Source organism: Crotalus tigris, unplaced genomic scaffold (genome assembly GCF_016545835.1).
Source record: "Crotalus tigris isolate CLP2741 ecotype Arizona unplaced genomic scaffold, ASM1654583v1 scf7180000017764.6130737, whole genome shotgun sequence".
Classification (NCBI taxonomy): Eukaryota; Metazoa; Chordata; class Lepidosauria; order Squamata; family Viperidae; genus Crotalus; species Crotalus tigris.
Window position 1 is genome coordinate 951417 of NW_024096618.1, and position 133385 is coordinate 1084801.

Sequence of the window (133385 nt, forward strand, 5' to 3'; positions counted from 1 at the left end):
TGAAAACACCAGCCTGAAGATGACGAATGGGACTTCGTCGAAATGTCACCAAGACACTTCCAATTTTACGCGGGAGAAAACCCGAATAACCAAAGACCTACATACAAACACCTGCGAAAACCTGTATATATATATACACACACACATACATACATACATACATACATACATACATACATACATACATGTCATAAAATAAATCAATCACGACCACCAGGAAAAATCCAAACTGGAAAAATTTAATAAATACCGATGCTTTCGTCGGAAACTTCCGACATCATCAGGGTTAAAAGCTAGTCAACGGGAACAACTTATATAGAATTAACCAGCATTTGCATCCGGCTCCTGGACCTCGTCATTGGTCCCAGCTGATTGGGCTGTATTCTGGACGTATCCTTGCCATCAGTATCCAACCCTTTCCTGTTCCTCTTTCCTATACATATGATACCATTCACCCCCTCATCACCAATTCTTGGGCTGAGCTGGATCCTCCCCCCTCTTTTTCGGGTGATCACTGTCTCCGTGCTCCCCTCACCCTCTTTCACATTGTTCTCCTCACTAGGGGTTCTCAAGTGCAGCTTACTCATTCCTCCCTTTCTCCTACTATGGGAGGAATGATTTTTTTGTTTTTTTATAAAAATCATTATAGCTCTCAGCCAGATATGTTTAAATTACATTGGGGAAAGTTTCATCTTTTGTAGCTCTCAAAAGGGTGTGGAAATTTTCCCAAGGCATATGTAAGATAAAAACTTTAGGAGTCACAGTTTGTTTTAATTGAATCATAAATTACAACACAGCCCTTTAATTCTTTTTTAATCACTTGTCTTAAATCCATCTGAAACTGTACCTTTTTGAAAAAGTAATAATATCCTCAACTTGTTTCATTCTCTTAAAATTTGTACTAAGCTATTTGTAAGTTTCTTAACATTTTGTGGTTCCTTTTTAACAGCTTTTTTTAAAGTTAATAACAGTCTGATGTTTTTCACACAGTTCCCTCCTATTGAATATTCTGTCACTCACATATATTTATTAAGGCTGTTTATTCATCCTCCAAAATATAGCAGTTGTTTCTCTTTGAGGCCTTATTTCTTGTTTGCATCCAAACACAGGACAAATATGTCCTGTCAATCTAGTTTTTGTACCATGTCCCCATGATGTTGATTTCATCTCATCTTCCATCTACAGCTGAGGCAGCCTTAAATTGTCTTTAACTCTTCTAGTGTTAAAGGCATGTTTTCTCCTGAAGCCTACCACGACTGGAAATTTCAAAGCATGATGTGCTACCCATGCTTTTGGCAGTGCAATTCCAGATGATCAAACTTCTGCAGGTAAATAGGGAACACGGTGTAACTCTCTCTCCAGTTAGTCTACACAGATTGATAGAGCAGTTTTGACAGATAGTTAAACTCTGTCATGAGAAAGGGACTTAATCACTTCTCTTTGGAAAAAAGTAAGGAAGACACCTTGACAAAAATGTGCAGGGACTGCTAAACAGGCAATAGGCATTTTAGTCTTCCTAAGGATTATTATTTCACCTTCAACCATGAAAACTAGGTTTCAGCTACAATCTAGGAAGACAGAGGAAAAATGGTAAGCAGAGAAAGACTAAAATATAAGTCATTTCTTTCCCGGCATCCTTTGCTGAGATTGTGTTATTGCACAAAACCATGGTTTTGAACATGTATTGTAGAGCCACTGGGCTAGGGTGGAGGTTTTGCCCTGTGTTTCAAAACCAGCCTGAGAGGATGAGGCAGATGTTTCCACATATACCAGCCATCCTCACTTCAGTGCTCCATAATGCTTGAAAAGGAAAAGAGAGTGAGGAATTAAGAGGTGGAAAACAAACTGTGGAGAGCATCAGAAAGCATGAGCAAAGAAAGAAAGATCATACTCTTGGAAATCAAATGGCTTTTTAACCATATACCTGTGCTTGTCTCCACTTTCCCATCCTTCATATTAGGCCAAGGTCTAATTCCCCACCAAACGTCTGTGTTGTGGACACACAATATGGGAACATGTGAACATTACTATTCTACATACAATCTAGTTTATGTTGGTAAATAAGCAGCAGCAGGACAAAAGGAAATGCACACAACTCTGACAGACTGCTTTTGATTATCATCATAGAAAGATAATCCTCCATTCCTGCTAGCTTTCAAGCACATCAGAAGTACAAATGTAATTCCACCCACATGTCTACTTTTGTTTTGGAGAGGCAGAGTTTGTCTTAATACACCTTACCAGTCACTTACCATACTGAGATGTGTGCTTGAATTCTCCCTTAAACACCAGCATTCTCACCTGATTTCCCCTTAATGATGTTTCCAGTTTCGGATCCACTTTTGCATCTATTCCTATCTTTTTTCTGCAGTTTATATGCTGTTCCAGAGCTTGCCATATTGTCTCTGTCATCCAGACTGGCTTTCCTGTGGACAATGAAAAGGAGAGTACCCTGTACAGCATGCATGGTTAAGGAAGCAGAATCAGTGGGACAGTCTGCGTAATCTGGCTGCTAAGCAAGGCTGGACTGCAGCATTTATCAGGATCTGAGAGTTGATGGCACTAGACTATCTCCAAGCATGCTAGGAGATATCTGAGATGCACTAAGTTACCGTAAACCCATACGTGGTTTGGGGCAAGTGCTAAAGACTTGGAAGACTTGTGCACTTCACCTTCCCTAGTTATAGAATCACAGTACAGTTGGCAACTGCCATCTGCTATGAATGTATGTCTGCTGTGATGGCTGATTTTATATTTAGGCTTTTCAAGAAATAACATCCAGAAAAGCTATTCTTTAGCAGTCCTAGGTGAGATTTATTCATGAATTAAATCAGAACTACTTGTCAAACATGCAATCCATCATACATCATAGGAAAAGCAAAAACAAAACCCCCCCAAACCTCCCCCCCCCAAATCCCAGGAGGCCATTGATAATAAGATGAGGGAATATAACCTGTAGCACCTAAATGGATCACTACCTGGGTATAGTATATTTGTATGAACCCCAGTTAGGGTCTTCATTCCTGAGATATTTTTCAGGGTCAGGCTACTTAGACCATGTGGTTCCTGAAAGCGGTAGGGCATCTTTCACCAAACAGGAGAAAGAACGCAAGTAGAAACGTGGTCTGCACCTATTAATTCTCCCACATGGGAAGCATGAGTGCTTTCCCTTGAATTACCATGGGAAAACATTTTGGTACCTTGAAGCTTGCAGCACGGTGATCCCACAACCTTTCAGAATGGTTTGGATGGGTGGCCTTGGATGCATGGCATTCCCCACGGGTGTTGGGAAAATAGACAGATGTCATATGTCTATATTTGCACCATACAGTCAATGGAAGCAGGATGTTAACAGGAAGAATTCCCATTTAATGTGCTTCAATGTATGATAGATTACATTGGATGATTCTCTGACTACAGTGAAATCCACCATGATGTATTTATATATTAGAATACTAGTCTCTGCATTGCAATGGATTTGATCAATTTGTATTCTGACACCCAATCTTCCTATGTTAGTATGTGTGTGTACATGTACACATATCATTTCACCTGTTATCTTTGGAGACAATGTACACTCTCTTCAGAGATGGCTAATATATATTTTGCACAGCTCACTTCCAGAGAAGGAGTCTGTAACTGTGTCTTCAGTGCAGGAATGTGGCAGAGATTGCTTTTAATTACCTAAACCCCAAAAGTGCTGTGTCAGTGGAAGATTGTCAAAGGCTGAGAAGGCCATTGTGTAATAGTTTGGGTGTTGTGCACCTACTCACCAGTTCTGGCTGGTGGTTTTGCTCGATCATCTGATCCTTCAGGTGAGGATGAAGGGAGCATCCTTGCTCACTTGGCACTAAATGGATTCAGATTAGTGGTCCATGAGGCATTATACCTTAGCATAATAATATACCTGCTGTGACAGAATACTCTACACAGGAGGTGGCCAGAAAGATGGACATTTGTCATTTAGGGCAGTGAACATGCCTATGCAAAGCATTCCCATGCTTCAGGGCACTGTGTGCTAAAATACTAATAACTAGAGGAAATGCTAGCATGTTGCAAAAGAAGAAAAAGTTTGCTGTGTCTGCAGCTGCATTATGATAGTGTGGTTCCTGCCTTTGCCCATAGCAAAAACCTGGCCAGGCCTAGTGTTAAGTCCTTTGAACAATGACGAATGATGAAGACTCATCTTGCACTGAACAGCTCTTTATTTCGTTTTCAGCCAAAACACCAACAACGAGCAAAGGCACGCAGGCCTCTTTTTATATGACCAGATCCCCGGACATAATGTCAACAATCAGAGCGCTTTTGAGCCTTGCGCATGCGTGCAAAACTGGCGCCACTCAGTCTGGTCTTGGGCAGCTTCTGGAATGCCCGGGACCATTGCAACGTTCCGAGCCTGCTTGTGCAGGCTCAGGACACAACACCCCTCCCCCCTAGATTGAAACAATCCTGACACCCTCAACATCCTTCCTTGGGAAGAGTGTTATACATTCTAACAATCAAATGCCCGGAAAATGGAATACCTGAGGTTGCCTTCAAACAAAACCACCTCCACATTGTTTTGGTGAATGTATGTACCCGAATCATAAAATAAAACAAAATAACATTTTTAGTCAGTGACCTTAGGAGTATTACCCTTTGGACTGGAAAGCAACTTCACAAAATCTTTAAGATATTTGGGTGGGCACTTGGCCTATTGCGACCTCCTCGGACCGGGAGAGTTTGCCTGGCCCCCCTGCTCACCCATCAGGCTAGGTGGGCCAAGACGTTGCTGCCCAAATTCCCCAGGTGACCCTGGTGCTGTTTCCTGGCCTACTTGCTCGCCTACCAGGCTCGGAAGGCCAGGACTTTGCTGCCCCAAATACCTGGTTGACCTGCCCATCTACTGGCTGGCTGGACCCTCTAAGCCCAAGCCAGCATCCCTTGGAGGGGTGGTATTCCCCAGTTCCACAAAGGACCTTTCTTGGGAGCATTGTCCCTCGAACCCAAGGCCAGCAGATGGAGAGTCTGGGGTAGCTGCATTGCTCCAGTACCCTGTGGACCCCAAGGCCATGCCTGAAGTGCCAGAGTCAGGAGTTGCCTCTCTGTTTACCCCCTTTCCAGAGGACTTCCTTCTGGGAGCAATTGCAGAATTAGGCCAGTTCCCTTGCTGTGTTTCCAGTTCTCTTGTAGGTTGTGAGTTGTGTGGACACCCCTGGTCAATCTCCCTGTCTGAAGTGTTACTAATTATGGGTGAATAATGTGGATACCCCCGGTGTGACTCCCTGTCTGGAGTAAGTGTGGATGTGTGGGATGACCCCCTTCCCAATGAATTCCTGTTCCGCGTACTTGTGGAACCTTGTGATTGGACACCCATGGCCTCATCAGCTGTTAGGGAAGGCCGGAGATACTGATCCACAGAATGCACATTATAATCCTCCTCCTCCCCAGAGCAGAGCTAGGAGCAGAAGGGTGAGAGTCCAGCCTCCAACGCAGCTGGTCTATGTGCCACCAAAGAACGCAGCTGTCTTCCAAGGCCACTTCATAGGACAATGGTCCAGAGACCTTGCAGACCACAGCCGATACCCAGAGATGACCAGGCCCATAGTTTCGAGTCCAGACCGGATCACCCACTTGAAGTCTCCTCGGTGCCCGCGGTTGTGACACCTGTGACGCCACCTGGTCAGGGTGCAGCCTGTCCAGCTTAGTGATGAGCTGGCGACCCCAGCGGAGTTCAGCAGGGCTCTTCCCTGTGGAAGTGCAAGGTGTGGTGCGATGTGTAAGAAGAAAGTCTGCTAACCTGTGATGCCAGTTACCGCAAGTCAGTTTCTTGAGGGCATCCTTAGTGGTGCGCACCATACACTCTGCCATTCCGTTGGAGGATGGGTGGAAGGGAGCCGAAGTTGCATGGCAGATCAGGTTGGCCTGAAGAAAAGCCTGGAACTCAGAAGAGGTAAATTGAGGACCATTATCTGAAACCAGAACATCTGGAAGGCCATGAGCTGCAAAAATTCTCCTCAACACCTGGATAGTCTTGGCAGTAGTAGTGGAGGACACAGGAACAACCTCTAGCCATTTGGAATGGCTATCTGTCAGACCCAGCATGGATCGTACCGGCGAATTAAGTCCTCCTGCTGACGGCCCATGGAACCTCCAGGCATCCCGAACGATCCATTGTACTTCCAGGCGTTCCTGCGTGCGCGAGATCGATGGAGCCGTTACTAGGGTGTTGCCGGCGCTTCCCTAGTGACGTGCAAACCACGTGACTAACCAAATGCCGAAGAGGACAGGGCATAGATTGAAACTAAACCAGACAGAAACGCCGAAATAGAACGCTGGGTCTGACACATTGTAGCTGTTAGGTGGATGGGGGGGGAAGGAGATGTACTTACAGCACTAATCTATTGATTAGCGATACTCTACAGAACCAAAAGCTGACACAAGGGGGACTGGGGTGTGGTGTGGGTGGAGTAATTGGGATAATTAGGGGGGTGTGGTGACGGTATATATTCGGGACACTGGGCAAGGAATTTCTTCAGAGCTGACTTTGTTTTCAACATAGAGCAATAAATTCATGTTGATTACTGCACCGTTCCTGATTGATTTATAGTCGAGGCAGGACGCTCTTACAATTAAGTCAGCTCTCACAACCTGCATACACATCTCGCGGCTATCTGGTACTGTGACACTATGGCTGAAGGGACACAGGGAGAAGACCCAGTTGTTGACGAGGGGCCTGCGGAGGCCGACGAGCAGATGGAGAGTCCGAATGCCGAGGCCGGGGGGGAGGAGCAACCGGTAGTGAGGCAAAAGGAGAGAGGACGTATCCCCGCGGGTGCTGCACCAGGAATCAGGCAGCGCAGATTGGCGGCCGCAGACGATGAATGGTGGTTCGGCTCAACCGCAGGCCTCCCGGAGGATGGTAAGGGACGGCGATTGGCACCAAGTTTCACGGGCTGGAGGGAGCGCCGGATGACTGGAGATGAAGGAGAGGATTGGAGCTGTTCCACGGCCCCAGGACAATATACGTTAGATGTTCTTAGGGAACAATTCGGGGAACGTATATATCCCAATACCATCCGCAGCCCCATTAAGGACAGCCCAACTTATATGTCCCATTTCCAAATGTCAAGCCCGGAGTTTAAATTGCAGCCTGACAGTCGCTTCACCCCACGGGACCCAGTAGCAAGGCAAACCGGGGCAGAGCGCCCACGGTATGGACTGAGTACACGGGGAGTGCGGGAGCACCCGGAGGGTCCTGAGAGAGATGTGGAGGGACCCCTGGGAGTAGGGCCCCGTCCTGTGGCACGTCCAGAGGCGGTCCCGTATGGTGGACAGGGGCCAGCCCCATGGCCTCAGAATATGGTTTGGAATCCTCCTCCAATTGCGCTCACATTTGACGGAGATCCGGATCGCCTAGCGGTATTTCTCAGCCACGTACTTAACCATCTAGACCGTTATACAACCCTGTACTCATCCAATTGGGCGAGGGTGGTGGCGGTCACGGCTAGTTTGCAAGGGGAGGCTGCCGCTTGGGCTGCAGATCTCTATAGTGACCAGGCTAGAGAGTTAGCCGACGTAGGCCTTTTCCTCGATGCACTGAAAACGAGGTTTGAGGACCCAACACGCCTACAACGGGCGGAGGCCCAGTTAGTGAATTTGCGGCAAAGGGGCAGGCCAGTGCAGGAATACATTCGTGAGTTTCAAAAGGTGGCAGGGAAACTTAGATCGTGGCCAGACAGCTTGTTAATTCACCACTTCCGCAACGGTCTGGATACCAACATACGTCAGGCATGTATAATCAGGGGAGTGGTAGGACGCCTGGCTGATTGGTTTCGGGCAGCAGTAGAGTTGGACATTGGGTTGAGGGATCGTCCCGGAGGACGGGAGGATAGACCCCGTAGGAATCAGGATCAACCTGTAGGTGGTCCCACGCAAACCATGCAGGGTACGGTACGTCCAAAACCCATTTTCAAATGCTTCCGCTGCAACCGACCAGGCCATAGGGCCGCGGAATGTGGAATCCCCGAGCCAATAGGTACACCAACGGCGATCGGCAAACCAGGCGCTACGCCAAAGAGAACAGTGGAGAAGTCAAGGGTCGCTTACCAACTGGGTCAGACTTCCATCCAACAACCCCTCGATGATGCGTCCCCTGGATTACAGGAACATGAGGAGGAAGGACCGGTGGAGGACCCAATGGTGAGTGAACCCATCGTACCATTCACCATTCCGATCACGTTGACAAGCCCGGTTACTGGTGAGTCGAAACCCCTTCAGGCATTACTAGATACAGGATGTACTAGGTGCCTAATCAGTAAGGGGGTGGTGCAACAGATGCAGCTCAGGGTGGCTCGACTAAAGTCTCCAATTCGATTTGAGCAGGTGGACGGTTCTTTGTTAGGAGGGGCTCCGACCACCTTGGTGACAGAGCCTGTCAGAATGGATATAGGGGGACATTGGGAAACTATAAGATTTATAGTCGTTCAAACTATGTCCGAGTCAGTTATTCTTGGATTGGCGTGGATGGACAAATGGACACCAACTATCTGGTGGGCGGATGGCTCTCGACATCTAAGGATTGGGGTGGGGCCCCACCCACGGGCCATGAAAGACCCAGATAGGAATGGGAAGTTGAACACCTCAAAACCAGTGCAGGAGAGGGGTGAGGTCAACTATCCGCAGGTGTATAACGACCTTGCGGCGGTATTCAGCGAGCAGGAGTGTGACAGTCTGCTGCCTCACTGACCGACAGATTGTGCCATCGAACTTGTTCCTGGCGCTAAACTACCCAAGCCCAGGATGTATCCCATGACATTCGCTGAGTTGCAGGAAATGAGGAGGTACATCGATAAAAACTTGGCTAGGAGTTTTATAGAGCCAGCGCGTTCGAAGATAGCAGCCCCTGTCATATTCCAAGGGAAAAAGGACGGAGGGTTACGATTATGTGTAGATTTTCGAGGTCTGAACGCTGTGTGTATAGAACCAGTATACCCCCTACCACTTATGAAAGACCTCCTTACCCATTTAACGGCCGGAAAGATCTTTACAAAACTAGATCTCCGTGAAGCATACTATAGGGTAAGAATCAGGGAAGGGGATGAGTGGAAAACAGCGTTTAACTGTCCACTAGGCAGCTATCAATTCAAGGTGATGCCGTTTGGATTGCAAGGGGCACCAGCCGTATTTATGCAGCTGATCAACGAAGTGTTGCATGACCACCTGTATAGAGGCGTTCTTGTATATCTTGATGACATACTAATATATTCACAGACGTTAGAGGACCATGTGCAATTAGTACGGACGGTATTAAGAAAATTACTGGATGCTAACCTATACTGTAAACTATCAAAATGTGAGTTCCACAAGGATCGCATTGATTATTTAGGGTTTAGGGTTTCAGCAACGGGGATAGAAATGGACCCGAGTAAGGTGCGCAGTGTATTGGAATGGCAGGCCCCAAGAACCCGTCGTCAACTTCAGAGGTTCTTGGGGTTTGCCAATTTCTACCGACAATTCATCCCCTCATTCGCTGACGTGGCCCTACCATTAACTCAATTATTACGCACCAAAAATGCCACCGCAAAACCCCGACCGAAACAATCTTTAGATTGGACTGTGGACTGTCAACATGCCTTTGAATCTCTAAAAAGGCTATTTGCGAAAGAGCCGGTGTTAATACATCCTGACCCGGGTAAGCCGTTCGTAGTACAGACAGACGCCAGCGATGTGGCCGTCGGAGCACTCCTGATGCAACGTAATGTACAAGGTAAACTACAACCGTGCGCATATACCTCCAAAAAGTTTACCGACACAGAACGACGGTGGGCGGTGTGGGAAAAGGAGGCATTTGCGGTGAAATGGGCACTGTCCACCTGGCGCCATTTGTTGGAGGGTGCACAGTTCCCCTTCGAGGTATGGACGGACCACCAGAACTTAGCGGTCCTCCAAACTCCACGGAAATTAGCGCGAAAACACGTTCGATGGGCGCAGTATTTCCAACGTTTTAAGTTCCACCTGAAGGTCGTACCGGGAGGGAAGAACTTCTTAGCAGATGCACTTTCCCGACTACCACAGTACGACAGTAAAAGGGAACAGGTGGTTCAGGCTATCCTACCTTCGGACAATATAAGTTCCCCACAGATGGATGAGTGTGCAAAATTAGTAACATTTGAGGAGGAATTAAAATCCGTGTTGTTGACTGATCCGTGGATACTGGCAAATCCAGGACTGTTGACCCATCGTAATGGATTGGCTTGGTATGGGAATAAGTTGTATGTTCCCCAAGACTTGAGGAATCGGGTATACCACCAATGCCACGACTCTAAAGTGGCGGGCCATTTTGGCTTCGTGAAAACGCTACATTTGGCGAGGCGCCAGTTCTGGTGGCCGAGCTTGAGGAAGGACATTGAACGGTATGTCAAGGAATGTCATGTTTGTGCACAGGCGAAAGTAGTACCAAAAAGACCGATGGGATTGTTACAAACAGTATCTGACCCAATTCGACCCTGGCAGGATATTGGGATGGACTTCATCGTTGATTTACCAAATATCAGGGGCTATACGGTCATATGGACGGTTGTGGATCTATTCTCAAAGCAGGCACACTTTATTCCCTGCAAGGGCCTGCCGTCCGCTAAAAAGTTAGCCAAATTGTTTGTGCAACACATTTACCGGCTACACGGAGCGCCCCGTCGAATTATTTCAGATCGAGGTGTTCAATTCACGGCCCAATTCTGGCGTCGATTCCTCGCAAGTATTGGAACCACCCAAGGACTAAGCTCCGCATACCATCCTTGTACCAACGGGGCGGCGGAACGAGCCAACGCAGCGATTGCGCGCTATCTACGTTCCTATGTATCCTACCAGCAGTCGGATTGGATAGATTTTGTGCCATTTGCAGAATTAGCGTATAATAATGCAGTACACAAAAGCACAGGGTTGTCCCCATTCCAAGTAATTTATGGGTATGATCCAATTCCATTGCCCGGGGGCGAGTCGCAGGAACCACTGGAACATCAAACTGGGGACTGGTTATCCCGTGCAAGTCACGTATGGAGTAAAGTAAAGGAGGCACTGCAACAAGCGGAACAGACAGCAAAAGAGCAGGGTAATAAAGGGCGTAGACTGCCATTCCAATTACGGGTGGGAGACCAAGTATACTTATCCACCAAGTACATTAAGTTACAGGTGCCATGCAAGAAGCTAGCGCCAAAATACATTGGACCCTTCCGAATAGTACGTATCCTCAACCCTGTTACGGTACAACTGCAATTGCCGGAGATGCTTGGTAAGATACACCCGGTCTTCCACGTGAGTCTATTGAAGCCTGTGAAAGGGGAACCCCATAAGGACCCACTGGGACCCATCCCCCCGGGGCGATATGAAATCCAAGGCATAATAGACTCACGGTTGCGAGGGGATAACCTATACTATCTAGTGTTATGGAAGGGATACCCTTTATCTGATGCTTCCTGGGTACGAAGGGAAGATGTCTGGGCCCCTAGCCTGATACGCCAATATCACAAGACATGGCCACACAGACCAAAGAAAAGGGAGGAAAGATAACATTACCGAAATGGGCTAGAGGATATGAATGATTTATGTGTTTTATTTCAGGGGGCCTTGTGGTGAGGGGAAGCAGAATGTCAGACCCAGCATGGATCGTACCGGCGAATTAAGTCCTCCTGCTGACGGCCCATGGAACCTCCAGGCATCCCGAACGATCCATTGTACTTCCAGGCGTTCCTGCGTGCGCGAGATCGATGGAGCCGTTACTAGGGTGTTGCCGGCGCTTCCCCAGTGACGTGCAAACCACGTGACTAACCAAATGCCGAAGAGGACAGGGCATAGATTGAAACTAAACCAGACAGAAACGCCGAAATAGAACGCTGGGTCTGACACATTGTAGCTGTTAGGTGGATGGGGGGGGAAGGAGATGTACTTACAGCACTAATCTATTGATTAGCGATACTCTACAGAACCAAAAGCTGACACAAGGGGGAATGGGGTGTGGTGTGGGTGGAGTAATTGGGATAATTAGGGGGGTGTGGTGACGGTATATATTCGGGACACTGGGCAAGGAATTTCTTCAGAGCTGACTTTGTTTTCAACATAGAGCAATAAATTCATGTTGATTACTGCACCGTTCCTGATTGATTTATAGTCGAGGCAGGACGCTCTTACACTATCAACAACAACCAGGAAGAATTGCCCCTGAAAGGGCCCAGCGTAATCTATATGTACCCTAGACCATGGGGTTTGAGTTTCCTCCCACCTATGAACTGGGGCCTGAGGCATTTCAGGCCGGCACTGTTGGCACACTTGGCACTTGTGCACCTGGGCCTTGATGGCTTTATCTAGGCCAGGCTACCACAGATGGCTGCGCGCAAGCACTTTCATCCTGACTATACTACGATGTCCCTCATGTAGAGAGATTAAGATTTTAGACCTCAATGAGGCTGGGATTACTACCCTGCTACCCCATAACAAGCATCCCTTGAACGTGGACAACTCATACTTCTTGTGCCAGAAGCTTTGAAACTCTGCATCAGGGCACTTGTCAGGCTATCCTAATAATACCCACGTTAGCACGTGTGTAAGCATGTGGCAGTTTCAGCAGCCACATCCCTAGCATTGAGGGGAGACTCAGACAAGTCTTGAATGGACAGAATATTAATGGCTGGAGCAGGATCAGGCTCCCATTTGTTCAATGGCAATCTGCTCAGGCCATCAGCACGAACCATTTCTTTTCCAGTTTTGTGAACCCTTGTACAATCATATGCTGACAGGAAAATGGACCATCTCAGCACACGAGGAGAAAGGATATGTAGGGTCTGAGTGGTAGTGGTAAACAACCCCAGCAGAGGCTTATGGTCAGTGTAGACTGTGAAATGACAGCCATATAAGAAATCATGAAACTTCTTAATGCCTGCCACTATAGCCAATGCTTTTCTGTCAATTTGAGCATAATTATGCTCTGCAGAAGACAGAGTCCTAGAGTAATAAGCCACAGGAAACTGAGTACCGTCATCCGTCAGATGACTAAGTACAGCTCCAAACCCATAGGGAGATGCATCGCAGGCAATGCAAACAGGTAGTTGCTCATTGAAGTGAGCTAACACTGCATTAGAAGTGAGCAAGGCTTTGACCTCATTGAAACTTTTTTTCGTGGACTTTGGTCCACTGCCAACAGGCTTGTTTGTCTAAGAGTCTGTGTAAGGGCTCTGCTACTGCAACTTTATGTGGGAGAAATGCATGGTAAAAGTTTAATAGCCCCTAGAAGGCTTGCAGCTCACCCTTAGACTTAGGGCTTGGGGCCTGCTGGATAGCTTGCAACTTAGATTCAGCAGGGTGAATGCCTTGAGCATCTATCCTGAATCCTAAGAAGTCTGTAGAATTGACTCCTATCTTACACTTGTCCTTCTTTAACTTAAGGCCTAAAATGAAGCAAGACAGCCCTTAATCTCTCTGCCAAATTTTGAGATGACTGACCAGTAATGAGAACATCAAAATATGGGCAGACTCCAGGAATACCCTGAAGTGTGCTCTCCATGACACTTTGGAATATGCCAGGGGCTACATTCATCCCAAATGGCAATTTCTTTACTCTGAAAGCTCCTCTATGAGTTACAATAGTTTGAGCCTCAGCAGCTGCCTCATCAACAGGCAACTGTTGATAGGCCTGTGCCAGGTCAAGCTTCGCAAAAATGCGCCCCCCCTCTTGAGGGAAGCCAGGATGTGGCTTACTACAGGTACTGGATAAGGGTGCTGCTGCAGCGCCTTGTTCAGTGTGCACTTGTAGTCTGCATATATACGTATGTCCCCATTAGCCTTTAGAGGCTTCACTATGGGGGTTTCCCGTGGACTAGAATCTACAGGTTCTAAGATGCCCTGCTGGAGCAATTTGTCCAGCTCAGTATCAATCTTGCCTTTGAGAGCAAAAGGTACCCTCCTAGGCTTAACCCTGATGGGCGTTATGGTTGGGTCTAACCGTAGTGAAACTGGAGGCCCCTTATAGGATCCAAGCTCAGAACTAAACACATCTGCAAATTCCTTGCAGACTTCTGCCAAGCTCCACGTTTGCAAATTGTGCAGCCCAGTAACCTGGATTCCCAGAGCCTTGAACCAATCGAGTCCAATAAGACTCATGCGTTCACCCCCAACAACCAACACGTCTAAGGGACCTTCAAAATCCTTGTGCTGCACCTTAAGGGTGGCCTCCCCCTTAACACACACCTTGGAATTTTGAAAATCTGTGAGTATTATATTGAATGGCCTAAGATTGGCTCGAAGGCCACTGCTGTTGCAAATCTTTCTAAATGTATTGAGGGAAATAATGGAAAGAGTGGACCCAGTGTCCAACTCCATGGATAAAGGAACCCCTTGCAACCTTACTTTAAGGGAAGTTTCTTTTTTAGGGGTTTATGTGTGCCTGTCCTGAAAATACTCCTGCGCGATACGCAGAAACTCACCCTATTTTGGCTGGGGACCCTGGTACCTTTCAGATGCAATTTTTCACAATATTGTACCTTCTGGTGACCCAAACAGATGGATGCTATGTGGTCTTGCTTGCCGCACGCTCTGCAAATGGCGGAACGGAACCTGCAGTCAGCTCGCTTGTGGCGTCCTCCACACCTGAAGCATTGAAGGGCTGCTGGGGCCTTGTCTGTACGTTCCTTCTGCCTTCTTCCAGCTGCCTGGTAGAGCCTATCCACCTCTTCTTCAGGATCTGCTTCCGAATCATCTTGCACGTCCTCTTGGTGGATGGTGGCTGTCTCTGGAGGGCTCCTGGTGGGCCGCAGATTCTTTACCGCCCTGCCTGCTGCTTCCTCTGCTGTAACCTCTCTCAGAGCATCTTGGAAAGAGACATCTTCTTTTGCAAAAATCTTCTGCTGTAAGTCTCTGTTCCTTAAACTGCATACAAATTGATTGCACAGCCTTTCTTCCAAATCTTTAAACTCACACGGTCTGGCTGCTCGCCTCAAGGCCGCAATAAAATCCTTAGCAGATTTACCTGCCCTCTGGTCCCTTTGTTCACACGTGTGCCTCCAAGCAATGACGGACAACTTGGGCTGGAAGTGTTCCTTCATTAGTTTCTTTAAGTCAGTATATGTTACTGACTCCAGAGGTGCAAATTCTCTGCAATTTCAAAGGCTTCCTGTCCACAGACACACAACAGGGTTGCAGCCTTCAAGCCATCTTCTCTAATCTGGTTTACCCTGAAGTAATTCTCCACCCTCGCAATGTAGGATTTCCATCTGTCCGGGTGTGAGACATCAAATTCGGATAAACGGCCGATCTTCGCCATCCTGTAGTTGCACTTCACCACTCGCTTCTCTTAGGTAGGGGTCTTTCAGCTGAGCTCACCCTCCAGCGACGCTATACCGGGAGGCTGGGACGCTGATTTTAACGCCGTCTTCCCTTCTTCAGGACTTCTTTGGGTAAGTCTTTAAAGCTTCTTCCTGTTCAGCTTGTAAAGAATCCCACCTTCGTTGCCAGTGTTAAGTCCTTCGAACAATGATGAATGATGAAGACACATCTTGCACTGAACAGCTCTTTATTTCGTTTTCAGCCAAAACACCAACAACGAGCAAAGGCACGCAGGCCTCTTTTTATATGACCAGATCCCCGGACACAATGGCAACAATCAGAGCGCTTTCGCACCTTGTGCATGTGCGCAAAGCTGGCGCCACTCAGTCTGGTCCCGGGCAGCTTCTGGAAGGGCAGCAGACTCAGGACACAACACCTAGATGTGCAGATTCCTGTCTGACCTTTGAGTTGGGAACTGCATGAACTCACAACAGCAACAATCCTAGTTCTATGTAAACTGGTGTCTCGAACACCTACTTTCCCAATGGACCATGTAAGAGAGGCCAGGAATGAATTGTAATCTGCCATTAGGCTATCACATCTGCATAGTAGCAGTGCACTTGTGTATTTGTTTTTATGAGGGTGTAATGAGCAACCTGAAATGGTATCAAACTCTAGTAGCCTTCTACAGCCAAAAAGACTAGATTTCTAAACTCATTTGTCAGATTTACTTACTGATTTATTTACTTCTGGAATATATATAGCCACTTATCTTAATATGTAATAATCTAGGTAGTTCACAAAGGAAAAAAGTTATCTTAGAAAATAGGCCTGGTGCTTTTAGTCCCCATTTATCAGTCAACACATTATGACAGAGCTTTTTTGATTATTTTTTTCACTGCCTGTTGATGCAGAGGAAATGTTGTCCCCTGCTTATCAGATCTGAAAGAAACCACTGTTCTTATTCCCATTATAGTCAGGATACTGGTGGTGGAAACTTTGGGGTTATTTCCCCAAAACTGTGTCCACATCTGCAGGTAGATCAAGTATAAGACTGACTGTACCATGTGCTGAATAACTGTTCTCAACTGGCTGAGTGGCTCAGCTGTCTAAGATGCAATCCTGCTCATGTGATTCACTAACTTCCATATTGCACATCCTACCACTATCACTGCTCTCTGTCCCGTAGACACTGCATGATTTGCATTGTCCACCTCTAGGCCTTATTGAATATATTGATAGCCAGAAAAATATATAATATTCATACCTACATATTGAGGATGCAGTTGCTAGCCAAAAACCACAGTAGAAAAAAATTAAAATTAATTAAATTAAATTAAATTTTTGCAACTGGGCAAACTTATTTATGTCATCAGCATAACTCTACTACTCCTCCAAAGAACTCTGACTACTGTAGTCATAGTACTGTACTGTATTTACTAATCGAATAGTATTCAAGCTTGGGAGACAGTCCAAAAGATATCTTGTTTTTTTTCCAGAAGAATGGTCCATGCACTAGAAGATTTCATGATAAATTTTCCCATAGGCAATCTGATGTAGGTTGCCTTTTCAATTGACATTTTACCACATTGGGGAAAGCCAGATTTTACTTTAAAATTTCAAAGTCATCAGCATTAGTTTTCCTTCAGGGCCCCTTGCTTCTGTTTTGCAACCATTAGGCCAGCCATTATGTCTCAGCTAAGCTTACTTGATTGGGTTATTGTGAGGATAAGAGGAGGAAGAGGAAAAAAATAAAGACTATTATTTAGTTGGAGAAAAGGCAGAATATAGATAGAACGATATAAATGAATATAGTGCATTAACTAGGGTCTGGAAATCTGGAAAGGAAGATTTTTCTTTATAATATCCTGCTGTCTGGGACCAGCTATGTAGTAGAAAAGTTCATAGCTACAGGGAAGTGGATATTCCTAAAAGGGTATGACAGGATGTTGTTTATGGTTCTGATATTAAATTCCTGGATTCATTCCATACCACACATATCATACGTCGTACCTCATTACTTTGCATACTTCTTGTTCATACTGTATATCTATGTGGGAGAGTCACCAGATAAGCCCTACTAATAAATAGGGTACACATATCAGAAATAGTAAGAAGAAATGTTACTATTTATGAAATTTCCACTAGCATTCCCGAACACTAACTGTGGACTCATATAAGGGAAAGGCATTCCTGACTAGTTCTGTTGTAGAAATCAGAGACTTGAGCCAGTTCTTTGGGGAAGGGAAGGTTTATTGTTCAGGTTCAGAGAGCTAAACAAAGCAAAGGGTCTGAATCCCAAAAGGAGTTCCATAAGATATATTTATACCCTATAATACGTATATATTTCCTGACCACATAGTATTCCTTACATGGTTATATTCTATACATCCTTATGTCAACATATGGAAGAATACCAGACACTTATGACAGAACACGTGCATTAGCACAAACAGGATATGGTCCATACAGAGCATAGCTAAATTGGCCAGCAGCTGCAGGACAGGAAATCTTCTGAAAACACAGCAATTTTAGAGCAACAGTATTTTTCCATTTTAGTTCAATTTAATATCTCATGAAAGGTTGATTCTTCACTTATGAGAGCAAGATATGATCCTGCTTTTCCAATGTTATCAAAACAGAAAAGAAGAAAGCCAGTGTTTACATGACAGGAGAGCTTCCAATTATGCAAATGGAAGTCAGTGCTTTATTTGAGCTAGTATGACTTGTAGACAATCTTGAGTTTCCCAAGGGAAAGGCTCTTTCTATATAAACTGAGTGAAGATACGCGGTTAATTTTCCTAGGATCTGGGATGCTCTGCTCTCCTCCACCATTTTACTGTGTCCTGTCCACACCTAATGGTGTGATGGAGAAGAAAAACAAGGTAGCTTGGTTTTCCTTGTACCCACAGAGTTCCCCGTTACTTTTATCTTCACCCCTCACCTTGGGATGTGTCCTCTCCTGCAAACGTGACCCAACCAGGAGCCTCCACTTTCATTAATATCATTCTCAGGATGACTAAAGTGATTGAGATCTCCCATCACATTTAGCCCTATCCCATAACCATATAAAATGCAAATATACATGCTTCAAAGAAAGAAAAGAAGTAATAGAAAACTACATTGAATGGATGCAAAGCACCCTGTTGTTAAAAGATCAGCCAGAAAATTAAAATACACAATATACTGGTTGGTGTTATATTGTCCTCCGTAAAAAGAAATGGGTGAAAGACGTCACTTTTTAGATTTGTTATTATTTACTTTTTACTTAAAATATTGATAGTACTTTTTAAAATCAGAGAGTTGTTTCCAACACCATCCATGGAGAGATGTCAAAATCTGCATGGTGGCAGGCATAACGTCAAGATATATGGACAGACGTAGACTGCAACACTATGTCTGCCATCTTACAGATTCTTATCCCAGCACACCCTTGTGAATATCCATAGACCTTTCCCTACTCACTATTTCCTTTTATGCAGTGCACACAAGAGGAGAAAGTTTATTTATTCAGTTTTGAAATATATAAAAAAATCTCATGTCCTAAAAAAGCAAATATAGGTGGAGAGCTAATGGGCAGGAGTATTTTTATAACCTCTTATTAGACTGTAATTAAACTGTAAACTTTCTTTTTTTTAAAAAAGTATTTTATTGGTTTTCTATCATTACAATTTATTTGTGCTTAACAAACAACATGTTGTCTGGGTTGATTTTTGCCTAATCATAAAGATTAAGTTCTTACTCTTTATCCCGCTTTTCCAACCATTGATAAAATAAGTTCCATGTTTGAAAGTATACCGTTATCTTCTTTTCCTTCGATTCTCAATGTGAGTCTGTCCATTTCTGCACAGACCAATATTTTCTTAATTATCGTTTCCTCTGATGGTGTTGTCTCATTTTTCCAGTGCTGCGCAAATACAATCCTCACTGCAGTTAATATATGTAATGTTAAATATACATTTTGTTTATCAAACTTTTCTGGCATTGTCCCTAGTAAAAAAAAGTTCAGGTTTAAAATCTACATGTTTTCCTGCATTTTTTCTAACCACGTATGTATTTTAGTCCAATTTTTTTTTGGCTTTTACACATGTCCACCACAAGTGATAATATGTACCAGGATTTTGATTACATTTCCAACATTTATTTTAAACATTTTTGCTAATCTAACAGGTGGAAAATGCCATGAATAAAACATTTTACATAGGTTTTCTTTATATGAAGTAGTCATTGTGAGTTTGTAATTTCTTTCCCACAAATTTTGCTATTTCTCTAATACCAAAAGAAGATTCAGATTTGACATAGATAAAAAATTATAAACCAATATCATTATTAAATGTGGATTATAAATTTTTTGCCTCAATAATAGCAGAGAGATTGAAAAGATTTTTGACTGAATTTATCCATCCAGACCAAAATGGATTTTTACCAAAAAAAACAAAAACAAAAAAACAAAAAAAAAACCAATTTGAGGATTATTTTAGATACACTGGAATAATATAAAATGCATCCAGGAAAACAAATGGCTTTAATTTTTCCAGATGCTAAAAAGCTTTTGATAATGTAAACTGGCAATTTATGATACAACAATTAAACTGTATGGACTTTGGAGAAAAGTTCATAAATACTATTAAGACAATATATGATAAACAAACAGCAAAAGTAATTGTTAATGGAGACTATAGGGAGAACTTTAATATAAAAAAGGCACAAGACAAGGATGCCCACTACAGTGGTGGGATTCAAATATGTGAACAACCTGTTCTGTGTGTGGATGCTGCTTCCAGAAGTCCATTCTGGGCCTGGGCAACAAAAAATTAGCTATCAGTTCTACCTAAATAGTGCGAACCGGCTGAATCCCATCACTGTCCCACTATCCCCACTGCTATTCATACTAATGTTGGAAGTTCTCAGTAGAAATATTAGATAAGATCCGGAAATTAAAGGAATGGAGATAAAAGATGAAAGTTACAAATTACAAGCATTTGCAGATGACTTGATATTTATTCTAGAAGAGCCATTGGATACAACATCCAAATAACTGAAAAAGATAGAAGAATTTGAAGAAATAATAGGACTGAAAATAAACAGAAAAAAACCAAAGTTATAGTTAAAAACTTGATAGATAAGCAAAAAACACAATTGTCAGAAAAAATAGACTTACAAATAGTTAAGAAAGTGAAATATCTAGGAAAATACCTAACAGCAAGATGTGCAATAATAAAAGAATATAATTATATACAATTATTAAATCAAATAAAAACTGACTTGGAAAAATGGAAAAATCTACAATTATCAGTGCTAGGAAGAATAGCGACTCTGAAAATGAATATTCTACAAAAACTTCTTTTTTTATTTCAAACAATACCTGTAAAAATAGAATTTTTTTTGATGATTTGAATAGATCCATCTTGAAATTTATTTGGCAGGGAAAGAAAGCCAGAATTAAATTGAAAATGCTACAAGAAATTAAATAAAATGGAGGATTTGGACTACCAGATTGGGCCTTATACTACCAAGCATGTGCTCTAACATGGCTAAAAGAATGGATAACTCTCAGAAATAAAAGGTTGTTATATTTAGAAGGACATGACTTACAACTTTGGTGGCAAGCATTTTTATGATATTAAAAGAATAAAATTCATAGATATTTCCAAAATCACTACATAAGAAATGCATTATTATCTGTACGGGAAAAGATAAAACCTAAAATTTACATGAAAATCCCAGTATGGGATTCGCACATCCAAATTTAGTTAAATTTGAAAAAAAAATAACATATAAGGATATTCTGAGTACAGATAGGAAATTAAAATCTAAACAAGAGTTAGAAGACCAGGGCATTGACTTATCATGGTGGCCCTGTTTGCAAATACAATCAAGGTACGACAAAGATGTTACAGCATATGGCTTTTTATAAAGATCAGACAGTTTGATCAGGTGTTGTTGACTTCTGATGAAAAAATGATTAAAAAATTGTATAATTTCTATTGAATTTAAAAATGGAAGATGAACAAGTAAAAGAAGCAATGATTATATGGACAAAAAACTTTGGGCATAACATAGAAATGTAGACTTTCAAACTTTTTTCATCAAAGATGAGTCTTTGGGACACTGAGTTGTAATTTTTAATTTCTTTCTTTCAAGCACGAGATTGGAATTTATATCCTGTATCCTATAGAAAAACTACCTGGGAATCTTATTTAAATAGGATAAAATTGGCTCAGATCTATTAGGTAGAAAGAGTTGGGGTGGAACTTATGTCTGGCGGTCTGAACAAAATTTATTGTATGTGTGCAACACATATATAGCTAATCACACACCAGGAATCATTTTCCTGTTTGCTATCTTTAAGAATCATTCACAGATGTTAGTTGATTATAGAGAAAAATAATGTGGTTCAGTCCTTCAGTATATAATTAATAAGTTTCACTTTGATTTGCTTTTGTTGCATACTGCATACTGCATACCATATGCAGTGGGAATCTGTGTTCTTTACCATGTACTTCATATACACAGTGTAAATATTTATAACAATTAGTTATTTATTTTTATGAGACTGAGCGTATTGCAAAATGATGAGAAACCACTGAGAACCAACTCCTGTCTCCCAAAAAGGATAAAAATTATTTTAGTTAGATTACAGACTATTCCATAAGTTATTCTATCTAACTTATTTTAGTTAGATATAATTAGACCTTTTATCTAACTAAAAAGGTATATTGTAACAAATGGGGCATTGTCTTACCTGAACGCCTTTTCTTAGAATGATGATGTAGAATTCACCGGTGGGTAATCTCAGCCTTCCTGCTCAGCTGAGACTAAGTCAGAAATCTGCCACGCCTCCTTCTGGGTGGACCTTGCCCAGTTTTTGACTTAGTCTTAGCTCAGCAGGACACAAAATCTGTGGATTCTACATCATCATGCTGAGAAAAGGCGTTCAGGTAAGACAACGCCCCTTCTCCAGCATGATGACTGTAGAATCCACTGGTGGGACATACCAAAGCCGCTCATGTCCCTACGGGGGGTAACTAGTCTGGACTTGTGTCCCACCAGAAGGAACTACTTGCTGCAACACCCTCCGGCCAAATGAAGCATCCGCAGAGGCAAATTTATCTAGCTTGTAATGCCTGATGAATGAAGAAGGAGAGGACCAAGTTGCCGCCCTGCAGATTTCTTCGATGGATGCCTGGGTAGACCAGGCCGCTTCGTGGCCGCACTGCGAGTGGAGTTGTCAGTAACTCATTTGGGGACCGGTAGGGACTGAGAGAGGTAGGCATGGGCAATGCATGCCCTAATCCATCTTCCAATGGTCGAAGAGAAAACCTTTTGACCCATGGAAGAGGGTTGCAAAGAGACAAACAAGGCCTCTGACTTTCAAAACGCAGAGGTTCGTTTTATATAGTAATGCAGAGTCCTGTGCACGTCTAACATATGCCACTGTCTCTCCAGCCTGTGCGCTGAGTTGGGGCAAAAGTTCAGGAGTACTATTTCCTGGTTCCTATGGAACCAGGTGTTGACCTTCGGAATGAAGGCCGGGTCCAACCGAAGGACCACTCTCTCCTCATAGAAGGTACATAGGTCACTCCTGACCAAAAGGGCAGCCAGTTCCGAAATACGTCTGGCTGACGTGATTGCGATCAGAAATGCCACCTTTAGAGAAAGGAGTCTCAATGAAGAAGACCTGATGGGCTCGAACGGAGACGAAATCAATGCTCGTAGTACCCGTGGCAGGTCCCAAGAGGGATAGAGGTGAACCGCCGGTGGCCTGGCATTGGTCACCCCCCTGAGAAAGGCACTTACTGCTGGGTTTTGTGTCAATGGGGTCAGGCTGTCACAAGAGAGCACTGTGGATAGAGCCGCTACCTGTCTCTGAATGGTGTTTGATGCTAGTCCCTTGTCTATACCCTCTAAGAGGTAGTCTAGGATATTGGGAATGGTTACAGACAGAGGTTGAAGTTGGTGCTTAGTGCACCACAGGCAGAAGTTCCTCCACGTGGCATCATATATCCTATTGGTCGAGCGGTGCCTGGAGGCTTGGATCATCGAGATCTCCCTGGACTAATAGGATTGTCTAGCTAAATTTCTCCACTCAGGTGCCAGGCGGCCAATTGGAGCCACTGGGGATCCGGGTGTTGAAGGGCCCCCTGGCTGAGGGAGATGCGGTCTGGAGGTATCCTCCATGGCGGAGAGATCAATAGTTCCACCAGGTCGGCAAACCACGCCCGTTGCGGCCAGTGCGGAGCAACCAAGATGACCTCCGCTTGTTCCTGGAGCAGCTTGCGGATGGTTGCTGGTATTAACAGGAGTGGGGGAAATGCGTATAGCAACCCCCTGGGCCACTCACTGCGGAGGGCGTCCCTTCCCTCCGCCAGTGGGGATGGGTACCTGGTAAAGTATCTCGGCAGGTGTGAGTTGTTCGGAGATGCAAAGAGGTCTAACTGTGGCTGGCCGAATCTGCTCGTTATCTCCCTGAACAAAAGTGGGTCCAGTCTCCACTCTGAGTGGTCCACTGTGGCCCTGCTCAGGGAGTCCGCCTGATGGTTTGCCTCCCCTGATATATGCTCTGCCTTGATGGATCTTAGGTTGGTCCTGCCCAAGAGCCCAGACTGTGGGCTTCGAGCATCAGGGACTTGGATTGGGTCCCTCCCTGCCTGTTGATGTATGCCTTTGCTGCCACATTGTCTGTCAGTATTAAAATATGTTTGTCTACCACTAAGGTGGAAAAGTGTTGGAGTGCTAGGTGGATGGCCCTTAGTTCTAGCCAGTTTATATTGTGGCTCAGGTCCGAACGGGACCATTGCCCCTGGGCTAGATGTGTCTGGAGATGAGCGTCCCAGCCGAAGAGGCTGGCGTCCATGGTCAGGATGAACCTGGCAGGCTCTTTGAATAGAGTCCCCTTTACCATTGCTGAGGAAGTCCACCACAGAAGGGAAGACATAGTTTGATGTGGGACCCTCACTTTCCTGGTGGAAGCGCTCATATTCCACTTCTGGAAAGGGAGGAGAAACCATTGTAGGCTTCTGGAGTGTAGTCTGGCCCATGGGGCGATCCCCATGCAGGAGACCATCTTCCCCAGTAGTTATGACATAGGACCAGAGGGACTACCCTCTCTCTCCAAATGGGGTGGACAAGGGTTCGGATGCTGTTCCGGCGTTCCTGGGAGAGGAAGACCTGGCATAGGTTTGAATCTATAATCGCCCCTTGGTGGAGTAGGCGGTTTGAGGGGACTGTGGCTCTTCTGAAAGTTCACGGAAAATCCGTGAGCTTGAAGAATCCTGATGGTGATGTCCAGGTCCGACTGGGCTGATGGGAAGGAGGAAGACTGGATCAGGATATCGTCCAGATAGCATTGTACGCGCACTGGAATCATTCTCAAATGAGTGGCTAAGACCGCTAGGATCTTTGTAAACACCCGTGGGGCCAAGGAAAGGCCAAACAGGAGCGCCCTGTATTGGAAATGCCAGTGCGCGTAACAAAACCGGAGGAATTTTTGGTGTTCGGGAAGGATAGGGACATGCAGATATGCTTCTGTCAGGTTGATGGATGAAAGAAAATCCCCCTTCCTGACGCTGGCCAGGATGGACTTGAGGGTCTGCATCTTGAATCTTTTGTAGATTAAGAAGTGGTTTAGACCCTTCAAGTCCAAGATCGCCCTCCAGCCCCCTGAGGCTTTGGGCACCACGAACAGACTGGAATAGAATCCCTGCCCCTTCTGTTCTGTGGGAACTGGCTCTATGGCCTCTATCTTCAGTAGGTGAGATATGGCTCTGGACGTAAGTCCTGCCTTGGTGGCATTTCTTATGTTGGGACACGCTAGGAAACATTCTGGAGGTATGGACCAGAACTCCAGGGAGAGGCCATGTCATATGGTGTCTATCACCCATGCATCTGTGGTGGTCGTCTCCCAAGTGTTGGTGAATAGGGACAGACGACCCCCTATGGGAGAGGACTCCCTGGCATCACTTGCTCCGTCTGTACGGATGGCCCCCCGAACCCCAAAAGGGCTGTTTGGTGGTGTATTGGGCCCTGGCTCTAGAGTTATGGCAGTCCTGCTGGCGGTCCTGTCTAGGTGGGAAGGACCGAGAGCTCCAGGGCCAATCCCAGGACTGCCCGAGACGAAAGGGCTGCCTCCAATCCCAGAAATAGCTGGAATGAAAGGGATGCCTGCGGACCTCCTGTTGAGGTTTCTTGTCTATCCTCTTAGAGGGATGCGCAAGCACCTTGCATTTGTCTTTTCCCTCTATGAGATACGGTTCAAGGACTGGTCCAAAAAGGTGCATGCTGCTATAAGGGGTGGTAGACAAGCGCCATTTAGATTTAAGGTTGGCTCACCACTGTTTTAGCCAAAGTAGTCTACAGGACAAGACCGTGGCTGCGATAGACCTTGTGGAGTACCTGGCGGAGTGGAGTGATGCGTCCGCTACATACTGCAACACTGTGATCATTTTCCCCAGTATTTGGTGTGGTCCCACCTGATCAGGAGGAATGAGTTCCTGGAGCTCGCGCAACCACATGGTGGATGACCTAGTGAAAAATGACGCTGATGTAGCCGTCTTGATTGCCCACACTGATGCTTGGTGAGCCCTGTGGAGGGAAAATTCAAATTTCTTTTCCTCCGCCTTCAAGGCCTCTGCCAGGTCTCCTGGAATGGTGGAGGTAGAAAACAAGGAAGTTAGGGCAGTATCTACAAGTGGTACTTCCAGGAGAGAAGGATGAAGAAACATTGAAAAGTTTCTTTTCAGTCACACTGGGAGATGGAAGACTGCCCAGTGCCGACCACTGCTCCTCCACCGTGGTACGGAAGAAGGACGGGCATGGGATTTGCTTTTCCTCAACCACCGGCTCAGAGAAAAGAGGGTTGGAGTTCTGGGTGGTGTTGGTCGGTGTCTTAGTGTCCTGTTCAGGAGTAAGATTGGCCGTGGTACAAGCCTTGAGAAGCAGTGATCTAAATAGGGAAGGGTCAAAGAGACCCGATGTCGGGGATGTATCCGGCATGGCTTCCTCATCTTCTGACATGGGTAAGTACGAGGTCTCAAAGATCTCGGATCCCTCCTCTCCTAACTGGGAGGATGCATCTGAGATGTCCGAGCCAGGTAACTGGGTAGGATCTGTTTGAGGTATGGGTGGTGGGGGGAGGGGGCATCTATAAAGGTTGTTGACCCATTGAGGTCATGAATTGTGTAAAGGCCTAGAATTGTTCCAGTTGCGCCCCTCAGGCCAACTGTTCCCTGCTGGCCTGAGGGGCGAATGCCAGCTGCCATAGGGGTATATGTGGCTTCTGGAGGTTGTGGTACTGGGGGAGGTAAATTACCTTGGGGATCGGTGGGAGGGGGACCTACCTGTCCAGTTTCCCCCTGAGGAGACCATGCCCTAGTGGCATCCTATGGAGGAGCAAATTGAGGATCAAATGGTGAGTAGTCCAGTGGAAGGGGGGAAACCACATCTGTCCCACTGAAAGTGAGGCTTTGTACTCTGGAGAACTCCCTGTCCAGTGCCTGATGTCTCCTCGAGGCCTGCCTCTCAGCAGCTTTGGAGAGCTTCTTCGTGGATGAGGCCTTTGCCTTAGATTTTGTTGTTCCCCCCGCCTCCAATTCAGATGATCTGCGCTTTTTTTCTTTGGGGGGAACAGAAGAGCCCTGTGATGGCTGAGAGGCTGAACTGTCTGCCATTGCGGACTGGATATTCTGGAGAGAGATGTCTAGGGAGGGGGGATGAAGTATGCAGATATAGTTGTCAGAGAGGTAAAACCTCACGTTCTGAACAACAGCAATGGAAGACAGCCAGACAATGTTCTAAAATCATCTGCTAGGCCTTGTGGCACAGCGCCACACCGGCTAGATGGGACAGGTGGGGTCTGACCAAAATTCCCCCTCCTAAGGTAAACTGTTTGTGACAATATATATTATAATGAGGATGATAGTAATTCACAATTACAGACTGTTATGTTTTTTAGAAGAATGGTATTGGGGACTTGCAGATTTATAAACCAGCGACTGGGAGGATCTGCTATCTGTCCAGAATCTCAAGCCTGTCAGAACATAAAAGCCGAGGCTGTGAAGACCTCAAATGCCAATCGCCTCACTGAGTCTGAGTCTGTATTGAGCCGATGAGCGGTAATCACGGCCTTAAATGATGCCCCCCAGTTCCGTGCCTGTTACGGCAGAAGAAATTATGAAAGCCTGGGCAGAGCACAGGGAATGAGTAGTGGGGAGGCTTCCAAAATGGCGGCCGCGCCTTGTGAGGTTTTCAAAATGGCAATTGTGCCTCGTTAGATGTCCAAAATGGCGTTCGCGCCAAAAATAATGGCTGCTTCCCAGATCTTATCACGCCCTAGGGAGCTAAACCACTTGATTCAGAGTCACCAATTTGAAGAGAAATTTTGAATCAGTATCCCAAGTGGCCAAATTGATCAACAAATTTGAAATGCAATCAGAAACTAACTAGTCTAACCTAATCTGTTCAGAGGAGCCAAAAGATTTTGTGTCCTGCTGAGCTAAGACTAAGTCAAAAACTGGGCAAGGTCCACCCAGAAGGAGGCGTGGCAGATTTCTGACTTAGTCTCAACTAAGCAGGAAGGCTGAGATTACCCACCGGTGGATTCTACACTCATCATGCTGGAGAACAGACAAGCTCTAATGTTTTAAAAAATTATGTTGAACTTCTCCTAAGTTCAAACCTTGGATGTTGTCCAAGTTGATGTGCAGAAGAATAATCCACAAACTAATTCTATATTAACTTAAATTCTGTATCCTATTGAATTATTTTTTATAATGATGCATAGTCCCAGAGCTTAGTCTATCATTCTTCTAAGAAAAGATTATATATAAACTATGCTGCTTATTTGAAGATATTAAAACCAATGCGCTGAAAGTCTTGAAAGATTTCATTCTGTTTTATTAAGATCCAAGTCTTGCGGTCTATATTAACATATATCATCTTTTCCACTGATCAGACTTTTACATTTCATTTACTATAAAAATAAAAATCTAATGGAAAAGACATATAAATTTAACCAATAAAATAATAATTCTGCATGTAGCCTATAGCAGAACAATGCCATGTGAATTGCTTAATCATCTGTTCTGTAGCAGAAACTCATGATGCTGCAATTTATGGCTGGTCTGGGATGGTAACATCACAGGCAATCAAAGGCCTTGTTGCTGAATGACTCATAACGCAGATTCTTCTGGCTGCTCATGTAGCTGTTCCACAGTAAATGTGCCAAAGGTTTTCCAGTGTAACCTGTTCCCTCCAGCACAGGATGCTTAATTAAGAGCTCTGATCAAGGACAGGCACTCTAAAACACTCTCATTATAGCCTGGAAGATGACATCTTCGTTTGATGTGATTATTTTCAGAGGTGCAAAGACATAAGTGGTTGGTTCCTGTGTCATGTGCAGGATTATGATAGGAGCATGTCTTTTCAAGATTATGGCTCACTCCAGTTTCTGAAAAAAACAAACAAGGACTCCACATATGAAGAGGGAGTGTCTTCTCCAGAATACCAGCCTTCCTGTGGCTGATGAAGGAGAAAAGTGGAATTTTGAGCATCAGAGTAACTGCAAGGGAGGACAATTCCCATGGCACTATTGCACTATTAGGGAGGTTACCTAGCCAACAGTGCAAAATATTTCATTTCTCAATGTTTTAAATATGAAAACTTTGCAATATTTTAAAATCATATATGGTAGGGGGTGGATGCTGTTTAAAATTCTACTTGCATTCATCAAGTAAGCTTGGCACAGAGAATCATTTGTTTCAGATCCTGGATGATGATGATATACTAAATTTATATGCTACCTGATTCCCAGCAACTCTTGGTGGCATATAAATTTGATATTTTTTTCTGTACTATTAGGATCTATTCCTATGTTTTACCGCTCCCCCTCCCTCAGGTTCCCTGTTTTTCTTGTCTCTGCCCACATAGTTCCAAAAGACCAGCTCAGCCTTCACATGCTCCATATGGATTATCTCCACCCTTCCAGTCACATCCTTTGAATTGAATATTCCCTTCCCATTCTTGTGGCTTTGCAGAGACACACCCACAGCACCTTCAGCATCCAATGAATTACAAGAGGGCTTTGGTTAACAACCAATCAGATGGAGTGCCAAGAAAACAAACCAACATAAGCATGCTAAGTAAAAAACAGTTCTCCAGAAATAAACAGGGTGAAGAGGAAACTTCCACTTACCAGTTGCACCCAGAACCAGCCAGGCAGAAAGAAGCAGAAGTAGAGGCTGAGGAATACAACTGCAGCAATGGAAAAAGGTATCAAAGAAGCTTAGAGGCTGGAAGCAAATCCCATATTTTCTTCCTAAAGCTGACTTGACAATCTGATGCCTTACAGAAGTTTTGAATTTTCTTTCTCTTCCTGCACAGGCAACATGATCAGTTTCAAGAGAGAGGCATTTCAGCCTCAAATATCTGGAGGACACCAAGTTGTCCCACTCTAGTGTAGGGGAGCCTATTCCCAGCTCAGCTACGGGGGCAGGGAGTTAAGGCAACATTGGTTGGATTCTCTTCTGAGATTTTATAATTCTGATCTCGGAGAACAAGCTGTGATGGTCCTCCATATGTTGCTGAATCATATTACACAGAAACCTCAGCTAGTATAGCAAACTGTGAGGGATGCTGGTCAGCAACTTCTGGAGTGCCAGAGATTCTCTGTCTTGTGATAAGTGGTTTAGATAAAAAGGAACTAGATACAATCAGAGCTTTGGGAGTCTGGTGTAAAAATCAGTCAGAGAAACTCATTGGCTAGCCCATTTGGATTCTGGTACTGGATTTGAAAGATACAGGTTCTTGTCATGGGAACTTGTTGCTGTGCCTTCAGCCTTCCTATAACTCAGTTTCAGGTTTCTATCCATAAAATGCAAATAAGGGGCATATTATAAAGTACCTGTAAAAATGAATACTGTATGAATTCTGGTGCTAGATTTGAAAAGCACAGGTCCCTGTAATGGGAACTAATTGCTGTGCTTTCAATCTTACTATATGTCATATATCTATAAAATGGAAATAACAGATGAATATTGCACGAAATATTTTGGGCTACATATCTAAGAATATGTTATGACATCCAGTTATTGTTGCCAGGGATACTATGTAAAGCAGCGGCCTCCAAACATTTGGGTGCCAGCAGGGACCAGTTCTGTGGATGGCAATTTTTCCACGAACCAGGGGTGTGTGGTTTTATGCGCGGCCTGGATCCCGCATGGGTGTAGATGGGGCTTTGCTTGCTTCCGCAGGCTGCTTCTTCACAGGCTGCAGACAGATGCTGGTCCATGGCTGGGGACCTCTGATGTAGAGGAAATATATTGAGTCAAAAAGGAACTGTTGAAAGAAAAATCTTCATCAGGGTCCAGTCAAGCCAGGAATAAACAAAGTGAAGACTGCTTTAGAAAGAAGGTTGTAGTTTATTGAAGAGCAGAGCCAGACAGAAATGTGGGTCTGGGAAAGCTGACCATATGTAGCTGGGAGTGGTGGGTTTTTATACCTTCTTGGGCTTTTGTGTTTGAGGTTGTTTCCTGCTCCTGTGGCATGAACTTTGACCTGAGCTTTTGAGCATGTCCTTTTGGTATTCTGATGATGTTGGGTTACTCCTATTATGTTCTAAAGGTCATGTTTTTAGAGTTTGGGTGGAGATGTAGATTTTAGGGGTCTTTGTCTTTCTAATCTCATCAGCTGCAAGCTTCCTGGCTCTAGTCTTCCTGAATGAATCACCAAATCTGCATTTCTACAGAGCTGGTCTCTGCCTGGGGCTATTAAGAAAACTGGGCCTGCTTTTCTGCCTTTAAGATCCTTTGGGAAAATATAATATTCTGCCTTTTAATATTCCCAAAATATTTCTTTCTCTGGGGGGGATGCTGTCCTCCCACAGAACTGTTTTCTATTAACTGTTTTCTATGTTTACTGTTTATTAATAACAAAAATAGAGAGCAAAATATAATAATAATTATGATGGTGATACATACATAGTCAAAGAGAAGGAAAAAAACACATAAAAATGTAACAGAAATATTAAAGAAATATGACAATAAAAATAATATGTCACTGTAACTAAACAATAACATTATTTTTTCTAATTGTAACTAAAGTTACAGTTCTATATATACTTGTTTAATCCAAATATTATTTAATTACATACATATTGTCTATAAATGAGTCCATATTTCATTATAGTTGTCTATACAAAGTCTAGATCAATGGTGGCGAACCTATGGCACAGGTGCCAGAGGTGGCATTCAGAGCCGTTTCTGTGGGCACATATGCCATTGCCCTAGCCTCGCCTCCTCCCGCGACACTCTCCTCTCCAGCAGCCCCCCTGGAGGAGAGTCGCCCCTGAGCGTGGCCCATGCGGAGCAGCGCAGCCAAGGACATGGCAGCCAGGGAGCGTAGACAAGACTCTGCCCTCATACCCCATCATGCAGTTGATGCTGCAGGGCACGGGCAGAGGATGTGGCCGCCATAGCACTGCTGGGCTGCCTGGGCAATCTGTGGTGGGCCCTGGAGGCAGTGAATGGCCCTGCAGGCAGGTGGGGCGGGGATGGGGGGGCAGAGCAGGGGCGGAGCAGGGGGTGGGGCAGGGGCGGGGCCAGTTTTTGGGCACTTGCTCTCTAAAAGGTTTGCCATCACTAATCTAGATCTATAGGCAATGTGCTCATAAGTGTCAAGGGCAATCAGGTCGTCAAGCCATTGAATAAATGGAGCCATACACATATCTTTCTAATGCTGAAATATCAGATTCCTAGCCATAGAAAGGGCACAAAGAATTCTTTTAAGCAATCCAACTATCAAATTCCATCTACTAGGTATATAGTTCAAACTAATATTATCTTCTTAAAATTTTAGCTTTTTTCACATAATCGTATTTATATAGCTCACCACTTTCTCCCAAAACATAGAATTCCCAAAAATATTTTCCCCTCAAATTAGGACATTGCAGAAGCATGGTTTAAAGAAGCATTATCCTTATTACATCTTCAACACAAATGCTTTTTTTGACTGTCCTTTTATATATAGATGTTATGGAGCTAAAAAATTCTAAGTATTACTTTGTGTTGTATAAATTGTAATTTGAGATCCATTGACACTCTTGCTATAGAAGTTAATATACTCTCCCATTGTTTAGACAGCATGGGAACCTCTGATTCTTTATTTCATTCATTTCTTAACATCTGCACATCAAATTTATACAACTTTTAATGAGATAATAAATATCTATAAAAACTAATTGTAGGTGTTTTAATTTTAAAGGATTTAACAAATTGTTCTAGTATCTCAGGTGTCTTAAAAATGCTGCTAGTCCAAATAGTCTTATTAACAAAGTTTGTAATTGTAAATATTGTCATTGAGTTATATCTGGTGGTGATATTTATCTGTTAACACAAAGCATGTTAAACATTTATCTCCATCATCTATCAGTTGATGCAAAGTTAATATCTCCACTTCCATCCAATTTTACTATATCACTGTCTTTCTCTCAATTTTTAAAATTGAGTTTCTCCATAAGGTCAATTTGGCATGGGAAAATATCTTTTTTTATTAGACATTCCATTCCATAACTTTCTAACTGACATAATTATTTCCAGACATACCAGTTTTAGTATATTTAGATTCCAAAATGGTACTATATATGTATATTCCAAAGTTGCCCAAATCAGAAAATTAATACCACTTTCTTACTTCCAGTATTTAATACCTGACCATAGGTAAGCATGGTGATTTTATATACATAATAAAGGGGGGGGATGATATGAAAGAATTTATTTTCAGAGGCTGCTCTGTATCTATCTGATATAGGCAACCTGTGACTAGCCAGATATAATTGCATTATTACATTGCTCAGTCAGACCCTATAATCATGAATCATTTTAGCTAATGGTGATGAGAGTTGGTGATAAACCAATATTAGAGGGCCATTGATACTTAATTCTTCTGACTAACACTATAATGGTATCTTCTGCAGGTCTGGCCTATCCATCTAGTGATTCAGAGTGGATAAGCTTTTAGGTGCTTTTCATAGCCAGACCCTGGAGTACATAAATCTCATAGATCATGCAAAATACCTAAAAAAAAGAATGGGAACTATGGTGGAAATAACTGGATACTGGTCTCACTGATGTTTCTTCCCAGTCATTTTCCTTTCTAACAATTAATATTACTTTTGATCTTGAATTTAACTGGAGGAAAAATTAGCCCTAGAGAAATTTTCTAGGAGAATGTATTCACCAGAGAAGTTATTTATACAACCTATTATGGATACTTTGCACAATTTGCTATTTGAATCCATAGCTAGTTTGATCTATGTACACAGTCACCAACACTTCTCACTTCAATACACAATGGGCTACACAAACAGCACAATGTACAATGTATAATTTGAGAGAGAGACAGAGAGACAGAGTCAGAGAGAGAATAGGGGATTCCATATAAATCATTCAATGTTAAAAGTGCAAATTTAAAAACAAAGTAAAAATAAAATTGTTCTAGTCCATTTTTACAACGCCACATTTCAATTGATGGGTACTAAATTTACAGGCTATTTATTAAACCATTCAAAAATGTGATTCTCTCTGTACACTAAAATGACATTGTGGATTCTACCATCTCATTTTACTACCTGCCTGGTTGGTTCCCTTTGCATTCAGGAATATTCGTGATAATTTAAAACATTTGTGATTTTTATTAAATGGCAGGGAATGCCCTGAAATGTGTCACAGCTTATGACTATACTACCAAATCCTGTTCTGTTCAATACAGAATATAATAGATGTGAATCCATGGGCCTAGAATAGGACTAATAAATTAAGATCTTCCTGAAACTGACTTAGTAATTAGTATATATATATGTGTATGTGTGTATGTATGTGTGTGTGTGTGTGTGTGTGTGTATCTTTTCCCTTTTATTAGAAGTAGTAAACATTAGCAGTTATATACAAAAAATGTATAGGCATTAATAGCAACAAGAGAGCACATCTGATTATTTTCTTCTCTTTTTCTAGCTGGAGGAATAGTGCAAAGTGTACTTCTAGGGCAGTGGGACGTAAGACAACGCAAACTTCAGGATCTATCCAGGCAGTCTGAAGACCAGCAAGGTGCTACCTTCACTGAACACAAACTTCATGAAATTCCTCTTGAAGATGAACGCACACAGGACACTGCGAATTCAGGGAGGCAGACTATTAGACACCAGTACAAACTCACGGAAATTACCAGCCAACAAGACGGAAGGCAGAGTAGCAGCTCAGGACAGCTCGTATCCAGGCAATCTCAACATCAGAGAGGTGCTACTTTGGCTCAACACAAATTCCATGACATCCCTTTCAAGGATAAACGCACAGATTGCCCTGCGAGTACAGGGTGGCAGACTACCGGAAACCAGGGCAGTTGTACAGAAAGTAGCAGCCAACAAGGTGGCATGCAGAGTAGCAGCTCAGGAGAGCATTCTATAAAGCAACAACAAACCCCAAAACCCCAAGATGCTTCCCACCAAAGTGGCTCTTCAGGGCAAGGTAGCAGAAGGCAAGAAAACAGACAACCAAGTGGGAGCACCCAGAGTTGCTCCTCAGGGAAATCCGATCCAAAGTCCCACAAACCCCAGGACACTTCCTGCACATCCCAAGACTACGATAGGTAAGAGACCGGTACAGAGGAAACACGGGTTATGTGGGATCTCCCCAGATTACTGGACTGTATTTTCTGTTGAGTTCAGTTTGTGTGATATTCTGTTGGTAAAACAGTAGAATCAGAGTCCGGTAGGTACAAGTAGTCCTCGACTTATGTCCACAATTGAGCCCAAAATTTCTGGTGCTAAGTGAAACATTTGTTAAGTGAGTTTTGCCCCATTTAACAACTTTTTCTTGCCATAGTTGTTAAGTGAATCAACGCATTTGTTAAGTTAGTAACATAGTTGTTAAGTGAATCTGGATTCCCCATTGACTTTGTTTGTCAAAAGGTTGCAAAAGGTGATGACATGACTCCGGGACATTGCAACCGTCATAAATATGAGTCAGTTGCCAAGCATCTGAATTTTGATCACATGACCATGGGGAGGCTATAACAGTTGTAAGTGTGAAAAATGGTCATGTCACTTTTTTCAGTGATGTTGTAACCTTGAACGGTCACTAAATGAACTATTGTAAGTCGAGGACTATATATGGCATGAAAGGGGTCCCTAACCCCCGGGCCACAGCCCACTACCAGGCCTTGAGCCTTTCGGAACCGGGCCACGGAAGTGGTGGGCAAGTGTGTGCGTGCACATCCCTACTCACGCGAGCAGTGGGTGTGTGCACATGCACTCCATTTGTCTGAGCAGTGGGCACGCAAATGGAGTTGCATGTGTATGCTTGCCTGCCGCTTGCGCTGTACCATCCCCTCTTCCCCCTCTGGTCCATAAAGCCAAAAAGGTTGGGGAACTCTGATATACAGGGATGAATCAGAAGCACATTCACCTGGATCTAGGGATTTACTGAGACTATAGTGAGAAACTTCACACATGCTAAGCTATAAACATTGCTTAAAGACACTTGTGACAGAGTTCACAAAACATGTTACATCAAAACTCAAAAATCAAATTATGGACTTACATGATGTACAAATTCAGAGAGAGCACTTAAAACTGTGTTCACAAGGGGACAACAAAGATGAAGAAAAACACATTATATACATTACAGAAGTATGTTAGATTTAGTATGTGGGATAATATAATCTCTTTTCTCCATATAAAAAAGGTATGTACTTTTAATAACAACATAATAGGAAACATTCAGTCGGCTTTCTCTTGCTTCTTTGCAATGTTGCTTATCTGTTCTTGGAAACATTGTCCATCCTTACTCTCTGCCTATTGTGCAAAATGCATAGAACTTTTGTCAGGCAAATACAAATAAGCAAGATAGCTGAGAAAATGAATGGAAAAAAAAACCATACAAAAATATCCTGAATTTTAAAAAGTCATTGCAATTGCTATGTATATGAACTATTCCCCTGCATGAACTTCCCCTGTTACAAAGCAACTGACTTTGTTCCCAAGCTTGGAAAATACAGGGTTACACATGGGACTCTAGCAAGCTTTGGGCATGGGAGTTGTAGTTTTTCCAGGAAAACTTTGCAAACATCTTGGCACCTTGTCACTACTCACCTGGATGATTTCAAAGGTATTTTGTATCACTTTGTAGCCAACATGACAAGCCAATGGGATTCAATAGTCCAAAGTTCGCTATAGGAACTCTTGTGGAAGTAATTATTTTGGTGTAGCAGTTGAGTTGCATGATGTGTGTTTGTTGGTTTCTATGTACTTCAATCTGCTGGTCCTTGGCCAAAATATTCTGCTTTTCTGCCACTCTTGTTTCTTTAACAAACAAATAGCTTTGTTCAGGTGTTTAGCATTCATACTGAGAAATCACAGTGTAAGATTATGAGGTTTTCCAAGTAAAATGCTATGGAGGGCTTAAATTGGTTTATAGGTAGGCAGTGGACTTATTATGGCAGATCAAGCTTTAATTCAGAAAGGGATTTTATTTATTTATTTAGATGACTTCACCCACCTTAAATAACTCTGGATGTTCACAAACAGCAATATAATGCAGTAACTATAAAATGTAAGTAGGAAACAATAAAACTGTCAAGCAAAACCAAAACCCTGACACCTTATCCCTAGGATGCTTTACGGCCAATTCCAATTACCCCAATTCCATTCTATCTATTTTATTCTGTCCAGTCCCAGTGCTTGGCTAAAAAAAACAGATCTTGACGGCCTTTTAAAAAACGAAAAGGATGGGGGGGGGTGTCTGCTGAATCAATGGGGGGGGGCAGAATGTTCCATAAGGGGCAGCAATGGAAAAGAAACATCTCCAATGACTCACTAGATGAAAAATATCTCAGTGAAGGGACTTGGAACATATCTATCCTATTTAATGTAATAGGATAGGCAAATAGTTTCAGGAAGATGTGATTCTGCAAATAATCATGTCATATGCCACAGAGGGCTTTAAAGGGGATAACCAGAACATTGAATTGCACCCAGAAGCAAACTGGAAGACAGTGCAACTTGTGCAATAGAGATGAAATATGGGAGTATCTAGGAGCGCCCAATACTGTGCATGCCTACTGGACCAATTGTTACTTTCAAGTGGTCTTTAAAGGGAGTCCTCTGTAAAGCATATTACTTACAGTAATTTGAACAGGAAGTGACTTAGGCTTCAGTACCCATGTATACAAATGAGCAGAAAGCATAAGTAAGCCAAATCTTTTCTTCCAGGCTCAGCATCTCTGGATAATTAAAAGAGAACATTGTGCAAACTTGGAATTGGGTGAATGGAGAACCATATTAAATCATCATATATATCATGTCATATCAACACTGCCAAAAAATATAAAACACTGAAATCTTGTTTGAATAGGTGGTGTTTTGCAAAGAACTTGCTTTAAAAATTGAACAGTAGCAGAAACTAAATTAAAATCTGGAGCAAGCATCCTTTTCTTATCCCATCCTGTTTGTCTCATTTTGTTCAGTACATTTCTTCTCCAGGCAAATTATTCAGTTTTTATGGCAATGGTGATCAGGATCTGAGAGCCCAAGCTCACACTGAACACCTGAAAAATGGCAAGCTGAGATGAATTATTTGAAGTAACTTTAACATTAAAGAATGTAAGGGCTGAAGGAGATCATGGAGAATATCTAGTTTCAATCCCAATAATCTAAATGCTAAGGTCAGAATCAATTGCTGCATGAAAGGAAAAAACTGATTATTATATGGATATGATCAACTGAGTTTGTAAGAAAACTATAAGAAAAGTATAGGAGCAACTATTCTTGCTTCTGGCCCAAGATCTTCTTTCTTTCTTCTTACTTCTTTACTGGCCAAGTGTGGTTGGACACACAAGGAATTTGTTTCCTGTGCATAAGCTCTCAGTGTACATACAAGTAATAGTGTTGTTGTTAATTGCGAAGTCATGTCCGACCCATTGCAACCCCGCAGACAACGTTCCTCCAGGTCTTCCTGTCCTCTACCATTTTCTGGAGTCCATTTAAGTTCACATTCCATCCAGCCACCTCATTCTTTGTTGTCTCCTTCTTCTATTGCCCTCAATCTTTCTCAGCATTAGGCCCTTCTCCAGTGACTAACAGTGATAATCATTGTTGTGTCCTGGGCCTGATGAGGAAACTCAGCAGGCTCAGAATTGTTGCAAATGGTCCCGGGCATTCTAAAAGCTGCCCGGGACCAGACAGAGCGGCGCCAGCCTTGTGCGCATGTGCAAGATGCGAAGAAAGAACTCTTATTGGTTCACTCTATCCGGGTTTCAAGCCCTATAAAAAGGCCTGCATGCCTTTTGTTTTTTGCTTGGAGTTGGAGTAGGAGAATAAAGCATTGTAGTTGTCACCATGTGTCTTCATCATTCGCATGCGAACAAAGGATTTAACACTGGCGACGAAGGTGGGATCCTTTGCAAGCTGAAACAAAAGATTTAAGGACTTACCCTGGAAGTCCTGAAGAGGGGAAGACGGCGTCTGAATCAGCGTCCCAGCCCGCCAGTATAGCGTCGCTGGAGGGTGAGCTCAGCTAAAGGACCCTTTCCCCAAACAGCAGCTTGCAGAGGAAGCAAGTGGTGAAGATTGTAAACTTTATAATGTTGAAGATTGGTTGCTTGACTGATTTTGATGTCTCCCACCCAGAGAGATGGAATTCCTACGTAGCACGGGTGGGGAACTACTTCAGAATAAATCAGATTAGAGAAGATGGCCTGAAGGCAGCAACTCTTTTGTGTGCCTGTGAACAAGAAGCTTTTGACATTGCAGAAAATCTGGTGGCCCCTGCACCTCTGGAGTCAGTAACATATACTGACTTGAAGAAAATGTTGAAGGAACACTTCCAGCTGAAGTTATCCATCATTGCTTGGAGGCACGCGTTCGAGCAGAGAGACCAGAGGCTGGGTGAATCTGCTGCAGACTTTATTGCGGCCTTAAGGCAAGCAGCCAGACCTTGTGAGTTCAAGGATCTGGAAGAGAGGCTGCGAGATTGCTTTGTCTGCGGCTTTTTGTTGTAAGAGCCTTACAACAAAAGATTTTTGCAAAAGGTTTCCTTCCAAGATGCGTTGCGAGAGGTGGCAGCTGAGGAAGCAGCAGGTGGGGCTGTGAAGGCCTTGCGCCTCACCAGGAATCCTCCAGACACAGCTACCATCCATCAAGAGGACGCTCGAGAAGGATCAGAAATGGATCCTGAAGAGGAGGTCGACAGACTTCACTAGCCAGCTGAGAGGAGGCAGAAGGGACGTCTGGTCAAGGCCACAGCATCTCTTCAATGCTTCGGGTGTGGAGGACGCCACAAGCGAGCTGATTGCCGGTTCCGCTCCACAATTTGCTGGGCATGTGGCAGGCAAGGCCACATTGCATCCATCTGTTTGGGTCGCCAGAAGGTTCAACCTCAGGAAGAATTGCTTCAGAAAGGTACCAGGGTCCCCAGCCAACACAGGGTGGGTTTCTGCACATCGCGCAGGAGCATTCTGAGAACAGGGACACACAAGCCCCTTAAGAAGAAACTTTCCATTAATGTAAGGTTGCAAGGGGTTCCCTTACGGGTGGAGTTGGACACTGGGTCCGCTCTTTCCATTATTTCAATTAATACCTTCAAAAAGATTTGCAGCAGTAGTGGCCTTCGAGTTAAACTCAGGCCATTGAATCTAATACTCACTGATTTTCAAAATTCTATGGTGTGTGTTAGGGGGGAGGCCACTCTTAAAGTACAGGATAAGGATTTTGAAGGTTCCCTAGATGTGGTGGTTGTTGGGGGTGAACGGACGGGTCTTATTGGACTCGATTAGTTCGAGGCTCTGGGAATCCAAGTAACTGGGCTGCACAGCTTGCAAACGCTGGGCCTTGCAGAGGTTTGCAAGGAGTTTGCAGATGTGTTTAGTTCAGAACTAGGATCCTACAAGGGGCCTCCCTTTTTGCTATGGTTAGACCCAACCATCATGCCCATCAGGGTTAAGCCTAGGAGGGTACCTTTTGCCCTCAAGGGTAAGATAGATGCTGAACTGGACAAATTGCTCCAGCAGGGCATTTTAGAACCTGTGTATTCTAGTCCATGGGAAACTCCCATAGTAACACCTCTAAAGGCTAATGGGGAAATACGTATATGTGCAGACTACAAGAGTACACTGAATAAGGCGTTGCAACAGCACACTTATCCAGTCCCTGTTGTAAACCACATCCTGGCCTCCCTCGGGGGGGGGGCACATTTTTGCGAAGCTTGACCTGGCACAGGCCTATCAACAGCTACCTGTTGATGAGGCAGCTGCAGAGGCCCATACTATTGTAACTCACAGGGGGGCCTTCAAGGTCAAGAGACTGCAATTTGGGGTCAATGTAGCCCCTGGCATATTCCAAAGTGTCATGGAGAGCACACTTCGAGGTATTCTTGGGGTCTGTCCCTACTTCGATGATGTCCTCATTGCTGGGGAGTCATCTCAAAATTTAGCAGAAAAATTAAGGGCTGTCTTGCTTCATTTTCAAAAAGCAGGCCTTAAGCTAAAGCAGGATAAATGCAAGATAGGAGTCACTTCCATTGACTTCTTAGGTTTCAGGTTGATGCCCAAGGCATTCACCCTACTGAAGCTAAACTACAAGCTATTCAACAGGCCCCAAGCATCAAGTCCAAGAGTGAGCTGCAAGCCTTCTTGGGGCTATTAAATTTTTACCATGCATTTCTCCCACACAAAGCTGCAGTGGCTGAGCCGTTACATAGACTCTTAGACAAGCAGGCTCATTGGCAGTGGACTAAAGTCCATGACAAGAGCTTCAATGAGTTTAAGGCCTTGCTCACTTCTAATGCTGTTTTAGCGCATTTGAATGAGCAACAATGAGCAACTGCCTGTTTGCATCGCATGCGATGCATCTCCTTATGGGGTGGGAGCAGTACTTAGCCTGTGGCCTATTATTCAGGGACTCTGTCTTCTGCAGAGTGAAATTATGCTCAAATTGACAGAGAAGCTTTGGCCATAGTGGCTGGCATAAAGAAATTTCATGATTTCTTATATGGCCACCACTTCACGGTCTATACAGACCATAAGCCTCTGTTGGGTTTGTTTACTACTAATAAACAGACACCACATATCATTTCTCCTCATATGCTGAGATGGTCCATTTTCCTGTCAGCATATGACTACATTCTAGTTCACAAACCTGGAAAAGAAATGGGCCATGCAGATGGCCTAAGCAGATTGCCTTTAACTCAGGTAGAAGCAGACCCTGCTCCTGCCATAAATATTCTTTCCATTCAGGAGTTGCCTGAATCTCCCCTCAATGCTAGGGATGTGGCTGCTGAAATTGCCACTGATCACACTCTTACACGTGTGCTGACATGGGTGTTGTCAGGATGGCCTGACACGTGTCCAGATGTGACATTTCAAAGTTTTTGTCTACCTTTAATGGGTGCCTTTTATGTGGTAGCAGGGTAGTCATCCCAGCCTCATTGAGGTCTAGAGTATTGATCTCTCTGCATGAGGGACATCCTGGGATAGTCAGGATGAAAGCGCTTGTGCGCAGCCATCTTTGGTGGCCTGGGCTTGATAAAGCTATCAAGGCTCAGGTGCATGGGCTTGAAATGCCTCAGGTCCCTGTACACATGTGGGAGGAGACACACACACCTTGGTCAAGGGTACATTTAGATTATGCTGGGCCCTTCCAGGGGCAATTCTTCATTATCCTTGTTGATAGCCATTCCAAGTGGCTAGAGGTTGTTCCTGTTTCCTCCACTACTACTGCCAGGACTATCCAGGTGTTGAGAGGAATTTTTGCATCACATGGACTTCCAGATGTCCTGGTTTCAGATAATGGCGCTCAATTTATCTCTTCTGAGTTCCAGGCTTTTCTTCAGGCCAACCTGATCCAGCATGCAACGTCAGCTCCCTTCCGCCCTTCCACCAACGGGCAAGCTGAAAGGATGGTGCGCACCACCAAGGACGCACTCAAAAGACTCACGTTCGGTAGCTGGCATTACAGGTTAGCTGACTTTCTTCTTGCACACCACACCACACCTTGCATGACCACTGGGAAGAGCCCAGCTGATCTCCGCTGGGGTCGCAGACTCATTACTAAATTGGACAGGTTGCACTCAGACGGGGTGGCTTCACAGGTGTCGCAACCGTGGGCACCAAGGAGACTACAGTTGGGTGATCCGGTCTGGTCTAGGAACTACGCTCCTGGTCATCTGTGGGTTCCTGCTGTCATCTGTAAGATTTCTGGACCTCTCTCATACGAAGTGACCTTGGGAAATGGCCGCGTCCTGTGGTGTCACATCAATCAACTGCGCTGGTGGTTGTCCCCTGTGGATTCCTCCCATGCCTCCGCTCTCGGGGGGTAGGGGGCCCAGGAACCACGTCGCACTTCAGGTCAACCTTCTGAGACACAATCTCACTGTTGCTGGGACGTACCACAGGTCACTAGGGATTTCCCAGGGGAGGTGCAAGGGCATCTTCAGAGTTCAGCTATTGCGCCGAACAGGGAGTCATGCGTATCCGCAAGAGCTCCAAACAGGAATTCACCTGAGGCGGGGTTTGCCATAGAGGTGGCCACTGACTCTGGCACCTCGGCCACAGCGGACTGGGAGTATTGGGGCACACCTGCAACGCAGGTCACGTCCGAGACTGGTCGCAGGTTTGAGGGACTAAGTTCCCTGGAGCCATCCAGGGTAGTTGGGGAATCCTCAGCCAATTCAGAGGGTTGGGGAATTTCAGCTGCTCTCAGAGATTAGGGAGAGCTCTGGCAATTCTGTTGGCACGCCTCACCAGGGGTCACCTGCAAAACTTGTGCATAGCGAGCCCAATAGACGGGCCGGTAGGCCAGGTGCCCTTAAGAACAAGTCCTGGTCTGCCTAGCTGGGCAGGTGAGCTGACAGGCCAGGCACCCTCCCTAACCTTGCGTAGGTCACAACGGGCTAAGGCCCCTCCTAAGCATCTAGGCGAATATGTGAGGTTCTTGTCAGTACAAGGGACCTTACAGGTCTAGGTTGAGGAGATGGGACCTATGTGAGGTAGAAGATAGACACACGAAGTCCACATTAGAGAGTGGGTTGGTTAGCTAACTCTATTAGTTATAAGAAGGGTGTCTGCATGTGAACAGGCTATTATTTTCTTTTAATTTATTTGATTATTATTGTAAAGAAATGGGGAATTGTGTGTGTTCTATCCAGGGGGGAGGGGTGTTGTGTCCTGGGCCTGATGAGGAAACTCAGCAGGCCCAGAATTGTTGCAAATGGTCCTGGGCATTCTAAAAGCTGCCCGGGACCAGACAGAGTGGCGCCAGCCTTCTGCGCATGCGCAAGGCGCGAAGAAAGAAGAACTCTTATTGGTTCACTCTGTCCGGGTTTCAAGCCCTATAAAAAGGCCTGTGTGCCTTTTGTTTTTTGCTTGGAGTTGGAGTAGGAGAATAAAGCATTTTTAGTTGTCACCATGTGTCTTCATCATTCGCACGTGAACGAAGGATTTAATAATCATGATCATATACAACATGAAAATACATTCATCATAAATCGTGAAAAACAACACTTCATCATGAATCATGATGCAACACTTAGTGATAGTTATAGAGTACTAGCTAAACAAACCACATAAATCATACTAGGGTAAAAAAAACAATATAAATTGTAAGATACAAGCAGTAAAGTTATAGTCATAAGAAGATAAGGATAGATAATAGGAAAGATGAGGATTATCATAATAATACAGCTTTACTAAGTATTTTGACAGTGTTGTAGGGATTAGTTGTTAAGCAGAGTGACGTCATGGAGAAAAAAACTGTCCTTATGTCTAGTTGTTCTGGTGTGCAATGCCCTATAGCATCGTCTTAAGGGAAGAAGTTGAAATGGTTTTTGTCCAGGATGTGAGGGGTCTGTAGACATTCTTTAGAAAAAAAATGACACAAGTGTGGGTCCAAAAGGAAAATATTATTTTGAGTCTTCTCTGAAGTAAAAATCTTTGTATTAAGTGTTGGGAAGCCAAAAAACGTATTGAGCCATGGCAGAAATTCCCAAACTCTGTTATTAAAGTAAAGAAAGGCAATACAGTTATCCATCCAGTTCTTACAGAGCATCCTGCCTTGTGGGATCAGGATTAACATAAATGATAAAAAAGAATGGGACTTTCCCATAACGCTTTTGATTTTATGAGTGTTTATTTTGCTCTAGTACAAACCCCTATGCTGGCCTAGTAGATTGCTTACGTGCTACCTGGATGTCAGGAAAGACCCGTCCAAAGGAGTATCGGGTCACACAGCTGGAAGCCCTGTGTCACTTTCTGGAAGAAAGACAGGCCGATATACAGCGTGCCCTGTGTGAGGACCTACACAAGGTGAGTGGGCCATCCATCTAGAGCACCCGACAGCTCAGAGGAGACTTGCAAATGAAGGGCTTGCTTGCCAGTTAATAAACATAGGACAGCTATTCTATTTTTTTCTTTGTTAGATTTTCCATGAAAAGAATTATGAAAAGGAAGCAATGTTTTCTGTATGTGCCATGAGAACTGAGTTTAGCAAGGTGGCAAGCAGGATATGGAAAATCATTATGTAAACATAGTTGAGCAGTCAACAAATGATTAAGAGTACAGCCAAGTACTTTATTTCAGAAAAGTGGGGCAAAAACATCTAAATTTATCAAGACTTTAATTTCTTTGCATAGTCAGTCATCTAACTATATACTTTATAGTTTTATTTGTAGCTGAGTTTATCTGTGAGCCTCCTGCTTGATTAAAGTTTAAGTATCTAGAGAACTAAGCTTAGTGCTTAGTTGGTGTAACACCCAAATATTACATTTCAAGAATCAATTGAGATGATAGCATGATAAAACTTTACTATGAATGAGACACGAGTTTGCTCAGTGAAGAATTGCTGCATAGTTCACCTCTGAACTCAGCACGGACATCACTGATGCATCTCATTTTGTCTTTCTTCTCCGCAGCCCTGCTTTGAAACTGAGACCACTGAGATTCTCTTAGTCAGAAATGAGCTGGCCAACGCTCTTAACAACTTAAACTGCTGGATGAAGGATGAAAGCGTGAACAAGAACCTAGTAAGGAGAGAAGCTGAGTGGGAGGAGGACAAATGAAAAGGAATGTTTCTAGATTGGAGAGGGGTGAAAATCTAAAGGATATATTATCTCATTAAACTGAAGAAGGGCTTTCTATCTGAACTTTTTTTTCCTGGTTTTTCTGTAGCTGACGCAGCTGGATTGCGCCTTCATTCGCAAGGAACCATTTGGTGTGGTGCTGATCATTGGAGCCTTTAACTTCCCTATCCAGCTTACTTTGTTGCCCCTTGTGGGAGCCATTGCAGCTGGTGAGTGAGAAGCTAGTTCCTAATTCATTTTAGACATTAGATCTTATGGGTGTTCTTCCAGGAGATAATAACAATAATAATAAAGTTGGAAGGGACCTTGGAGGTCATCGAGTCCAACCCCTGCTCAGGCAGGAAACCCTACACCATTTTGGACAAATGGCTATCCAGTCTCTTCTTAAAAACTTCCAGTGTTGGAGCATTCACCACTTCTGGAGGCAGGTTGTTCCATTGCTTAATTGCAATGCAATTAAAGATGCAAGCATGTGGTGGATGTTAATCTGTTGCAACCATGGTAAAGTGTTCTCTCCTTCTCCTAGGGAATTGTGTGATTCTCAAACCTTCAGAAGTGAGCAGCTGCACTGAAAAGCTCCTTGCAGAAGCATTGCCTTGTTATCTGGATCCAGTGAGTTCCTCAACTGCCAGCTTATCTTGTTAAAAAATCAGAATGAAGCTTTTTCCTCTGCCTTTGTCTTAATTCAGTGGTTCTCAACCTGTGGGTCGGGACCCCATTTGGGGTCGAACGACCATTTCACGGGGGTCGCCAAACCATGCTGTCCGCCATTTTTTCCCCTTTTCCCTAGCTGTCCTACTCCCTCTTATTGGTGGCCACACCCACTTGGGGGTCACCACAACATGGGGAACTGTATTATGGGGTCACGGCATTAGAAAGGTTGAGAACCACTGTCTTAATTAATCATGAGAGGGCAATTCTTTAGGCCCATTGAGGAAAAACTCTGGATCTGAACTAATCTCCGATTTTTAATCTGTTTTTGGAAGCTGAGTTAATTTCTGCCCCTTTAGACTGTGGTGGTGGTGGTGCTGGTGGTGGTAACCTTTTGAGGTTTAGTGTGCTTTTTCTAGCCCCTTGGTTTCAACGAAGAAGGCTGTCAGCTCTGTCTTAGCCAGCCACAGCAAAAGGGTGATGTACAGTTAACAGTTGGATATGCAGTGTCAGTTTATTTTGGATGTAGGTTATGTGCTTTCTGTTTTTCTTAAAATCCAAGTATAGTGTAGAGGACTAAGTATATATTGTTACTTTAACAAAAGACTATTTGGGATAGATAAAGGAAGAATGAATTTAGGAGATTACTATGAAGGCAGGACAATTCCATTCCCAAAGTTAGACAGGAAAAAAAAATCATAGGTTCCCTATTACTATATTCTCATTAAATAAAAAAATAATCATTTTAAAATTAAAATCTTTTTAAGGAAAATCCTAATTTCCTTTTAATTTAGTGCATCATTTCCTTACTCCAAATTGCTCCCAAGAGGCTTTTTATCTTGCAAAGTTTCAGGGGCAGAAAACACCATCTGTCTGATATGCAGGCAACTTGACTGAATATGAACTTCCTTTTCTATTTTACAGCAAACCTTTGCTGTGGTGACAGCTGGTCCTGAAGAAACAGGAAAATTACTGGAAAATAAGTTTGATTATATCTTCTACACAGGTGATTTTCCCTTCTTGCATATTCTTTTCAGGTTATTCAATACTACTTTAAAAATATTATTAACCACTACACAAAAATCTATGTGGTAAGCCAATATTCAACTATTGAAACTGAAAGGTTCTGTTTATTTATCGAAGATCATTATTTACAAAAAAACCCCCAAAACATCTGCAGTAGAATTTACCTCTGTGTAGCTAATACAATACCTTTCTAGAAGACCAAATTGTGTATATTACTGCAATTTGCCATGTGTCTTAATTAAGTAACTTTACTACAACTCAATACAGCTGAGTTAGTGGCACGTTAGGCCAGGACTGTGTTGACAACCCTTGTGAGGTTGACATGTCAAGAATTCAGAAAATACCTAACTTGACACTGCTGGCATCACACACACACACACACACACACACACACACACACACACACACACCCCTTCCCCAAACAACAGAGAAACATTCTCTATCTCCCTCCCATCTAGGTCACCATGAATAGCAATTCTTGATAGCAGTGCCAAAGCTGGACCTGAAGTCGAGGCCTGGGCCTTGACTTCAGTCCTAGAGCCACTGCTGCCACTCCAAAAGGCAGCCTCACATTGTTTCCCAAGGCTTGCAAAACTTGGGAAGCAGCACGATTGCCCTTGTGGCTCAGTGGGCCATGCGCCCCTTACCTTCAGATGATGCTCTCTTTTAGTTAACAGGCTCCTGTGGTCTATCTGAGGCTGCTCCAGGTCACAGGAGGCCTTTGTTCTTGAAGCAGCTTCAGAAAATATTCTTCCGCTGCCTCTGAAGGCTCCAAAACTCACATTAAAGCAGGTCCCATTCTCACACAGTTTTGGGAGGCTGCACAAGAGCATGGCCCTCCCTGGGGATGCCTGGAGGCTCCGCAAGAGCACATCCCTTCTCCCATGGCCTCCACAGCCTCTGAAAATTGTGTGAGAATGGGGACACTTTCAAGAATTGTTGTTGGGTGCTGGTGGAACCTGGCCTGTGACAGTGGCATGTCACCTATGACATGCCTCATAGGTTCATCATCATTGGCCCAGGGAAACTGTTGCATGTAGTGTTTGTAACTTGGGCTATCAGCAGCTTCCAGATTGTAGATCTTGCCCACAAGTGAAGCAAAAGATTTTTTCTTACTTACACTTTAAGTAAGAAAAAATACTTAATGCAAAATTTCAGTCTTTTGGAAATAATGAACATTCTCTGGCTTTTTCCCTCACAGTGAAGATACTAAGATTTTTCTTTCCCTTTCATTCCCAGAACAGCTCAGGGTAATAACAAGAACTGCATGTTTAATAGGAGTTTGGCAAGAGAGTTTGATGTGGAATTTTAATAGACTGTCTATATACATTCTACATCTAAATTGACATTTTTAAATAACTTGGATGAAGAGGTAGATGGAATCATTATAAAATTTGCCAACGAAATAAAATTGGATGGAATATATATATTCTAGGAGACAGAAAACAATAAGTTAGAAAAATGAACTGAAAATAAGGGAAAAATTGAGGTTTTTTTAGTCAGGAATCAAAATTCCTAACAAACAAAACAAATGCATCAGTTTGGAAACAGCCCTTGGAACAGAATGCTGATCACAAATGATCAGCAGTGTAATATGACTGTTAAAAAAAGTATATACAATCTTAGTTTAAACCAATCAAGTTACTAAAATGGGATTCTTTGTAAATCAGAAAATACTTTCTGCATTACATAAAACTGCTTCAGCAGAGTTGCCTTGCTGATTATTATTAACATTTCATGGAGATTTTTAAATATTGTGTGTGGAGTTTTGCTCATCTGTATGAAAGAGTATTAGATTGTTTTTGCGCATAGAACTGAGCTCCCAATGCTGGATGGGAGTTATGCTGTATATCTTTTTTGACCCAAATTTTTCCATTTCTTTATAGGAAGCGTCCGTGTAGGAAAGATCATCATGACTGCTGCAGCAAAACATGTGACACCATTGACTCTGGAGCTGGGGGGTAAAAGTCCCTGTTATGTGGATGAGAACTGCTGTTTCCCAAATGCAGCCAACCGAATTGTATGGGGAAAATTCGTCAATGCTGGACAGACATGCATTGCACCAGATTATGTGATCTGTACACTTGAAACACAGGAAAAATTGATGCCTTGCTTGCGCCAAGCTATCCGTGAATTCTTTGGAAATGATCCCAAGGGATCATCTGATTTTGGTCGCATGGTCAATGACAAGCATTTCCAGCGCGTCCGAGCTTTGCTGGAATGTGGCCGGGTGGCCATTGGTGGAGAGACCGATGAGCGTGAGCGTTATATTGGTGAGTATACAGCTTGGGGCTGGAGGAAGAATAAAAGGAAAGATTTGAAATTTGGGAAAGATAAAAAGACATTTCATGAACACTAACTATTTATTTATTTATTTATTTAATTTATTTATGAGACTTATATACCGCTTTAAGTGCAAGCACTCTCTAAGCGGTGTACACCAGTAAGCAATGTGTATATATATATATATATATATATATATATATATATATATATATATATATATATATAATATATTACATTGCCCCCAACAATCTGGGTCCTCATTTTACCTACCTCGGAAGGATGGAAGGCTGAGTCAACCTTGAGCCGGTGAGATTTGAACCGCGGACCTGCTGAAGACAGTCAGCTAAAGTGGCCTGCAGTACTGCACTCTAACTGCTGTGCCACCTCAGCTCAACTAGTAAGCTTTTAGAGAAATTGATGTGTTCACTGAGTCAAAAATGACTTATAGTACAAAATCAATTGCTGTTTTTAACAATTAGTTAAATTAGTTAATTAACAATTAGTTTTGTCCAACTTTTGGTAACTTTATAGGCAAATGCTCTCCATGCTACCCTGTCAAGCACAGCTTCTAATTGTAGTATGTTCAACTTTGCATCAGATTTGATGTTATCAAGCCAGAACATCAGATTTGATGTTATCCTCCTCCTTTTTTGTCCACTAACCATTCCTAGTCTTCTCCAATGAATTTGCATGCATAACATGGCCAAAGTAAATCAGAGGTAGTCTTATGATTTTAGCTTCCAGTGATGTGTCTGCTTTTGTGCAATTTAATCAATTAATCAAACTTATTAAGAATATATGATTAGTAGGTATAGTTTAGATCAACCTCCCAAGTTGATGCTTACCAGATGTGTTGGATTGTCATTGGCCAAACAGACTTGGGATTTTGAAAGTTGAAGTCTAAGAAAGCTAACAAACTAAGAGAGAGATTAGGAAAAAAAAATCTATGTATGGAAATACGGTATTAACTAATGGAACAGCTTGCCTCCTGGATGTGGATGTTTTATCACTGGAGGTTTTCAAGAAAAGATTGTGCATTCATTTGTACAGGATGGTATAAGGATCTTGCCTGGGACAGGGGTTGGACTAGAAGACTTCAAAGGTCCCTTCCAGCCTTATGATTCTATGATCTGGGAAAGTCTGTTTTAGATAAAGCAAGAAGGCAGTCATGTTTTCCTGAGTTTGCACATTGGAACTGATATCCTGGGGAAAGCTAAAGCTCTCCAAATAAAGGTATGGTATATAAATAGAACAAGTCTTGATGTGAACTTTTACCCATTACAGCTCCAACAGTGTTGGCAGATGTGAAAGAATGGGAGCCAATCATGCAAGAGGAGGTTCTTGGGCCCATCTTGCCAATACTCACTGTGAATCATATCGAGGAGGCCATACATTTCATCAATTGCAGAGAACGCCCACTAGCTGCGTATGCCTTCTCCTGTGATAACAAGGTATACTGTTTAAGCCACAGAATATTGTATTTGGAAGAATTTATATTATTTCCCATAACCCCACTCATGATGGCCAAACAAAAAGAGACTTGCACTGTGTTTGGTGGTGAGCGATGATGAACCAACATGGTAGTTCTTTGCTCACTTGTAATATAGTTTGGAAGGTCTAGGCCCGGGGTAGGCAACCTCGGCTCTTTTATGACTCAGGAATTCTGGGAGTTGAAGTCCATGAGTCATAAAAGAGCCGAGGTTGCCTACCCCTGGTCTAGGCCAACTGTCTGCAGCCAACTCACTGTGGCCATCTTGCCGCGGCCAACTCATCACAGAAAGATTCGCCACAGGACAATCCACATGGGATAACACAATGTGATAAATGTTATCCACCACTTTTTCTTCTACTTTATTTCCATTTTTGTCAATGCAAATAATGTTGAAGAAACAGTGGTGGATAATATTTATTGAGTTATCCCGTGTGGATTGTCCTATGGCGAGTTGTCCTGAAGCAAGTTGGCTGTGGTGAGTTGCAGCATGGCAAATTGGCCGGGGTGAGATAGCAGTGGTGAGATGGCCGCACCAGGTTGGCTGCAGTGAGATGGCTGTGGCAAGTTGACCACAGCGAGATGGCCATGACGTGTTGGCTGTGGTGAGTTGTCCCATTCTGTAGTTTGTATATAGAGGGAAAGCCCAATTCCAGTCTTATTTTACCAACAAGCCTTTGTTAAAAATAATTGGCTCATCCACACATTCATAATGCAAAGAAAACTATATTATAGTACTATTTTATGATTATGTCATCAAAGCATAGCCTCCCTCGCATCACCAGCCCACTGCTGAGGAGGTGGCTCTAAGTTGCTTTGGTGTGATAATAATGTTTTCCCTTCTATTGTGCCACAAGAGCTTCTATGCAGACATTCTGGGGCATCTGGACCCTCTGGAGGTTGGCACTCTCCTGGATTCCAGTTGGCTCAGATGTCTCTTTCCTGTGTAACTGCTGACTTCTGTGCCTTGATGCTCATTTATGCTATGGATGTGCAACCTATTATATTTTTGTTCTGAGTTTGAACTTGGGAATATCCATCTTGTAGAAGATCAAATGTGGGTTTTCTAGATCAATATTCCCATTGGCACCCAAAAATCAAGGCTTTGTACAACTTGCATGGCAGCCTCTTCCCTGTACTGTGCACAAGTGCTTACTGTCACTATGTCACTTCTCTTCTTTTAAATCATGTGATGTTTTTAAAAAGTCTGATACTTAGAATGATTGAGAGGTCACTTTACTTCTGACTAGAACTTTTCTAAATATTTTATGTGATTTCTAACTCCCAGAAGAAGAGATGTGGCTAAATTAAAATACAACCATGTAACTATACTGAAAATCCAGTAGCCAAGGAGAACAAAATTAAGCAAATAATAAAGTGAGAGTTTGAACACTGACTACATCCCACCACAAGTTCAGGAGAGCAACTAGTGGTTATACTGGGTGAGGGCAGCTTTATTACTGGGCTTGTTTTTGAGGTGTTGTATATGTTATAGATTGTGGAGAGACATGTCATAGACAAACATACCTTCCTCCCATTTCAAATGTTCTCTTCTAGAAGCCTGCAAGGTTTATACACTCTGTCCTTCCTTCCAGGATTGATAATTACCCGTGTTCTTCCAAGGAGCTTCACTCCATCCTTGGTCTAGGAAAGAGAGAGGCTCCTACTATATGTATTGTCCTTTGGGCAAATGAATAGTGGGGGAAAATGAAATCATTTCTATAATTATTCTATCCTTGTAGCATAAAGTTATGTAACTAATTATTTCACTCTATTCTTCTTCTTTTGGAGACAGATCAATTTCACAATCAAACTTTATTTTTCAAAACGCTAGGATATATATCATCCAATTTACAAAATGCACACCATGCTCTTGACAGACTATTTATTTTATGTTATTTATTTATGAGACTTATATACCGCTTTAAGTGCAAGCACTCACTAAGCAGTGTACACCAGTAAGCAATGTATATATATATTTACATTGCCCCCAACAATATGGGTCCTCATTTTACCTACCCCGGAAGGATGGAAGGCTGAGTCAACCTTGAGCCGGTGAGATTTGAACCGCTGACCTGCTGAACACAGTCAGCTAAAGTGGCCTGCAGTACTGCACTCTAACTGCTGTGCCACCTTGGCTCTTAGACTAAGATTGTGGTTGTCTGCTTAATTAGTAAATTTGGGGGAAAGACAGTTTTCAAGTTCTGTATCGGGTCCCAAGGAATTGGCAAAGAGAAAAATAAATATTCAACTTACTCTCAAATTATACAGAATGCCTTAACTTTCCAGAGAAATAGGAATAAGAAAGAACACATTTTCTAATAAAGAGAGAAAAAAAGAAATTAAAGGTTAGCACCATCTCTAATCATAGCAGTTACCCATTCCTAATAATCTGAATCCTGAAGCAAAGTCCTCTGTTTCTCTGTCCCTGGACCTCTCCTAAACTCTCGAAGGTAATTTCAGCTATTTACATTATCAGAGCTGGTGGGGAGATGGCATCCTCCATTTTCCCCCCAAATTCAGGTATCAACACTTCTTGCTCTGTAACTCAGAATTCTGCCTTTGCATCAACAACTTTTCCCTTTACCTGCGAAAAGAGAAGTTGAGACAAATTCCTGAGTATACAGGTACTGCTCGACTTATGCCTGCAATAGAGCCCAAAATTTCCGTTGCTAAGCAAGGCAGTTTTAAGTTAGTTTTGCCCCCATTTGACAACCTTGTCACAGTTGTTAAGCAAATCACAGATTGTTAAGTGAATCATGCATTCATTAAGTGGATCTGGCTTCCCCCATTGACTTTGCTTGTTGGAAGCCAACTGGGAAGACAAGTGGTAATCACATGACTTTGGGACAGTGCAACTGTCATAATCCATGCCAGTTGCCCAAATTCTGATACATAACCATGGGGACGCTGCAACAGTTTTTAAGTGTCCCTTTTTTCAGTGCCATTGTAACTTTGAACGGTCACTAAATGAATGGTTGTAATTGAGGACTACCTCTATTCTGCAAAGCCCTTGCTTGAGACAGAACATGGATTATATTAACTGAACTTGTCATTTTTATTTCTATTCATCATTCTTGGCTCTGTATGAAAAGAGCATGGGGGTAGAAAACAGGGAGGGCGAGTCTAAAAGGGCCATTTGCATTTTCGATCTCTCAACTATTTTACCAAGATTCATAGAGAATTTTTATTTCTTTATTGTTGCCTTCCAATTGACTTTTAGGAAATGGCTAATTGACTACATCAGGGGTCTTCAAACTTGGCTCTTTTATGACTTGCGGACTTCAACTCCCAGAATTCCTCAGCTAGGCACGCTGGCTGAAGAATTCTGGGAGTTGAAGTCCATAAGTCATAAAAGGGCCAAGTGTGAAGACCCCTGGACTACATCTACAACATCAGCCATTTTGTGAGTGTGTCTGTGGCACATTTTCAACATTCCAAATATTTGTAGTGGCACAAAAGCTAAAGACCCTTGTTTGTATCGTGTCCCTTATTATTAAAGAGCTGGGACTTGATCAAATTCACGTTTGGAAGATTAAGAACAGGACTCTTAATACGCTTCTATTCTTTTTCTCTTGATAGGTTGTGAACAAGGTACTGAATTCTACTACCAGTGGTGGCTTTTGTGGTAATGATACCCTGCTGCACGCATCATTGATTACCCTACCGTTTGGTGGCATCGGTATGATTAACTTTCTATGTTATCTTTATTTCTTACTTCCATCCTTATCCTTCCCTTTCAACCAGACAGGTTCTCCCTCTGGATGATGTTTTTCATCAGACTAAAGACAAAAATGTTAAAAGTCCATTTTAAACCATTTGCAGGTTAAGCCAAATTGCTCAAATAGTAAATATCCCTCTGTGCTATAAGCTAGTCAGGGGTAGGCAACTTTGGATCTTTTATGACTTGTGGACTTCAACTCCCAGAATTCCTGAGCCAGCATGGCTGGCTCAGGAATTCTGGGAATTGAAGTCCACGAGTCATAAAAGAGCCAAGGTTGCTATGGTTGTCTATACACTACTAAAACTTGATTCATATAACCTTTAACTGGGCAAAACAGTGCACCATAGGACAAACTTTTTGACTCAAGGTACCTCAGACGGGCTAACTTACAGAATGTGTCCAAAATCTAGAACTCAGGACTCCAGTAAAACTGAAATTTGGCAAATTAAATAAAACCATTCTATGACATGAAATGATCATAAAACCTAGAACTAAGGAGAAACTTCCTGACAGTTGGAACAATTAACTAGTGGAACAACCTGCCTCCAGAAGTGGTGAATGCTCCAACACTGGAAGTTTTTAAGAAGAGCCTGGACAGCCATTTGTCTGAAATGGTATAGGGTTTCCTGCCTGAGCAGGGGGTTGGACTAAATGACCTCCAAGGTCCCTTCCAACTTTATCATTATTATTATTATTATTAAACAGCTTGGGACATAATACAAAATGTCATAAAACACTTTTGGTGATGTTTGATTGTGCTATACAGTTCCAACATGGGCTATTTTCAAGGCAGATACTTCTCTGAAATGTATCCCAGCTCTTTTCAGTAAAGGCAGTATATTAGAAGCTCTGCCACTGTTGAAGGAATTAAGGAATCCGGTAAAGAAATATCACTGAAAGTATGATTCAAGGGATGACAGATGATCTGATCTTTAAAGAAAATGAGGGAGCAGGAAATCTCCTGGTCTACATTATACTGGAAAGCAGCTGTAATAGGAGGAGACTCATTATTTTAATTTTGTTTAAGTGGTGCTAACAAGATCAAAAAATAATCAGTTCTGGTTCAATACGCTACACTAAACACAGCTTCTTAACATGCCGTGTAAATCAACATTTGAGATGATAACCCCCCCCCCAAAAGCAATAATTTCATTTTATTGGGGATTGAGGCAGTTGTAGTTCACCAATCATGAAACACAGCAGACCAGGAAATTATTATCTAACCAAGCTTTGTTTGTCTATATGGGATTTTCTTCTTTAGTCTCTTCTTTAAGAGTAGTTGTTCAATATCCATTGAATATAAACCTTTTGTAGTAAGTACTATGAGGAAAGAAATTTTTAAAGGCAGCTATTATCTAGCCCAGTGTTTCCCAAACTTGACAATTTTAAGGCATGAGGACTTCAACTCCCAGAATTCCACAGCCAGCAACGCTGATCTAGCCTGATGAACAAGAATACATTCAAGGGCTGCTCAGGTTGTGTTGTCAGCTGAAAGATGAGTCAGCAAGATTTGATCTGAATTTTTTTTTTTAATATTGCAGGATGCAGTGGATTTGGCAAGTACCACGGCAAGTTTACTTTCGACACATTTACTCATTTCCGTGGCTGTCTCTTGCGTTACATAGGCCTGGAAGCAATCAACAGAATACGCTACCCACCATACAATGATAATAATTTGAGATTAGCGGTCGCTTCTATGGAAGTCAGGCGTAGGGGCATGTGCACTTTGTTGTAAGGCACTGAATCACATCACCTGTGTTCTTAAGCAACGTCTTCCAACACTTTTCTGTAGAGTTGAGAGATTTTTTCCCTTCATCAGCTGGTCCTAGAATTTACCCTCATCACCTTCAAAGATCCTTGAAAAGCACTCTGTTCTGACAAACCTTTGCTTCTTACATTTTTTCTTTATCCTGTACCACCTTCGATAAATTCAACATTTAGTAGTGGTTAGAAAACTTAGAGGCCCTCCAATTCTCTTTGCATAGTTGTTGGATATACAACATGTTCTCACTTCCAGCAAGGACACATAAATTAACATTTATGTGTAAAGTTTCATCTTGCCTTTAACACAAGTTAATTTTGCTTAAAAATCTACAAGCCTCAGATTCTTTGCTAGAAATGGACAAGTACAGCTCCTCTTTATAGCGGAACAATCATTCTGATTAACATAGTTGTACAGTAAGGATAGCAGCATGGATGATCTTTGTAAAATGATCAACTATTTCCTAGCAAATATTTAAACATTGGATTCATTAAACCAGAGGTCACCAACCTTTGTCAGTTGGTGGACTGGAGAAAAAGTGAGGGGAAACATTTTACATGGGGCCACGAGCACATGCGCGCCGCAAATGGGGCAGGGCTAGCGCCCGCATGATACTCACTAGCCCTGCCCCGTTCTTGTGTGGTGCAGCACCTCTGTTTCTGTGTCCCATGGCATGGTGGCGGCCATTTTGCGCCTTGCAGCAAGGCAGCAGCCCATTTTTGTGCCCTGTGGTGTGGCGGCACCGTTTTTGCACCCCGTGGTACAGTGGTAGCCCATTTCCTCACCCCATGGCGTAGTGGCATCCATTTTTGAACCTTGCAATGTGGTGGCCCATTTTTGCACCCCGCGGTGGAGTGGCGCCCATTTTCATGCCCCTTGGTGTGGCAGTGGCCCGTTTTTGTGCTGAGGCGCTGTGGCAGCTCATTTTAGCGCATCGCTAGCACAAATGAGGGGGTGCAAGTGCATGTGCGTGCTCACTGGCCAGCCTGTCCTGCAGCCTGGTGGCCAGTAGGCCACGGCCCACTACCGGGCCACAGCCTACAGGTTGGGGACCCCTGCATTAAACAACTTCTCAAAGAAATTCAAAGCTGATCTAATGCATATTATTATACATAAATATATTCTGTTGACAATGCATTTTCTATATTGTATGCTCTAAAGTTCAGACATGCCCCCTTAACTTTTTTTTTAATAATAAACAACTTTATTGTCACTTTGAATGTTCACCAATCTGCATACATCAAAATGAAATTTTGTTGCATACAGCTCTCAATATACACTCCTTGTTCTTGGCCAGCTCAAGTTTCAGATCATCCATTTTAGTCTCTAGGGAACTAACGATGGGAAACATGACAGATGGAAATGGAGCTCCCTGTGAATGAGCCCTCAAATTAGCTTGTATTCCCCCCTTTAATTATATTTCTTTCGATATCCTTGCCTGCAAGGATGTTGTAATTCAGATTCTTTATTCCATTAGTGATTTCTACACTACTCAACCCAATCATAATAATTTAAAATTACAGTATATCCTATCAATTTCAGAGACTTATTTCCATGTAATTTTGCTGAAGATTGCAATGTTATTGAGATTTCCTGTAGCTTTGCATTTTCAGGCAAATGTTTTCCTTCTGTAATAAAGATCTTGAATCAAACCATTCAAATAGTTGACTAATTATTTAATAGTGCTATTGACATAGTAAATTACCTAATATAATAAAATTATTAATAAAATTAATAAAAACCTAATTGTTGTTGTTGTTGTTAATTGCGAAGTCGTGTCCGACCCATCGCGACCCCATGGACAACGTTCCTCCAGGCCTTCCTGTCCTCCACCATCTTCTGGAGTCCATTTAAGTTCACACCTACTGCTTCAGTGACTCCATCCAGCCATCTCATTCTCTGTCGTCCCCTTCTTCTATTGCCCTCAATCTTTCCCAGCATTAGGCCCTTCTCCAGTGAGTCCTTCCTTCTCATTAGGTGGCCAAAGTATTTGAGTTTCAACTTCAGGATCTGGCCTTCTAAAGAGCAGTCAGGGTTGATCTCTTCTAGGACTGACCGGTTTGAACGCCTTGCAGTCCAAGGGACTCGCAGGAGTCTTCTCCAGCACCATAGTTTAAAGGCCTCAATTCTTTGGCGCTCAGCCTTTCTTATGGTCCAACTTTCACAGCCATACATTGCAACTGGGAAACCCATGGCCTGGACTATACGCACTTTTGTTGGCAGGGTGATGTCTCTGCTTTTTAGTATGCTGTCTAGATTTGCCATAGCTTTCCTCCCCAGGAGCAAGCGTCTTTTAATTTCTTGGCTGCAGTCCCCATCTGAGGTGATCTTGGAGCCCAGAAAAATAAAATCTGTCACTACCTCCATTTCTTCCCCATCTATTTGCCAGGAATTGAAAGGGCCAGATGCCATGATTTTGGTTTTCTTAATGTTGAGTTTCAAGCCAACTTTTGCACTCTCCTTCTTCACCCGCATCAAGAGGCTCTTTAGTTCCTCTTCACTTTCTGCCATTAGAGTGGTATCATCTGCATATCTTAGGTTGTTGATATTTCTCCCGGCAATCTTAATTCCAACTTTTGATTCATCTAGCCCTGCCTTTCTCATGATGTGCTCTGCATATAAGTTAAATAGGCAGGGCGACAGTATACAGCCTTGCTGGACTCCTTTTCCAATTTTGAACCAATCAGTGGTTCTGTGTCCAGTTCTCACTGTTGCTTCTTGACCCGCATATAGGTTTCTCAAGAGACAAATGAGATGGTCTGGTACTCCCATCTCTTTAAGAACTTGCCACAATGTGTTGTGATCCACACAATCAAAGGCTTTTGCATAGTCAATGAAAAAAACCTAATAAAATTAGCCAAAAATTAATTCCTATACCAGGAGTTTTTGATTGAAATGTAGATATCAGGAAACAAAGATTTAAAGAATAAATGCTCAGGTGAAGGTGTAAGCAATTTGCTACAATAAAAATAAAGAGTATCTTGATATTTTAAAGGGAGAAGCCAGTTTAGAGAATACCTTTACATGTTTAAGCTGGGTAGAGTTCAACTCCCAGAATTCCTCTAGTCAGCATACTGATTGGGGAAATTCTGGGAGTTGAAATTCACTCAGCTTAAATTCTACAGGTACAGTATCTCCATCCAGAATGTATTCCCTCTTTTGTTTTTGTTTTTTTGCAGCAACTATCCCCCTAAAACTAGAGGCATTTATACATTTATCAATACTGATGAACAGTTATTGAGAGATATATATTTAATTAGTCGATTAATCTGTTGGGATAGATTTTACAGTGCACCACTCAGATCACATGCAGATTCTTAAATCATCTTGGCTTAAGACAAAAATGTAAATATATAAGAAGCAATAAAGAATATAAAAAAGGTTAGGAATTGCTCGGGCATTTCCCCTGGACTGCATCTGGAATGAGAAGATAGGAAGAAGGGGAGAAGTAAGTAGGAAGGTTGAGGAGAAGGAGAGAGGGGGAGAGTGAGGAAGAAGAGGGAAAGAGGGAAGTGAGAGAAGAGGTTAGAGGGTGGATGCGGTTTGGGGGGAAATGGGTGAGCAATACCGAAAGTTATGTGTATAAATTTATTTTACTCTTTATCTGAAGTATTTTTTATGAATGTAATGTAAAATTGAAAATAAAATAAAAATTTTTTTACAAAAAAAAAGAATATAAAAAAGGTTGAAAAAGATAAAAAAGCTAAATTAGATGAAAGCTATGTCGTGGGATATAAGACAATAAGCAAAGTATGCAAAATTAACAGGTAATACAAAATAATATTACTATTCATATGTATTTAGATAATCTCATTTTATAGTTGGATAATATTTTAGCTTTCCAAAGTATAGCATAGCACTTTTTATTCAAGCTTATCTGGGGTATTCAGATTGAGAGAAAGAGGGAGAGGGAGAGAGGGAGAGAGAGCCCTAAAGCAACACATCTGAAGCTGTTACACATTGTGACATATTTTATATGTCTTCATGTTTTCCATCCTGATAAAATGCTGTTCTTACCTCTCCCATCTGAGTTGTTGCAACTTGGAATGGATTCCAAAATATGCTCTCTTTTTGTAGGCACATGTGACAATATCAAAGATGATGTACAGGTAGTTCTCAACTTACAACTGTTCATTTAACAAGAGTCCGAAATTATGACAAACTCAGAAAGGGCCCATAAAATACTTCTGGACATCACAAAATCTTGCACCACCATTCCCATAGTCATGTGATCGCAATCTGGACGCTTGGCAACCTGTTCGCACTTACAACCAGTTACCAAGCACCCTGTGATAATGTGATTTGCAACCTTGTCTGCCAGCTTCCATGGGGAAGGTTGCAAGCTACTGCCACCTGCCAAAAGGAATCCTCTTGCCTCTGGGGGCTGGCTGAAAGAGCTGCCTGATGAGGGAAGCTGAATTCCTTTAGCAGGATGAGAAACAGAGTTTAAATCCTTAAGATGCTCTGATAAGATTGAGAGCTATGACGGTAGTAATGTATTCAACCAAAAGGGTCACTAGGTCAGACAAGTCTTAGCAGAAGAGCAAGATTAAGTATATCCATCAATCCATTTATTATAAGAAATCAGAAAAAGAATCCTATATCAAATTGGTTATTGTCCAACTCTACAAAGATTGCTCCAGACCTTAGAATTCCTTGGCATCTGTCAACTTAGGATCTATGGCTGGGTCACCAGGGCCTAGTTTGTAGAATTACTGGCAGAACAAACATAGACAAGACAAAAATATAGTGAATCTGAAAATCACACCATTATGGCTTGCTATTATAAATCGGAACCAACAAAGATACTTAAAGCAAATGTTTGAACATTGGAAAAGAATTTATCCAGACGCAAATATCACTGAACAAAAATTAGCAGATCAAAGGAGATTCATTACCAGAAATAAAAGGGGACGCAGACCTGGAAGAGATTCAGAAAAATTGTGAAAGTGGAAGACCCCAAAATAATAGAATAGTGGCAGAGACTTAGATAACAATTACAAATATAAAGGAAAATGCTGATATGAATTACAAAAATGATAATATAGAAGTAATAACAGAACCAGAATAGGCCAGGACTGAAACAACATTTGAAGTGGTCCCAACAAGAATTAAAAGAGAAAATTGGATTCAGGAAGATGGGGTTCCGTCTTCTGCGTTCGATTTTGCCCCGCTGGGGGACCATGGAAAGGGTCGAAAGTCGCCCCGTAGAGGTGGCAAGAAAGGGACCCTTGTTGATTGTGGGGGGAGGGGCAGCAGCCCTCCTGTTTGATCCAAAGAAGCCCTTTAAACCGGCGGGAGACAGATTGGCTACATTCATGTAGCCAGTCAAAAGCTGCTGACAACGGAAGACAATAAGCACCAACAAGCAACCTTACAGCAATGTAGATGAAACTGGATGAGACCTGATCCTCTCTTTATGATTTTAAGACTTCTTCCTGAAAAACTGCCCAAAGCACTCCCCCTGATGAGAGAGGGAAGGGGAATTTCTGTCCCATTCCCTCAGAAAAAGAAAAGCGGCAAATTAATTACTTGGGACACACACATATATAAATTTTGAATTTACAGTGTTCACAGTATGTGACGTCTGCTTGCAAAACATGCTCCCAGATTGGAGTGAAATGCAGAACAGACTGATTTATCCTATACTTGATAGACCGGGTGCTCCAGCCAACACACACACACACACACACACACACACACACACACACACGGCTTGGAAATTCGGGGACTAAAAGTGCTTTTAAGACCCGTTTTTTCTTTTCTTTTTTAAAAAAAGAGATTTAAAAAGTTTACAATACAGGTTTTGTTTAAAAACTGAAAAACGGTGTTAATGATATCTAGTGGTGAATTATGGCACTACAACTTATTATGCCTAAAAGAAACCTGGCTTGAAGCCCAGAATTAGGTAAGACTTTGGCTGAAGAGTGCAACTGAGAAAAGGGAACAGACCTGGAGGCTGCTTATCTGTGTGGCAGAGACAATAAAGTACTCTAAAATTGGCCTGTCTAAACTATGAACACAAATACTAACCTTCAGAACTGTATTGTGGAACTATTTTCCTATAGAAGAAACATACATTATTACCTGATATGATGGAACATTTTAGATTATAAATCTTGATTGATAAATAACCTTTAATGTTCTTTTTTCTCCATGGACAGAAAGGATATATTTCTCATTGGGCAGAAAAAATTGAATTTTACTTATATTTGCTTAGGGGAGGTTTAAGAATGGATTGATAAATTGGATAATCTGGACTCCAATGACAATTGACTGAAACTTTCTAAACTCTTAAACAATTTCTATAAAGGCCACTTACAAAAAATAAAATGGATGTTCCATATTTAGCGCTAAATGGTAAAAAAAACCATCCTTAATATATGTATCCAGAAGCCTCAGTTTAACATACCACCAAGAAAATACCGATGAATCACAGAAAGAAATTCTCCCCATGTTGAAATTAACACAAGAAACAATTACCTTAGCTCGTGATGAAATTAAACATAACACAAAGGAGATGAAAGAACAATATTCTAATTTAAATCTACAAACTCAGAAAATATAGACAAGGAACTAGCAACCCAGAAAATAGAAGGAAAACTAGAGAATGCTGACACAAATATGGAGGATCTAAAGGAAGGAGCTAACAGCCAGACTCAGATAAATGAAGACTTAAAAATATAAAGACAATATTGGAAATGGAAAAGACATTTTACCAACCAAGATTTCAGAGCATACTGGAGGATAAGGAAGAAGAGCCAATGGAATACAAGATAGAACTGTTAACAGAACTGTGGGGAACTGGAGAAGGAGGGAGGCTGTTTAATGAATATCAATGGGCTAGTTCTTCCAAAAATACTTCAACTAAATTGTTTCTCTTGTTTCAAATAACATACACAAAAATAGAGGAAGAATTATTTGATGCTCCAAATGCACTGACTTGGAAAGTTAGTTGGCAAAGGAAGAAAGCTAGAGCAAGACTGAAGAAAACAGAAGCTTTGACCTATTAGAGGGGATATTATTAATTAGATGATTGAATATGGTTAAGAAATAGACAGCTAGAAATAGAAGTTTTATTATAACTCAGTGTTTCCCAAACTTGACAATTTTAAGGCATGTGGACTTCAACTCCCAGAATTCCACAACCAGCGTTAAGTCCACATGCCTTAAAATTGTCAAGTTTGGGAAACACTGTTATAACTAGATAGATAAGATTTGTAATCAGAATATTATATCTTGGTATGAAAAGGGAAATAAGAAAATGCTAAGAAGTTTGAATAAGGAAAGCTTTTGGTTACCCAAATATAACTTGTTTTGAAATTATAAGTGATTGGGATATTTTGAATATGGATGGGAAATTAAAATTGAAAAAAGCAAAAATAGGATATGGACTGAATAAATGGATATTGAGTAGAAATGCAGTTAAGATATGTTTTTGTTAGAAAAGATATTCTAAACTGATATTATTGATACTATTAAAAACTGTAACAAATGGTGATATACAACTGTTTATTAACAACAATAAGAATTGTATTTGCTTAGTGTGGAAAAATGTCTATTACTGGAAGAAGAGAGGATTGGTAGCGGGACACGAAAAATATGGATTTGAGAGATATCTTTAGGGTGACTCACAAAATGATTATGAGCAATGACATAACACACCAATTTTTTTCACTGGAACATTGTAAAAATTATCATTTGCCAGTAATGAAAAATTGCTGAGAATGTAGAATTGAAAAAGTAGTAATAAGTTCACAAACAAATGGCGAAAAAAAGGAGAACAAACATATCAGGACAAGATTGAGTAGTCCATCTGCATCTGAAAGACAAAGGTCACTTTTCTGAAGAGAGCAAAGTCCATATTCTGGACAGAAGAGCACTAGTTTGAAAGAGGGTGGAAAAGGCCATTGTATTAAAATTGAGGAACCCTTTCTCAACAAAGGGGGAGAGAGATGACACCACCCATCACCTATCAACACAGTCTTTTTAGCAGTCCCAAGAAGGTTCCACACCTATTTGCATTCTGATTCAGATGACCCAAACCAAGCAAGTCCAACTGCCTTTTAAAACACACCTTTGGGACAATCATGACTTGGATGATTGAGAATCTCCATAGACACATAACACTGCAAAAGGCCCCATACGACATACATTTGCTTTGGTAGAAACGAAGTGTACAAACTTCACCCTGTGACGGATAAAGCGAGCCAAAGCTATTATTTCCGCAGAACTTAAGCAACGCAAACCAATATAAATATTGGGATGGGGGCAAAAAACGATCCAGACAATATGATTATGGGATATCCTGGGAATTAGGGAGCTGGTGACAACCTACAAATAATAAGCGGCTGACTAAGTGTCACTAAACTGAACAACCTAAGCATTATGAAAGATTACTACTTATCGAACCAACATTCTACAAATTTTCCCGGTAAGTTATATCTACCAATCCACGCAGAATCGTGGATCAATGATACAATGATTCAGCCAATCAATGACTTAGTCTCAGTTCCAACGGGCGGCACTTAACCTTTTCCCCTCCCCCAAATATTGGGAGGTTTCCGAGCGTTCTACTAAAGCTCGAAGGACGTCCTGCCTCTCGCGGGTCATTTTCAACCAATAATTTTTCAGCCAAGTAGTGATTGGTCCTAGTTATTCTTGCCGCTTGTCGGCGGCACTGAGCAGAACCGTGGTTTCTATCACTGCTTTTGCGGGTACGTTCTTGACTTTTTTTTTGTCCTACTTGGCTTTCCGTGGGGCCAGGAAATTTGCGCTGAGAGAAGTGTGTGTGGGGGAGGGGGGAGAAGCGTAGTAGCGTCGGACTCTGGGACCTTCAAGAGTGCCCGAGGACGTAAAAATGCGCATGTGTTACTTAGACTGGTGCTAGCGCAAGCTCCTGGCGAGATTTTCAGGCAAAGAAGCGATTTGCGCATGCGCACCATTGTTGTCCGGCATTCGATGAAGTAAGTCTTCCAAAGAGCTGGAAGGGGCGATTGTTTTCTGCGGAGTCTCGTGGGCTTGAAGCTCTCTGCGCTTACTCCTTTGTTCTCTGAATGTAAGCAGCGACCTGCACACAACATTGTCCATGTTTGCAGCGTGGTTGGGTGGCCCTGGGCCTGTGATTGGGGATTCCGAATAGTTTCTGATAACGATTTCCATGTTTACAGCTCTTTGTATTTTCAAAACAAGCATGTCCTGTTTTGGTATTTTTGGTGCACGTTCTCACACGACCACCCTCACCCCAGCAGCTGAGAAAAGCGCAATCAATAAAATCCTACTGATCGAACCAAACTTGACAAGCTGCCTCAGACACACTTTCACAGAGAAACGTCAAGATTTAAATCCATTAAATGCATTATTCTTGGATAAATGGTCATGGGTTATAGACGAGTAATGCTGTGTCTTGTGAACTTGAAATGTTGTCACACAAGACTTTTAAGTTATTTTTAATTGAATGTATTTAGTTTCTATCCTTTCTTTCCCTCCATGCATTTATTTAGCACCTACCTCATCTGAGTTTTGCTGAACCTGCAAGCATATTCGTTATTTAGGGCATTTTATGATGATGATGGTATGGATTTCTATAATAACCAGTGGACCTGGTTACTTTAAGTTTTTTTCATTTTTTTTTCTTGCTACTTTTATAGAGAAGTCCTAGACTCAGACTGAAGATGCATGTCCTCTGGATGGTGCGTCGGGTTTCCCAGACAGGTAAGTAGTGTTTCAAAGTTTCTTCAGGATGAAAACTTCAGAAGATGCAGTTTATGTTGAACATGCTTTGTAGATTGCAGTAAGAAGCTACATGCAGCTTAATTGATTGCATTTATATCTCTTATTTTTGTTAAAAGCTAACTGGGATTTATAGTGGCAGTCTCTTGTAAGATGAATTGGGAGAATGATTCTGACTGGCCCAAAGCTGGTGAAGGCCATGGTCAAGTAGATAGTTGATCCTGGATCCACTAGTTCAACTACACTGGTTTTTACCTAGAAACTCACAAAATCTTAATCATACTTATTCATGTAATTAACTACATTTTCCAATTAATTAGATCTCTGAAATAGAGACCAATCACTCAATAAACTGCAGTCTTGATTACTACTTCCCAACCACTATGATGCAAAGATAGTTGAATTCCATCACATACGTAATGGGAATTTTCTCGTTATTTCAGGGTTGGTGAGTTTCTTTCAATTATATTACATCTTGGGGATGGAGTGTCCTGTATGTTTCTTACCTTAATGATGGAAACCATGCCACCATTTGGAGGCAGGATACTTCATGATGAAAGTTATTAAAGCACGGGTGTCAAATTGCCGGCCCATGGGTCAGTTTCATCATAACGAAGCCGCGCCTACCTCATTGCCGGCAATGCAAAAAAAGTTGCGACATGTCACATGACGTGGCGAGTTTGACACCCGTGTATTAAAATATTTCGATCTGAGTCAGCAATAGCAATGTCATCCAGTAAGATGAACTGATTTCCCTTGAATTTTTCTCCTAAATAATGATTAATCAGGATCTAACAATGTATAAATATTTATTCAGAAACTATTGCTGACTTTAACTTTGTATCATCCTTGTGGAATTAAATAGAAGTCTTCAAATAGGTGATAAGAATGGATTATTGTTGGATTTTGAACAGTTTGTTTGAAATTTGTATCTCTTGAAATAACTGATTAGATCACTTTTTTACTGATATCTAAGTGTAATCACAGAAGAGTGCACAGAGAAAATGCTGTGTAATTGTGTATGTTTGCATATATTGTGGAAGTCGTTGTTGATGAAGTGGGAATTTAGTTCATATTTTTTCCCACATTGAACTTAGCATATTTTCTCTGCCATGTGCTTTTGCTTATTTTATGACATTCACTTTGTCAAGGTAGAGCTTATAGCAGAAATTTCACAAAAATTAATTTTGTACTTTAATTTTAAAATGCATAAGAATTCAGATATTATAGCTATGCCCTGTATTTACAGGAGGAATATAAAGGGGACATAATAAAGATGCTGATGTCAAGTATAGGCATGACATAGTTGGATTCTTGCATTGTGCTAAGCTGTAATACAGTTTCTTTGATTTTGATGTAACTTCTGAACACAGCTATTGTGAATGTAAACCATTGTTTATAACCTACTGCAATGTGTAAAATTGATCAGTTATGGCTTGTTCTGTAAATCACACTGATTTAATTGGTGCTTAGCTTATTAGTCATTTCTCATTTATCTCAGTGCTTAATAAGTTGCCTCTAAACATAGACACTCAAGATTCTTCAAAGAGTCTAGTGGTCTAATTGTATTATGCTTGTTTCAAGATGATCCTCGTCATAATACAGGTAGTCCTCCACTTACAAATACAACTGAGCCCAAAATTGTCATTGTCGACATGACTTTAGAAGGTCACTAAATGAATGCTTGTAAGCCGAGGACCACCTGTATTAGCTGCAATTTGATTGACGAGCGGGATGAAGAGCTCTTTGGTTTCTCCTGGAAATAGAGGGGCCATTCTTCCTCTGGCAGCCCAATTAACTTTTGCTTGGTCTAGCGAGCTTACTCAACAACATTTCTTCTGCTATTTTTTGTTGCTTATAGCTGCCAGACTCTAGATGGATGGATGCTCTAGAAAAGAGTTTGTTCAAAAAATTTAAAAACGCAATATCAAAAGGGACCTGGGTTGGAAAACTCCTGCTTTGGGGCTTCTGGGATGAATGTTTCTATTTTTGCTGTTACTCTTTAGGGATCCCAATGTGCCTGAATATTACCCGACATCTCAGCAGCACAACCTCCAGAGCTTCTTATAGTAAGTGCATCATCTGCTTCTCAAAACTTTTAGTAGGGGTCACTATAGGAAAGTAGCATTTACTAACACAAGATAATTGAATATATTTGGAAGTCATATTCTATAGATCAGTGATTCTCAACCTTTTTATACGGTGACCCCGGTCATAAGCAGGTGGCGCGCATGCGCGGCGGCACCCCCGCGTGGCATGCATGTGCGGCGGTGCCCCCTGCGCGGCACGCATGCGCGGCGGTGCCCCCTGCGTGGCACGCATACGTGGCGGCGCCCCCTGCGTGACGCGCATGCGCTGCGCTGCCCCCCGCGCGGCGGCGTGCATGCGTGGCGTGCATGCGCGGTGCCATCCCATGCGTGGCGTGCATGCGCAGTGCCGCCCCCTGCACGGCGTGCATGCGCGGCGCTGCCCGCATGCGCAGCGTGCATGTGCAGTGGCGCCCCCTGCACCGGCTGACAAAAAAAATGGCGGATTGCGTTGTTTGGCGACCCCCGTGAAATGGTCATTCGACCCCAAATGGGGTCATGACCCACAGGTTGAGAACCGCTGCTATGGATGATACAAATGCTACTACCTTCCTCTTGGGGAATATAGAATTTAATTTGGGCAGTTTTCCTCAGTGAGATGTAGTGCCAGAAAATTATGCTGTGCTGGTGCAACTTGTAAAGTCATTATTCGTAAGATAATTCATGGATTCTGCTGGGAATAGGACAGGCAAGGAAACAGTTACCAGCATCCTTGGACATGGACAATGTTCTTTGCAAGATTTTTGCCCCCCGAAGAACATTGAGACCTATGCTTCTGTTTGTGCAGTTTCCATAGTAAATCTTTTATTAGCGTGGTCATCTTTGTATAATGATTTCTTTTATATGTATTTACTGTATAACTTTCATTACAGAAGTTTTTCTACAGGGTAAAAACAATTCGAATTTTAAGTTAAAGATAAAGGAGAAAGTTAATATAAAATTTAAAAAGAAAATTAGAAAAAAAGAGAAAAATAATAAACAATAAACAAGTGGCTTCTGGTCTTCTTAATAGCAGTGTATGTACATTCATATTTTACCTTCTCTAAGGTAACATCAAAGGTTCCTTTTGATGTTCTTCCAAAAAAACTGTAATTAAATGGTCTTTCTTATTTCAAATAATACATATAATAATAGAGGGAGAACTGTTTGAGGATTCAAAAGTACTGACATGGAAGGTTAGTTGGCAAAAGAAAAAGCCAGAGTAAGACTGAAAGAAACTAGGGTTTTGATTTATTAAAGGGGATTTTATACCTCTGTAGAGGGTTGAATATGGTGGAAAATAGATCATTTTTAGAAAATTATATTTGAATAGGTAAGATGTGTAATAAGATTAATAGACTTTTGGTTTAATATGGTGAAAAATAGATAACTTTTAGAAAATAAAATAAGATTATATCCAAATAGATAAGATGTGTATTTATAATATTATATTTTGTTATAAAAAGGGGAAAATGTAGACGTTGAGATAAGGGAAACTCTGGTCATCTAAAGCTTGGAAATTATATCAAATATTAAGTTGAATATTGAGGGGAAATTAAAGCCTGGGAAAAAAGCAATATCAGGACATTGATTGTATATAAGGATTGAATGCAAACACAATTAAGATATGTGTAAGCTAAAAATTATTGATAAATGATTAGTTGATAACAATAAGAACTATATTAGCTCAATATGAGATAGTAGATATTAAGGGAAAAAGAGAGGAAATATCTGATTACCCAGTCACCATGTTGTTTTTTAAATATTTAATTGGAAAACTAGAAAACTAATAAAATATTATATTTATAAAATATTTCATGTATATATATATCTATAAAGGGTTCTTTTTTCCTATAATCTACCCTTTCTCATCATCAAATCTATAAATCATCACTTCATTTTTTTTCTTTTTTCAACAAAAACACTATAAAGGTTTTCCAGTTTCTACTAAATGTAGTACTTGATCTTTTTCTAAGCTAACAAGTTAATTTTGTCATCTGTGCTAGATCATCATCAAAATATCTGTGCAGGTATTATGGCATCTTTCTATTTTTGTGTGTATAGTTGTCTCTCAGCAGTGTTCATATGTAAAAAATAATCTTTTTTCTAATAGTTCTGGTGTCAGTTGAATATTAATCTTTAAAATTCTTTTTATTGGTATATATATTTGAATCCAAAATTTACTGTTTTGTTTTTTACAAGTCCATGAAGCATGAAAAAAACCCCAACCTCTTTGTATATGTTCACATTTCTAGCATAAATTTGAAGTACCTTTACACATTCTGGATAATTATTCTGGAGTCATATGCCAACAGTCTATCAATTTACCAACATACTCTTATAGGTTATAACATTATGTGAATTTCAATCCTTCTAACCACATGTTTTCCTACTGTTCCAGCAGTATGTTATGTCCAAAATTCTTAGGCTATTTTATCATACATTCACTTGTTTGTCCTACATTTCAAATTTCAGCAAGAGTTGAAGAGTTTGGCAATTACACATTCATCTGTGCATTTCAATTTCAAATTCTGTCTTCTGTTACTCGGTTCCAAATGTCCTGTTGTCTACCTTCAATCTTTCTCTTAATTGTGCACACAAAAACCATTCAAAGCTAAATCCACCTGCAGCCAGCTGCTCGTTTGGTTTCGTCTTAACATTCTCCATGTTCTTGTTTTAACACTTCTTGCTAGGTTAACCATGTCTCTTTATTGTTTCTTTCCTATAAAATGCTTCTGTGATGTCTTTGAGACTTCTGAATGGCAACATTTCTCTCCTCGTTGTTTTGCTGCAGAGTATGTGAATGCAAAGGAGGAGCCAACAGACTGGAAATCGGTCACTGATAAAGCAGCACAGACTCTCTTGTGGACAGAACTTATTCGAGGTGAGAAGTAATGAGAAAAATGATGGCTGTTATTTCTGAGCATTAAGTGAAATGACATAAAATGGTTTACCAAAGGAAGTTAGTTATTCTGTCCTATTATGCTTCCTCTTGTCCTTGTAGCCTATATAATTTACTGTCTTTTCCTAGGCCAGGGGTAGGCAACTTGGCTCTTTTATGACTCGTGAACTTCAACTCCCAGAATGGCTCAGGAATTCTGGGAGTTGAAGTCCACGAGTCATAAAAGAGCCAAAGTTGCCTACCCCTGGCCCAGGCCATACATGCTGGCCTGGGAATTCTGAGAAATCCACACATCTTAAAGTTGCTGAGGTAGAGATACAGTGTTCTAATGTGTGGATTGTTGTTGTTTTTAAATTGGAATGGGCATTTGAAAACAGACTCCTAATAGATAGAAAACATCTGTATTCTATAAAACTGCAGCATGAGGAGGATCCTTGCATTTTAGTCTAACCCTCTCATGTAGGAATCCGAATTAAAGCAGCCATGACCAATCTCTGTCTAGCTTCCCTATCCAGTGTCGAAGGAGGCCTCCAATTCTGAGGGTAGCTGGCTCTACTTAGAACCTTTTGTTAAGATTTTTTCTACCATTCAATTGGCATTTCCTTTCCTGTAAATTTAACCCGTTTGGTCATCTGTATTTTTGAACAAGGGAGAACAGATCTTCACCCTACTTACTTTGAAGTGGGATATATATATATATATATATATACATATACATATACTTGCCTGATCTTCCGGCATTCTGCAGTTCTCATCGGGTCTCATATATATATTTGTGTGCATAATGAATTTCAGAATTGGGCATCCTGGTGTTCTTAGATAAATTGGATTCCAGTTCACATTTGTCTCATTTGATATGACTGAGAGTATGAAATTGCAGTCCCAACCCTCGTGAGAGCACCAGTTTTGCTCTTCTTCGGCTTACTTAAACCAATGGTGTAATTTTGTTCCGTTTGAAATTAGGTTTAGCTACGACCATGAGTTATGTATTTCGAGAACCTGCCACTATCAACTATCCTTTTGAGAAAGGCCCATTGAGTCCCCGATTCCGTGGAGAGCATGCCCTGCGCAGATACCCATCTGGAGAGGAGCGATGCATTGCTTGCAAGCTGTGTGAAGCTGTATGCCCTGCTCAGGTGAGGCTTCTTTTTTCAACTTTAACTTCTTTTCTCATGTGCGCTGCTTTAATAAACTTTTTCCAAAATATTGCAAAATTCGATGCAAAAAGCATTTGATCCCTAGCTACTACAGATGAAAATTGTGAGCTGGGTTAAGGAGCTGTCATAGGATGGGCTTCGTGGCTTCTCTATGGCTGCACCTTCTTTTCTCATTTGTATGATGGAATTTATTTTCCTTGTAGCAGGAGGGAATTAGATGAAGCTCTGGGTAGCTTCCTAAAGCCTGTGCTCTAATATTTTCCAGCTTGGTAGGTGATTTAATTTCCCTTCTGGAAGTACATTCCCAGAAGTTCCATATAGAATAGGTAAGTTGCAAGAAATTCAGTGAAACCTGGATGTGGCAATATATATGTGAAGAGTTTCTGTAATCTCAGTGAATATGTCTCTGGGCTGCAGGATTCCATTCACAACCTGCTAATAATGAGAACTGAAACACAGTTCTTTTTATTTTTTTGTACATGTTTTATTAATTTTTGTAGGGTTAGGATTAGGGTTGGTTTTTTTTTAAATAACATTTTTAATATTTAGCAAACAGCATATTGTCTGGGTTCATGTTTAAAAACAATTAGTAAGAGTTAATTTCTACATTATAATATGTTAGTTCATCGCTCAATAGTCTTTTTCTTATTAGTATATATTCAATGTTACATAGTACATTTCATGTTCCTTTCTCTCTAACTCGCTTTTCTAGCCATTGGTAAAAATTGTCCCATGTTCTAAAGTACATTGAGTATACTTTCTCTTTTATTTTTAATGTCAATCTGTCCATTTCTGCAGTCTAATATTTTCTTAATTAGTTCTTCTTCCGTTGGTAAGTTTTCATTTTTCCAATATTGGGCAAATACAATTCTTGCTGCAGTTAATACATGTAAAATTAAGTATATACAAACTTTCTCATAGTTTCCTCCTATTATGCCTAACAGAAACAGTTCTGGCTTGAAATCTATATGTTTTTTAGTCATTTTTTCCAACAATATGTGTATTTTTGACCAAACTCTTTTAGCTTTAGAGCATGTCCACCAGATATGATAAGTACCTGTTTTTTGTTTACATTTCCAACATTTATTTGATGTATTTTTGAACATTTTCGCTAATCTCACTGGTGTAAAATGCCATCTGTAAAACATTTTGTATAAGTTTCTTTTGTAAGTCACTGCTTTCATTCATTTAGCATTTCTTTCCCATAATCTTTGTCAGTTTTCTAATTTTATATTATGTCCAAAGTTCTTTGCCCATGTTATCATTGCTTCTTTTACTTGTTCCTCTTCCATCTTTAAGTTTAACAAATATTTATAGAGTTTCTTAATCAGTTTTTCATCTGTTTTTAGCAGTATCTAGTCAAATTCTGTCTGTTCTTTATAAAATCCTGTTATAGCATCTTTTTCATATCTTGTTTGAATTTGCAAGTATGGCCACCATAATAGTTCAATACCTTATTCTTGTAAATCTTTTCTGTCTTTCAGTTTTCCTTTATTGTCTAAAATATCTTTATAGGTCACAACTTTCTCATAATTGATTATGTTTGGATAAGCAAATGCTTCTATTGTTGAAAGCCACCTAGGTATTTTAATATAGATTTTCACTTTTGTTTTTTCCCATTCTAAAAGAAGTGCAGTTCTTATAAAGTGGTTTTGAAAGTATCTATGTATTTTATTCTTTCCCACAGAAAGGCATGCCATCCAAGTTGTAGGTCAGTGGTGGCGAATCTAGGGCACGCATGCCAGAGGCAACACGCGGAGCTCTCTCTGTAGGCATAAGCCATTGCCCCAGCACACGTGGTCTCTAAAAGTTTGCCATCACTGGCCTAAGGCCAGCCAACCTGGAGCCACCATTGGGGAACCCACCATCCCACCCATCAGAGACCCCCTGAATCTCCCCCAACCCTGCCTGGCTCCCACAGGTGTCCCTCCCCATAAGCAACATCAAGGTGATCACACCCACCCCAGCCATGCCCACCCAATCTGCCATGATTACTGCAGCCACACCCATCCAGGGGCCACGCCCATCCAGTCTGCCCAGCCCACTAGCTGCACCCACTGAGTGGGCCACACCCACCCGACACCCGGTGATACATAAATGGGTTTTGGGTTGCAGTTTGGGCACTCAGTCTCTAAAAGGTTTGCCATCACTCTTGTAGGTCATGCCCCTCTAGGTATAATAGTCTTTTATCTCTTAAGCATTATCCCTTCTTTTAGCCATGTTAATATAGTTGCTTGGTAGTGTAGCGTCCAATCCAACAGTCCAAGTCCTCCATTTTCTTTTGCTTCTTATAACATTTTCAGTCTAATTCTACCTTTTTTTCCTTGCCAGATAAATTTCAGTATTGTTGTATTTAGTTCATCAAAAATGGTTTTTCTCAATCTTATAGATATCGTTTGAAATAAAAAGAGTATTTTTGGTAAGATATTCACTTTCACTATTGCTGTTCTCCCCAGTATTGAAAGTTGTAAGTTTTTCCACTTTTCCAGATTCAATTTTATTTAACAATCTTACAGTCTTTTATTGTTGCACATCTTGCTGTTAAGTAAATTCCCAAATATTTTTAACTATTTGAAGGTTTGTTTTTTTTCCTAATTGATTTTTTTGTTTTTCTGTTAAGTTTTTAGTTAGCACATTAGTCTTTTCTCTGTTTATTTTCAACCTTGCCACTTCTCCAAATTCTTCTATTTTCTCCATAAGCTTAATGCTTGTTTCAAGCGGTTCTTCTAATATGAAAACCAAGTCATCTGCAAATGCTTGTAGTTTGTATTTTTCATCTTTTATCTCCAGTCCTTTAATTTCTATATCTTGTCTAATATTTCTATTCAATATTTCCAGTGTTAATATAAATAATAGTGAAGATAGTGGGCATCCCTCTCTTGTGCCTTTTTTAATGTCAAAGTTTTCTGTAAAATATCCATTTACAATTATTTTAGCTGTTTGTTTATGATAAATCGTTTTGATTACATTTGTAAAATTTTCTCCAAAGTTCATTTCCTCTAGTTCAGGCATGTCAAACTGCCGGCCCGCAGGCCAGATGCATCATGCCGAAACTGTGCCCACCACATTGCTGGCAATGGGGGAAAAGTCCCAATACATCGTGCGGCATCAGGTGACGTTGTGAGTTTGACATGCCTGCTCTAGTTGTTGGAACATAAATTGCCAGTTTACATTGTTGAACGCTTTCTGTGCATCTAGAAATATTAAAGCCATCTGTTTCCCTGGATGAATTGCATACTACTCTAAAACATCTAGAATCATTCTTAAATTATTTTTTATGTATCTTTTAGGTAGAAAGCCATTTTGGTCTGTATGTATAAATTCAATCAGAAATTTCTTTAGTCTTTCTGCTATTATTGAAGCAAAAATTTTGTAGTCTACATTTAATAATGATATTGGTCTGTACATAGTTCTTTCAGTATTGGGCTTAGTATATCTTGTAATGATTTGTAGAACTCCATAGGTAATCCATCTGGGCCCAGGGACTTATCATTCTTTTTTTGCCTTTTTATGGTCTCTGTTATCATTGATATTTTCCAATTTAATATATTTTGAATATTCTCTGGAATTTTTGGTAAGTTTGCTTTTTTTAGGAACTGCTGTATTTTTTTCTTTTGAAATTTCCTCTGCTTTATAAAGTATCTCATAAAAGTCTTTAATAATTTAATTCTGGAACTGTATGCATGTGCGAAGAACTCAGATAATGGTATAATTTGGACTAAGCCCCTACATTAATTAAAAAACACTGTATTAAAAAAAACAGAGTGCTTTTTATTAATGTAGGGGCTTAGCCCAAATTATATCATGATCTGATTTCTTCGCACGTGCAAACAGTTCTAAAGTTAATGCTAAAACCAGGGATTTTCTCTAGCGCTAAGGGGAAAGTTATTTAGGAATGGATGTTCCATCTAATGCTAAAATTCTGTTGGCTATAGTGAAAGCACTTTTGTCTTCAAGAATCCCTTCTCTTCTGTGGTATTATCCCTCTCTAGTTTTCTTAAGTGTTGCATGTCTTTGATTCAGGTCCTTCATTCCAAATCAATTGATTATAGCATGGATAAATTTCATGGATTGTCTAGACCAGTGGTTCTCAACCTGTGGGTCGGGACCCCATTTGGGGTCGAATGACCATTTCACGGGGGTCGCCAAACAACGCAGTCCGCCATTTTTTTCCCCCTTTTCCTTAGCTGTGCTACTCCCTTTTATTCTATTGGCTTTTGAAAGCCAATAGAATAGACTCTCTTGAATAGAGTCTAATTCTATTGGCTTTCAAAAGCCAATAGGAATTGTCCAGGCTGTCTCTGCCCTGGTGAGCCCACCAAAAGTCCCATTCTGCAAACGGTGCTGCACCAGTTGAGTAGTCCTCGACTTACGATCGGTTGAGTAGTCCTCGACTTACGACCGGTTGGGGGGTCGCGGCATTAAAAAGGTTGAGAACCACTGGTCTAGACTTCTAAAACTGGAGTTTGGAATGTCAGTATGCTAAAGCAGGATTGAATAATTTCTGTGGGTCAGGCTTGCAACAAGCCAGGAGAGGGAGTAGGAGGCCTCTGGGAGGCAACCTCCTCCTGCCTGACATCCCACTGCTAGGATGTTTCCAGCTCATTTTTGAATAATCTCAGGATGCTCTCCTGACTCTGAGAATCCTTTTTCTCAACAGGCAATCACTATTGAGGCAGAGACTCGAGCTGATGGTAGCCGCAGGACCACTCGCTACGACATTGATATGACCAAATGTATCTACTGTGGATTTTGCCAGGAAGCCTGTCCTGTTGATGCCATTGTGGAGGTGAATGGGATAGTGGATGGGTGATTTTGTTAACTAAGATGTCAATCTGGGTTTGATTTTATTACGTCTTTTTGCTCTGTCTCTGCAGGGCCCCAATTTTGAGTTCTCCACTGAGACACACGAAGAGCTCCTATACAACAAAGAGAAGCTGCTCAACAATGGAGACAAGTGGGAAGCTGAGATTTCTGCTAATATCGAAGCTGATTATTTATATCGATGATAGAACATTTCCCTCAGCCTTCACATATTTTATCAGCATGCTCATCCAAAGTTAAACCTATAATAAAAGGGCATGCACTCACTCTTTGTTTTCCTGTGTTTTGAAGAAAAGTAGAATTTCCAGGCAGCCTTTCTGTTGATAATGTAGCATACATCATCCTATTTGCAGTTGGAAAGGTTGGGTGGGATTGAAAAGCAAGACTATCTTTTTAATGCATAACCTCTGATCTTTGACTTCATGGGATAATTTTTAAGTGTGGAAAGAAGTGGTGGTTAAGGAGAGAGGCAGAGACTCCGACATCACATTGTGTTGCTTTGTATTTTCTCCGCTTAACAAACGTTTGGAAAGAAATGCTGCAGAAGTGATATCATTTCTTTTAAGAAGTCAGTTTGAATAATCAGCAAATCCCATTCTGATACTCTTAACATAGTATTTGGAAACCTCTGTCAAGTTGGAAACATGCTAGCTCATGTGGGGAAAAGTAGGCAAAATGTTTCTGTATTCAGCATGCTATTAATATGAAGATTAAAATAGGTATAGCTCTCGCCTTATGATTACTAATTTTCCAATAGATGTCATTATGATAAGCCTATGCCAAACAACCTTAAGTAGAATGGAAGGGACTGCTTTAATACAAAGAAAAAAATCACACTTATAAAACTATTGGTATTCGGCAGTGGAGATTTTGTTGGGCATGGCTATATATGCTTGCTCCAAGCTGTGAAGGAGTGAGGTAACTCTCATGTACATCAGCTCTGTAGCACTGCATCCCTTAATACTGTTGTGTTGGCTGTGCCTACAAAAGACTCAGTGCTCAAAACATTAATATTCAGTATGTAACAATTCAATTACTTCATTACCAAGTGATAGAGTCGTAAGGCATGATGTCATGTCACCAAGCCAACTTATGACTGCAGTTCCAACAGTCCCAGTTGCTATCATTGGGCAAATCCTGTAAGGATTATTAGGACTTGTCACAAGAGCCTCTTGTTCAATGCCGCTGTAACTTCAAATGGTCACTGAAGGAATGGACATTAAATAAGGACCACCTGTAGCACTGGTTCAAAGAAAATACACATTCCAGTGTATTTTAACTTTAAATCTTTCAAAAGTAAACTTTTTTTATCAATAAGGCTATGATATATTTACAGTCCTGTTGGAGCACTGATTTCCAGCCTGTATAAAGTGTTTGTTATTTATATTTTCTGCAGAAATTGCATTATCTCCTGAATTGGAAATCTGTTAAAATCTCCCCCCCCCATGCCCCAAATTTGGTTTTCTGAACATTTATTGTTTTCCATAGTGTGTATAATATATACAGCATTAATCACTAGAAATAAATTAAGACAGTTGCAGAGAGTTATTAAGATATGTATACAGCAAAGATTTAAAAGTCAGGATATGAATGGAGAAGAGTGAATTGTCCCATTTAACATTGTTTCTGTGTGCTAGCAAATAAGTCTTTTTGCTAGCTGTTATTATATAACACCCCCTGCTTAAATATTTTAATGCAAATGAATTGTATAATCAAATCTTCTGAAATAGGATCAGACATGAAATAAAGGAAGTCAAATGATGTTTAATGCCTGGAAAAATGTAACTTGTGGTGAATCAGCCTTCACAAGCAAATGGATATTGTATATCTTTGATATGGTTGTACTTGTTTAAGTGTAGTATTAACTGGTTTGGATTTGTACTTTACTACCACATTGTTTTTAAACTAGAAAATTATTGGAAAAGTCTATCCACATGAAGGCTTGGAGATGATATGGGATAAATGAACCAACGACAAAACAATTTATAAAGTTCATCTGTATCCCAAGGCAAAGATGTAGAGACTTTTATTAAGATATTTATAATCTTTTCTGGTTTCTGAAGAGAATCTAGGAAGTAACACACACACAAATAAACAATAAACTGCAAAACTGTTAGATGTTTCTTATGGGTCTGCTTTGCATGTTAAGTACTTTAGCATACAGTGTGTGTGAAACTATATAATGCTATACATGATGGATGCTGAAAGTTCTACCCACATGAATAGTTTGTTGTAGTATGTGAAATAGCTTGGAAATGTCAATGCTTGCTTTCAGGGTTTTTTTATTGCAAGTATAGCCCCCCCCCCATTTTTCTATTTTTTTCTCTCTCAAAATTATGTAGCGAATATTCATCTTTTGATATAGGAGAACATATAGCAATTTATTTTTTTCTCCTGTAAATGCCTGTAAAGTAGAAACATTTGATGAAATAATGAGGAAGAGATGGAGAGATGCATGCAAACTGCAGATCTTTTACTGACTTATAGCCATGATTGTAGTGATAGTTGCTTTTCCTCACGGATGAACCATCCTAAAACAACTGCAGTAGATAACTTCATATATCGCACATAAAAATGGCTTGCTTTGGTTGTTGCAAGTTTAGATAAAAAAGAGATAAAAGTGCAGAAAAATCTGGTGTTTACAAGTAAAAGGCTGTGACCTCGCATTTGTTATGATTAGCCACATGGCATGGCTAAAATGTGTAGAAACCGGTATGATGCTGGCAAGCCCTGTAATTCAGCCCCATGTCATAATTTCCTGCAGATTTTATAATGGCATTCTCTGTAAATATGTTGTTCTGGCACCCATCATCAAAAAGTTACTCCGATGATCAGGGCTTATGAAATAAATACACTAAATCTCAGCATTTTAATAATACCTTCACACTTTTTTGATGATGCTACTGTATCTTTATGGCAGCGGCTCCCAACCTTTTTCATACCCCGCGCCCCTAGAACGCTTCTGATATATTCTCACACCCCTTACAAAAGTTCGAAACAACAGCAACAAATTATGCATATACCCTAATTTTGAAAACCCAAGTTTTTGCACCTTCTGGACTATCATCTCACACCCCCAGGGTTTCCCCCTGGGGAAACCCTGCTCTGTGGTATACAGTGAATAAACAAAAGGAAAAGTGAGGAGCTTACTCACCCCTTGTACGAGGTGCTCAATCAATTGGGGAGGGGGAGTTTCGTGCACCTCTGGTGCAGAAGAAAGCAAAAGATTTAGATTTCCTTTGGTTCTTCTGCCTCATCGTCTGAGAAGCAGGATTCAGTCTGCTCTCCGAGGTGGCACTCTGCTCCCACAACTCGCTGGAAGTGTCTTTGAGTGGTCTGTTGAGAGCTTTCTCAGAGCAATTGACGGCCTGGGAGACGAAGATACCCAGGTGCTGTTGTGACAGCATCGCAAAGTGGATGCGTATTTGATTCTTCACTTCCGACTTACTGTGTCAACCCTTGAGTTTCTGGGCCTGACCTCGAGGCTCTCTTCTGAAGACCTACCGTTTGGAGAGTTCAACTTCTCTTGTCTTTTCCTTCCATTATTGCAAGATCCAGCTAGCTTTTAAGTGCCTCGGGCGCACAAGTCCAGAGCTGTGGCGGCCACCTGCTTGCCAGGAGGAGATGAGCGTGGTTGGATTAGTAGCTGTTGTGGGGTGTGGGGCGAATGAAGAGCCACTTAATGGTAGTGGCTTCTGCCAGAAGCGATCTTTCAGCTCCAATGTCTCTTTTGAGGAATTAGATCCGAGGAGATCCACCACTGTGTTTCCCAGTCTCTCCGGGAGATGCGGACTCGCCCTCGCCCTCGCGCCTTTTCTGGACTGTAGAAAAATGCTTCTGGCTTGGACTACAGAAAGGCCACTCATGTTTGATGCCGGGGTATGTGCATGTGGCATCTTTGGAAAGTTGGGGCAGCTCACGAGAGAGAGAAAAGATTCCCCCCTTTCCCACTTTCTTGTAACTAAAATGATCTTTGCTGCCTTCAGCAATCTCTGATATTCTCCAGAAATATTGGATTTTAGCTGTCGGATGCTGACCCAGCCTAGTACTGCAGGTCGGGGATTATGGGAATGGAAATGCAAGACACCTGGAGAATAATACAGAATCATCTTCTCTACTTCAAGTAAACTCTGGATGACCCAGGAAAGTAATTAATAACAGCATGCTTCTAGAATCTAGATCAACTTGGTTCAGATGCAGCTGTTCAGGCCAAACACAAAAATTCCCCCACTGTTGTAACTGCTTCGCTATCCATAAGAGAAGCAATATTATTTGTTAATTTATACAAAATAAAGCTATATTAGCACTCCATTTTGAGATGTGATGATGACTTCCTCAGGAACCCCCTTGATGAAAAAAAATTGCTGCTCTTTCTCTGTTTGGCTCCTAGAGATGCTTTCACTTCCACATTTGTCTGATTTCTTTTAAGAGTCTTATATTTTGAGTAGGGACCAACAAAATACTTCTACAGGATGTGGTTAGGTGTTTGGCTGCATTGTTATCTTCTATTTGTCTTCTTTGCATGGGATATTGCTAAACTTTAAAGGCAAAGTCTTCACTAAATCCCGATGATGTCCTCAGCATGTCTGTGTAATTTTTGGGGAAGCAATACAGCAGTGTTTCCCAAACTTGACAATTTTAAGGCATGTGGACTTCAACTCCCAGAATTCCACAGCCAGCATTGCTGTGATTCCATCCTTTCAGGTGTTCTGAGTTTCTCAGGCGGTCTCATTGATTAGATTTAGGTGTTAGGATAGAATAGAATAGAATAGAATAGAATAGAATAGTGTTAAAGGGACCTTGGAGGTCTTCTAGTCCAGCCCCCTGATCAAGCAGGAGAACCTATAGCATCTCAGACAGGTGAATGTCCAATCTCTTCTTAAAAATCTCCAGTGATTTCTGGAGGCAATTTCTGGAGGCAAGCTGTTCCTCTTGGTTGATTGTTCCTCACTGTCAGGAAGTTTCTCCTAAATTCCAGGTTGCTTCTCTCTTTGATCAGTTTCCAACCATTGTTTCTCGTCCTTCCCTCTGGTGCTTTGGTGAACAACCTGCCCCCCTCTGCCTTGTGGCAGCCCCTCAGATACTGGAATACTGCTATCATGTCTCCCTTATTTCTTCTTTTCTTTAGACTAGCCCAGGGGTAGTCAACCTTTTTATACCTACTGCCCACTTTTGTATCTCTGTTAGTAGTAAAATTTTCTAACCGCCCACAGGTTCCACAGTAATGGTTATTTATAAAGTAGGGAAGTAACTTTACTTTATAAAATTTATAAAGCAGAGTTACAGCAAGTTAAAGCATATAATAATAATTACTTACCAAATACTTTATGTAGGACTTTCACTAAGTTTGGCAGAATAAATCTTTATAAAACAACTTACTGTAGTTAAATAAACTTTTTATTTATACTTTGCATACATAAAAGCATGAAGTCTGATGAAATTACATTTAATTAATTAAATTATTAATAAGATCCCTGAGGCTGATGCTGTGAAACTAAATACTGAATATCTGGCTCAATTTTTGTAAGGAACAAACGAAGGTCTGCTCTTTTGGAAATATTCAGGCAGTTTCTTTCTTTGGTCATAATATGATTAACAGCACTAAAGCTTGATTCCACAAGATATGAGGTAGGGAAAGGTATCAATAAACTTAATATCATTTTCTACATATCTGGATATAAGACAGGCATTTTTTTACTTTGCCATAGGTTTTCATATCCACCACTATCGAATTTATGTTTACTTTCTTCATCATATCTAATTTCTAACAGTTCTTCTTGGCAAGTTATATCAGCCTCTTCAATATTTGCGGTAAAAGGATTTTTCATAACTAATCAAGGAGAGAAGCAACCTAGAACTAAGGAGAAACTTCCTGACAGTGAGAACAATTAATCAGTGGAACAGCCTGCCTCCAGAAGCACTAAATGCTCCAACACTGGAAGTTTTTAAGAAGAGACTGGACAGTCACTTGTCCGAAATGGTGTAGGGTTTCCTGCCCGAGCAGGGGGTTGGACTAGATGACCTCCAAGGTCCCTTCCAACTTTACTACTATTATTATTTTTAAATTTCAAAATATCTTCAAATCGTTTTTCCATGTCCAATTTAAGTTTGTTGAGGTGGCTACTGAATCTGTCAATATCCTCTGGAGTTACATCATCTTTTATAGATGATAATTCAGGAAACTGATGAAATTCTCTCTTCAATAGATTATAACGAAGTAGTTCAAGTTTGTCAATAAATAATGACACAATACTTTGGCAACCTATAAGAGTTTTATTAGCTCCTTGAAGCTGCAAATTGACATCATGAAATCTCTTGAAAATATCTGCCAAATAAAAGGCATCATTCTTTACTGTTTTTAACTGTTGACACAGATTATTACTTTCAAAAAATTGTATTATTACAATTATTTGTAATAATATTACAATATTACAATACAATTGTATTGTATTATTATTATTATTATTATTATTACTTTCAAAAAATTGTATGATGCTATCATATAATGCTACAAAATGAGCCAAAGATGTACCCTTTGACAGCCACCAAACTTCTGTGTACAAAAGTAATGTAATAAAATCTTCATTATTGTCCTGGCAAAGCTGTCAAAACATTCTATCATTTTTTGCATTGGATTTGATCTTGTTTATGGCTCGAATTATTATAGTTAATGATGAATGGAGACTTGTACTTAGATGTTTTCCTACAAGATGTCTGCGCACCACACAATGAATACATAAAACATTTGGCACTTCTTCCTTCAAATAAGCAACAAATCCACGATAGCGACCTACCATTGATGGTGCTCCATCAGTAGCGCATGCAACAATATTATTCAAAGGAATATTATTTTTTGTAAAGTATGATTTCACAGTATTAAATATAGATAATCCTCTTGTATCTGTAATGAGATTTATTGCGAATAGCATTTCTTCTCGTAATGTATTGTTTTTATCAAAATAACGTACATATGCCATCAATAAAGCATTATTATCTGCAATGGTAGACTCGTCCAATTGCATGGAAAATGAAGAGTTTTGGAGAATACTTATCAGTTTTTTTTCAACATTAACTGCCATTTCTTCAATTTGTTGCTTTACTGTGCTATCGCTTAGGGGCAACGTTTTTAAAATTTCAGGTATATCCTGATGCATTACTATTGAGATAAATTCTTTTATAAAGGGTATTATTACAGTTTCTCCAATATTATAGCTTTTACCACTTTTTGCAATTAATTGTGAAATGCGATAAGCAGCAATTAATCCTTCTTCGTTCACTGCATGTTGTTTCTTAAATGATGCAAAGATTGTTGAACGATTTTGAAATTTTTTATATATTTCCTGAAAATATTCAATGGGCTTGTCCTTATCATTTGGATGCTTTGTAGAAAGATGTTCTTGTAATGGACTTGGCTTCATTGCCTCATTCGATAATGTTTTATGACACAATAAACACATTGGATGTTGTTTATTTACAACAGATTCAATGAAACCCATCTTCAGATACTCTGGCAAATAGCCACGAGCGTATTTCTTTTTTTCAGACATGGACTCACAATATTTTGTTTGAAGCTGTAGGCACGTGCTCACTGTCACAAATCTAACTATGTACTGACCAGTGTGACCGCAAACAAAAGAGCCTGTGCCATGTATCGTCATCTGCGCATGCCTCTTGCTCATCGTGGATTGGGTATGGGGGGCGCCGGCTATCAGCTCTGCTTGTCTGTTATAGCTGGGTGGCGTGGGGGGAGATGCGCGAGCTATTCTGAGACAAGGCTCTTTTGTTTGCGGTCGCACTATAGTGCCGTTTAGTTTCACTTATGTAACGTGAACTAAGCTTATGCGCAGGCAATACAAATAGTATATTTTCAGAAATTTAAATTATCACGGGGAATTTTATGAAAACCTAATGAAAATGTTTTTAAATAATGCTATGAATTTTTTTAAAAAAGTCAATTAAATTTAAAAAAAGGAAAGTGCTTCAGTATCGGACAAAACCCCTATCTCCCACCATGAAAGCTGGAATGCCCACTAGTGGGCAGTAGGGACCAGGTTGATTACCACTGGACTAGCCAAACCCACATCCTGCAGCCATCGTTCATATGTTTTAATCTCCAGGCCTTTGATCATCTTAATTGCTCTTCTCTGCATTTTTTCCAAAGTCTCAACATCTTTTTTGTGATATGGTGATCAAAATTGACTGCAGTATTCCAGGTGTGGTCTTACTAGGGTTTTATAAAGTGATATTAATACTTCACATGATCTTGATTCTATGCCTTTGTTTATACAACCCAGGATTGTATTAGCATTTTTGGTTGCTGCTGCACACTGCTGGCTCATAGTCAAGTGATCATCCACTAGAACAGGGGTCCCCAACCCCTGGCCCATGGACCAATAATGGTCCACAGCATGCCAGCAACCAGTCTGCACAAACAAGGAAAGCCCCATCCACAGTATGCAGGCAGCACACAGAACCACACCCCCTCCGGTTTCCGGAAAAAACTCTCTCCACGTAACTGGTCCCTGGTGCCCAAAAGGTTGGGGACCTCTGCGCTAGGACTCCAAGGTCCCTTTCACAGTTACTGTTTTTAAGCCAGGTCTCACCCAATCTGTATTTGTACCTTTAGTTTTTCCTGCCTAAATGTAAGACTTTGCTTTTCTCCACACTGAAACTCATTTTGTTGGATAGGGCCCATTGTTCGAGTTTGTCAAGATCTTTTTGGATCCTGAGTTTGCCTTCTGGGGTGTTGGCTACTCCTGCCAGTTTGGTGTCATCTGCAAATTTGATGAGTTCCCCTTCAGTTCCTTCATCTAAGTCATTGATGAATATTTTGAGAATAATATTTTCTTGCCTATGTGATAACTGGAAGGAAGATGATTTTCTGCATTAAAGAGATGAGTGGATTTACTTACGATGTATTTACTCTCCATTAGCTTGATTTGGCCAACACCAGAAGCCCAAAGTAGCCAAACTGGCTGAGATCCTGTCTGACTTCAACCTTTTCATTTTTCTCTTTGTCTTTAAGATACAAACTCATAAAACACGTCATTAAGTAGCATCCTCTCTTTGTGAGTAGATGAACCCTCAATCATTGGGGTTGTTTTTGAAAACACAAAGTAGTCTGTGCAGAGTGTTTGAAGGGGTTTGTTACAAAACAGATCAAAGGGGGGAAAAAAGAGCCATATTCAATTAGCAATAGCCAGCCAATTAATGATTCTGAAGTCAGGGTAATTCTCCCAGTAGGTTCATGCTTGTGGTTTCCCCAAATTTGTAGGCTCCTCTTTGTTATTTCTTTGTCCCTATAGCAAGCCATCTTCTTTCTACTGAGATCACTTTCTCATTGCAGAGGGGAAACACTGGTCCCTGAGGATGAAATTGAGAGAAATATCATCGATTATTATGCCTTGGCTTTCCTTTCCTCTTTCCCTCTCCAAGCCTTCCCCCCAAAATGGAAAATGTCCTTTCCCCTCACCCCCATGCTTTAGGTCACTGCAACTACTGAATATTGATGCAGTCCTCATGCCAGCCAGGATCCACAGCCCTTTGGTTGGGGTATTCCGGTATCATAATCGAACCATCTGTCTTAAAGATGAGCTTTCCCTAGTTAATGGGTTCAATATTTTGGTTTTGAGTGAAATACATTTTAATCGTTTGGTCAGAAAGGTTTAACGTTCAGAAAGGTTTACAATAGATTTTTAAAAAAGGTATGGTTGAATTTGAATTTAAAACAGAATTATGTACAAATGATGATCATATTATTGCTACTGTGTACAAGCAACTATTAAAATTTGAAATGGAAGAAGAGCAGGTGAAAGAATGTATAATAAAATGAGCTAAAAACATGTATGCAAATGGATCAAGGGAAACATATGTGGTTAAAGGATTAAAAAAATATATTCTAGCCTTAAGAGATTTTTTAAATAAAATTTCAAATTCATCAGCATTATTTTTCCTTCAGGGCCCTCTGCTTCTGTTTTGCAGCCATTATGTGTTAGCTAAGCTTACTTGATTGGGTTATTGTGAGGATAAGAGGAGGAAGAAGAAAAAAACCTAAAGACTATTATTTAGTTGGAGAAAAGGCAGAATATAAATAGAATGATATAAATGAATATAGTGCATTAATTAAGGAGCAGGGATCCGGAAAGAAAGATTTTACTCTGTAGTATCCTTCCATTTGGGACCAAATATATAGTAGAAAAGTTCATGGCTACAGGGAAGTGGATACTCCTGAAGGAGTGTGACTCAAAACAGGATGTTGTTTATGGTTATGACATTAAATTCCTGGACTCATTCCATATCACCAACATCATACATGGTATCTTTTTTTTTAATTGAAAATTTTTTAAAAATTTTACAAAAAACAAAAACAACAAAAAATAAAACAACCCTCCCCCAAACCCTCCCAAACCACCCCCCTCCATCCCCCCCCCGAGCTTCCCAGAGCTGGATATAGGCTTAATTAAAATTTTAAAAATTCTAAAAAAAATTAATCAACTTATAAGGTAATTAACAATAAAATATATATAACAATAAAAACATAAGCATTAAAAAAATACTTAGAAAAGAAAGAAAAAAAAAGAAAAAAAGAAATAAAGGAAAAGAAAAGAAAGAAAGAATACAATCTATAAAGTATCAAATTTAAATACAAGTTATGAAAAAGCTAAATGGTATTTTTTTATAGCCAATTTGTATTGTATGAAATTTATCCATTTTTCCCATACGGCAAAAAATTTCTCTTGTGATTGCTCCTTTAAAAAAGCCGAAATCTTTGCCATTTCCGCCAGATAAGAAACTTTAAAAAACCACTCTTGCAAGGTAGGCAAAGATTCCTTCTTCCAATATTGCCCTACTAACAGCCTTGTGGCTGTAATTAAATTTAACATCAATATAATCTCTTTAGTATCACAATCAGTAACAATACCTAACAAAAATAATTGTGGGGTAAATTTTACCCTCCTTCTAAAAATTCTTTGAATATTCTACCATATCTTAATCCAAAAAGCTTTTATATTTTTACACGACCACCAGATATGATAGTAAGTAGCATCCAAACATCCACATCTCCAACATTTAGGCTGTAAGTCAGGATACATACGAGACATTTTTTGTGGATCAAGGTGCCATCTATAAAACATTTTATAAAAATTCTCCCTTAAGTTCTGGGCTTGCGTAAATTTAACATTTCTCACCCAGATAATTTCCCAGGTGTCCAATAGAACTGGTTCACCAAAATTTTGTGCCCATTTAATCATACAATCGTTGATTAATTCTGATTCTGAATCCAGTTCCACTAGAACCCCGTAGATTCTCTTAATATGAGTTCGCCTTTGATCTTTTACTTGTTTAAAGAGATTCTCATCTTCTCTAAGCAAGCCTGTATTGCTATCCATCTTCCATCTATCCACTATTTGTCTATATTGAAACCATGAATAGATAATATTTTCATGTACTAAATTTTCCAAAGATTTTAACTGCCAATTTTGACCATCCCATTTAAGTAATTGTGTATAAGAGACCCTATCCATTTTAACTCCTCTCCTTATCCCCTCTATCGCATGCCCGGGTATAGCCCATAATGGTATTTTAAATCACTTTTATAATATTTCCTCCAAACCCGAAGTAGAGGAATCCTTATAATATGAGATTTAAAAACCCGATCCACTTTTTTATTAAAAATTAGATAGGCATGCCATCCAAAAAGTAAATCCCAACCCTCCAAATGGAGTATTTCTACATTTGTTAAGTTTACCCAATCACTAATTAATGTTAAAACCACAGCATCATAATATAATTTCAAATTCGGTACCTTGAGTCCACCTCTCTCACGGAAGTCCTGCAAAATTTTGAGCTTTACCCTTGGTTTCTTCCCTGCCCAAATAAATTTATTAATACCTTTCTGCCATTCATTTAAATTAACCTCATTCTTTAAAATGGGTAGCATTTGAAACAAAAAAAGAAATTTTGGTAAAACATTCATTTTAATCACTGCAATTCTTCCTATAAGAGATAACTGTAACTTCTCCCAATTCTTCAAGTCTTTCTGTACCCTGACCCACAGCCTTTCATAATTATATTTATACAATTTTGCATTAGAAACAGACAGAGTAACCCCCAAATATTTTATCTTATCAACAACCTCAAAGTCAGTCAAATTAACCAAAATCTGCTTATCCAGATTAGTCATATTTTTAGGTAATATTTTAGTCTTATTGTTATTAATTTTAAAACCCGAAACCCATCCATATTGATAAATCAATTGTAATAACTTTACTACAGAATAGGTAGGTTGAGACAAAGTAACCACCAAGTCATCTGCAAAAGCTCTTAACTTATATTCTTTTTTGTTTACTTCTATTCCTTTTATTTCCTGCGACTCTCGAATTTTAATCAGCAAAATTTCCAATGTTAAAACAAACAATAACGGTGACAATGGACATCCCTGTCTTGTACCTTTTTCTATTGCAAAAACCTCTGACAAGCCCCCATTAACAATAATTTGTGCTGTTTGTTTTTGATATATAGAACCAAAAGCATACATGGTATCTTATTGTTCAGCAAAATAGTAAGTTGGGAGAAATAATAAAATGCAATTTTATAAAATTTCACACATCTGGGATCTGGGATGCTCTGCTTCCTCATCCCCCACCCATCCCATTGTGTCCTATCCATGCCATGGAATGATGGAGAAAAAAATGGACCATGTCCACTGAAGTTCAAGGGAGAAACAATTTTCCTCAAACCTATTTCTAAATTTGAATGGTCCCTCCCAGAGCATACTAGAGAACAACATAGTATTTGGAGCATTAATTTGCTTTCTAGAAAATTGGTGCTATAGAATTTGTTATTCCTTGGCAGACATTTTGTCAGGGAGCCCATGCAGCTGGCAACCTTCTAATAGAGTTGAGCCTAGTCATCTCTTCAGACAAAGCTACAAATTTGTAGCTTAATCTGACATAGGTGAGTTCATAATGACTTGAATTCATCTGAATTTCCTCAATGGAGGACACACCTGCAGTATCTCACATATGCCTTTTTCCTCAGAGTGCTTATTTTCAATTTACCTTTGGCAGCTAATGTTGATTAAAAAGTAGAAGTTGCAGACATTAACTCTCCCAGTGTTGAACAGTGGCAAATAGTGGAAGAATTATGTAAAAATGTGTCAAATTCTTATAAACCAAAGGCAAATTAGTTCCCTCAAATCTGAAGCCAGCTCTACACAGTATATACCTATTAGACATCCCACACCAACCCAAGACTTGGGCATTCTCCCTTAATCTGACTATTAGGAATACAAACATTCCTTTTGTCCAGTATTGCCTGCAACTGTGTCAGGCAGATTACTGAAGAGGGCCATGTTAGTTAGTTATTTTTAAATCAAGCCTAACCTGTGATAGGATGCCAGGCTGATTCAGAATTTTGCAATGTTATAGAGGAAATTATAGAAAAGAGATTTGAGTCTTATGAAAGATGAATCCATGAGAAAGAAACTGTCACAGAAACAAGTTGTTATCTCCTGTGCCACTTCTTTCCTCCCTAGATTTAATCATCTCTTTATTCTCCAACTTGCTGTTCATCTGTATATATTTATGAATCCAGGAGATAAATTATCTACTACTTCCAATTCTTAAATCCATCTACTGTATATATTATTATAACTCCCACCTGTCTGTTAGTATCCTCAAGTTAGTCTCGGTGCATTATAGTGGAATACTTTTTGAAACAAGGTACCTAAAATCAGCTAACTTAAAAAATGCATTAAAAAGTCCAGGACCCATTATTTCTGTGGGATTGAAATTTCCATGATGTTCGGATCAGTTTTATTCGCAAAGTTGTGATTGTTGCAGCATCCTCATAGTTACATGATTATGATTTCTGACAGTCCCTGCTGCCTTCCCACTGGCAAAGTCAATGGGGAAGCTAGCAGGAAATTGGAAGTTGCTCCTGCTTCCATTGCTTTTTTGCCTGCCCATGGTCATTGTGTTTATCTGTTTAGGTAAGTAAATAGCCATTACTTTTTATTTTTCTATTTATGATATATACTCCTGTTAGATGATCACATGATGATTCAGCATTGGGTCAGCCTAAAATTTAATATTTATTCTGGTCACATCTGAATAAACATTACCCTTTATTTGATTGAATTCCCCTTCATCGATTACTGCCTTGGTGTGGTGAAGGGGCTTGCGTAACTTAATGAAGCTATGAGCTATGTCGTGCAGGACCACCCAAGACGGACAGATCATAGCAGAGAGTTCTGACAAAATGTGATCCACTGGAGAAGGAAATGGCAACCCACTCCAGTATCTTTGCCATGAAAACCCCAAAAGGCAAAAAGATATGACGCTGGAAGATGAGCCCCTCAGGTTGGAAGGTGTCCAATATGCTACTGGGGAAGAGCAGAGGGCTAGTACTAGTAGCACCAGAAAGAGTGAAGCAACTGGGCCAAAGCTGAAAGGATGCTCAGCTATGAATGCATCTGGTGGTGGAAGGAAAATCCGATCTGTAAAGATCTTTTCTCCATAGGAACCTGCAATGTAAGATCCGTGAATCAAGGCAAGCTGGACATGGTCAAACAAGAGATGATAAGACTAAACATCGACATCTTAGGAATCAGCAAACTAAAATGGACAGGAATGGGTGAATTTAATTCAGAAGACCATTAGGTATACTACTGCGGGCAAGAATCCCTCAGAAGAAATGGAGTAGTCAATAAAAAAGTAGGAAAAGCAATACTGGAAAACAATCCCCAAAATGACAGAATGATCTCAATTCGAATCCAAGGCAAACCATTCAATATCACAGTAGTCCAAGTCTATGCTCCAACCACTGGTGTTGAAGAGGATGAAATTGACTGGTTCTATGAAGCCCTACAGCACCTTATAGAATCAACACCAAAAAGTGATGTCCTTATCATGATGGGGGATTGGAATGCTAAAGAACGAAGCCAAAAAATAAACGGAATAACAGTACAAAATGAAGCAGGGCACAGGCTGCTAGAATTTTGTCAAGAGAATACGATGGTCATAGCAAACACTCTTTTCCAACAACCCAAGAGACGGCTCTACACATGGACATCACCAGACGGTCAACACAGAAATTAGACTGACCATGTGCTCTGCAGCCAAAGATATACAGTCAATAAAAACAAGACCAGGAGCTGACTGTGGCTCAGATCATGAGCTTCTCATTGCAAAATTTAGGCTTAAATTGAAGAAAGTAGGGAAAAACACTAGGCCACTAAGATATGAACTAAATCATACCCCTGATGAATATATAGTAGAAGTGACAAATAGATTTAAGGAATTAGATCTGATAGACAGAGTGCCTGAAGAATTATGGATGGAGGTTCGCAACATTGTACAAGAGGTAGCAACTAAAACCATCCCAAAGAAAAAGGAATGCAAGAAAGCAAAATGGCTGTCTGAGGAAGCTTTGCAAATAGCTGAGGAAAGAAGGGAAACGAAAGGGAAGGGAGAAAGAGAAAGATACACCCAAATGAATGCAGAATTCCAGAGAATATCTAGAAGAGATAAGAATGCCCTCTTAAATGAACAGTGCAAAGAAATAGAAGAAAACAATAGAATAGGGAGGACCAGAGATCTCTTCAAGAAAATTGGAGATATGAAGGAAACATTTCATGCAAAAATGGGCATAATAAAGGACCAAAATGGCAGAGCCTAACAGAGGCAGAAGAGATTAAGAAGTGGTGGCAAAATTACACAGAAGAACTATACAAGAACGAGCTTAGCATCCTTGATAACCACGATGGGTCACTGATCTCGAGCCAGACATCCTAGAATGTGAAGTGAAATGGGCTTTAGGAAATCTGAGCAACAACAAAGCTAGTGGAGGTGACAGTATTCCAGCTGAGCTATTCAAAATCTTAAAAGACGATGCAGTAAAAGTGCTACACTCAATTTGCCAGCAAATTTGGAAAATTCAACAGTGGCCACAGGATTGGAAAAGGTCAGTTTACATTCCAATTCCAAAGAAAGGCAATGCCAAAGAATGTTCAAACTATCGTGTAATGTATTGAGTTAAACTATTGAACAGTTGCAGAGATCTGTGCAGGGACAGATGTGGCCTGCTAGCTAGACTTGCCATCTACAAGACTGATTAGTATGCATTTGAGTGGGAGAATACGGTGCATTCATTGGCTAACGCCGCCCAAAGCTGAATGTATAAATATGGTCAGAGCCATGTTTGTTAGTTTTCTGTTTTGACCTTCAATGAAGAAGTACTTGTTTCTATTGCTGCCTCTTCAATGCTGAACCAAGCAGAAAACAGAACATTGGCGACAAAGGTGGGATCATGCTGCCGAAATCTGACAAGCTGAGTCACTACAGGGAAAGGGCCTAGCAAGTGCTTGGTCGGAATGGCATTCCAACCCCCACTCACTCTATCCTGCCAGTACGAAAACGCTGGAGGAGAGTGCTTCCAAGGATCCGCCTTGGAAGTCCCCAATGCCTCATTGCATTGAGGCATTGAAAAGGCTGCCAAAGACTCACCGTGGTGAAGATAGGTCGACTCTCAGAATTTGACATTGCTCATCCTACGTCGCGAGAATTGAAAACTCTCTGTGAGTTAACCAAGTTCAGGAAGACAGATTGAAGGCCGCGATGCTGTGTGTGTTTGCAGTCAAGCAACATTCGTTATCGCAGAGAACCTGGTTGCACCAGCACTCCTTGAGTCCATTGCATATGTAGAACTGAAAAAAAAAATGCTCAAGGAGCACTTTGAGCCCAAGCTTTTGGTCATCGCTTGGCGACATGCCTTTGAACAGTGAGACCAGCAACCCAGCGAGTCTGCTGCCGATTTCATAGCTGCTCTTCACCAAGCTGCAAGGCCTAGCGAATTCAAGGACCTTGAAGAAAGGCTACGGGACCGCTTAGTTTGTGGTCTTAGGAGCCGCGAACTTCAACAGAAGATCTTTGCTAAAGAGACCATTTCTTTTCAAGAAGTGTTGAGAGAGATAATGGCCGAAGAAGCAACAGGCAGAACTGTTAAGGCCTTGCAGTTCTCCAAGAACCCTCCTTGCTCAGAAACCGTCCACCAAGAGGATGCTGAGAGGGTTGAAGATTCCAAATCAAACCACGAAGTCGATCGGTTGCAGCAATCTCCAGAGAGAAGGCCTCAATGGCAACCTGACAAGGCAGTTCTCTTCTCTCATTGCATTGGGTGTGGAGGCCATCACAAACAGGCCAACTGCCAGTTCCACACAGCAACTTGCAAGGCCACATCGCTGCCGTTTATTTGGATCGCAGAAAAGAATATTCATCAGAAGAGTTGCCTCAGAAAGGTACCGTGGTCCCCAGTCAAAACAGGGTGCGTTTTTGCATGAGTAGAAGGAGCGTGTGTAGGACAGATGCCCATCGCCCACTCAAGAAGAAGTTACACCTCAAAGTCAGGTTGTATAGGGTTCCTTCTGACATGGAGTTGGATGCGGGTTCAGCTCTATCGATAATCTCCCAAAGGACACTCCAGCAGATTTGCAGTAGAAGTGGCAAACGAGTTAAGATAAGGCCGTCGAACCTCATCTTAACGGACTTCCAAAATTCTGGGGTAAACATAAAGGGGAAGGCCACACTCAGGGTGCAGTTCAGGAACTTCGAGGGTCCCTTGGACGTCGTAGTTGTTGAAGGCAACTGCACTAGCGGTTGGGCTCAATTGGTTTGATGCTTTGGGAATTTGAGTGATTGGATTAAACAGTTTGCAAACATCGAGTCTCTCGGCGGTGTATAAAGAGTTTGCTGATGTTTTCAGCCCAGAGTTAGGGACATACAAAGGGCCCCCAATTTCCCTTTGGCTTGACTCTCAGATAGCACCAATAAGGATTAAGCCTCGTTGGGTGCCTTTTGCCCTGAAACAGAGAATCAATGCAGAGCTGGACAAACTGTTGCAGCAAGGCATTTTGGAGCCAGTGGACAATAGTCCATGGGAAACTCCCATTGTCATGCCATTTAAGACCAACGGAGAAGTCCGCATTTGTGCCGACTATAAATGCAGGCTAAACAAAGCTCTCCAGCAGCACTCTTATCTGGTGCCTGTAGTCAGCCACATCTTGGCTTCACTACAGGGAGGTCGCATTTTTGCCAAATTAGATTTGGCAAAGGCCTACCAGCATCTGCCGGTGGATGATGCTATGGTGGAGGCCCAAACATTGTAACCCACTGGGGGGGGGGCTTTCAAGGTGCGAGAGTTACAGTTTGGGGTTAATGTAGCCCCTGGCATTTTTCAGAGCATGATGGAGTGCACACTCCCCAACATTCCGGGTGTATGCCCATATTTCGATGATGTCCTCATAGCTGAGGAATCATCAAAAACCTTGCTGACAGGCTCCGGGCCATCTTGCGGCATTTCTGTGAAGTGGGGCTGAAGCTCAAACAGGAGAAATGCAAAATTGGGGTCACTTCCACAGAATTCCTGGGGTTTCATATGGATGCCAAAGGCATTCATTCGGCTGAATCCAAGCTGAAAGCAATTCAACAGGCACCCAGTCCCAAGACGAAGGGAGAGCTTCAGGCCTTCCTGGGACTCCTTAATTTCTACCATTCTTTCCTCCCCCACAAGGCCGTGGTAGCAGAGCTGTTACATCAGCTCTTGGACAAACAGGCCCCATGGAAGTGGACAAGTGTCTACGAGAGGAGTTTTGCTGCAGTTAAAGCATTGTTGTCCTCAAATGTGGTGTTAGCTCATTTTAATGAGCAGTTGCCAGTCAGCATTGCATGCGACACATCCCCATACGGGATCGGAACTGTGTTAAGTCATCTCAGTGCTGATGGGACACAAGTCCCTATAGCCTATTACTCCTGGACTCTTTCTGCTGCAGAACGCAATTGCACACAACTAGATAGGGGGGCATTGGCCATTGTGGCTGGCATCAAAAAGTTCTATGACTTTTTGTATGGCCGCCATTTCACCGCTTGTGGTCTTCACTGACCACAAGCAGCTTCTGGGGTTGTTCACTACAAACAAGCAGACACCCCAAATTATCTCTCCTAGAATGCTGAGGTGGTCAATATTCCTCTCTGCTTATGACTATTGCCTGGTTCACAAACTGGGTAAGGAAATGGGCCATGCTTACGGGCTTAGTAGGTTGCCTCTACAGCTATTAGAATCAGATCCTGCTCCAGCTAATCACATCCTGGCTATCCAGGATTTGCCAGAATCTCCCCTTAATGCAGGGGATGTTGCTGCAGAAACAGTTTCTTTTCTTTTTTTAAAAAAAGATATTTTATTGGTTTTTAATTTTTAAGAAAAAGTACTCAGGACACACTGTGGTGTTTGGGTAATCAGACATTCAAAAGTAAAAACATAAATAAACAACTCAACTTAATACATTCACTGTCTCCTCTCTATTTCCCTCAAATAACATAATATGTTTAAAATATTCTATTTCTAAATTAAATTTCTATTACTACTAAACCTGTTTTAAAACTTTATCAGTTTACAATTACCATAAATCAAATTTAACTTTAAATCAACAAGTTATCAATTCAGGTATCCCTTCCAGATGTTTTCTAGTTCTTAATCTCTCTCATCCCTCCTTTTATCACCAATCTCATTTATTTCTTCTTCCAGTACACAATAGCTATCTTAGTTAAAAAGTAATGTTAAACCTTAATTCATTTCAATTCATTACACAAACTTCAAATTTCATCCAATTGATTATCATATCTTATACAAAAAGATCATCTGACTAATTTAAAACACTCCATTAATTATTAAAACCATCCCAATCTAAAAAACCCAACATTTTTTCAATTCCAATACATAATTTTCATCACAATAAATCTATTATTCCAAAAAGTACATTCTTAATCTATTTAAAATATCTGTTCTAAAAATCACCCTCGTATACATACATACATACATACATATATATATATATTCTTGCTTCTAACTCTAAATCATAATCCTTAAAACAATCCATAAATCCAACATTGCCTTTTAGTCCATTACACAATTTTAAATTTCTCTTTTCAGTCTAATTCTGGCTTTTTTTCTGTGCCAGGAAGGTTTCCATAAAGACGCTTCCCTTTCAGGCAATAGATCTATTTTTGTTGCTTGCAGTAGCCTTTGGAAGAATAGAAATCCCATCCTCTGCATTAGACATCTATTTCTCTCCTCCTTGAAGCATCGTTGCTTTGCAGTTTGAAATCTCAGTCTTTGCTTCTTCTGTTCCTCTAAGTTGCAGATGGAAGGTTTATAAGATAAAATAAGTTCCTCTTTTATCTCTGTTGAGTCCTCTTCTAGTATGTTTTGATTTATACCATAGTCAGATGTAGCTGCTGCAGAAACAGTTTCTGACAACACGTTGAGCTGCGTGTTGAATTGGGTGCTCACAGGATGGCCTGAAACGTGTCCTGGCACTAATTTTCAGAGTTTCTGGAAAAGGAAGCATATCTACCTTTAAGGGTTTTATTCTGTGGGGCAGCAGGATAGTAATCCCAACCTCACTGAGGACTAGAGTCCTTGATTCTCTGCATGAGGCACTCACGCGTAGCTACCTCTGGTGGCCTGGGCTCGATAAAGACGTCGAGGCCCAGTCCACAGGTGCCCAATTTGCCAGCAGTCAAGGCCAGAAATGCCACATGCTCCTGTACATAGATGGGAGACCACACAAGCCCCTTGGTCGAGGATTCATATCGATTTTGCTGGCCTCTTTGAGAGGCAACTTTTCCTCATTGTTGTGGATAGTCATTCCAAGTGGCTAGAGGTCGTTCCATTGTCCACTATGACTACTGCCAGGACCATCCAGGTTCTGCGGAGCATCTTTGCAACACATGGGCTCCCAGACGTCATAGTCTCAGACAATGGAGCTCAATTTACGTCTGCTGAATTCCAGTCCTTTTTAAGGGCAAATATGATTAGGTATGCCATTTCGGCTCCCTTCCATCCGGCCTCTAACGGTCAAGCGGAACGCATAGTCAGAACGACCAAGGAATCCTTAAAGAGGATCACCCATGGCAATTGGCACCACAGGTTGGCAGATTTCTTACTCTGCCAACACACAATGCCCTGCACTTCTACCGGCAAGAGCCCAGCTGAATTAAGATGGGGGCACCATCTGATCACAAAGCTGGATCACTTACCTCTTGACTGGGTTGCTTCACAAGTGCCACAGTCTAAGGCACCGAGGCACTTGCAAGTGGGTGATCCGATTTGGGTGCACAACTATGGATCAGGGGCTCTGTGGGTGGTAGCTATGGTTTGCAAGGTGTCAGGGCCGCTCTCATATGAAGTGGCCCTGGAAGATGGTTGTGTGCTTCGTAGGCATATTGACCAGCTGTGTTGGAGGTTACCAAGCCACTCTTCCGCTCCTTACTCTGCTCTCGTGGGGGGGGGAGGAGGAACACAATTGCAATCATGCTTCTGAGTCTCTCAGCAAAAGTGGGACCTTGCAATCGCCGAACAGGTTTTTTGCCAACGAGGCTGCTCCTAACTCAGGCACTGCACCAACGGGACATTGCTCTCAACTGGCTTCTTACGCCAATCCGGTGGATTCTACTCCACAGCGGAACTCTGGCTTGGGTCTATCGGAACAGGCCAGCCAAAGGGACATGGACAAAGGCTCAGGTCTACCGGAACAGGCCAGCCAAAGGGACATGGACAAAGGTTCAGGTCTACCGGAACAGGCCAGCCTTCACAAACTGGCTCTACCTGTATCGGACAGGTCACACAGCCCTGGTCTGCCGAGCCTGGCAGGCGAGCTTGCAGATTGGGAGCTAGCAGCAGCTCCAAGACGTTCTGCGTGGGAGAAAGGCCCACTGAAGTTTTTAAAGGACTACGTAAGGTTTCTGTCTTTGCAAACTTAAAATGCTTATGTATTTTTTATTGCAAACTAAAATGCTTATGTTCCTTTGAAATTTGTACTTAAATGCTATGTATGTTCTTTGGAAAATTGGAATACTTATGTGTTTCCTTGTAACTAAAATGCTTAAGTATTTGTGATTCCAACCAGTGTAATGGCAGGCATATGTACCGCAGAGTGTCATGGTGCCTTTTGAATATGTGTGTAATTTTTGAACAAACAATGCTTTGTATGTGTTAAAGAACCAGGAGGGAGGGGTGTAATGTATTGAGTTAAACTTATGGAACAGTTGCAGAGATCTGTGCAGGGACCGTTAGCAGACCACGTGGCCTGCTAGCTAGACTTGCCATCTACAAGACTGATTAGTATGCATTTGAGTAGGAGAATATGGTGCATTCATTGGTTGACGCCGCCCAAAACTGACCCCGCCCAAAGCTGAATGTATAAATATGGGCGGAGCCATGTTTGTTAGTTTTCTGTTTTGACCTTCAATAAAGAAGTACTTGTTTCTATTGCTGCCTCTTCAATGCTGAACCAAGCAGAAAACAGAACATATCGCACCATTGCACTCATTTCACATGCAAGTAAAGTTATGGTTAAAATCCTACAAGCTAGATTCCAGCAGTATGTGGATCAAGAACTTCCAGAAGTACAGGTAGGATTTCGAAGAGGCAGAGGAACTAGAGATCAAATTGCCAACATATGCTGGATCATGGAGAAATCTAGGGAGTTCCAGAAAAACATCTACTGGTAAGTTCTTAAAGAGATGGGAGTACCAGACCATCTTATTTGTCTCTTGAGAAACCTATATATGGGTCAAGAAGAAACAGTGAGAACTGGACACAGAACCATTGATTGGTTCAAAATTGGGAAAGGAGTCCAACAAGGCTCTATTCGATCACCTTGCCTATTTAACTTATATGCAGAGCACATCATGAGAAAGGCAGGGAAAGGTGAATCAAAAGTTGGAATTAAGATTGCCAGGAGAAATATCAACAACCTAAGATATGCAAATGATACCACTCTAATGGCAGAAAGTGAAGAGGAACTAAAGAGCCTCTTGATGCGGGTGAAGAAGGAGAGTGCAAATGTTGGCTTGAAACTCAACATTAAGAAAACCAAGATCATGACATCCGGCCCTCTCAATTCCTGGCAAATAGATGGGGAAGAAATGGAGGTAGTGACAGATTTTATCTTCCTGGGCTCCAAGATCACTGCAGATGGAGACTGCAGCCAAGAAATTAAAAGACGCTTGCTCCTGGGGAGGAAAGCTATGGCAAATCTAAACAGCATACTAAAAAGCAGAGACATCACCCTGCCAAGAAATGTACGTATAGTTAAAGCTATGGTTTTCCCAATTGCAAAGTATGCTGTGAAAGTTGGACAATAAGGCTGAGTGCCAAAGAATTGAGGCCTTTGAACTATGGTGCTGGAGAAGACTCCTGTGAGTCCCCTGGACTGCAAGGTGATCAAACTGGTCAGTCTTAGAGGAGATCAATGCTGACTGCTCTTTAGAAGGCCAGATTCTGAAGTTGAAACTCAAATACTTTGACCACCTAATGAGAAGGAAGGACTCACTGGAGAAGAGCCTAATGCTGGGAAAGATTGAGGGCAATAGAAGAATGGGACGACAGAGAATGAGGTGGCTAGATGGAGTCACTGAAGCAATAGGCATAAGTTTAAATGGACTCCAAAAGATGGCAGAGGACAGGAAGGCCTGGAGGAACGTTGTCCATGGGGTCACAATGGGTCAGACACAACATCGCAACAACAATAATTTGATTGAATTATTGTTTATAATGATGCATATTGCCATAGGTTGGTCTGCCATTCTTCTAAAAAAGACTATGAATTATGCTGCTTATTTGGAGATATTGAAACTAATGAGGTGGTTTTGATCATTCTGAAAAAAGAGTCTTGAAATATTTCATCTTTGTTTTATTAGGAACTAAATCTTGCAATCTATATTAACCATCTTTCCACTGATCAGATTTTTTTGGTACATTCACCTTCATAAAAACAAAACATTATAATTCTGCACATAACCTACAGCAGAACAATGCCAGCTGAGTTGTCTAATTGTCTCTTTGTGGCAGAAACTCATGATGCTGCAGTTACAGATAGTCTTGGATGGTAATGTCATAGTCAATCAAAGACCTTGTTGCTGAATGACTCATAAGGCAGATATTTCTGGCTACTCATGTAGCTGCCCCACAGTAAATATATTAAAGGGTTTCTAGTGTTACTTGTTCCCTGAAGCACAGGATGCTCAATTAAGAGTTCTGCTCAATGATATTAACCCTAAAACACTCTCATTATATCTTGAACAATGACATATTTAAGATAATTATTTTCACGGATGAAAAAGGATAATAGCAGACAGGATTCCTGTGTCATTTGGAGGATTATGATAGGAGCATGGTATGCCAGGTTTATGGCTCACTCCAGTTTCTAAAAACAAAACAAAACAAGGACTCCACATTCGATGAGGTACTATGGCTGAGGAGAGAGAAGAGTGGAATTTTGAGCATCGGACTAAGTGTCAAAATAGATGATTCCCGTTGCACTATTGTGCTGTTAGGAATGAGCCTAGCCTTAACTAGCCAAGAGTGCAAAATATTTCATTCCTCATTGTTTTAAATATTAAAACATTGCAATATTGTAAAACTGTAAGCGCTAGGAAAGGGAAGAGCTTTCTTCCTCTGGAATTCTATTCACATTCGGCCAAATAGCTCAACTTTTTATAATGCCCAGCTGGTTCCTTTCTCCAATTTTGCACCATTAGAACTTGTTCAAAGTTCTAAGATCAGCCCTTCAAGTTCCAACAATATGTCTTAAAAGCCACTCTGAGACTAGAAATAGGCCTCATGAAAGTAGAAGCTAGAGTGTGGGTATCCATACCCAACTACTGGCTCAGACTATTCTTTTTCTCCCTTGGCCCTGTCCCATTAACTATGAGGGACCAATTTTAATCCACATGGAAAAAGACAGTGGCAACTAAAATATCACCCTTGTCCTTCTCTACAGGTCTTCTACTCATCATGGGATATGATCAGCCAAAATTCTTATTAAGCAGCCTGTAGCAAACCAGAGCGCCAAAGGGATCTAGTCAGATCCCCGACCTTTACTCTCAATGATTCCCAATAGGCACTCTTCCTCCCCTGTGATATACTTAACTAAACTCAAAGTACCTGACTACTGGAGGGCCTTTATTATGTCATGGCCTTCCCTCAGCTGTCCTTAAAGGCTGATAAAGGAAGATTTCCTACCAGGACACAGAATGTCCCTGTGATGCTAGGCTAACAGAAACAACAGATCTTGTGTCTGTGGAGATTCTCAGTCATCCAAGTCATAGTTTCTCAATGGTGCTTTTCCAAAAGGTAACTGGACTGTTTTTTTCCCTTGATGACGACGAAGAAGAAGAACAAGATCCAGCCTCCCATCGGTTCTGGGAGGCTGGATCTTGTGCTTCTCCAGTGCCTACATTAAGAGACATCCATACTAGCCTCATCACACCATTACTGTATAAATACAAATAGTCCTCAATTTACAACCACAAATGAGCCCAAAATTTCTATTGTTAAGGAAAACATTTGTTAAGTGAGTTTTGCCCCACTTTATGATCTTTCTTGCCACAGTTGTTAAGTGAATCATTATAGTTGTTACATTAGTAACATGGTGGTTAAGTGAACAAAATCCCCATTGACTTTGCTTGTCAGAAGATTGTAAAAAGTGAACACGTGACCCCAGGATAGTGCAACTGTCATAAATATGAGTCACTTGTCAAGTGTCTGAATTTTGATCACACATTCATGGGAATACTGCAACAGTGGTAAGTGTGAAAAACAGTCATAAGTCACATTTTTCAGTGTCGTTGTAACTTCAGTCACTAAAAGAACTGTTGTAAGTCGAGGACTACTTGTACACAGGACCCACAGAACAATTTTATACCTTCCAGCTATTTTCAGATACTGATCCTGCTGCTACATATAATGTCAAGTTCTGTGCAGCAGTTCTTAAAATCCATCAGATAATGACCTGTGCCATAAACTAGTCTTAATAAGCATCCAGTTCAGTGGTGGGATTCAGCCAGTTCACAGCACTTCAGCAAAACCAGTAGCTAATTTTTGTTGCCCAGGCCCAGAACGGACTTCCGGAAACAGCATCCACACAGAGAACTGGTTGTTCACATATTTGAATCCCACCACTGATTCAGTTCATCATGATAATGTGTGCTGTACAGCAGAGTTCCCCAATGTTTCTGGCTTTGTGGACCAGCGGGGGGAGACGACAGTTTGCGCAAGCGGCCAACAAGCACAGTTCTGTTTGCACAAGCGGCAAATGGAGCATGCACACACACACTCGCATGCTGCTCCTGCAAGTGAGGATGCACATGCGTGCATGTGTGCTTGCCAGCTGTTGGGGACCCCTGCTGTACAGTGATAGATTTAGTCTGCCACACATTAACCTTTTACTTCTTTACACCCTATATATATTCTGTGTTATATTTTTTAGATTGTTATAATGAATATTTTTAGACTCTAATGTATTTTCTTTGCTTTTTAACTGACTGTATCCCAGCCTCCTTATGCTGGTTTTCACCATAAAAAAAATTAGATTGTTTGATCTACTCACATTTCTCAAATAGGTTTGACACAGAAAATAATTTGTTTCAGACCCTGGATTATCTCCACCCTTCCAGTCACATCCTTTGCTCTGAATATTCCCTTCCCATTCTTGTGGCTTTGCAGAGTTACACCCACAGCACCTTCAGCATCCAATGAATTACAAGAGGGCTTTGGCTAACAACCAATCAGGGTGGCCAGAGATGGAGTGCCAAGAAAACAAAGCAACATAAGCATGCCATTAAAAAGCAGTTCTCCAGAAATAAGCAGGGTGCACCCAGAACCAGCCAGGCAGAAAGAAGCAGAAGTAGAGGCTGAGGAATACAACTGCAGCAATGGAAAGAGGTACCAAAGAAGCACAGAGGCTGGAAGCAAATCCCATATTTTCTTCCTAAGGCTGATTTGACAATCTGATGCCTTACAGAAGTTTTGAATCTTCTTTCTCTTCCTGAGATTGTACAGTTCTGATCTCGGAGAACAAGCCGTGAAGGTCCTCCATATATTGCTGAACCACATTTCAGAGAAACCTCAGCTGGCATAGCAAACTGTGAGGGACGCTGGAAGCTGGTGGTCAGCAACTTCTGGAGCATCATAGATTCTCTGTCTTGTGATAAGTGGTCTAGATAGGAAGGATCTAAATTTAATCAGAGCTTTGGGGTGTGTGGTGTAGAAATCAGTGAGAGACAGAGACTCATTAGTTAGCCCACTTGGATTTTGATATTGGATTTGAAAGACATGGGTCTCTTTCTTGGGAATTTGTTGCTGTTCCATCAGTCTTACGATATCTCAGTTTTAGGTTTCTATCTGTAAAACGGTATAAGAGACATGTTATAAATGTAAAACTGAATACTGCATGAATGTTTTGAACTATATATCTAAGAATATATTAAGACGCCCAGTTATTGTTTCCAGTGTTAAACTACAGAGAAAATATGCAGAGCCAAAAAAGGACCTTTGTTTATCTGGTGTTTTCTATGTTGGTCAAGTGAAGGGCAGGAATTAGTGTGCAATTAAGATGTGGATTAAACTTGGGTTGGTTTTTTTTAACTTAGGTTAGGGAGGAGTATGTTCATATATCAACATGCAAAACAATGTACCTACTGGTTTGGAGACCTCAGCCCCACGTCTTGCAAAATTGCTCTGAAAGGAAAGAAAAGAGAGTTAAATCTTGAGTTGTGTCAGTAAAGAGGCAACCAGGGACTATCACCACAAAGGTATATGACAGGTCATGAGATATTGACCTAAGTGAATACCAAAGATTTAAGGATGCCTATGCTAACAGTGACTTTTATCACGACTTCTGTGTTTTTTTGAACATATGTTGTCCAACCTTTCATTGTGGCGTTTTATATAAAAAAAAAACCCCAACAATATCCAGTATGAAAAAAAGAAAGATGGTTCCTTAGGAGATGTGAGGGTTTTTTCAGTGGAATGAAAAAGAAAGCAAGAGCAATGAAGTCCCTATGAAATGAGTCAGATGCTTGTATGACAATAATCTCACTTGGTAGCTCACACTTGGTACCCTGAATGTGTAGGACTACAGTAGCTGGGCATTTCTTTGCCCAGTGGCAACAATGGCAATCCTTTTTCAGAGATAGATAACAAGACTTTTATTTATTTTGTTGCACTGTGTCACTTTTTATGGAAGCCCTTGAACCTTTCTGAAATAAATTATGACAAAATAGGGTGCAGTACCAGAGCAGAAATCCTTTTCTAGGAAGATCAAGCAAGGTTCCCTCTAAAAACAAGTATTGCAATTTCTAGGGAGAACAGCCTGGATTAGCAATAACTAGGTTTTGTCAGGTTTTTTTCTATGATATTTCCAGGGAGATGAGGAAAATTAATTTATATTAAACGGTAGAGTATTTATAACGGTTTTTCAAGTAATCCAGTCTGAATTTTAAAAGTAAAAGAAAGGATGGCAAGGTTCAGTGAAATCTGAAGACTAAGGACAGTATAAAAGATGCAATATTAACATTCCTTTTAGCTCCTTTTATAAACTTACATTTGATTTACAAATCTGTTATATACAAACATACTTGGTTTACAACTAATGAGATATAAAAGAACAGGCTTTGCTTTAAAAAGTTTATGCTATAACAAAACTTTATGGGACAACAAGATGCTTAACAGAATTGAAGCAGAAAGTACTGCCATTTTTACCACTTCAGTAACAACTTTATCCCTCTTTTAACTGTTTAGGACACTTAATTTTTATAGGAACAGTAATATCTGCCCCACTAAACCCGGTACCAAACAAGCAGAGTCTGCAAAAGCTTTAATGGAACTGGCCCCATTTTGATATTGGGCAGCTTAAGCAAAGGAACATCTATTTCCCAAGGAAGAGAGTATATGCGTGGTAAACTGCCATGATATTGTTAATTAATGCCTTTCTTCTATTTTTGTTTGCTTGTTTTTGGCCAGGGATATGATCTGGCATATTTCACTGAATATTTTGCTACTGACATGGTCAAGGGTTGAGATCTCATTGCCCTCTTTAGGCTATTGAAGGCATTCCCCTACTCTCTGATCACTGGGAGCTATCCTTAGAGCCATTTTGGCTTGGACTCAGACAGCTGCCATAAATCCTCACAGGGGTTTATATGGTCTTATAAACATATATTTAATGCTTTTTAAAAGATTGCTAGTTCTGTGCAGAAAATAAGTATTCTGTAACTGCAATTACTTATGCTTTGCCTAGGAAGGAACCTCACATCATGGGGGTTGTGCCTCATCATCTGACTGCTGCAGGTAAACAGGAGACACCTGTGGTTGATCAGCCTCAATTGAATTCTGGCTTACTGATTCCTGAGGCTGACAATCTTGAAGCACAGGCTCAGCTGGAGTGACACTATCAGATTCAAGATCAGATTTTGAAGCATGGCTCATAGCACAATCTCATGCCCAGGGCCCCCTTCCATGCTATCAACAAAGCAAGGTTATTGAGGATAACATTGATGAAACCATCTAACTAAACATGGAACATGCACTTGGGATGTATTCTCCCAAGACCATTCCTTAGGACCATTGTCTTTCCAATTGATAAAGTACTGGAGGCAATCTTGATATAGCCAGGAATCAAGAACATGAGGAACTTCATATTCAGGCTTGCCATCAACTAAAATGGGAGGCAGAGATGGAATAGAAGGATGGTGTGCAGAATATATATATATATATATAAGGATGGTGTGCAGTATATATATGCACACCATCCTTCTATTCCATCTCTGCCTCCCATTTTAGTTGATGGCAAGCCTGAATATATATATATATATATATATATATATATATATATATATATATATATATATATATATCCAAATTTCTTTTTCTGGCAAAGAATTAAAGAATTAAATTGGGAGACTAAGATGGCCATTTCGAGCTCATTCTGCTCTCGTCAGTTAGCCACACCCTTTATGGGATTCGAACCTGGGCAGTTTACATACTAGGCAGTGATTTAACCACCAAGCCACAGGCTCTCCTCCCACTTTGCCAGCTGAGTCAAGGGAGTATATGCAGGAAGTTTTTCAGACAGATGTCTAATTGATTACACCTTGACATTTTTAACTGCTATACTGCAGTTTTAATTTTTTTTTTTTTTGATGTGGCTTTTTAGGGATATTTGAAGTGACTTTTTAAGGGATATTTGAAGTTGTTTCTTTGCTAGGTGTCTGCATGTTTTCTTTGAGGGGGGAGGTTGTGGATCTGTGTGTTTCCATCTAAGGGGAGAAATTGATTGCTCAGTTTTAAAGGGGCTGCTTCTGGGTGGGTAGGATTGGGCAGAAGGGGTTTGTTTGTTGTATGCTGTTTCTTTCTTTGAGTATTGTGTTTCCTTCTGTGTGTGACATACCTCCATTTGTCTTCCTCCAAGGGTTTATCAGTAGGATCAAATCCTCTGAGAGTTATTTGTTTGTTATTTGGTTTTGTTTGGGTGGAGCTTTCTTTCGTATATTGGGGTTTGGCTAGAGTTGTCTCTACATTCCTAACTTTTTTCCTGTAGTAGTTCATATAATTTGCATCTAATACATGTATAATTTGGGTATTCTTTGGGCATGAGCACATACATGGAACATGTATTGCATACCACAATAATATCAGTTACCTGTTCCATAGATCCAGCTTGATGAATATCTTGGCTGTACAAAGGCAGTTCCAAAATGATGGACAGTGGATAATGGTTGAGTGATCTGATTGAGGGCTCCAAAGTCACTGCAGAGTTAGAGCTCCCCAATTTCTTTTTTACAATTAGCACTAGAGGGATAGTTGGAGACATATATGGCTGGATAAACCTTATTTTCCAGATTTTATCTGTAAAGTCTCAAACGTCTAGTTCACATTCTGAAAAGTGAATACGTATAGAAGCTTTGTCCCAGAACAAGATTAATTGGACAGTCATGGGGTCTATGAGAAAGCAGTAAATCTACTTTCTTTTCTCTGACTGCATCTTGGGATTCAGCATACTTGGCGGATAAGTTGGACAACATTTCTTGATGAGTTCAGCTGCTAAAGTCTCTCTAAATAAATTCATATGAGTTTTGCAACCACATGCTTTAAAAATGATGGAGCCTTCAGATCAGATGCTATGCAGATCATAGGTGTGGAGCCATTCCATCCCTAAAACTACAGAAAAATGCATATTAAGTAGAACTCCACCAATTCTTGATGTTAAAACACAGAATATAGAAGAATAGAGTTGTAAGGGACCTCTGAGGTCTTCTAGTCCAACTCCCTGTTCAAGCAGAAGACCTAATACCATTTCACACAAATGGTTGTCCAATCTCTTTTTGAAAGCCTTCAGTGATGGAGCACCCATAACTTCTGAAGGCAAGCTATTCCATTGCTTAACTGCTCCAAACTTTAGGAAATTTCTCCTTAGTTCAAGGTTGCTTTTCTCCTTCGTTAATTTCCAACATTGCTTTTTGTCTTGCCTTTGATGATTTGGAAAATAGTTTGATACCTTCGTCTTTGTAGGAGCCCCTCAAATAATGGAACAGTGCTATCATGTCTCCCCTAGTCCTTCTTTTCATTAGATTAGACATACCCAATTCCTGTAACCATTTTTCATATGTTTTAGCCTCCAGTCCACTAATCATCTTTGTTGGTCCTCTCTGCATTCTTTCCAGAGTCTCTACATCTTTTTGGAATTATGGTGACCAGAATGGGATGCAGTATTCCAAGTGAGGTCTTACTAAGGCTTCGTAAAGTGGTACTAAAACTTCAAGTGATCTTGATTTTATCCCCCTATTAATGCAGCTTAGGATTGCATTGGCTTTTTTGGCTGCTGCTGTATACAATTGGTTCATATTTAAGTCATAGTACGAAGGTTAAATAAATAACAAGGTAGCACAAACAGGCAGAAAAAAGGATAGAAAAATAGACATAATTACCCAGAACAGAGAAACTAGAAACAAGGCTAACAGCAAAGCACATCCACCAATGAAAATGAGAGATTTTCAAACAACAAACTCATGGAACAGGTAACTGATATTATTGTGGTATGCAATACATGTTCCATGTATGTGCTCATGCTCAAAGAATACCCAAACTATACATGTATTAGATGCAAATTATATGAACTACTACAGGAAAAAAGTTAGGAATGTAGAGACAACTCTAGCCAAACCCCAATATACGAAAGAAAGCTCCACCCAAACAAAACCAAATAACAAACAAATAACTCTCAGAGGATTTGACCCTACTGATAAACCCTTGGAGGAAGACAAATGGAGGTATGTCACACACAGAAGGAAACACAATACTCAAAGAAAGAAACAGCATACAACAAACAAACCCCTTCTGCCCAATCCTACCCACCCAGAAGCAGCCCCTTTAAAACTGAGCAATCAATTTCTCCTCTTAGATGGAAACACACAGATCCACAACCTCCCCCCTCAAAGAAAACATGCAGACACCTAGCAAAGAAACAACTTCAAATATCCCTTAAAAAGTCACTTCAAATATCCCTAAAAAGCCACATCAACAAACACACCTGAGATAAACAGAGAAGTACCCCAAAAAAGGAAGGTGAGTGTTGGTAATAGGAGATTCTATTCTCAAAAGAAAAGAATCATCCATCTGCAGACCAGAAATACAGGCCAGGGAGGTATGTTCTCTCCTTGGAGCAAAAATCAAAGATGTGGCTGAGAATCTAATCAAAATAATTAGGCCTACAGATTACTACCCCTTCCTCCTCCTCCATGACACAATAACAACCTGAGTACAATAGTGAGAGATTACAAACAACTAGGCAATAAAGTTAAGAAGCTAGGAGCACAAGTAGTGTTCTCATCAGTACTCCCAACCAAAGGCCAACACCCATTGAGGGGAACAAGACTTTTTGAAATACTGTAAACCATTGGCTAAAGGGTTGGTGTTGCCAAGAAAACTTTGATTTCCTGGATCATGGACTGCATTTCCTATGCGAAGGACTCATGGCAAGGAATGGGCTGTATCTCACAAAAACAGGCAAAAATGTACTTGGAAAAAGACTGGCCCAACTCATCAGGAGGGCTTTAAACTAAAACTGAGGAGGAAGGGTGACTAATCTCTAGAACCCAACACCAATCACAAATCCCAAGAAATCAGATCAAACAATGAGGTAAGCAGTGATGAGGAAAAAAAACTCAAAAAACAATCAGGAGATGCAGGAGATGCATAGGCATAAAAGTATTAAATACTTGTATACAAATGTTCAAAGCTTGGGGAACAAACAGAGTGAACAGAAACCTGGTGGGACAAAACCCATGAATTGAATGGACTGATGTTCAAATTGTTCAAAAGAAACAGGTCTACAAAAAGAGGAGGGGGAGTTGCACTATATGTAAGAGAATACTACATATCTATAGAAATACATGTGATCAAAGATAAAATCTCTCCAGAATGTAGATGGGTCAATATAAAAGAGAAAAAAAGTGACATTGCCATAGGTGTATATTACAGGCCACCCAACCAATCAGAAGAAATACATGAACTCTTTGCCAATCAGTTAACAAACGTATGTAGGAAGCATACCACACTAATAATAGGAGACTTCAAGTATCCAGATATCAACTGGGAGACAAACTCCTGCAATGAGCGGGAGATCACTCAGATTCCTAACCAACCTAGCTGACAACTTTGTCACCCAAAAGGTGGAGGAGGGAACTAGACATAAAGCTATACTGGACTTAATCCTTACAAATACAGAAGAAGTGATAGAGAGAATTGAAATTGCCGGAACCTCCTCTGTCTCATATTCAGTTGTCTGTTTTTTCTGCTCACTCTCTATTTTTATGTTCCGAGAATTTGTGTGTTGTAAAGTTAAATTGAAAATCTGTTCATTTATATTTTCAAAGTTATTTTTAATTTCTTCATGGTTTGAGATCATTGTTGTTTGGATTTGTTGCACCATAGCATAGATCTCCTTCTCTGATTTCCCATGATAGCCAAAAATCAGGTGTTTACTTTCTTTGCAGATAGATTTAGAGCAGTGGTTCTCAACCTGTGGGTCGAGACCCCATTGGGGGTCGAACGACCATTTCACGGGAGTCGCCAAACAACGCAGTCCGCCATTTTTCCCCCTTTTCCTTAGCTGTGCTACTCCCTTTTATTCTATTGGCTTTTGAAAGTCAATAGAATAGACTCTCTTGAATAGAGTCTAATTCTATTGGCTTTCAAAAGCCAATAGGAATTGTCCAGGCTGTCTCTGCCCTGCTGAGCCCGCCAAAAGTCCCATTCTGCAAACGGTGCTGCACCAATTGAGTAGTCCTCGACTTATGACCGGTTGAGTAGTCCTCGACTTATGACCGGTTGGGGGTTGCGGCATTAAAAAGGTTGAGAACCACTGCTTTAGAGTCATGGTTGAGTTGGTATTTGTAATCCAGAAAGGTCACTTTTTTTCTAAAGTTTATAATTCTCACTTTATAAATAGCCCAAAATGTTCTCTCTTTTTTGTCACAGCTGTACTCTGTTATTAAGACATTGAAGGTCACAGAAACAAGTTATCTTTTCCTGGGCTATACCAGCTCCTGTGATAGAGCAACTGCTGCTGTGTATTTTCATCCACCACTAGATGTTAACACCAGGTCATTTTTCAGTAATAGACAATTGTTTACTTCTATTATTTACTTCTATTTTCATGGTTTAAAAGGAAAATCTTTTTTTAAAATTTTATTGAATAACAGAAAAAGAAAAAAAATTAAAAACATTGAACATGGTAAATCAGATTTGACAAACATCTCAGTTCATATTCACAATTAATTATTAAGAAAAACTCTATACAATAACACCACTCTAATCTCAATCTTAACTTATCTCATTACAATGACTTCCATATTTTTTCCCCCACCATCTATAAAATTTATTCCAAATTTGGTAAAAATCCGTTTCATCCTGATTTTTAAGTCTAAAAAGAAACTCTTAACAGTTTCCACCAATTTCAAACTTATCCAAATTAAATCTTATATTCATTTCTTTTCAATATATTTCTGTTCCCCCTGAAAAGTTTAATTCGTCGCTTCCGTCTTCAGGAAGGTGGGGCAGATCCCTCTCCTTCTCACTTTTGGAGGTTTTTTTTTTTTTTTGCTTCTTGGGGTTTTTCTTTTTTTCTTTTTCCAGGAAATCAATTTTCAAGTAGAAGAGAGAAAATCACTGTTCTTACCCAGTTCCAAACACATTGTTTACAGTCAGCTTAAAGTAGTGCTTTTGGGCTTTGGCTGCTTGTAGCTTGGGGTAGACTGTGAAGTTAAGCTAGTCTTTCTCCTGCTGGTTTCTGGAGGGCTTTTCCCAGACCGATCGGATTGATTGCTGTCTCTCCGCAATCGGCAGGACTTCCTTCCTTCCTTCTTGCCTCTATGGGGCAACCTCAGGCTCATTTAGGGTCCTCTAGCAGGCAGAAATCGGCTGTAGGGTGTGGAGCCCCGCAATCCCTCAGCTGCTGCCCTATGTGCAAAACTGGAAGCCATAGCACATGCTTCTATTATACTTCTGTTTTTTAGTTATAAAGCTCTTCTGCTGTATTTTTGAAAATCTGTTACTATGGAATATTATTACAATCTGTTCAAGTGGCAAAGGTGGAGTTAGTGTTGGCTTAATTTTAGTTTATTTAGCACTAGAATTTATACATATTCCTAAAATTGGGTACAATTCTTCCATTGTCAGTAGAATCTGTTAGTCAGCTCTTTTGTCAAACTGCAGTCATAGAAAACTATGGAAATGTCTACTGAATTTAAAAATACTTTTACACACACAATTTGCTATTTGAATCCATAGCTGGCTTGATCTATTTCTACAGTTACCATTTATTTCTACAGATTTAAATCTACAGTCATTTCTTTCTTTCTCACATCAATAGTCTCCAAATGCGTAGATGTTACAATTTCCAAAATTCTGCAACAGCATTTTTGCTCACAATTCAGGGAATTGCAGTCCACTATAACTGGTCTGGAAGCCACCAGTTGTGGAAGATATGTATAATTTCAAATGCAGGTTATTGTGTTTGTGTGTGAGAGAGAGAGGGGGGAGGGAGGGAGGGAGAGAGAGAGAGAGAGAGAGAGAGAGAGAGAGAGAGAGAGAGAGAGAGAGAGAGAGAGAGATGATAGGTGATTCCATATAAATTATTTAACGCTGAAGTGCAAGTTTAAAAACAAAACATAAATGAAATTGTTCTACCCAATGGTTCACAATGCCACTTTTCAGTAAAAATTTACAGGCAATTTATTACACCATTCAAAAACATGGTTCTCTCGATACACTAAAATGACATTATTGTTGATTCTACCACTATCTCATTTCACTGCCTACCTGGCTGGCTCCTCAAAAATATTTGTGATAATTTAAAATATATGTAGTTTTTATTAACCGTCAGAGAATGCCCTGAAATGTGTCACAGGTTGTGACCCTATCCCCAAATCCTGTTCCCTTCAATATAGAATATAATGGAGGTGAATCTCTGGACCTAAAATAGCACTAATGAATTAAGATCTTCTTGAAACTGACTTAGTACTTAGTATACCTAGGTAGCAGTTATACAGAGAAAATATGTAGGGTTTAATAGCAGCGAGAGAGCACATCTGATTATTTTCTTCTCTTTTTCTAGCGGAAGAAATAGTGCCAAGTGTATTTCTAGAACAGTCAGACGAAAGACAACCCCAAATCCAGGACATATCCAGGCAGTCTGAAGAAGACCAGCAAGATGCTACCTTAGACGAAGACAAAGGCCATGAAATTCCTTTTGAAGATGAATCAATCAAGGGCGCTGCGAGTTTGGGGAGAAAGACTATCAGAAAGCAGAGCAAGCTGGAGGACAGGACCAGCCTACAAGGTAGCACGCAGAGAAGCAGCTCAAGACATCACAAAGTGAAGCACCGAAATGCTGACACTGATTTTTCAGAGCAAGATAGCAGAAGACAAGACAACAGACAACCTCAAGAAAGCCCAAGTGGGAACTCACAGAGTGGCTTCTCAGAGAAATCCAATCCAATATGCCGCTATCCCCAGGACACTTCCAGAGAATGGCAAGATTCAGAAAGGTAAAAAAATTGGTACAGACAAAAACAGGTTAGCTGTGATCCTTCCAGATTACTAGACTGTATTTTCTGTTGAGCTCAGTTGTGTGATATTTTATTGGTAAAACAGAAGAATCAGAGTCTGGTGAGTATATGGCATGAAAGTGCATCATATACAGAGATGAATCAGAAGCACATTCACCTGAGTCTAGGGATTTACTGAGGCTATAGCGAGAAGGTTGTTCACACATCACGCTAAGCTGTAAACATGGCTTAAAAGTTAAAACCATTGGTGGCAGAGTTCACATAAGATGTTACCTCAAAACTGAACAAATCACATTATGGGCTAACATGACCTGTGACTCTGGAGAGAGCATTTAGAACTACGACCACCAGGAAGCAGCAGAGATGAAGAAAGACACATTTTATACATTACAGAAGTAGGTTAGATTTAGTATGTGGGGTAATATAATCTTTCCATGTAAAAACAGTTCTGTACCTGTAATAACAAGATACGGATAGTTCTTGACTTATGTCCACAATTGAGCCCAAAATTTCCATTGCTGGGCAAGGGAGTAGTTAGGCGAGTTTTGCCCCATTTTACTATCTTTTTGCTACCCTTGTTAAGCAAATCACTACAGTTGTTAAGTGAATTGTGCAGTTGCCAAGTGAATCTGGCTTCCCCTGTTGACTTTGCTTGTTGGAAGCTGGATGGAAAGATTACAGATGGTGATCAAGTGACCCTGGGAGAGTGCAAGTGTCATAAATATATGCCAGTTGCCAAGGACCCAAATTTTGACCATGTCACCATGGGGGTGCTGCAACAGTCGTTAAGTGTGAAAACAGGCCATCAGTCACTTTTTTCACAGCCTCTGTAACTTTGAATAGTCACTGAATGAATACTCATAAGCCAAGAGTTACCTGTAATAGGCAGACATTCAGTAAGTTCTGTCTTGTTTCTTTCCAATGTTGCTTATCTGTTCTTGGAATCATTATCCTTCCTGACTGTCTGCCTATTGTGCAAAATGCATAGAGGTTTTGTCAAGAAAATAAAAACGATCCGGATAACTGAGAAAATGAGTGATAAAGGATAAAAGCATCTTGCATTTAAAAAGGTGATTGTGATTGCTGTCTATATGAGCTCTTCCTCTGCATGAATTACTTCCCCTGTTATAAAGCGATTGACTTCGTTCCCAAACTTGGGAAATGCAGGGTGACACCTGTAACCCTAGCAAGCTTCAGGCGTGTGAGTTGTAGTTGTTCCAGGAAGTCTCTGCAAACATCTTGGCAGCCTGTCGCTGCTCACCCAGATGACCTCAAAGGTATTTTGTATTACTTTGTGGCCAACGTGAACAAAGCAATGGGATTCAACGGCCCAAAGTTCACAATAGAAACTCTTGTGGAGGTAATTATTTCGATGTAGGAGTTGAGTTGCACCAACCTGATCTGAGTCCGTTGGTTTCTATGTACCTCAATCTGCTGGTCCTTGGCCAAAATGCTGTGCTGCTTTCCTGCCACTCTTGTTTCTTTAACAGACAAGTAGCTTTGTTCAGGTGTTCAACATTCATACTGAGAAATCACAGTGTGAGATTATGGGAGACGTTTGGTTTATAGCTAAGCAGTGGACTCACTATGGCAGATCAAGCTTTTGTTTAGAAAGGGATTTTATTGATTTATTTAGAAGATTTGTATGGCCACCTATCTTAAACAACTCAGGGCAGTTCACAACAACAATAAAATGCAGTAACTATAAAACATAATAATGAAACAATAAAATTGTGAAAAGCAACCCCCCTGCACCTTACACTTTGAATGCTTTGCAGCCAGTTCCAATTACCTAATTTAATTCTGTCTATTCTGTTCTGTTCTAGTGCCTGGATTTTTTTAAAAAAGGTTTGATGACCTTTTCTGAAGCTAAAAGAATGGGGTATTCCATAAAGTAGGGGCAGCCATGGAAAAGGCACACTTTTGAGGTCCCACTAGGACGGTGATAGGATTTCAGGGAAAAAATGTCAAGTATGTGACTACCCTATCAGATATGGTAGGACAGGCAGGCATTCTTAGGGAGAGGCATTTCAACAAATAAACAGGTCCCATGACATGTACAGTTTTAATGGTGATAATCAGCGCTTTGAATTGTACTCAGAAGGAAACTGGTGCAGCTTGGGCTATAGAGATGTAAAATGGGCAAACTTTGAAACACACAATACTGTGCACACAGATGCATTCTCAGTAGTCAATCTCAGACTGCTCTCTGCCCCAGAGTTCAGTTCTCATATTTTAAAAGAACACTATTTCTTCATCAGGGGCAGGGGGTGGGGCAGGAGGGAAGGAAAAGAGGTTGAGTGCATCTTTTGCACAATGTATGTGCAAAAGGCCATTCCTGACACAGGGTGTATCATTCAGATATTGTCTGGCATATAAAATGGCAAAGAGGCTGTCAAAAGGGTCAAAACCACTAGTATTCAGAGAAGATGGGAAGTGGGATCAAGTTTTTGTAAAGCGTACCAGATTGGAGAAAACTGCTTTAACCTAGAAGTGAGTATGGCTGGCTGGAAGCCTGAGCACAGATACAGTTGTCCTAAGTACCATGTTTTCCTGAAAATAAACCTGCTCCCGAAAGTAAGCCCCAGCTGATTTTCGGAAGGTGGGCCTAATATAAGCCCTCCCCCCGAAAGTAAGCATCTGCACAGATGGACCTACTTGTGACGAGCTGATGGTGGAGGTGGGATCTGACCCACGGTACCAGTATACCGGTTCCTTACCGCCATCTGGCTTGTTCCGTGGCCTCAAGGCAGCAGCATTGGGCAGGAGCTGGCAAATGGCTGTTTTCAGCAGGACGCGGCCATTTGCCACCGGTCATGGCTGTTTGCCGCCTTGCGCATCTAAACCAATGCCGCTGCCATGAGGCTTGGTGGATCCTCTCCAATTCTGAGCCACGTGCCATTATACCGGTTCCCTACTGCTGCCCAGCTTGTTCCGTGGCCTCATGGCCGCATCATTGGTGAGAGCAATGTGGCTCAGCTAAAGGCAGCCACAGAACAAGTGGGGCAGATTCCCCCCTCACCTGCCCATTCTCTTCTCTGTCGCATGCAGGGAAATGAAGTTTTTTTTGGGGGGAAAAAAGGTCAATCAATCAATTCCAACTTCTCGCGAAAAAAAAGATCTCGCGAAGTTGGAATTGATTGACCTTTCCTCCCCCCCAAAAAATACCTTTTTTTCTTTCCCTGCACAAGGTTGCAGCAGATTGCAAAGGAGAAACAGCATAGGGCTTGGAGTCAGGTAAGCAAAGAAAGGCAATTCCTGTGGGGGACAAGGATTTCTTTCCTTACCTGCCCCACTTGTTCCGAGGCCACTTTCAGCCGAGCCATGTTGCTCTCGCCAATGGCCTGCCCGCCCTCCCTCCCGGAGCCTCTGGTGCTCCACCTGCCATTTTGGTGGCTCTGTAGGCAGAGCTGCAAAGTTCTCTTCTCTGACAGAGAAGAGAATGGGCAGGTGACGGGGAAACCTGCCCCACTTGTTCCACTACTGTTTTTGGCTGAGCCGCGTTGCTCTCGCCAATGGCCTGCTCACCCTCCCTCCCTGAGCCTCCAGTGCTTCACCAGCTGCTTTGATCAGCCTGGCAGCCCCCACCTCAACACCCTGCCTAACGCTGCCCAGCAAGTCCGTCCCGGGGCTGCAGGGGCTGGCATGGCACAGTAAAGGAATCTCTCGAGAAGTTAGAAAGTCTGATTGAACTTTTTTTTTTTTACCGGTAGTCCCACAAACACACGGCAATGGCTGAGAAGTGAACGGAGAAACGCAATGCAGCTGAAAGGCGGGTTAGTAAAAAATGCTTGGGGAAGGAGAGGCATCTGGGCGGGGGCTGGCGTGGCAACCTTACCCTGTGCAGTTTCAGCAGGTGTCTGGCAGGGGGAGGGAAGCAACTGGTCTGCTACCAGGCTCTCGCCACCGCGTTGCTTCTCCGACCCATGCATAGGCCTCGCCTCACCCCGACGTGCTTGCGGCCTACTGTTGCCGGTACCGGCAAAAAGTAAGCCCTCCCTGAAAGTAAGACTTTGTCCTTACTTCAGAGCCCAAAAGAAAGTAAGACAGGGTCTTACTTCCAGGGAAACACGGTAGTTAGATTATGCTCCATCCCCTCAGCATTTTAATTTTTGATTTCAAGCATGAAAGAAAAAACATTAATTATTATCTGGATATGACCAACTTGAGTTTGTAAGAAAACTATGAGAAAAGTATGGCAGCAGTTGTTCTTGCTTCTGGCCCAAAATGATGACATTCTGTAGAAAAAGAATGACACAAGTGTGGGTCAAGAAGGAAAATACTATTTTGGTTCTTCTCTGAAGTAGAAATTGTTGTATGAAGTGTTAGGAAGCCAAAAAACATATTGAGCCATGGCAGAAATTCCCAAACTCTGTCATTAAAGTAAAAAAAGGCAATACAGTGATCCATCCAGTTCTTACAGGGCATCCTGCCTTGTGGGATCAGGATTAACATAAATGAGATAAAGCAGTGTTTCCCAAACTTGACAATTTTAAGGCATGAGGACTTCAACTCCCAGATTTCCACAGCCAGCAACGCTGGCTGTGGAATTCTGGGAGTTGAAGTCCACATGCCTTAAAATTGTCAAGTTTGGGAAACACTGATATAAAGAATGGAATTTTCCCATAACTCCTTTGAGTCTATGAGTGTTTGTTTTGTCCTAGTACAAACCCCTATGCTGACCTAGTGCAGCGCTTACGTGCTACCTGGATGACAGGAAAGACACATCCTAAGGCGTATCGAGTCCACCAACTGGAGGGCCTGTGCCACTTTCTGGAAGAAAGGCATGTAGATATCCAGCGTGCCCTGTGTGCAGACCTACACAAGGTGAGTAAGCCTCCCAGCCAGAGCATCTGGCATCTCAGAGGAGAGTTGCAGATGGGCTTGCTGGCCCCAATAGACGTGGCGCAGCTATTCCGTTTTTCTCTTTGCTGGATTTCCTATGAAAAAGTTATGAACAGGAAATAATACTTTTTGTATGTGCCATGAGAGCTGAATTTAGTAAGGTGGCAAGCAGCAATTATCGGTCTACAGAAAATCTTTATGTAAATATAGTTGACCAGTCTCCTAAAATGATTGAGTACAGCCAAGTATATATTATCTCGGTAAAGTGGGCAGAAAAAGCCTAAACTTATCAAGACTTTGATTTCCTTGGTGAGTGAATCATTTGACTATATATGGCTTCATTTGTAGTTGAGTTTGCCTGCAAGTCTTGCCCCATTTTATGACCTTTTTTGCCACATCTGTTGAGTGAATCACCGAAGGTGTTAAGTTGGCAACACGGTTAAGTGTACTGGGCTTCCCCATTGACTTTGCTTGTCAGAAAGTTGCAAAAGGTGATCACATGACCTCAGGACACTGCAAACGTCAGAAATATGAACCAGTTGCCAAGCATCTGAATTTTGATTGTGTGACCATGGGGATGCTGCAATGGTATTGTGTGAAAAATGGTCATAAGTCACTTTTTTCAGTGCTGTTGTAACTTTGAATGGTCACTAAATGAACTGTTGTAAGTTGAGGACTACCTATATCCACATCTTATAAAGGGAACTGAACTAAGCTTAGTGCCATGTCTTGGTGTAAAGTTCAAACATTACATTTCCGGAATCAATTGGGATGATCCAGTAGCATGATAAAGCAGTGCTATGTGCTGAATGCGACACAAATTTGCTCAATGAATTGCTTCCTACTTCACCTCTTGTACTCAGCATCAGTGGTGGGATTCAGCTGGTTTGCACCACTTGGGCAGAACCAGTAGCTAATTTTATGTTGCCCAGACACAGAACGGACTTCCGGAAGCGGCATCCACACAGCAAACTGGTTGTTCACATATTTGAATCCCACCACTGCTCAGCATGGACATCACTGATGCATCTCATTTTGTCTTTCTTCTCCGCAGCCCTGCTTTGAAACTGAGATCACTGAGATTCTCTTAGTCAGAAATGAACTGGCCAACGCTCTTAACAACTTAAGCTGCTGGATGAAGGATGAAAACGTTCACAAGAACCTAGTAAGAAGTTAAACCAAATGGGTGAAGAACAAATGGAAAGAAATGGTTCTATGTTGGACAGGGATGAAAGTCTATGGGGTGTATTATTTCATCAAATGGAAGATAGGCTTTCTATTGTGTCCTTTCAAAACAGGTGGATGCTCATCTTGGAAGGCAAATCTCTAACTATTAGAGTATTAATGTTTCCATCTTCCCTGTTACTCTTCCCGTGTTATTGGGAATTAAATTACAGATCTGTCATTTAACAAAACAGGTTGATATCAGGTTATTGATATGTACAGGTTCTGGGGTAACTTCCAAATGAGGGTCTCTAGGGCCATGCTTTTTCTGCCATCGGAGGAACAAGTTCCAATTGCTTTTTAAGGATAATTTCTGCACTCCAGTTTAGATTAATTAAAGTTGCATTGCTTTAGAACTTTTCCAATCTATTGCCCTTCAAATAACCTTCATAGTTCAGTTAATCCTAGTTACTATAGGTATTATTTGGTTTCCAATCAGCAATTGGATCAGCAATCTCACCAGTGCATAGTGCAAGAGAGATTAAAATGTTTTAAGAGTTATGTGTGAAAGTATCATGTTTTACATGCACATAAGGCAAATGTAGGAATGTAGAGCCTATGGCCTGATTTCAGAGTTCTTTGCAAGCTGTTGATTCAAGCTTTTAGTAGGCATACTATTGTTGCAAGAAAAATCTTCAGGGTCCCGTTCAAACTGGGAATAAACAAAATGGAGACTGCTTTAGAAAGAAGGTTGTAGTTTATTGAAGAGCAGAACCACAAAATATGTGACTCTGGAGCAGCTGACCATATGCTGCTGGGAATGGTGGGTTTTTATACCTTCTTGGGCTTTTGTGTTTGAAGTTGTTCCTGTTCCTGTGGCTTTATATTTCCTGTGTCATATACTTTGACCTGAGTCTGAGTGTGCCCTTTTTTTATTGTGATGGTGGTGTGTTAATCCTATTATGTCCTAAAGGTCATGTCCTACTTCTTTGGGGTTGTGGCTGATGGCTATGTCTTGTGTTGGATGGTGAGGGGTTGCTGGTTCTAATCCTATCACTCTGCTATTGTTAGCTATCACTTTTGCTCCAAGGGATTTCAAAAGATCTTGTCTTGAATGGGTTTCTGCAGGCAGTATTTGCTCATGAATGGGGCCTTAGACTTTTTGAATGGGATTATTAATCTGCATTTCTACAAACCTGGTCTGCAGAATTTCTGTTTGGGGCTATTAAGAAAACCTGGACCTGCTTTCCTTTGGGGAAATATAATATTTTGCCTTTTTAATATCCCCAAAAATATTTCCTTCTCTGGGGGGGGGCTGACTTCCCACACTATAGTTGCCAAACTTACTACATGGGGGGGGGGGAGAGAAAAGAGGGGGTCATAAAGAGGAAAAGAAGAGAATGAATAACCCCTTTTATGCTTGGATTTGCTTTAATCTGAATGGTTTCTTTGGTCCTACCTACAAATGACATAATAATCTTTGGTCCTAACTACAAATGATATAAAGTTCCTTACAACCTTCAGGGAGATTGACCTTCCACAGAATTTTTCTTTATCCCATGTTTGATATAAAGTCAATGATATTCCTCCCTGATACCCTCAGAACCTTGGGGAGTGTGTGGTAAGATCAAATGTTTCGGCCTTTCCCCCTTGATTTCAGTATAAAATTTACATGTAGCGGAGCTGTAATTGTTTAAATGGGTTTGGGGAAAGTTGGAGATTTAAAGCCCTGTAAACCTAATGGGGGGTTAAGGCAATCATTCCATTCCTTAATCCTCTTCCCCAAATGTAAATATATACCCTTCACAATTCCTAGGACTTCTAAAATCAATCCATATTTTAGCCCTCCCATTCCACTGATGTAGTCTATTATGCTTCCTGGAGGGCAAGTGTATACACTACATGTGTCTGTGTATATGTGTCAGCTTCCAAAGCTGGAACAGTAATACCCAATCATAATCAATGACCTGGAGAATTCTTTTTTTATATCAGAAATACTTGTTGTACATATCAAGATGGAATGTTGCTGAGATTAAACAACATGCTAACCAGACAAATCGAGGCTATATGACTGAAAATGAAAACACTTCGGCGTCAGCTTTTCAAATATCTGTATTTAAGCCTTGCACTGCCTTTAAAAAGGCAAAGGAGAGGATAAACAATGTTAAATCATATGCATGAGCAAAGATTTATTTCGAAGTAGACATCAAGGGGGTTTGTGCATATAGCTCATCAAGTATTTCCACTCTTACAAAATCTTCTATTAATTTCCCTTTCCCAATTGGTTTCATGGATTTTTCTGTTTTTCTATAGGCAACAATGCTGGATTCTGCCTTCATTCGCAAGGATCCATATGGTGTGGTGCTGATCATTGGAGCCTTTAACTTCCCTGTCCAGCTTACTTTGGTGCCCCTTGTGGGAGCCATTGCAGCTGGTGAGTGAGAAGCTAGTTCCTAATTCAGTTTAGACATTAGATCTGATTAGTGTTCTTCCGAGAGATCCAGGCATGTGGTGGATGTTAATCTGTTGCAACTCTGGTAAAGTATTCTCTTCCCATATTAGGGAATTGTGTGGTGCTCAAGCCTTCAGAGGTGAGCAGCTACACTGAAAAGCTCCTTGCAGAAGCATTGCCTTGTTATCTGGATCCGGTAAGTTCCTCAATTGCCAGTTTGCAAAAACTGAGGGTTTTTGATTTGCCTTTCCCTCTGCCATTTGCCTTAATTTCCTAGAAATTTTAACTGCAATTCCTTGGGTACTTTCAGAAACAAAAAAACTCTGTTCTGAACTAATTTCAAACTATCTATTTTTGGAAGCTGAGTCAGTTTATTTCCAAGTTCATTTGAAATCCCTCCAAAATTTATTTTCTTTTGGATTGTGATGGCTGGTAAACGTCTGAAGGTGGTAAACTGACTATATAGATTATTATTTTAATTGAAAAACCCTTTGGGGGAGATTTGAGGAAGAATGAGGCTAGGAGATTATTATGAATGTAAGACAATTCCACTGTCATAGGAAGGTTAGACAAAAAAAAATAGAATTTTACCTGTCATTTAGCAACTGTTTGAAGTTGTAACAGATTATTCCAGGACTACTTACAAGCCAGGTTTGAAGTTCTGATGGCCAGGCACCCCTTCTTCCCCCTACCTCCACACAGAGATCATGTAATTGCATTTTTGCACACTCCACAACTGGTCTGCATTTACAGTTGTTTTGCTGAAAACTGGTGTTTGCTTTTGGTTCCCGACTCCCCAAAAAACCCACTGCAGACAATGGATTCATTTAACAACCACTGCATTTGTTTAGTGACTGCCGCAAATAAAGGTCATCAAATCAGGCACAACCATGTGATGATCTACTTAACAACCAGCACAACTTACAACAGTAATTCCAGGCTCAATAACTGTCATAAGTTAAGGTCTACCTATATTACCATATTCTCATTACATCAAAAGCAGTTGTCTCATTCTGAAATTAAAATATTTAAGAAAAATCTTAGTTACCTTCAATTTACTGCATGCTTTTTGTGTTCCAAATTGCCCCCAAGAGGCTTTTTGTCTTGCAAAGTTTCAGGGGCAGAAAACACCACCTGTTTGATATGCAGGCAGCTTGACTGGATGTGAACTTCCTTTTCTATTTTACAGCAAACCTTTGCTGTGGTGACAGCTGGTCCTGAAGAAACAGGAAAATTACTGGAAAATAAGTTTGATTATATCTTCTACACAGGTGATTTTCCCTTTTCGTATATTCTTTTCAGGTTATTCTTTTTAATATTTCAAATTATTTATCAATAATATCTGCACAAAACAGTGTGATAAGCAATACTGAAGTATTGAAATTGAAAGATTCAGATAATTTATCTAAAATCATCCTTTAGGAGCCTGCCACTACCTCCCATCTGCAGTAGAATTATCTCTGTAGCTAATGCATTGCCTTTCTAGAAGGCATTGTATATTGCAGCAATTCGTTATGTGTCTTGATTAAGTACCTTTATCATGTCTATCACAGTACAGCTGAGTTATGGCAAGTTAGGTCAGGGAAACTGTTGCACCTGGCATTTGTAACTTCACCTGTCAGCAGCTTCCAGATTGTAGATCTTGCCCACAAGTGGTAGAAAAGATGAGCAGGCACACTGTAAGTAGGAAAAAGCCTGTGCTTGATATAGAACAGTGTTTCCCAAACTTGACAATTTTAAGGCATGTGGACTTCAACTCCCAGAATTCCACAGCCAGCAATGCTGGCTGTGGAATTCTGGGAGTTGAAGTCCACGTGCCTTAAAATTGTCAAGTTTGGGAAACACTGATATAGAACTTCAGCTTTTGAAAACATGAAGAGTATTAGTTTCAGGCATGTTTCTGCACAATGAAGATACTTCATTTCAACCCACATAGGTTTTCTCAGATTTGCTTTTCTTTTTCATTGCCAGAACAGCTCAAGATTATATTAACATTTCTAATTGGATTAGAAATGTTAGATTTACACAAGCTCAAAATTTGAGGGAAAATTTTTATAAAATGTTTTACAGATGGCATTTAGATCCTAAAAAATTATCTTGTATGTATCCAAATTTACAACCCAAATGTTGGAGATGTGGTAATATGGATGCGACATATTTTCATGTTTGGTGGAATTGTAAAAAGGTAAAGGCTTTTTGGATTATGATTTGGTGGAACATTCAAAAGATTTTTAAAAGGAAGATAAAGTTCACCCCTCAATTATTCTTATTGGGTATCTTTGTGGATTTAAATGACAAAGAAACTACTTTAATGTTGAATTTATTAACTGCAGCAAGGTTATTAGTAGGCTCCTATTGGAAGAAGGACTTGTTGCCTACTTTAGAAGAATGGATATTTAAAGTTTCTAACTTTGCAGAAATGGCAAAAATTTCTGCTTATTTGAAGGATCATACACAAGAAAGATATATTATTGTATGGAGAAGATGGATAGATTATATTCAGAAAAAATATGGGACTATAAAGTTTCATTTATTTTATGAGTAAATTTTATAGTAATTGTTGTAGAGATTTGTTTATATGACTTAATTTAAGGGGAGTTAAAGGTTAAGTATGATGTTTTTCTTCTCTTTTTTTCTTTTTTCTTTTTTTCTTTTTTCTTTTCTTTTCTTATTATTGTTAACTTTCTTAATAATAACCCTGTACTCTGCTCTGGGAAGCGAGGGGGGGAGGGTTGAGGGTGGGTGGGTGGGTAATGATAATATAGTCATGGTAAACGCTTGGGCATTTCCCCTATGCTGCGTTCATGTGTGTGAGAGGGTTGAGAGGGGAGGAAGGAGTAGGGAGGAAGTAGGATGGTTAGAGGAGAAGGGGAGGGGAAGAGAGTAGGAGGGGAGGAGAGAAAGAGGAGGGATGTGGGGAAGGTTAGAGAAGGTGGGCGCAGCCTGGGGGGAATGGGCAGGCGGTACCAATGGTTAGGAATTTAATTGTATTTTGTATGAATAAATGGAAAATAAAAACTTTTTAATAAAAAAAAAGATTGTATTAACAACACTTAAAAGCAATTTGACAGCAGTTTGACATGGGATTTTAATGGACTGTCCCTAATACATTCTAGATCTAAACTGATATTTTAATAACTTGAATGAGGAGTGGAAAAATAGTTATCAAGTCTGCAGATGAAACAAAATTGGATGGAATAAAAACTGTAGGAAACACTGAAAAAAACACTTGCTTTGTCAACTGTTATTTTCACTTATTTATTAAAACAATGTGTGGAATTTTGGAGAGCTGTATGGAAAAAGGTTAGAGAAAAAAACAACACAGAATTGAGGACCCTGATGCTGGATTGGAGATGTGGGTGTCTGTATATCTCTCTTGACCCAAATTTTTGCCATATCTCTATAGGGAATAACAGTGTAGGAAAGATCGTCATGACTGCTGCAGCAAAACATTTGACACCATTGATTCTGGAGCTGGGGGGTAAATGTCCCTGTTATGTGGATAAGTGCTGCAATTTCCAGAATGCAGCCAACCGAATTGTATGGGGAAAATTTGTCAATGCTGGACAGACTTGTATTGCACCAGATTATGTGATCTGTACAATTGAAACACAAGAGCAGTTGCTGCCTTGCCTGCGCCAAGCTATCCACGAATTTTTTGGCAAAGATCCCAAGAAGTCACATGATTTTGCCCGCATGGTCAATGACAAGCATTTCCAGCGCGTCCAAGCTTTGCTGGAATCTGGCCGGGTGGCCATTGGTGGAGAGACCGATGAGTATGAGCGTTATATTGGTGAGTATACAGCTTGGAGCTGGAAGAAGACTAAAGAAGAAAGATTTGGAGTTTGGGAAAGACAGGAAGACATTTTATGATTATAAGTAACCCTTATTAATCAACCATTTGAAGTTACAAGGGAGTTCAAAAAAAGAAACTTACAACCCGTGGTAAAGTGACTGCATTTTGGGCACTTGGCAACCAACCTGCATTTTATAGATGTTTGCAGTATCCTGTGTTTATGTGATCACTATTATGTTTTTTTGCCAGAAACCGGCATTTACGGCTGGTAAAAAAACACCAATTTCTAACAGTGTGTTTGCTTAACAAATGCAAAGTTTGCTTAACAATGGCTATGTTTACTTAATCATCATTGCAAAAAAAAAGTAGTCTGTAAAATTGGGTCAGTCAACTTATGACCTGCTTATTGACAGGCACAGTTTACAGCTATAATTCTGGGGTCAATTACCATCATAAGTCAAGGATTAGCTATACTATCTAGTAAGACAACTGAGAAAATCTGTATGGTTGCTAAGAGTTGAAAATGACGATGGCATATAATAATCAAGCTTATTAAAGAAGTGTATTATAAATAGATATAGGGCTGTAGATCACCTTTCCAAGTTGGTGCTCACCGAATGTGTTGGGCTTTAATTGTCATTGGCCACACAATAGGGAATATTTTAAAAGTTGAAGTCTAATGATCTGGCAAGTGAGAGACTGGGAAAATCTGTTTTAAATAAAGCAAGAAGACAGACATGTTTTCTGGGGTTTCATATTGGAAATGTAGTCATGGGGAAAGCTAAAACTCTGGTTAAATCGGACAATAAAGTTATAGTATATAAACGGAACAGACCTTGATGTGATCGTTTGCCCATTACAGCTCCCACAGTGTTGGTGGATGTGAAAGAATGGGACCCAGTCATGCAAGAGGAGATTTTTGGGCCCATCCTGCCAATATTCATTGTGAGAGATGTGGAGGAAGCCATAGACTACATCAATTGTGGAGAACGTCCACTAGCTGTGTATGCCTTCTCCTCTGATTCCAAGGTATATTGTTTAGGTCTAGCATACTGTGTGTGGGAGAATCTGGATTATTTCCCATAACCCCATCCAAGATGGCCAAAAGAAAGGAGACTTGCATTATTTTCAAAATATGTTTATGTCGTAAGCTGCAATGAACCAACATGGTAGCAGATCTTTGCCCACTGGTAATACAGTCTGGATGATAGAAGAAAAACCCAATTCTACCCATGATTATTTACCAATAAGCCGATGTTAAAAAATAATTGGCTCATCTACACATCCATAATGCAAAGAATTAGCACTATTTTTAAGATTATATTGTCAAAACGTAGCCTCTCTCTCATCCCCTGCCCACTGCTGAAGAGGTAACAACTGCTGTATGCTGTTCTGGCATGTTTAGTAATGTTTTCCCTTCTATTGTACCACAAGAGCTCCCGTGTAGATATTCTGAGGCACATGGAATCCTTTGGAGGTTTGCAGTCTCCTAGATTACAATTGCATTGGGTTCCTAAAGCAAAGTCTTTTCTTTCTCTGTCCTTGGACACCTCCCAACTTTTGCGAGGTAATTCCAACTATTTATCAGAGCTAATGGAGAGATGGCACCCTCCCCCAATTCAGGCACTGATATTTTTGCTTTATACCTCAGAGGTCTCCTATGCATTTTAAAAGAACAATCTTTCTCTTTACCCGGGAAGAGAGAAGTTGAGAGAAAGTTCTGAGTATATGCTGTAAAGTCCTTGCTTGAGAGTACAATGATATGACTCACAGTGGCCAGGTCGGCACACATGGGTGGGCGTGAACAGGTGGGTACAGCCAGAACGGGATGGTTGACTTGGTGCAGCCAGGTCAGCATGGACGGATGGGCATGGCCAGGTGGGCACAGATGTGTGGGTGCAACCCAGTCAGCATGGAACAAGTTGTCTTGGCCAAGTGGACATAGGGATAACTGTGTCCCACCAGAAGAAATATCAGCCCCTAAGGGCCGCTGGAGCCCAATGGTGGTCAATCCACTGCCCCCAAGAACAACTTTCCTGTTCTCCCTCTTCCACCTCCTCCTCTGGCCGGGCCTAGCCTGGCCCACCTCACCTCCCCTGCCTGCCTGCTCCTGAGGGATAAGTTACGGAAGTCTGCCCCCCCCCCAGCTGCCTAGAGGTCCTGTATTGGCTCAAGCCCTCAGTGACCACTTGCCTGCTTGCCTGGGGTGCTTCTCCACCTGGCAGATCGGGGGGCAGCATACCATTATTCTCCCTGCCACTCTCCAAGGAAACGAGAGGAGAGGACCCCACCCCAGTCCCATTTTCAATCTCTCAACTATTTTACTACGATTCATAGAGAATTTTCATTTCTTTATTTTTGCCTTCCAATTGATTTTTAGCAAATGGCTACTTGGCCCCATCTACAACATTCGTCATTTTGTGAGTGTGTCTGTGGCACATTTTCAACATTCCAGATATTCGTAGGGGCACAAAAGCTAAAGACCCTTGTTTGTATTGTGACTCATATTATTATAGAGCTGGGACTTGATCAAACTCACATTTGGAAGATTAAAAACGGGACTCTTAATATTCTTCTATTCTTTTTCTCTTTATAGGTTGTGAACCAGGTACTGGATTGTACTAGCAGTGGTACCTTTTGTGGTAATGATACCCTGATGCAAGCAGTATCGGTTTCCCTACCATATGGTGGCATTGGTATGATTAACCTTTTATCTTCTATGCTGTCTCCATTTCTTGCCCCCATCCTTATCCTTCCCTTCCAATGTGAAAAGTTCTCCCACGATGTTTTTCATCCAGACAAAGATATTAAGAGTCCATTTTTTTTACTTTGACCAGCATATTTCCTGATTAAATCAAATGTGATCAAATAATAAATTTCCCATGCTATAAGTCATGTGGTCATTTATAAATAAAGGAGAGGGTTGGAAATCTGGTCTACATTATACTGGTAAGTGGGAGTAAAGGGAGAGGGCTTAATATTTTTGATTTTGTAAATGGTACTAACAAGATCATCAGGTTAAGTAGCTCTGGCTCAGTAGGTCTGGTCCCATACTCTACTAAAGACAGGTTAACATTCTGTGTAAATCAGTATTGCATTTTGGCTACCAAACATGGTTAAACTGATGTGCATATTTAATTTCTGTTCATTTTTTAGGTATCGTGATACCAAAAAAAGCAGTACTGTAGTTTCATTTTATTGTGGATTAAGGCAGCTGTAGTTCAATGATCATGAAACCTAGCAAGCTAGGAAATTATTATCTAGCCAAGCTTTGCTGTCTCTACTGAATTCTCTTCTTTAGTCCCTTCCTTTAAAAATATCCATTGCAATATCCACTGAATATTAAACCTTTTATAGTAAGTACTATGAGGAAAAACCTTTTTAAGGGCAAGCATTGTCCAGCCTGATGAAAAAGAGTAAATGGATTTGATCTGATTTTTTTCTTTTTAATATTGCAGGATTCAGTGGATTTGGCAAATACCATGGCAAGTTTACTTTCGATACATTTACTCACCTACGGGGCTGTCTTTTGCGTTCCATGGGCCTGGAGATAATGAACAAAATGCGCTACCCACCATACAACAATATAAAATTGAGAGCAATGGTCTCTACTTTGGAGGTCAGGCGCAATATCCTGTGAACTTAGCTGTGAGGCTTTGAATCACATCATCTGCATTCTTAAGGTTCTTCAATCAAGAATTTTGGTGTAGTTGAGAGATTTTTTCCTTTATCAGTTGGCTCTAGAATTTTGCCTTCAAAGATCCTTGAAAAACACTCTGTTTGGCAAATCTTATTTTCACCATCTTTGCATCTTATAACTTTTCTTTATCCTGTATCAGCTTCTATAAATTCAATATTTAGTAGTGGTTAGAAAACTTAGGGACATCCTCCATTTCTCTTTGCACAGTTTTGGGTATATAACGTATCTTCATTTCCAGCAAGGACTAATTATACAATTAATGTTTCTGTGTAAAATTTCATCTTGATTTTAACACATCAAGCCAATTCTGCTTCAAAATTTACAAGCATTAGATTCTTCGCTAAAAATGGACAAGAACAGTTCCTCTTTATAGTGGAGCAATCATTCTGATTAATATTTTTATACAATAAGGGTAGCAACATGGATGGTCTTTGTAAAATAATCAAACTATTTCTTTGTGAATATTTAAATATTGGATCCATTACAAAAAAATTAATTCTCAAAGAAATTCAAAGCTAAGCTAATGCAGGTTGTTATACATAAATATATTTTGTCAACAATGCATTTTCTATATTTGGATACTCTAAAACTCAGACATGCCCTCCTTAATTATATTTCCTTCAATAAATTTCTCTACAGTTACAGTTCAGATTCATTATTCTATCAGTGATTTCTACACTACTCAGCACAAAGCATAATAATTTAGAAGTATAGTATGTTCTATCAAGCTCAGAGATTTATTTTTATGTAAATCTGCTAATTGCAAACTTACTGAGATTTCCTGCAATCTTGCATTTTCAGGTAAATGTTTTGCTTCTGTAATAAATATCTTGCATCAAAACTTGCAAATAATTGTCTAATTATTTAATAGTGCTATCAACTGATGTAGGTATTACCTAATAAAATTAACCAATAATTATTTTCTAAACCAGGAACTTTTAGTTGAAATGTAGAGACTGGTGAACAAAGACAACAGAAAGAAGTAAATAAATGTATTTATTTGTGAATGTGTAAGCAATTTGCTACAATAAAAATAAACAGCATCTTGGCATTCTAAAAGAAGTAACCACTCTAGGGAGTACACACTGGAGTAAAATAGTAACAGGTAAATCACAGGCAGCCAGTTTTGTGTTTCTTGAATGGGTACTGTTGTGTCCTGAGCCTGCAAATGCAGGCTCGGGATGTTGTAATGGTCCCAGGGTTTGCAGTAGCTGTCCGGGACCAGACTGAGTGGCGCCGGCTTGTGCGCATGTGCAAGGCGGGAAAAGTGCCTGGGTTCTGTTGCCATTATGTCTGGGGGTCTGGGCGTATAAAAGAAGGCCTGCATGCCTATGATCGTTGTTGGAGTTTTGGCTGAAACTGAAATAAAGAGTGTTCCTGGAAAGATGTGTCTTCATCACTCGTCATTAATGCAAGGACTTAACACTGGCGACGAGAATGGGATGCTTTATAAGCTTAACAGAAGAAAGCTGTAAAGGCTCACCTAAAGAAGTCCTGAAGAGGGAAGATGGCGTTAAAGTCAGCGTCCAGCCTCCCAGTACAGGGTCACTGGAGGGTGAGTTCGGCTGAAAGACCCCTTCCCTAAGAGAAGCGAGTGGTGAAGTGCAAGTCAGAATGGCGAAGATCGGCCGTTTATCCAAGTTCGATGTCTCACACCCGGAGAGATGAAATCCTACGTTGCAAGGGTGGAGAATTATTTCAGGGTAAACCAGATCAGAGAAGATGGCTTGAAGGCTGCAACCCTGTTATGTGTCTGTGGGCAGGAAGCCTTTGAGATTGCAGAAAATCTGGTGGCCCCTGCCTCTCTGGAATCAGTAACATATACTGATTTAAAGAAACTCCTGAAAGAACATGTCCAGCCAAAGTTGTCCGTCATTGCTTGGAGGCACATGTTTGAACAAAGGGACCAGAGGGCAGGTGAATCTGCTAAGGACTTTATTGCAGCCTTGAGGCGAGCAGCCAGACCGCGCGAGTTTAAAAACTTGGAAGAAAGGCTGCGTGATCGTTTTGTATGCATGTTAAGGAACAGAGACTTACAGCACAAGATTTTTGCTAAAGAAGATGTCTCTTTCCAAGATGCTCTGTGAGAGGTTACAGCAGAGGAAGCAGCAGGCAGGGCGGTAAAGAATCTGTGGCCCACCAGAACCTCTCCAGAGACAGCCACTGTCCACCAGGAGATCGTGCAAGAGGATTCGGAGGAAGATCCTGAAGAGGGGGTGGATAAGCTTCACCAGGCAGCCGGAAGGAGACAGAAGGAACGCACAGAAAAGGCCCCAACAGCTCTTCAATGCTTTGGGTGCGGAGGACAACACAAACAAGCTGATTGCCGGTTCCGTTCCGCCATTTGCAGAGCATGCGGCAAGCAAGGCCATATCACATCCATCTGTTTGGGTCGTTAGAAGGTACAATCTAGAGAAGAATTGCATCTGAAAGGTACCAGGATCCTCAGCCAAAATAGGGTGGGTTTCTGCGTAACACGCAGAAATATTTTAAGGATAGGCACACATAAACCCCTTAAGAAGAAACTATCCCTTAAAGTAAGGTTACAAGGGGTTCCTTTATCCATGGAATTGGACACCAGGTCTGCCCTCTCCATTATTTCCCTCAACACATTCAGGAAAATTTGCAGCAACAGTGGCCTTCGAGCTAAACTCAGGCCATCCAATGTAATACTCACAGACTTTCAGAATTCTAAGGTGTGTGTTAAGGGGGAGGCCACCCTTAAGGTACAGTACAAGGATTTTGAAGGTCCTTTAGATGTGTTGGTTGTTGGGGGTGAACGCACAAGTCTTATTGGACTTGATTGTTTTGAGGCTCTGGGAATCCAGGTTACAGGGCTGCACAATTTGCAAACGTGGAGCCTGGCAGAAGTCTGCAAGGAATTTGCAGATGTGTTTAGCTCTGAGCTTGGAACTTACAAGGGGCCTCCAGTTTCATTATGATTAAATCCTTCCATAACGCTCATCAGGGTTAAGCCTAGGAGAGTACCTTTTGCTCTCAAGGGCAAGATCGATGCTGAACTGGACAAATTGCTCCAGCAGGGCATTTTAGAACCTGTAGATTCTAGTCCATGGGAAACCGCCATAGTAACGCCTCTAAAGGCTAATGGGGACATACGTATTTGTGCAGACTACAAGTGCACACTAAACAAAGCTCTGCAGCAACACGCATATCCAGTACCTGTAGTAAGCCACATCCTGGCTTCCTTCAAGGGGGGGGGGACATTTTTGTGAAGCTTGACCTAGCACAGGCCTATCAACAGTTGCCTGTTGATGAAGCAGCTGCTGAGGCTCAAACAATTGTAACCCATAGAGGGGCCTTTAAAGTCAAGAGATTGCAATTTGGGGTGAATGTAGCCCCTGGCATATTCCAAAGTGTTATGGAAAACACCCTGAGGGGTATTCCTGGAGTTTGCCCATATTTTGATGATGTTC

The 133385-nt window shown here is 41.0% G+C and overlaps 4 protein-coding genes and 1 long non-coding RNA gene across 9 annotated transcripts; 4 read left to right on the forward strand and 1 right to left on the reverse strand.

Annotated features, from left to right (window-relative positions):
• Positions 1-224: 224 nt before the first annotated feature.
• On the reverse strand, positions 225-60723 carry LOC120306936. Of its 2 annotated transcripts, XR_005556425.1 has the most exons (7): positions 60363-60723; positions 53116-53177; positions 50737-50808; positions 37462-37560; positions 36431-36640; positions 2302-2426; positions 225-1322 (listed from the first exon to the last, which is right to left on the reverse strand). It is a non-coding gene; the product is annotated as an uncharacterized LOC120306936 (long non-coding RNA). The 2 variants fall into 2 exon arrangements; XR_005556424.1 differs by having other exon boundaries at positions 225-2426.
• Positions 6487-12136, forward strand: LOC120306935. 2 transcript variants are annotated; one of them, XM_039341008.1, is made up of 2 exons: positions 6487-8239; positions 11599-12136. In XM_039341008.1, exons 1-2 carry the CDS (start codon positions 6670-6672, stop codon positions 11658-11660), a joined length of 1632 nt encoding a protein of 543 aa, XP_039196942.1. In that variant the 5' UTR covers positions 6487-6669; the 3' UTR covers positions 11661-12136. The 2 variants fall into 2 exon arrangements, with proteins under 2 accessions (XP_039196942.1, XP_039196943.1); XM_039341009.1 differs by having other exon boundaries at positions 6487-8181.
• On the forward strand, positions 28448-57634 carry LOC120306934 (aldehyde dehydrogenase family 3 member B1-like). Its single transcript, XM_039341007.1, has 11 exons — positions 28448-29559; positions 34296-34926; positions 44472-44634; positions 45240-45350; positions 45496-45616; positions 45934-46019; positions 46983-47064; positions 48971-49357; positions 50655-50821; positions 54442-54541; positions 56125-57634. Exons 1-11 carry the CDS (start codon positions 29550-29552, stop codon positions 56316-56318), a joined length of 2052 nt encoding a protein of 683 aa, XP_039196941.1. The 5' UTR covers positions 28448-29549; the 3' UTR covers positions 56319-57634.
• A 4261-nt stretch (positions 60724-64984) lies between the features above and the next one.
• On the forward strand, positions 64985-79142 carry NDUFS8 (NADH:ubiquinone oxidoreductase core subunit S8). 3 transcript variants are annotated; one of them, XM_039341013.1, is made up of 7 exons: positions 64985-65062; positions 65996-66059; positions 68084-68146; positions 70938-71027; positions 72009-72181; positions 76863-76991; positions 77080-79142. In XM_039341013.1, the coding sequence occupies exons 2-7, from the start codon at positions 66020-66022 to the stop codon at positions 77209-77211; spliced, it is 627 nt and encodes a 208-aa protein (XP_039196947.1). In that variant the 5' UTR covers positions 64985-65062; positions 65996-66019; the 3' UTR covers positions 77212-79142. The 3 variants fall into 3 exon arrangements, with proteins under 3 accessions (XP_039196947.1, XP_039196946.1, XP_039196945.1); XM_039341012.1 differs by lacking the exon at positions 64985-65062 and adding an exon at positions 65106-65311; XM_039341011.1 differs by lacking the exon at positions 64985-65062 and adding an exon at positions 65107-65403.
• Positions 79143-103679: 24537 nt separating this feature from the next.
• LOC120306909 (aldehyde dehydrogenase family 3 member B1-like) lies at positions 103680-130846 on the forward strand. Its single transcript, XM_039340953.1, has 11 exons — positions 103680-103810; positions 113541-113973; positions 118659-118821; positions 119894-120004; positions 122317-122437; positions 122566-122651; positions 123645-123726; positions 125862-126248; positions 127114-127280; positions 128848-128947; positions 129710-130846. The coding sequence occupies exons 1-11, from the start codon at positions 103801-103803 to the stop codon at positions 129889-129891; spliced, it is 1842 nt and encodes a 613-aa protein (XP_039196887.1). The 5' UTR covers positions 103680-103800; the 3' UTR covers positions 129892-130846.
• Positions 130847-133385: the final 2539 nt, after the last annotated feature.

What these genes read in the sequence shown, in the direction of transcription:
- LOC120306935 (XM_039341008.1), top strand. Translation starts at nt 6,670, where the DNA reads ATGGCTGAAGGGACACAGGGAGAAGACCCAGTTGTTGACGAGGGGCCT. An exon ending in GTTGACAAGCCCGGTTACTG is followed by an intron (nt 8,240 to 11,598) that starts GTGAGTCGAAAC and finishes GTTTTATTTCAG; the next exon opens with GGGGCCTTGTGGTGAGGGGA.
- LOC120306909 (XM_039340953.1), top strand. An exon ending in GAATGGCAAGATTCAGAAAG is followed by an intron (nt 113,974 to 118,658) that starts GTAAAAAAATTG and finishes GTTTTGTCCTAG; the next exon opens with TACAAACCCCTATGCTGACC. An exon ending in TGTGTGCAGACCTACACAAG is followed by an intron (nt 118,822 to 119,893) that starts GTGAGTAAGCCT and finishes TCTTCTCCGCAG; the next exon opens with CCCTGCTTTGAAACTGAGAT.
- NDUFS8 (XM_039341013.1), top strand. Translation starts at nt 66,020, where the DNA reads ATGCATGTCCTCTGGATGGTGCGTCGGGTTTCCCAGACAG. An exon ending in GCGTCGGGTTTCCCAGACAG is followed by an intron (nt 66,060 to 68,083) that starts GTAAGTAGTGTT and finishes GTTACTCTTTAG; the next exon opens with GGATCCCAATGTGCCTGAAT. An exon ending in CTGTTGATGCCATTGTGGAG is followed by an intron (nt 76,992 to 77,079) that starts GTGAATGGGATA and finishes CTGTCTCTGCAG; the next exon opens with GGCCCCAATTTTGAGTTCTC.
- LOC120306934 (XM_039341007.1), top strand. An exon ending in TGTGGGAGCCATTGCAGCTG is followed by an intron (nt 45,617 to 45,933) that starts GTGAGTGAGAAG and finishes TCCTTCTCCTAG; the next exon opens with GGAATTGTGTGATTCTCAAA. An exon ending in TGCCTTGTTATCTGGATCCA is followed by an intron (nt 46,020 to 46,982) that starts GTGAGTTCCTCA and finishes TCTATTTTACAG; the next exon opens with CAAACCTTTGCTGTGGTGAC.